Raw genomic sequence first — 144179 nt, forward strand, 5'->3', positions numbered from 1 at the left:
CTGCTTTAACATAGTTACATGACTGTACTAGGACATTTATGGACTGCTTGATCCAGTGGTGGTAGATTAAAACAAAATCTAGCAAACTGGTTTGAACAACCTTCACGAAGGAGTCTCACTGCATACTATGCAATAAATAACATATTATGAACACTGAAGTGTTGTTAGAGTTTATTTTCCTTTTCTGATTTAATCTATTTTCCTCCATTTTTTTCTTGAGGACCTTCTTCCTGCTTGTGAAAATGAGGTTTGTATTGATGAGCTGGGCCCAATATTGATTTCCCATCATTCCTGGTGTGGACATTTTCTTGTCTATTATACTACAGTCGCAGCATATTCCCCTAGCAGCCGTAAAGTGGATATATGGACAACCTGACCTTGGCAATATGGAGATAATGAAATATCCTTAATGACCCTTCCTGAAAGATTTTACAGGCCCGACTATAGACTGCCAACCCATGTACAATAATAGTTAGTGGTGGGGGATTTTAAAGGCCTACCTAAATATATAGCTTGCTAAACGTATTGGTGGAACTGTTAACTCTTCTATTTGGCAAAAGTAATGTAACCATTAAGGACAGATGGGTACATATTAGGCGCTAAAACATGAAACATGACCAGTGAGTGAAGTTTGTTTTGAAGGGTACTGTAAGATGTGGAATATGCAGGGAGAGTATTGGAAGAGTTACCTCTTGGCTTGCACTGTTTAGCATTGGTAACTACAACCTTTGTTTAGTGGTGCTTTCATGTAACTTTCATTCAATGAATACCTAAGAAAAATGTTTTACTAAGAGGAGAAACATGAACACTGATGTTAATGACTTAACCCACAATCATATAAATATACCCCAGTGGCATACTAGTTTTGGTTCAGACCTAAGCTGAGCATACAGCATGCAGGTGAATACTGTAGATCATTATTCACTCTACTATCTGACAGGCATTTCAGCGATAGGTAGTGATAGAAGATAATCATCCACAGAGCTGAGCAACAATGAACTCGCCCCACCACTACACTATCTTGAGGAGAGCACTTCAAACATGTTTCACATCAAACACAAAAGCAGCCATCTCCTTTGATGTCATTGTCAAATAATGAGTTTTGCTCCATCACATTTAAACTCTACCTCTCCCACTGGGAGAAGAGGTACATCTGACATGTAGGTAAGAGATGTGCTAGAAAATGAAAAGAGCAGTTGTGTTGTCTGATGCAGCCATCCATCCAGAGGCAATCATACAAATAATGTACATCACTTCTAACATAGTCACCATAAGATAATATGAGCCTCACTATCTGTCACGTTCTGACCTTTATTTGGTTTGTTTTGTCATTATTTAGGATGGTCAGGGCATGAGTTGGGGTGGGCAGTCTATGTTTGTTTTTCTATGATTTGGGTATTTCTATGTTTCGGCCTAGTATGGTTCTCAATCAGAGGCAGGTGTCATTAGTTGTCTCTGATTGAGAATCATACTTAGGTAGCCTGGGTTTCACTGTGTGTTGGTGGGTGATTGTTCCTGTCTCTGTGTTTGCACTAGATAGGACTGTTTTAGGTTTTTGCACATTTGTTGTTTTGTTAGTTTATTCATGTACAGTTTCTTTATTAAAGTACAATGAATAACAACCACGCTGCGTTTTGGTCCGCCTCTCCTTCACCTCAGGAAAACCGTTACACTATCATTATACTGGATAGGACATCACATTTAATAGGTGTTGATGAAAGTGCTAATGTAATTATGTGAAGCAAGAGTTGTGTTACATATTTGTAAAGTTACTGTTATACTTGTACTTATTGAGTTTGAACCCCTTTACGAGTCGGCTTCTGGTTGAAATAAGGTCCTAACCACAAGTCTGTACGGCTTTTCTGGGTCTAACTTGAGGAGGTGGTTGCAGAGGCAGGTGGCTGAGCTTGGCTGGTTCAGATGAAATCTTGCCATAGACACGGCTGGTACGTAATGACTATAATCACAGCAGATAAGCAACTGGTGCATAGGAAAGAGGGAGGGAATGAGGGGTGAGGGAGATAAAAAGAGAAAGAGTAATTTAATCTTTTGGACTCATATGTACGACATCTGCGGGGTTTCTGGGAGATGCCTTTCATTGAATGACATTTAGATTACAGAGGCACCCCTGCTCACACCACTGTCAATATCCCCCTCTCCACAATAGAGGTTCTGATACTCAGCAACACCATTCTCAGAATAAAGCCTGTAAGCATTATATATGGACATGATCAGGATTTAGGATGAATGAGAAGAACATACATTACAATGGAATCTGTGTTTTTTAAAAATCTATTTCAAATTGCACTCACTTTGAAGGTTGTTTAGCAAAGCATGGTGTATTTGATTGTTAAAAACATGAACCGCTAATGTACTATGCAATTCTGTATTACATCAGCTGTAAAGTGGGATTATGGGCAATTTGAACCATCTTCATCATCATAATAATGATCATAATCCTCATCATAATTGTCTTCGTCATCTTCACCATCATCATAATCATCATTTAACTATTCTCATCAGTGTAAGACACAACAACTTAGTCCTTTGTGCCTTCCCTGTTTCCTGGTGTTGACATTAAACAGGATATTCACTGATATTAGAGAGATCACATGTTGCACTGCTGACATATTTCAAATGTATCTAGGATTAATGATATATCATGGTAAGGGATCTACAAAAACCATTAGTAAACCTGACACTTTGATGTCAGATTTTTAAAAATCCACAAGTAATCTTTTTGATTTATGAAAATGTGTCCAGGTTCATCGAGAGTGATTTCAGGTTTATCACATCCTGGTTAGAAATATTAATGATTTTCAATTTGTAAATCTGATGCTGCCATGTTCGGAAGTGCTCCGCAGAATCACCAAAGGCTGATATCAAGGTCTCGAGCTTGTTCCTGGAACCATGATTACTTTATCAAAATATCGCTACCTACAGTATGAGTTACATTTCACTTATTTTCCTCTCTTGCACTCTCCACCCGTTCATTTCTTTCTCGTCATGTTTAAGTGTTAAACACATTTTTCAAAAAGAGCCTCAAAACACCACAGCCACAACTTATTTCATTGCTCGGAAAATCTTTTCAGGTAAATTTAACATGCCTTTTAAATTCCCGCTGACTACATTAAGTTATCTGACCTTCATTGCCTCAATAAGATTTTACACCACTAATTTGCAGTGGGAGAGAAGCCACAAAGCTTGCATAAAAGTGAGAATGACAGATCAAATATTAGACAATTATGAGTTACCTTTCTGTTTATGCCTCAAATGTATTGTTATTACCATGTACCATTAAGATAAACAAACAAGCTAAATTCCTGACACATGCACTTTTCCACACATGCCCAACTTTGAAGTGTAACATGCGGGACACCTGTACAATGCAATCTTTGTAACAATGCTGATGAGCAGCAAAGCTAGATCATCACTTTTGAGATGGTGGACAAAGTTTACTAGATTTTGATGGCTATGACATGTTAACACGTTCACACATCCCTTTCACTCTCGCAATCTCATGGCCGCAAATCAGAGCTGTACTCACTTGTTATGAAGGCTCCGTGGCATTCTGTTCACAACATGCCCATGACAGACATGAATTAGAATGGCACTTTGCGAGTTGGTAGTTTTACAACACAAACATGTATTGTTGTGACACCTCTGCTGAAATGTGCTGCTTCAAAAGAGTCATTTGTAGCTAACGGAGGCCAAGATTGCTCTTACCTGTCACAATGTCCATTTGAAGGTCCTTTTGGTTTGCTTTATTACACAGTAATTTTTGCTGCATGTTATCTGTATAGTCAACAGAGGAGGCTGGTAGGAGGAGCTATAAGAGGATAGGCTCAAACATGTGGTTTCCATATGCTTGATGTGTTTGATACCGTTCCATTTATTCCCTTCCAGCCATTACAGTAAGCCCATCCTCCCATAGCTCATCCGACCAATTTAAGAGGAAGTCGTCAACCCTGTTATAGTCAACGCTGTTACTTTATTTGACACTTAATAGATGGGAATTTTTTTAATTATTAAGTTGCACACCAATTTTTTTTAACAAGTTACACTACTCAAAAGGCACCTAATTGGTGAAACGACCCTACAATAACCTTCATGTAAATAGTGAATAATACATAAACGGTGCCCCATGTGAAGAGAATCCACTACACTTTGCTGTCTGACTTTTTCTTGTTCCTCTGTTGCAGGAATTTGCCAGTTGGTAAGTCAGTGTGATACAGTGTTTATTGCTTTTTAGTAAAGAGCCTAGGGGAGTTTGTGTGTCCTAGTGAGGGTGATTAACAAACATGGAGGGGTGGCGGGATACAACTGCAGGCAGGGGCGGACTGGGACCATAAATCGTCCCTGGCATTTCTAACACACAACCCATTTTTTCTAGAGGCCCTCATTTTGTTAATTGAAGCCCTAGTTTTTTCCAGATAATGATCAATTAGTGAAAAAAAAAAATGTAGACAGGCCCCTGGTAGCCTGGTAGTTAGAGCGTTGGGCCAGTAACTGGAAGGTTGCTGGATTGAATCCCCAACCTGACAAGGTAAAAATCTGTAATTCTGCCCCTGAGCAAGGCAGTTAACCCACTGTTCCCGGGCACTGACAACATGGATGTCAATTAAGGCAGCCCTGCACACCTCTCTGATTCAGATGGGTTGGGTTAAATGCAGAAGACACATTTCAGTTGAAGGCATTCAGTTATACAACTGACTATGTATCTCCCTTCACTAGGCTAAAATTTACCAGCCCATCTGGCATTTGCCCAAAAGCCAGACGGCCAGTCTGCCTCTGACTGTGTGAGTTTACACAGGCAGCCCAATTCTGATCTTTTTTCACGAATTGGTCTTTTTACCAATCTTTTTCAGAGCTGACTGGATTATTGTCCCGGACTCTGCCTCTCCCCGGTCCTGGAATGGGCTCCTTCCTCCAGACTTGCCTGCCATCCTGGCTCCCATCGGACCCTGGCCTTTGTACAACAATGTTTTTGGTGGACCACCATGGTTCCTGATGTCTCCACGTTAGACGCTACCTGCACTGTGCGTGCTCAGAATAAGACCCAGCAGCAAGCTCCAGCTGGCCTCCTACATCCACTCCCTGTTCCTCACCGCCCCTGGTCCCATATATCCCTGGACTTCGTCACTGGTTTCCCTCCATCAGATGGCAACATCACTATCCTTATGGTGGTGGAGTTCCAAAGCAGGCCATTTCATTCCCCTTCCGAAGTGACCCTCAGCCAAGGAAATGGCCCAGCTCTTCAGCCAGCCTGTCCTCCGTTTTTTCCCCCAGTCCAACAGCCAGTCAGAGCGAGCCAATCAGGACCTGGAGACGGCTCTTCGTTGCCTCTTCTCTGCCAACCCCACCAACTGGAGCCAGAAACTTGTGTGGATGGACCACCCTTCCCTGCTCGGCTGCTAGTCTCTCCTTTCAAGTGTTCCATGGGATATCAGATGTTCGTCCTCCGCTGTCGCCATACCTGGAAGAGAGCCCGGTCCGCTCTTCTTAAGACCACCTCCAGGTATCAGAGACAGGCGGACCTCCACCAGACCCCTGCTCCCCGCTATCGTCTCGGGCAGAGGGTATGGCTGTCCACTCGGGATCTGCCCCTCCTGGTGGAGAGAGGCAGATCCCCATCTTTCCCCATCTCTAAGGTTCTTAGCCCCTCTGCTGTTCGTCTTCTGTTGCCCAGCACCCTCCGTATAGATTCCACTTTTCATGTGTCTAGGATCAAACCTCTCTATCACAGCCCTTTGTCTGCTGAGAATCAACATTTCTGCATCTGGGTCTTACCCTGAGTCGTGTTAAACTGATCAGAGGACCAATTTGTGTTTATAAATTCAACAGTTCAGTCTTCTGAAAACGTACTAATAATGAATGTGTGATATCATTAATCAATGCAGGATATTACCTTCACTCCATTAACCTGAATAAATAGTGTGTTAATTTCAGCTACAATACATTAATTGTAAAACATTTGTTTAACATTACCAGATTTTAATTGTGAAGGTCTTAATTTAATAATAATATAATATATATGTTATTTGGATAGCTCTAGAGCCACTCTGTCCCTGTACCAGCTCCCTCTGTGGTGGGGATGGAGAAGGACTTGTATTCCCCACGATCTCATCCCATTTCCATTCATTGTGCTTGCCTGGGGATATAAGGCCACGAGCAGTTGGCTCTTTCTGTTAATGAGGGTCTGGTGCTACGACAAATGCTGCCATCCATATTGCTCAGCTTCTCTGTGTTAGATTTTAAGGTGATTTAGGCAATCTGAAGAGAGATGGGGCGTCTGATCATTACCTTTATTGCAAAAAGAAAATTCCTCGCTTACACAGCTAATACACTGAAAATACGTGAACATTCCTTTGCGTGTGTGTGTTTTACGGGTTTGAAGTTGCACACTAAATACAGATAAGCTGAACAATCCCATTTTCAAACAACTTCCTGACTCTCATTCAGACATGCTGGTTATTTTCTCATAAGAAATCAATAGGAGGATGGAGAGTGAACAGAGATGCGTAGATGTGAAAAGCGGCTGCTCTGAGAAGACTCAGAGACAGGCTGATTTCTCTAGAGGGAGAGAGAGGAAAAGCTCAAATGTGTTCCATACCCCTAGCTAGATACCATTTGGAAATGGAGTTGGAATGCAAAACCCTCCATTGCCCCAGCTCCTCTCTGAGCTGTGAATTCTCATTTGTTAAAAACCTGTCTGTGCTAATTTGGTTTGATGTGCCTCAGTCTGTATGCCTACCTCCCTCTTTGGTCATGTTTCCCACAGGGACTGCAAAGGTCAAGGGTGACAGACAGTACTACTAGTGGGATTGTATATTTAATTCATAGCTGTAGGTGCTAATTAGAGAACTGTCCTGGAGGCGTTTTGAGGTTGAAAAAGTCAAGCGAAGGATCAGTGTGTGAGTAACCATCCACCCACTTCCAACCAGCCCCTGCTGCCCTGACATACTGTGACAAAGAGAGCTGTAAACGAACAGGCTGCCCCTCGCTACAGACTTGACAACAGCAGTCTCTGACAACCAAACAAATTAAAGATGGCTTATGATGAAGTATGGTGGTCTGAGAGGGTAGACTGCAAGTGCCAGGACTTCATTTGTGTCAGACTAGCAAAGATGGTAATGAATTCCTGTGGTGTGGCCGGACACTGTACCAGGTTTTGATATTCATGCCATGAAGATACGAGATACAGATTCTGGACAGGCCATGCTGTCATTTCTAGTTGCATCACTTCCTAAATGTATTCTCCTCATATCCATACATGTGGATGAGACCTTCGATTTTAAGTCCAGGTCAATTTTTGCACACAACAAACAATAGCATTTGAACCACATCTTAAAACCACAAAGTGCAAATTCTTTTGATTCTTCATGTAGTAAAACGCCTCCGACGTCTGTAAGGCTGTGGGGCCTGAGTATTTTGTAGATTCTGTAAATATCCTTTTATTGAGAATGTCGATGAGGAGATCTGGTTACCGATGCTGGGCTTAATTGCGCCCAGAGAGTTCTGTCTGAGGACTTTTTAGACCCCCAATTACTTCACATTTTCTTCATTTGTGTGGCGATGACCTTCCTCCAGTCATGACTGAAATCAGGCTGGTGTCACTTCATGTCGACCGGTCTCCTGAGAGTCATGCATCAGTGATTCTATAACCGACTATATTTATTTTAAGTTCACTTGGTTCCCCAGTTAAAAAAAATATACATTCATATCAAGACAATTAACCAAATAATTTTTTGTGTTTTGAAAAAGAAAATCGCATTCATTTTTAAATGATTAGATGCCTTCGTCATTTTCTTATTCTGTGACTGAACAGTAGTATCTTCACTCCTGTATTTGACTAATTTCTTCTGTACTTTTGTATAAAATAAATACAAAGAAACATGGCTGAGGGAGCTGAGGATAGAAAGAGCTGTTTCTCTTAAGTGTACTTTTGCTAATTGTATTACATCAAGGAAAAAGAGGAACTGCAGCCAGCATAAAACAATTGAAATAATAAAAACAATAATAGCGCTCAACTGAGCCGCCTGCCATTAGCAAGATGAATTAGTTGGGTCCATACTAGTGACAACAGCTACAGAGGGAAAATGATCCTGGTGCCTTGAAGACCTGAGCTCCCAGACACCACCAGGAAGCAGACAAAGGGCCTGAGACCCAGTGGACACACACACACATGCACGCACACACAGAAACATAGTTGGCACAGAAAAGAAAAGTGCCTACATGCAATGAAAAATCTGAGAAATTGAATACAATAGAAAATTATATATTTATTTTTGCAATAATACTTGCAGGAACTTCCAGTATTACTTTTCATACACCATATGAAAAGTGCTCACTTTGGTACTTTGACAAATGAAACAGTGAACACAAAGAAAAAAGCATAATATACCGAATAAAAATATAAACGCAACATGCAACAATTAGTTACTGTTCATATAAGGAAATCAGTCAATTGAAGTAAATTCATTAGGCCCTAATCTATGGATTTCACATGACTGGGAATACAGATATTCATCTGTTGGTCACAGATACTTAAAAAAAAGGTAAGGGCGTGTATCAGAAAACCAGTCAGTATCTGGTGTGACCACCATTTGCTTCATGCAGCCAGTGCGACACATCTCATTCACATAGAGTTGATCAGGCTGTTGATTGTGGCCTGTGGAATGTTGTCCCTCTCCTCTTCAATGGCTGTGCGAAGTTGTTGGATATTGGCGGGAACTGGAACACGCTGTCATACACATCATTCCAGAGCATCCCAAGCGTGCTCAATGGGTGACAGGTCTTGTGAGTATGCAGACCATGGAAGAACTGGGACATTTTCAGCTTCCAGGAATTGTATTCAGATCCTTGCGACATGCCGTGCATTATCGTGCTGAAACTTTGAGGTGATGGCGGCGGACAAATGACATGACAATGTGCCTCGGGATCTCGTTAACAGTATCTCCGTGCATTCAAATTGCCATGAATAAAAAGGCAATTGTGTTCGTTGTCTGTAGATTATGCCTGCCCATACCATAACCCCACTAAGACCATGGGGCACTCTGTTCACAACCTTGACATCATCAAACTGCTCACCCATACAACACCATACACGTGGTTCTCGGTTTTGAGGCTGGTTGGACGTACTGCCAAATTGCAGTTGTGAGGCCGGTTGGACATACTGCCAAATTCTGAAAAATTCTCTGGCAAATGCTCTGGTGGACATTCCTCCAGTCAAATCAAATCAAAATAAAGTTTAGTTGTCAAGTGCGCCAAATACAACAGGTGTAGTAGACCTTACAGTGAAATGCTTTCTTACAGGCTCTAACCAATAGAGAGAGAGAAAAAAAGGTATGTGTGTGTGTGTAGGTAAGTAAAGAAACAATACAACAGTAAAAAGACATTTGAAAATAACAGTAGCAAGGCTATATACAGACACCGGTTAGTCAGGTTTATTGAGGTAGTATGTACATGTAGGTATGGTTAAAGTGACTATGGATATACTGTATGATGAACAGAGCGTAGCAGTAGCATAAAAGAGGGGTTGGCGAGTGTTGGGACACAATGCAGATAGCCTGGTTAGCCAATGTGTGCGGGAGCACTGGTTGGTCGGGCCAACTGAGGTAGTATGTACATGAATGTATAGTTAAAGTGACTATGCATATAAGATAAACAGAGAGTAGCAGCAGCGTAAAAAGAGGGGTTGGAGGGGTCACAATGCAAATAGTCTGGGTAACCATTTGATTAACTGTTCAGGAGTCTTATGGCTTGGGGGTAAAAACTGTTGAGAAGCCTTTTTTTCCTAGACTTGGCACTCGGTACCGCTTGCCATGAGGTAGTAGAGAGAACAGTCTATGACTGGGGTGGCAGGGGTCATTGACAATTTTTAGGGCCTTCCTCCGACATCGCCTGGTGTAGAGGTCCTGGATGGCAGGCAGCTTAGCCCCAGTGATGTACTGGGCCGTACGCACTACCCTCTGTAGTGCCTGCGGTCGGAGGCCAAGCAATTGCCGTACCAGGCAGTGATGCAACCGGTCAGGATGCTCTCGATGTAGCAGCTGTAGAACCTTTTGAGGATTTCAGGACCCATGCCAAATCTTTTTAGTTTCCTGAGGGGGAATAGGCTTTGTTGTGCCCTCTTCACGACTGTCTTGGTGTGTTTGGACCAATCTAGTTTGTTGTTGATGTGGACACCAAGGAACTTGAAGCTCTTAACCTGCTCCACTACAGCCCTGTCGATGAGAATGGGGGCGTGCTCGGTGCTCATTTTCCTGTAGTCCACAATCATCTCCTTAGTCTTGGTTACGTTGAGGGATAGGTTGTTGTTATTCTGGCACCACCCGGCCATGCTTGAAACATGTTGGTATTATAGACTCAATCAGGACATGTTGAAAATGTCAGTGAAGACACCTGCCAGTTGATCAGCACATGCTCGGAGCACACGTCCTGGTAATCCATCTGGCCCCGCAGCCTTGTGTATGTTGACCTGCTTCAAGGTCTTACTCAAGCCGGCTGCGGAAAGCATGATCACACAGTCGTCCGGAACAGCTAATGGTCTCATGTATTAAATCTTGGATTAAATCTTAGCCCTGCAGTGGTGCTTGCCTTGAAGTGACCATAGAAGTGTTTTAGCTCGTCTGGTAGGCTCGTGTCACTGGGAAGCTCGCGGCTGTGCTTCCCTTTAGTAGTTTGCAAGCCCTGCCACATCCGACGAGCGTCGGAGCCGGTGTAGTATGATTAAATCTTAGCCCTGTAGTGATGCTTTGCCTGTTTGATGGTTCGTCGCAGGGCATAGGAGGATTTCTTGTAAGCTTCCGGGTTAGAGTCCCGCACCTTGAAAGCGGCAGCTCTACCCTTTAGCTCAGTGAAAATGTTGCCTGTAATCCATGGCTTCTGGTTGGGGTATGTACGTACAGTCACTGTGGGGACGACGTCCTTGATGCACTTATTGATAAAGCCAGTGACTAATGTGGTGTATTCCTCAATGTCATCAGAAGAATTCCGGAACATTTTTCAGTCTGTGATAGCAAAACAGTCCTGTAGTTTAGCATCTGCTTCATCTGACCACTTTTTTATAGGCCTAGTCACTGGTGCTTCCTGCTTCAATTTTTGCTTGTAAGCAGGAATCAGGAGGATATAGTTGTGGTCGGATTTATCAAATGGAGGGCGAGGGAGAGCTTTGTATGCATCTCTGTGTGTGGAGTACTGGTGATCTAGAATTGTTTCCCCTCTGGTTGCACATTTAACATGTTGATAGAGATTTGATAGAACTTTTTTAAGTTTCCCTGCATTAATAAAGTCTCCGGCCACTAGGAGCGACGCCTCTGGGTGAGTGGTTTCCTTTTTGCTTATTTCCTTATACAGCTGACTAAAATCTTAGTCTAATCCGAGGTGAGTGATCGCTGTCCTGATATCCAGAAGCTCTTTTCTGTCATAAGATACGGTTGCAGAAACATTATGTACAAAATAGGTTACAAATAACATGAAAAAAAACACATAATAGCACAATTGGTTGCTGCAATTGCCTCCGGGGCCATTTTAGCATGCCAATTGCACGCTCCCTCAAAACATGAGAAATCTGTGGTATTGTGTTGTGTGACAAAACTGCACATTTTAAGTGGCTTTTTGTTGCCCCCAGCACAAGGTGCATCTGTATAATGATCATGCTGCTCTTGATATGCCACACCTGTCAGGTGGAGGGCTTATCTTGGCAAAGAAGGAATGCTTACTAACAAGGATGTAAACCAATTTGTGCACAAAATTTGAGAGAAACAATATTTGTATGCATTTGGAACATTTCTGAATTTCACATTAACACGTTTGTTTGTCATGATAGTATGAATGGTCAGTATCTATGCTCGTCATTGTTAGTGCCAGCGGGATGAGTGATGACATGTGAAGTATGACATCATGCCAGTGGTCATGCCAGGTGTCTCCTAACAACCTCCTCAGGGTTCACAACACAACCTCCTTCTGTCCGGCCCTGGGTCTCCCCTTATCCACCCCACCCTGGCCAGTACAATGCTTGGCTAGCTTCTACGCTCATTGTCAAAGTTGATACTGTGGATCTGCCTTTGTGATAGCATAACATCTTTCCTGATACATCATTCTATTGGGAATAATGTATGTATTTAGGCACCTGAGCTTTACCTGGTCAGGTCACAAAAAAACTCCTGGACTTCAAGGATGGGGTCAAATCGAATTGAAGGCAGTCAAATCAGGAAGTAAATACCGGAAATAAATAACCATTCAGAATTTGAAAAAACACCATCAATTGTTTATGACTCGTGAAGACACTGAGGAGTAGAAGGTATTTATTGATAATAAAAACAATCAAACTGACTTCCTGAATTTATTTCTGGAATTCAGGGCTTCATCTGTAAAAGAGACCTTGGTCTAGGGTATCAATCCTTGATAAAATAAAGGGTAAATAAAATAAAAATATGCATTTTCACAAGTCCTGTGCCATGGTTATCCTTTCTAGAGAGAGCTACTGTATAGCCTTTATGGTGGTCACTAAAGGTGTTGTTGTCACACAAACATTGCCTCTAGCCATCGCCACTAGCCACAGCCTCATATTTGTATTTGTTCTGCTATGAATCATAGGTGGCCCAAAGCTGTCTTGATAAATAGCTACTCCAGGCAAGTATGGAGTATGCTCTCTGACACTATAGGTCACATAACCTTGTTGTCGGGACTAAGACTAATGCAATGTGAAGTGTCAAGTTATTATACTGAAACTAGACTGAGGAATCTGAGCTATTCTGGTGATAGAAAATAGGTGAAACAAGGCAAGGTGAATGTAGAAAGGTCACAGAACAAAGAGATAGTGAGGAGCAAATGAGAGCGTACGGTCGGGGAAGTATTACATATTAACGGTGGCCTGTTGGAGTTAAGGGGCAATGGGGGTACTTGCTAGTTGATATGAATAATAATTGGCTGCACAGAACAATTGAACACGTGAAATGTAATAGCTACACAATGCAGACTTGGTAGCACACAATGTTTGTAAGGAACTTGTTTGTTTATTTCAAGACTAAATAATGCAATAATAATTCAACTCACTGTGTCTCCTGAGCAAATTCCTCAGCACCTGTCAGAGATTGCGGTATGGTGCCTTTTGAGAGAGATGCTAGATGAAAACATGCTATTATAACAAAGCCAAGTAAACTCAAAGTAATTGTCTACAGATGGTGAAAACAAGCTGCAGCTGTTAATACTGTGTGAAACATGAGATATAAAATATGAATGTAACAGCAAGGGATTGAGAACACACAGCACACAGACCCAAAGCTAATGACTTCCCATTACAGAATATAACCTACTGATCTGACTGTGCTCTAGGTACACAGAGCATTTAAAGAGAACAGTCCATGACCTGCTCGTAATGGTGGTGGTGGGGGGGAGAAAGAGAGAGAGAAAGAGAGAATGTGCCTTTTTCCCTCTTCTATTTTTGGGACTTGATGTCAGTGTACTTTACCAGCACAAAGGCATCCCATGCTTACTGACATGCCTCTGCTGAGAGGTAAAGAGAACATCTGTCTCCTGTCACAAGCCTTCACAGGTCTGCCATTACCCAACAAGGTAAGATAAGCCACCATCAGTTTCGGGAGGAGGCCACTTGAAACCTTGTTGCAATCCTCATATAACAGCATATGTTGTACTAGCTCTAGGAGGGCAAGATGGTTGAATGGGTTCAGTAGGCTTTGAAATGGAATTGAGAATGAACATCATAGATGCAAGGATAGGTGGGATCAAATGTTAATTAACTGAACTGTTTAAAGCTCAAAGGCCACTCAGGACTCATCTCTTTATAGAAATCAGCACTCCAGATCTACTCAGTATAGCGAGTCCATGCCCCATTATGCTCACACTCAATAAATCAAACTAGTCTATAGCTTGGGCGCTATGTATGACAAAACAAGTTCTGATAAAGTAAGAGGAGTGTATTATAATAAAACCATATCCACTGAAGGCAAACTGCAGTTTTGTGTAATGAGTGATGACTACATCCAGACTGGCAACATTTGCTCTATAAATATTAACTGCCTTCTGTATAACTATCCCATTATCAAAATGCAAGAATATTGCAAAATGCATGCTTTTCAAATAGTATTATGACAATTCTTTCAGAAGTCTTTACCTACTAGTAAGGGTGGTGGGTAAGCCTACTGTAGATTATTTGGTGACAGGTGGCAATTTTAAACAACAGAATAAGCCTACACAATGCTAACATACTCAACCTAGGTCATTTACATATACATAGAACCAAACAGAAAACAGCAATACTTTTTCAGCTTCATCGCTATTTTCCTGCAATGGAGATGTCTGTGCACATTGTTAATAAAATGTGTGGTGGAAAAGCAATGCATTTGTCTATAAATCACCCACCAAGCAGGGAGAGGCAGGCCCTGTGTTGTAATGGGAGTGTGGTACTTCAATGAAATATTAAAGGATCCTAATGAAAAATAGGAAGATTGCCTTTCTCTGCACACTTTCAAATGTGTTTATTAATTTATGTTTTAAATCATACCAATTTCATTTGGTGAGTAGAGCCAGGCATACAAGAGTAGTTTACATTTTAACGTATAAATATTGTCCCCTATTGAAATGTAACATGGGTCTTTGAACAATGTACTAGCAGCAATAAATCAAAAAGAGTAGAATATTGCATTTCACATTTACATTTAACTGAATATGAACTCTACCTTAATAAAATAAAGGATATCTTTCTTTAATTTAATAGGCACCATCTCAGATCTTGCCGATTGCTAGTATAATTCAGGATTTCCATATTTAATGATGCATGATTTTCATTGTAAATTTTACTTGGAAAATGTTGTCTTTAATGAACCTTAGAGAAAACTCTAGTAGGCATTTCTGTGACAAATATTATTTCTAAAGGTGTTTTGGTCATTTTGATTATTTTAATACAAAAGCCCAATGAATAATATTTGAACAATAAAGACAGACTTAAATGTGTGTTATTTATTTATGTTACATGCCACATAGGGTTCCTACGGTATGTGCAGTACTCATTCAGAGTTTTGTAACATTACTATTGAGCTATATACAGTGCCTTGCGAAAGTATTCGGCCCCCTTGAACTTTGCGACCTTTTGCCACATTTCAGGCTTCAAACATAAAGATATAAAAATGTATTTTTTTGTGAAGAATCAACAACAAGTGGGACACAATCATGAAGTGGAACGACATTTATTGGATATTTCAAACTTTTTTAACAAATCAAAAACTGAAAAATTGGGCGTGCAAAATTATTCAGCCCCTTTACTTTCAGTGCAGCAAACTCTCTCCAGAAGTTCAGTGAGGATCTCTGAATGATCCAATGTTGACCTAAATGACTAATGATGATAAATACAATCCACCTGTCTGTAATCAAGTCTCCGTATAAATGCACCTGCACTGTGATAGTCTCAGAGGTCCGTTAAAAGTGCAGAGAGCATCATGAAGAACAAGGAACACACCAGGCAGGTCTGAGATACTGTTGTGAAGAAGTTTAAAGCCGGATTTGGATACAAAAAGATTTCCCAAGCTTTAAACATCCCAAGGAGCACTGTGCAAGCGATAATATTGAAATGGAAGGAGTATCAGACCACTGCAAATCTACCAAGACCTGGCCGTCCCTCTAAACTTTCAGCTCATACAAAGAGAAGACTGATCAGAGATGCAGCCAAGAGGCCCATGATCACTCTGGATGAACTGCAGAGATCTACAGCTGAGGTGGGATACTCTGTCCATAGGACAACAATCAGTCGTATATTGCACAAATCTGGCCTTTATGGAAGAGTGGCAAGAAGAAAGCCATTTCTTAAAGATATCCATAAAAAGTGTTGTTTAAAGTTTGCCACAAGCCACCTGGGAGACACACCAAACATGTGGAAGAAGGTGCTCTGGTTAGATGAAACCAAAATTTAACTTTTTGGCAACAATGCAAAACGTTATGTTTGGCGTAAAAGCAACACAGCTCATCACACTGAACACACTATCCCCACTGTCAAACATGGTGGTGGCAGCATCATGGTTTGGGCCTGCTTTTCTTCAGCAGGGACAGGGAAGATGGTTAAAATTGATGGGAAGATGGATGGAGCCAAATACAGGACCATTCTGGAAGAAAACCTGATGGAGTCTGCAAAATACTTGAGACTGGGACGGAGATTTGTCTTCCAACAAGACAATGATCCAAAACATAAAGCAAAATCTACAATGGAATGGTTCAAAAATAAACATATCCAGGTGTTAGAATGGCCAAGTCAAAGTCCAGACCTGAATCCAATCGAGAATCTGTGGAAAGAACTGAAAACTGCTGTTCACAAATGCTCTCCATCCAACCTCACTGAGCTCGAGCTGTTTTGCAAGGAGGAATGGGAAAAAATGTCAGTCTCTCGATGTGCAAAACTGATAGAGACATACCCCAAGCGACTTACAGCTGTAATCGCAGCAAAAGGTGGCGCTACAAAGTATTAACTTAAGGGGGCTGAATAATTTTGCACGCACAATTTTTCAGTTTTTGATTTGTTAAAAAAGTTTGAAATATCCAATAAATGTCGTTCCACTTCATGATTGTGTCCCCTTGTTGTTGATTCTTCGCAAAAAAATACAGTTTTATATCTTTATGTTTGAAGCCTGAAATGTGGCAAAAGGTCGCAAAGTTCAAGGGGGCTGAATACTTTCGCAAGGCACTGTAATATCAATACACCAGTAGCAAATTATATATTGTCACGCTTGGGTCATACTGCCTAATGTACAGTGCAAGTGTGGCTACAGTAGCTAGCTTGTCAGGTGCTAGCCTAAATTAAATATGTTTTACATTTGTGATATTTAATCCATCCATTACCACTGAAACTGAGATTAACAAGAAATCAAAGGGCTCCCTCTTTGGTTCTCAGTTGAAGCATTGATGACGGAGCGGAACTGTGTACAACAGTCCCGGCACTCGTGATGCGGGTTTGGAAACCTTTGGACTTTACTTTCATATAATCGAGAAAGAATACAACTACTACTACCCCCCCCCCCCCCCCCCCCCCCCCGGCCATATTTCTATGTTTCCGCTTGTTTACGGAAGAGAGAGGCAACCACCTGTTCTAATTAGCAATCTAGTGTCTCCACCTGTGTGTAAGAGAAGAAGGACACGAAAAAACTGTTGTAAATGAGAAATACTGTTGGCTGCAACTGTGTTAAAACCATGTACAGTAAGTGTAAATTTGTAATTTGTAAAATTATTTTGATGTGAAATTAAAGTAAAGGGCTATGTTTGCAATTGAGTATTTGGCTGGTTTGGCTGCCAGAGACAGTTTACCTCTGAACATAACATGTAAGGTCCTTGGGCGTTAAAGGAGTAGCATACAACAGTTAGCTCTTAGCTAGTGTTACTAAAATGGAACCAATTGCTTAAGGGGTTCATACTATAAACATAAACAAGCTGCATGCTTCCCTTTTCAGTCACAGTGAATGCATGGTTAATTTTCAAGGAGTCTGCTACGAAAATAGGAATACATGGGTGTCAATTTCCATTTTACATTGGTAACCAAGGACCCATTGAGACAGCCTTTCTACCACAGACAGAAAGAATAACTGGAATTAGAAGTGCCTGACATTTCAGTTAATTGCAGAAAGCATGCTGGCTAAGCAGTAACCTCAGAACCAGGTTCAATGAAGTCTTCCCCTTCCAGCCACAGTTTCAAATGAGAGGCCACTTAAACAGTCCTATGAAATAAGAGGTGTACTATATGATATTGGGTAGCAGTCTTTTGAGACAAGTTCCTGTAGGAAAACCACATTGGGTCATTGGATTTTGTACACTCAATTCTGTCTCTGATCATCAATTTTCTGATGTTCTATTAGACAGGTGATTTTGTCTATTTATTCACTCTAATCTTCACACCAATCTTCATAATTGGCAGGCTCTACAATACCCAACTCATTGCATCTAAATGCATTTCCATGCAGACCTTCATGAAAAGCTTACTTCATTGTCCAATGGTTTACATGTTGTTTATTTAGGATAATCCAGGATTTGGGATAATCCCAGATCTCCAAACAGCCTAATTACTTGAGGTAATTAATTTAGTTGCATTTGCCAGAGGGCTCAGGCAACAATTAGCACTATTAATATGATCTTGTCACATGTCAGCCTACCACATGTAACGGCAAGCTGTTCCTCATATTTCTATCAAAGCAAATGCCTGAAATGAGCCCTGAAGTCTTAAAGTCTTTGACGCAGGCCTGGTCCTGTGGATGAACCATGCTTTCTTTAAGGGAAGGGCTGAATTCACTCAGAAATCCTACCATGGTCTAGTGTGATATTTCAGCATAGTAATTCTTCGTGAGATAATTTTTATAAAGATGGATTCCGTTAAAAATGATTGGTTGGTTGATATTTATTTAGTTTGCCACAATAGAATGAAGTATCTAGACTGGTCATAATTTAGGCAATGACTGTAGGGGTATAATGAGCCATATACAGTCATGTTATTACTTTTCACTGTATTAGTTTATGTAATGCATTCTGGTCATGACAATGTCAAAGTCAAAGAAACTGAAATGATCTCCCTTAAGAGTACAAAACATCAAGAAAACCAGATTTTTCCATGACATACACTGACCAGGTGAATACAGGTGAATACTATGATCCCTTACTGATGATGTCACTTGTTAAATCCACCTCAATCAGTGATGATGAGACAGAATAAATAAGGATTTGTAAGCCTTGAGACAACTGAGACCTGGATTGTGTACAGTATGTGTGCCATTCAGATGGTGGGAGTTGGGGGTGCAACAATATTAGGAAGGTGTTCCTAATGTTTGTTATACTCAGTGTACATGGGGAAAGACTGTTAGTAGTAATGTATAAACAAACAAATGAATAATAATAATAATAAGAGGAATTTCTGTCTTGAAAGCAAAAAGTTTATTCATGTTTGAAATTACACAACTACCACAAGGAAGACTTTTCAGTCCAGGGTGTGGTCTGGTTAGAAAGAAACACTAAACATTTGTAATACATTAGAATCACTGCCACAAATCATTTGTCATGACTTTTCTGTTTCAGAATCACATACAATACAAAAAAGACAAAGAAAGTTTGAACCCTGTCAAACAGAGCTTGAAATGTACAGTTCAGAATACTGAAACCTCTATGCATTACAGTTTTTATGTTTTTTTGCGTGAATTAGTAACAAGATGACAAACATTCAAAATGTTCTTCAGTATTTACAACAGTTTTACTGTTTGGTGTTAATTTATGACCAACATTCTCCCAACCCTCCCTCAAAATCCACCAACCAACAATTTTGCACCTCCCTCTTATTTTTATGTTACTGAATTTTTTCACTATTCTTAGTATTAATATTATTGTTAACATCATCAATGTTCTTGTTTTTGTTTTTTACAGTTGCAACAAAGCAACTTTGTTTTCTTAAAAGATTAAAATATACATTAGATTACATGAACAAAAACAAAGAGTTAATTACAAGATAAAATCAAAACAACTAAATAAAAATGTTAAATAAAAAGTAAAAAACTATGGTCGTGATATTGTTTAGAGGTAGTAAGTGAGCACTCTAAGCTATAGAAATGTTGAAAATCTATTGGTTTCTATGATTTTGAATGAGGTAATAAAGCTGTGTATTGATTTCGTGGGATGTATAAATACTCTTAAGCTATATTATATACAACATATTTTGTGTGACTGGTATCTTGTCACATGCCAAAAGGAAGTGCTATAACTGGTTGGATTTACGGTTAGACCCATGACTATGTCAACCCATAGCAAGAACAAAAACATATTTAAATATCACATGACTTTCATGCTTTTCTATGTTTGACAATCACCCCAGTCTTTTTATGCTTTTGTTGTTGATAACTGTCAAATATGTTGCAAGTTTGTAAAATACAGAGTTATCCCATTAGCATTGTCAATTAACTTCTACTGTCAATTACTTCTAACGCATTTCAAACTGGTGGTTGTAAAGCAAAACTAATATTGAAAGTAACTCTCCCAAGCTGCCATAGAGTTTACAATGGGAGCTTTATTTAGTTGCTGTACAACATTACAGACAAACATCACTCCTGGCATTCAGTGATAGAACCGCTACGTTGTTAGTCAATATACGGAAAGAGACCAAGAAACAAGGAAATATATACAGTACCAGTCAAAAGTTTGGACACAACACAACTGATTGGCTCAAACGCATTAAGAAGGAAATAAATTCCACAAATCAAGGTACACCTGTTAATTGAAATGCATTCCAGGTGACTACCTCATGAAGCTGGTTGAGAGAATGCCAAGAGTGGGTAAAGCTGTCATCAAGGCAAAGGGTGGCTACTTTGAAGAATCTCAAATTAAAAATATATATTTGTTTAACGCTTTTTTGTTACTACATGATTCCATATGTGTTATTTCATAGTTTTCATGTCTTCACTATTATTCTACAATGTAGAAAATAGTAAAAAGGAAGAAAAGCCCTGGAATGAGTGGGTGTGTCCAAACATTTGACTCGTACTGTATATATATTGCATTTCAAAACCAAAACGTTTTAGAATAACTATGACAACACATAATGTCATCCACTCAGCACTGGGAATAATTTCAGCTTGGGAAAGATAATTTCTTAAATCAATTGTCAATTGAAATGAATGTTGCACAATAAAGAGCTGGGTCTTGTTTGATTTGTACACTACGTGCTTACCCCTTCAAATGACAAACATAACTATAGCAATGGTGAATTATAATCATGAGACTGATGAACTTTGAGTGACAACTTCACTGAACTACCAAGAAAACATCAGGTGTCCACATTGTAGAAAGTCATTGCGAGGGGAGTTGAGGACTCTGGTAGATGCAGCAGACAATTAGTTCTGAAAAAAAAGTTTTGTTTATCCTCTCTGGTTGGTCAGTCAGTGAAAGTTCAGGCTTTACAGCTTGGGGATCAGATGCATCGATAACAGAGATCAATTTGAGGTATCAGAGTGCACACTTCCAGGTCCTTCTGTTGGGGAGATTACAGCAGATGGAGTAGTTGTATCGTGCCATCCCCCATTAGCCTAGGAAGGAAGCAGAAGAGAAGGGATCACAATTAAATACTTAGTAATATAATATCTCACTACAAATGAAGAAGTCCATGTTAACAACCTAATGCAGTTGTAAGGAGCCTCTATTTGTAATCAAGACCAGTTATTATTCCCCAATACATTTTTATGTGAGGGAGAATAAGATATCTTTGTACAATAAAATATATTTAGTAGAATACAGATAACCAAAACATAAGGTATAATAGTCATTCTCATTGTGTACACAGTATGTGTGTGTACGTATGCTCATTTACTAATTAATTCATAAAAAAAAGGTGTCACCTTTAGGGCTGGACGATATGGCTTAAAAATCATAGCTACAATTTTTACATGTTACATGTTACGTGTTACATATATTTTCATTTGAATTATTTTAAACATAGTTTGGAATTCCTCGTAAGCAAACATTTCACGGTAAAGTCAACACCAGTTGTATCCGGTGCTTGTGACATACAATTTCATTTGATTTTGATTTGACTAACTTCTTGCAGCAGGCATGATAGAAAATAAACACAGGTCTCATAAACAATCAGTCAAGCACAAGCCTACATTTCAGCCAGATAATCTTGATATTTAAAGTTGAGCACAATTGTATCTATTTGCTAGTTAACGAGTTTGAACAGTTGAATTGTTGTTAGCATGCTAGCCTGTCCACTTTGTTCAGATGTTGAAATCAAGCGGCCTACCTTATTTCTCAGAATGAGAACGAGTTGCCAATTCTTTATATAATTGTGTTTTATGTCAATTGCATATCTATAAAACACAAACTAGACAGCTAGTATAACTGCTGCTAGCGGGACAAACTGAGCATACATTTTCCACAATCATGTTAATTGATACTCCTGTTTTAGTAGCATCTGCTCTGCTCACAATTTGAGGAGTTGAGACACAAAGTCTATCGTTAGAAAGGTTAACTTTTCTATTACAGTAAAATGTCTCAATGTGTTTCTGTGTCCATATTCTGTCTGCAAATGGCGAGTTGAAACCGCTTGTCAGAGAGGAAGAAGTGCTCTCTCATCTTTGTTGTTGTGAGTGGCAGGGGGAGTGGCTTGGTGTGTGTGTGTAAACAGAGAGGAAGAGGCGAAGCAAGAGGTTTCACTCTCACTAAAATCTGTCCAAAATAAGCCCAATGCGTTTCTATGGGCTTATTTTGGACGTAAGCTTGTCACCTGCCTTCCCGCCTTTGGCACAACAACTCCCATTGTTAGGGTGGAAACATGAGCATCTCGTCATTAGATACAGATCTCAGATGTAAATCGGAAGGTGCACACAGCACAGAGGAGCAAAAGACACAAGACCAAAAATACATTATGAGAACAAGCGGACATAAATGTTCATAAAAATAATTTTAAAAAAGGATTATTGCCATACAGGTATTTGGAATATTGCGCAAAAAGATGCATTAGAATTCATTGACTTAATCTCCCATCCATAGTCTCCTTTGATATAGTATAACTGCCAAGCAAATGGGCATTCTCTGCGTTATATTAGGATTAGCAATGAGACTCATTGAAACAAATTGGCCTCATGTCTCAGCCAATGGGGGCGAACTCTGAAATCAATGTCCAATCAGATTTCAGCAGCTTGTCGCTACATATTCTTCTGTCAGTCAGGAAGAGGGAAGGCTGGGGCGGGGTGAGGTGGAAGTGAGTGGAAGTGACAGGGCAGGCCATTTCCAAGAGAGCCAGTCTGAGCCAGCCTTACTTGGCTTGGCTCGCGGCAGGGACTAGCCTTTGCTGGATCACCTCCGTCACGTCAACAAAACAAAAGGTTAGCGTATGCTCATTTACCTATGATGCACTTCATTATCAAAACAATTTGTCTGCATTACCGTAAACTGGGAGCTCTAGTACTCATGTGGCTCATTGGTGGAATTAGTATTTTGATGATTTAGATCGCCTGGAATAGGTCAATAAATAGCTATAGCTGGTCTGTGTTGTCACAATGTCAGTACTACATTGAAATAAGAGTATTGCTGGATGAGAAGGCCTCTCCATCTCTTGAAATTAATTATTCAAAGCATGTTTTTTTGTTGCCTGGATATTTTTCCTATTTTTGCAGGTGCCCTTGTTGTCATTAATGTTGGATTTCAGAGCATATTCTCATGTGGTGATTAAGTGAGCTCTGGCTTAAACAGTGAAGGAAAGTGAGAAACCTTGTGGGAGAGTGTGAAACACTTCAGTTGAGCCTGCTAGAGGTTGACACTTCTTCTAAAGGCCTGCAGGCTAAAAGGTGCTCAACAAAACCAAAATGACAGCAAGCTGTGTCTGAGAACACTAATGAAGGCCTGTGTTATAGTTTAGCAGGAGAGTGCTTGCTTACATTGTAAACACCACAAAAAAAACAGTGTGCTCCTTTAATGTTCTTCCAAATACAGTTGAAGTCGGAAGTTTACATACACCTTAGCCAAATACATTTAAACTCAGTTTTCACAATTCCTGACCTTTAATCCTAGTAAACATGCCCTGTTTTAGGTCAGTTAGGATCACCACTTCATTTTAAGAATGTGAAATGTCAGAATAATAGCAGAGAGAATGATTCATTTCAGCTTTTAATTCTTTCATCACATTCCCAGTGGGTCAGAAGTTTACATACACTCAATTAGTATTTGGTAGCATTGTCCTTTAAATTGTTAACTTTAACTTGGGTCAAACATTTCGGGTAGCCTTCCATAAGCTTTCCACAATAAGTTGGGTGACTTTTGGCCCTTTCCTCTAGACAGAGCTGGTGTAACTGAGTCAGGTTTGTAGGCCTCCTTGCTTGCACACGCTTTTTTAGTTCTGCCCACACATTTTCTATGGGATTGAAGTCAGGGCTTTCTGATGGCCACTCCAATACCTTGACTACGTTGTCCTTAAGCCATTTTGCAACAACTTTGGAAGTATGCTTGGGGTCATTGTTCATTTGGAAGAAAACCAAGCTTTAACTTCCTGACTGATGTCTTGAGATGTTGCTTCAATATATCCACATAATTTTCCTACCTCATGATGCCATCTATTTTGTGAAGTGCACCAGTCCCTCCTGCAGCAAAGCACCCCCACAACATGATGCTGCCACCCCCGTGCCTCACGGTTGGGATGGTGTTCTTCGGCTTGCAAGCCTCCCCCTTTTCCCTCCAAACATAACGATGGTCATTATGGCCAAACAGTTCTATTTTTGTTTCATAAGACCAAAGGACATTTCTCCAAACAGTACGATCTTTGTCCCCATGTGCAGTTGCAAACCGTAGTCTGGCTTTTTTATAGTGGTTTTGAAGCAGTGGCTTCTTCCTTGCTGTCGATATAGGACTCGTTTTACTGTGGATATATATACTTTTGTACCTGTTTCCTCCAGCATCTTCACAGGGTCCTTTGCTGTTGTTCTGGTATTTATTTGCACTTCTCGCACCAAAATATGTTCAACTCTAGAAGACAGAACGTCTCTTTCCTGAGCGGTATGACGGCTGCATGGTCCCATGGTGTTTATGCTTGTGTACTATTGTTTGTACAGATGAACGTGGTACCATCAGGCGTTTGGAAATTGCTCCCAAGGATGAACCAGACTTGTGGAGGTCTTCAATTTTTTTCTGAGGTCTTGACTGATTTCTTTTGATTTTCCCATGATGTCAAGCAAAGAGGCACTGAGTGTGAAGGTAGACCTTGAAATTCATCCACAGGTACACCTCCAAGTGACTCAAATGATGTCAATTAGCCTATCAGAAGCTTCTAAAGCCATGCCATTTTCTGAAATTTTCCAAGCTGTTTAAAGGCACAGTCAACTTAGTGTAAACTTCTGACCCACTGGAATTGTGATGCAGTGAATTATAAGTGCAATAATCTGTCTGTAAACAATTCTTGGAAAATGTACTTGTGCCATGCACAAAGTAGATGTCCTAACCAACTTGCCAAAACTATAGTTTGTTAACAAGAAATTTGTGGAGTGGTTGAAAAACGAGTTTTAATGACTCCAACGTAAGTGTATGTAAACTTCTGACTTCAACTGCATGTATCCAACTTTTATACAATTAATTGGGACTGGAGTGATTGTCAAGTTTGAAGAAAAAAATTATAATTGAAACAGTTGACCAAGGTTCATAATGTCGAAAGTATTCGGTTTATCTCTTTGTATTACTGAAAATGTATTTTATATAATTTTATATGATTATGATTATTATATGATTATTTTAGACTGTACATATAAACTCATTATATTCAAATGCCTCTCAATAACAATAGCTGTCATGATGGGAAGCTGAAGATAACTGAGCCTTCACTGTACCAACCATGGCAACATAAAGACAACAAATGGTAATATTTTCTCTCTGATATTGCTAAGGGAAATATGTCAGAAGCCATTTCTCATCCTCCCTCTGCTTCTCTCTTTTCTTGCTCTCTCTCATCAAATAAATGAATCTTTACTCTGATGGCTTCAGATTATGCACTGTATTATAAAAAAAGCACCATATCAGGCCTCATCAAGGAAGATGGAATTCACGTCTGTAAAAAGCTGCAGGCGATCTCACTTTCATATTTTATCATCATGATAAGGATATGGCAATGTCTCTGAAGCATTTCAAAAAAGCTAAACCAAACATAGATAAACAACTAAAAGCCTACTCATTTCATTTTGGTTTCAGTCACATAAGGTATTACAAGATGTTAATAAAAGCAAAAACAGGGGGATTTTATTCCACCTGCACTATGATCTATGTGTACTTTATTAAACTATGCTTTTATCCTCCTGCAATGAAAATGTACCAACATACCTACAATCTCTGATCTCCTGTGTCACATGTTCGCTTCATCCTTTAAGAAGCTCAATCATTTGCTATGGCAGTGCTGAATGGAGTTTCTCACTTCCCTGGCTTACTGAGCTCAGATTAGCCATCTATTCTTACTATGTTCCTGACAGCCTAGATTTCCATAAAACCTTTTCTAGTAACATTCAAAACTTTGTTCTGAGAAAAGGAAATGTATAACGGGTCAAGAAAGAAAATAAATGATTTATTTGTCTAAGCATTTACTTTTATCACACAGTTGGAAGCAAGTCAAGGTGAACTGTATCCGAGCTTACTACTAACATACTGTGACTAATGTTTGCAGTAGAATGGATCCAGTTTGGACAAGGTCTGCTCAAGGTATAACCACTGTCTACAGAAAGAGGAAGCAGAGACACTTACATCCAAGCCGTGTGGACTGTACATAGTGTTCCCCCCTAGAGCTTCACTGTATCCTGCCGTCTGACTGATAACATGGCGCAGGGTATCCACCTGATGGGAGAGAGAGGGTGGGCATGGCTGTCAACTCACTATGGCATGGGGTTTTACATTAACACACATGCTCAATGCCATGTTTCAAAACATACAAAACTTACTCCATGTGGGAAGGGACTACGAGACACAGACAACACGTTAACCAGACTAATCTCTCCATGATGTTATGATTGGTGTGTGCACTTTATGAAACCATGGCAGCTGGAAGATGGGTTGGTGGTGCTGTTGTTGGGAGGGGGGGGGCACCCTCAGCACCCCTACTTCCTGCAACTATGTCCAAAACCATTCATCTCTAGTTCTGATGGGGACATCTGACATGTTTATGGATATGTTTCTCTTTGCCAGAAGATACTGACCCTACCGTTACACTTGTTTACACTGAGCTGCATTGGGGTCAGAACACAATCATGGTTACATTAAGACACCAGGGAGCCGGCGCAAGATACTGGTCGGAAAACGTACCTCAATGCAGGGATGGGATATGCCACTGTACTCCAAATTTGATCTTTATCCATACTGATACACCGACAAGAATGAAATGCTTCTACTTTTCGGGGAAAACTGCCCTTTTCATCCTCAATGTTGGCTAGCATTTTGGAATGGCAGTGTCAGCCAATCAGCTCCTTTGTTGTTCAACGTCACATGCCATTCAATAATGGCTGATGTGGCTAATGCTAGCTAGAATGAGAACAAAAAGGGCAGGTTTCTGGGAAAACTAGTACTATTCCAATCTTCTATATGGAGCAGTGTGGATAAAGGTAACACTTTTAGTACAGTGGCATATCCCATCCCTGCATTGAGGTACGTTTTCCAACTCATATCTCACGACGGCTCCATGGTGTCTTTATGTAACCATGATTGTGTTCCGACCCCAATGCAGCTCAGTGTAAACAAGTGTAACGGTAGGGTCAGTATCTTCTGGCAATGTTTCTCTATGTCTGTCTCTGAACCTGAAGAAATAACATAATGGATGACAACAACAGCAACAAAATGCAACACAACCAAAATGAGACAAAGACAGGAAAGAATACAAGACAGGACTGTAGGGAGAATACAATACAATAGAACCCAACACCAACCCATGAGCTCAAGTCAAAGCCAAATGCATTCACAAAATGGGAATCTTCAATCTAGTCAGTTACAGAGATTAAATAAATACATTTTCTGGAGCATTTTAGAAATAATTGTTGATAGCAATGGGGTGGGATATTTTTAGGTAAGCCAGAATATTCCATCCAAAGCGAATTACAGTCAGTAAACACTTTCAATGTTCTGAAAATAGACAATGGAGCCCACATTGTCACTTTTACAGTAGAAACTGTGACACAGGGAATCTGAGCTGGCCCAATGTGGGAAGCATGTCTTAGTTACTGTACTTCAAGACTGCACTGTGGACGGCTCAGCACACAGGCAAAACCGGGACGGCTCTGTGCATTTGCACATAAGACCTGTCCCTGTTTGTGGCTCCTACCTGTGACTGCACATTGGCTCCGACTTGTGCCCCTTGGTAAGAATCCCCATTCAGAGACTGCATGCTCAAGAACATGTCCCCAGAGTTTGGGAGGTTAAAAGAACCTGAAGAACCTGGAAAGGGAAGATGTAAGTAGCTGAATAACTATATAGAGGGCTACGAGGAAAGAGTACATACTAACTAAACACACACACACAAGCACACAGAGAGACACAAACACACTCTACTGTACATACACAACAACCACTACTACACTCAGTTACTAGATTCCCAAAAAGCAAGCAACTACAAAAGGAAGGAAAGCAAGGAAACACATGATAAAGTAGAGGATAGTGGTCATGTCATAATTCTGAGGAGGGTATTCAGATTGTCCACAAAAAAAGGAGGCAAAACAAATGGAATAAAAATCACATGAAACAAACAGTGATCCAACATGTGGCTGATCGCTTTAAGCTCCCATTTGTTCCACATCCCTAACTTCCTATCTACTGTTAGTGGGGAAATATCATATACCAATGACAAGGACAAAAATAAGCTTATGAAAAGAGCAGTACCAGTAAACATGTTGGTTAAAAGAGTGTTTTTGCTCTCTGCAGAGTCCAGCTGAAATTCTTCATCTTTCATCTGGAATCCTGGGTGCAAGAAAAAGGGGACCACTTCAAATAGCTATCGCTTACCAGATCACATCCCCTTGTCAGGTCAGCCAAGTCCAAAATCACAGTCATTCTCCTGGACCATACATTGTGTTGGATGTCTTTGTACTGTCATTTGTGAGTCCCATTATTCATTAACAATTGTGTGCATTGCTGTTGTTATTTCACATTGGTGTAACCTATACAGTCTACTCTAACTGCTCCCAGCTATTATTTTCAATCTCTCTTAGAATAAAATGCACTACCATACAGTGGAGCTACAGTTTGACAAATTAGAGGGGGGGCTGAGGAAAAGTCAAGGGAAAACAAAACCTCAGTGACATCATTTTGAATTGTCTTTTTGTCAGATACACATCTGTTCTCGGGTTCACAAACCAAGAATGCACTCTTTATGCATGAGTTTGCTTGTCTTATTTGGCATCGACTGTATCAAAGACAGGAGACTCTGTGATCCCAAGGCTGGGAGCAGTGCCTGTCACTCCTGCCTGTGTGAATGGTGCGTGAGTGGGGGTTGAGCATGGGGGGCTGGGGTCTGAGGGCTGGGGGTGGATGGCAGAGTTAGGGCCTGCACAGGGGTGCCTACCGGAGTTGGGTGTGGTAGGGGAGTTGGTCTGGCTGTTCTGCACTGCGGCGGCCACTGCATGCGCTGCTGTTACTGCAGTCTTAGCAGCGTACAGGTTAGCTTCTTCCTGGAACTTGCCTATGTTCTTCTTGTACCGGATTCTCTTGTTGCCGAACCAGTTGGATACCTGGGGGAGAGAGCAGAGGGAGAGCCGAGGTGTCAGACGTCAAGCAGCCAAGGCACTGTGCACTGAGCAGTGTGATTGTTTCAAGATGTCACGTTTGGGTCCATCAAGTACTCAATTCCCAGCCCCTGCAGTAATGTCCACTGGGTATGCAGGCTAATTAAGCAATAATCAGGAATCACTTGTGCGTTATCATAGAAAGGAGCATGACATGCTCTCTGTTTGTCTCTTGACAAAACCAACACACAAGGGGCTGCTTCTCTCCCACAACACACACTGAACATTTCTCAGATTGTATTACATTGCCAGGCCTAAGGAAATAAGTTCTGACATGTTATGTGTAGACTTGCTTGCTACTGCACTGGTGGTAGAAGTTGCTTAACAGATACACAGATGAATATTAATGAAGATGATTTCTTAGTCCACCAGTGCAGAGCATCAAACCCATGTCTGGCCACTGCACATTCAGTCAGCCAGGCTGCATAATACAGGACGCAGGCATTGTGGTGCTATGATGAGGTCAACGAGTTACAGTGAGGCCTACAACACAACGTTCATGAGGAACTTTTGTGTCCATATGAAATACAATCTCAGGGCAAAATGTTTGCTGTGTCTCTATTCATTGAAACTCTATCATCACAGTTTAGCTATCACTTTAACAACATGCTAACATATACATAATATATAATAATACATGCTAACATTAAAATCTGTAAAAAGTGTAGCTTCTATAATTAAAAAGTGCAGTTCCTATATTACTATTTCTAAATGCTTATATTTGTATTATATCATTATGACTAATACTACAGTATTACAGCACAGTGGCAGAAATAAATCGTTCCAACCTCATGGTAGAAAGAAAGAAAATAAATGAATAAACGTTCCAGGTTGTGAGGGCTGGCTCTGCAATAAGAGTGGAATAATAAAGAGATTAGGGTTGTGTTTTAATAGGCCTATAAATTAGAGTGGCCTGTCGCCGTGCTATGGCTCCCCTCAGCTCCTGCAGCCTTCTGCCGGACCAGCCAAAGAGCATCTGCCCCTAATGAAGCTTTATTTCATTTCCACCCCTGCGCTTACATTTTAATATCTCCAGCAACCCGCCAATGCTGCAGCATGCGCAAACCAACTGGATTTGCATGACATCAGATCGTTTCTATCCTGCATGTCTCTGTGCTTCTAAATCTTTAATATCTAGGCAATTAAAATGAATGACCATTCAGGCGAAGCCACTGTTGGCAGGGTTTTCTTGACATCAATTGTTTAATGTGTTTACCTAGAGGTTAAACTAACAAGCAAGGTTTAATTGGAAGCAATGAAAGCCCTAGCCATCATCCTTTTTACTTAACCTGCTTACAGTGGCTGTTAAGGGCAGTGAGGATGCAGGCAGTCTCAACCTTTGAGCCAGATCACAGCACTGCAGAGCATAAAAACCCCTCTCTGAGTGGTATCATTATTGGGATATTACTGTGAATATATATATATATATAAATATATATATAAATATATATATATACATATATATGTGTGTGTATATATATATATATACATACAGTAATATCCCAATAATGATACCACTCAGAGAGAGGTTTTTATGCACTTTTATGCATTTATATATATGTTTTTATTTATATATATATATATTACTGTATATATTTAACAGGAAATAAAAACATTACCATGCTTTGAGAAATCACTTTAAGACAAATACAATGGCATTGTTATATTTCAGAAAATGTAGAACTATAATGCCTTTAATATCAGTAATGATTCTGCGGTACAGTACTTGGGCTAACATTTAAGAGAGCTAAAACAAAGCATAGGTAAAAAGAAGCCTCCAGACAGCTCTCTAAAGCCTCTGGCCTGTTTCATCTAATAGTTACGACTGAGTTGAGCTGCCTGTCTGTCTGCCTATGTGTGTGTGTGTGCTGCTGGGTAATGGCTGTAGCAACCTTTAATCGATTCTTTATGAAATGACATGGAGGACCGAGGCCGTACCTGTCTGCTTCAATGGCATCTATGGGCCTCACAGCGCATCATAAAGAAGTCACTTATCAGCAGCGCTGTTTTAACACAAGGGCCACAACATAATGAAAACTACCTAGCCACACCACAGCCAGACACTTTTGTGAATCCCATCTACATGGCATTATAGTGCATAATAAACACAATGATAATGACAATGAGCTTGGATTAGCAATATATGAGAGGCCTTTGAAAAATGGTTATAATGGTAATCACCATGGTGACTATCGCTGGTTTTGGTTTTGCTATAGTTCTACTGGGGCTGTAGTTCTACTGGGGCTATAGTTCTACTGGGGCTGTAGTTCTACTGGGGCTATAGTTCTACTGGGGCTGTAGTTCTACTGGGGCTGTAGTTCTACTGGGGCTGTAGTTCTACTGGGGCTATAGTTCTACTGGGGCTGTAGTTCTACTGGGGCTATAGTTCTGCTGGGGCTGTAGTTCTACTGGGGCTATAGTTCTACTGGGGCTATAGTTCTACTGGGGCTGTAGTTCTACTTGGGCTGTAGTTCTACTGGGGGCTGTAGTTCTACTGGGGTTATAGTTATACTGGGGTTATAGTTCTACTGGGCTATAGTTCTACTGGGGCTGTAGTTCTACTGGGGCTGTAGTTCTACTGGGGCTATAGTTCTACTGGGGCTATAGTTCTACTGGGGTTATAGTTCTACTGGGGCTATAGTTCTACTGGGGCTGTAGTTCTACTGGGGCTGTAGTTCTACTGGGGCTATAGTTCTACTGGGGCTATAGTTCTACTGGAGTTATAGTTCTACTGGGGTTATAGTTCTACTGGGACTATAGTTCTACTGGGACTATAGTTCTACTGGAAAAAAAAGTTCTCAAATATATTTGCTTCTGATTATTGATAGAAATAATGAACTCTCCAGTATTCAACATTGTGTTACATGAATGCTTGAAATATAAAAGTATTACAATCAATTCAAAAACAGAATTGCTTTTGACAGATCATGGGGAAATTCTATTGAATATATCAGTTTGTGAAGACCTGGTCAGTGTTATTCTATTATTCAGGACAAGTTGTTATGACTGTGTTTAACCACTGTACGGTGTTGTTAGATTGCACAGCCTCAGCAGTGTTAGCATCCTCTACCCTGGGTATTAAGGGACCACTTCCCCTGGTCACACACATTTTTCTCCTGCCCACTCAACTCTGGCTTTGGTGATTCACAGTTGAGCTAAACATTGTGTAAATGCAGGCACCGTACGGTAGGGACCACAACCCAATCCACAGAACTAATTCCCTTTTATCTTGTGACAGACTGTGCATTCAATTGACTTCCCTGTGTAGTGGGAGCCAAGTTGAAAGACTGAATTACCTGACCTCAGCAGCTGCATCAAAAGGAGCGATTGTATAATGGTCATGCAGACTCCTTGCAAGAACACGACACCGGGTTTGTTCTCAGTGACCCACTAGAGGGGGCATGTAACAGTAGTTAATAATTCACTAACATTTCTACCCCACTCCGGGTCAATACACTGCTCTTGTCATTGAAAGGGAATAGATGATCTTTCCAAGATCTCAATACCACTGGATTCATAAGGTCTTCTTCGGGAGACTCTTTAACGAAACCTAAAACATGGGTCTTAATTACACAGACGAAGGTAGTTTCAGTGGCCATCTTGCTGCTAATATTATCAATAATAGAACAGAGAACATGAATACTTAACACCTTAACCCAAGGCATCCCTCGCCTAAATATATAATGACCTGAAATATTGATAAGTGTGAAGACTGTGAGCTCTGAAATTGGTAAACACAGATTGTGGTGCTGAATCGGCCCTGTGTTCTGAGCTTTCTCTCTCTCTTTTGTCCGTTTAGAGGGCTGCCTGTCCCTGTCTGTGCCCTGGGAGCAGAGTGCCCCCTCACAGCAGCATTGTCTGGAGATTATATCAATTATGGCCCCTGACACATCCATAAACACTGACAGAAACCACTGCCGTCCAATCCCACACCTTTATTGTCACACATGCATACTGACAGAGTGAAATAATAGAGTAAGACTGCATCCTGAATTTAGAGGGCCATTGCTTCATGAACTGAGGTAATATCTTGAACAACAGAATTACAGATGTAGGATCTTAACTTTAACACTATTTTGGTGCTGAGGATTTTCCTGCAGATCAGGACATGCAAACTTGTTGAGTATTCAAGGTTTTAAAATGCTTCTAAAGTTTGTAATATCCACTTTAAAATGTCAGACTTGATTTTCCCTAAGGAAAAATTTATCAACCACTACAAAAAATGTCCATGAATTATAATACAAATAATAATTCACATTTCCTGTTGATGCAGGATTATTTTCCTGCTGTAGCAAACTGGCTCAAATTATACTGAACAAAAATACAAATGGAACACGTACTGTCAAGATGCATCTGTATAATGATCACTCTGTTTAATCAGCTTCTTGATATGCTACACCTGTCAGGTAGATTATCTGGACAAAGTAGAAAGGCTCACTAACAGGGATGTAAACACATTTGAGCACAACATTTTTGAGCAATAACCTTTTTGTGAGTATGGAACATTTCTGGGATCTATTATTTCAGCTCATGAAACATGGGACCAACACTGTACATGTTGCATTTATAGTTTTGTTCAGTATATGCTCATGCAATGAAACACACACTCAGTTCCCTCTAGTCAAAGAACAATATTGGCATTGTGTAATGTCCACCTAAACCTACTTAGTCAATCCATAAATCAAAGCAGTAGATTCCACCTAGACATCTGTGATAACCATCAGACTGATATCTAATGCTTATTGATTCACATATTTATACTACAGTCACTGTAGTGTATATGAAATAAAGTTCTATAAGGAAGTATACAAAGGTACTGTAATACTGTACATAATGCCTTCCTTAGTGAACAAACCTCACCATTGATTTTGAGAGTATCTGGAAATACCCAAACACGCCATTATTGCCCATTCTCTGGAGTAACTCTTCTGACTTCACCAGGCTCTCCTATGCTTGGGTAAGACAACAAACTCAGAGAGGACTTGACATAGTCTAACTCACTAAGACTGAGCCAAAGCACTACAAAGTAGTCAATAGGAGTGGCTGCAGTGGACTAGGGTTGTCAAGGAGAACCCTGCTAATGGGGCTTGAGATGAGTTCAAGTGAATTCTTAAAAGGCCTCTTATTTCTGGACTGATTTGTTCTCCTGGGAACTCCTACAGTGCCCTGTTAAGTCAAGCACTCAGAACAGAGAACTGTTCCACTTGTGAGGGTCAATGCCCACTCCTTCAACTAACATGAACCACACTGGCAGAAAGCAGAACATTAGACACACGCTGCATGTTCTAAAACCAAGAAGGACATAACTAGCAGACGATCTACAACTAACAAAAAATGCATACTGTGTAGAAAACAAATTATTTGTGTAATATAAATAACAAAAAAGTAAAATTATATGACATGAGACATCAAAACCAACATATAATGTGGTGGTATGGTTGTTGTCTTTAAATGGTATTTAGCAATCATAAAGAATGATCAAAAGTGCGCTGAAAAAACAATGAAAATGTTGTATGATACCTAGTCTTGGCATATGATTTGCTCACCCAATATTGTGTGATATTCAACAGCAAAATAACACACATTCTATTTATCACAGTGGAACTTGCTTGGTGCCAAATTTACAGTAAAGCTGTAAGCATGGTACGCCTACATTAAAATAGCATCAGACTGATTTTGAATGCCAGGATATCAGTCCATTTGTGTGAGGAAGGGGATCTGTGTGCAGTGGTAGACTGTGAAGGTGCACATACAGAAACCAAGAAAATATACAAAAGAATGAAAACAACAACAGTGGATCAGGAGAAGTCATGACATACCTGTGATACTGTGATGGTGCTTCCCACCCCCTGAAGGCAAAAAAGAATGGGCTTTTACAGTATCTGACTCTGCATGACTACACTCAATATACCCCTCCACACCCCCTCCCCACAGACAAGAGAGAACATTGCAAATCAGTGTTTATTGTATAGGTAATTCTCAAATTGGAACAACCATGGATTAACATCTGAACTAGAATACACAAATCTAAATTATCCAAAGTTTAACAATAGTAGCAGAACAGAGTGAAGGAGGAGAACAATGCTGAATTGGTTTGGGTGTGGGGGTTGGGTGTGAGAGATTATATTGCCTTCAGGTTAACCCATCTATTAGATAAAAGGTCAAGTGGGAAAGTCACATAAATTGTTTGTAAAAAACAAAATGTTTATTGGGTGAAGCAGTGTCGTCTGCATGTACAAGTCTAAGCCTGAGCACTGTGACTTCACATGTACCTTAAACATCATATGGATTAACTGGATAACCTATACAGGTTGACATCCAGCCACCTGGACTGATTGAGCAGACAGAGAGAATGACAAAGAAAATGGCAGGAGACCCAGAGTGGACATCTATGGAGGACTAACAGGCCCAGAGTGGACATCTATGTAGGACTAACAGGCCCAGAGAGGACATCTATGGAGGACTAACAGGCCCAGAGAGGACATATATGGAGGACTAACAGGCCCAGAGAGGACATATATGGAGGGCTTACCCACTGTAGGCCTCTGATTGCGGCCAATATTAGGACGCTGACCTCCCCTCCCCGTGGCCACTGCTGTGATAGGCTGAACCTGCCCTAGCTGGGGTGTCATTAGGCTCAATGTCAAGGTAAGATAAGGACATTGTTCTCTGATAGTGTGGCCTAGCCGTCCTTCCAGAATGGTCTTGAGTTGCAGCCAGGGGCCTCGTATACTGCCTTTTCTCCCCTGAATACCCACCAGCCACTGCGTCTGAGATAAGGAAGCTGCACCCACCTGGGATACTGTAATGCTGCACTTTTTGGCCAACTCCTCTTTGGCTTCTTCACTGGGATATGGGTTGCTGAGGTGCGAGTAGAAATACTCGTTCAAGATTTCCGTCGCCTGCTTGCTGAAGTTTCTCCTTTTCCGCCTGAATAGTGAACAAAATGAGAGAAAGGCCAAGGAAGCTCATTAGCGAAACCAGCATTAACTCATCCATTTGGATCGGACAAATAGCACAATCAATCTCACATAAATGGTGAAAATAATGAGGAATGGGGGTCTCAGGAGCGGAATATTGTGTCCTCCTTTCAGCACCATCCTCATCAACACACACCAAGCCATCCTCCAACCGCTAAACCCACAAACACACACAGAAACACACAAACACATACATTGCTTAATTTGGTCTGTTGGTCTCTGATCTCCAGGCCAAGCATGTAATGTGTAGTGTTTAGCACAGCAGATGGACAGGCTTGGTGATGGAGTACTAGGCCCAGTTGCATCTCGTAACATTATAGAAATCAAGACATGCCCAGCTAAGCATTGTTCCTGGAATGCCACAGCCCCAGGGAACTCCAGTGGGAACAAATCCCCTCTAACTAGATCTGGGTCTTCTTTACCCCCCCCAGGGCACTACTTATCATGTTATTGAGTATTTGCTGCTTATTTTACCTTGTTTAATACACGTCACACAAGCAAATGGGCAGCAACTGTGCATCTGCTTGGTTTCTGCTTCCTCCCACTCTCCTTAGAGCTCCACTCAACAACAGGGAACTCCAGTGGGAACAAACCAACTCTAACTAGATCTGGGTCCCTTTCTACCCCCCAGGGAACTACTTATCATGTTATTTAGCATTTGCTGCTTATTTTGCCTTGTTTACTGCACTTCACACAAGCAATGGGCAGCAAATGTGCTTCTGCTTGGTTTCTGCTTCCTCCCACTCTCCTTAGAGCTCCACTCCACAAACGGTTTGTGATTACAGTAATCCAGAACACCTGCTGATTACATATGACTTTGTTCCCACTTCATTTAATCTAACATGCTTTCAGGTGATAGCGGATGATTATCTTGAAAGGTGGCTGTAACACGTAACACGTGCGCTTTATGGCAAGATCATCTATGAATATTTGCAGGGTACTGTTTGGAGCTTTATGTTGTTGATTCGTTTTTCGCAGATATAGAAGTACATTTTATAGGAAGTGTTGTTATTACGATCATACAGTATGTCTCCATATAGTTCTGTCTCTGAGTGCCTTCCTACTGTATGCTCCAGGATAGAAACATTGGTTTTGTGGGTCTAGAAACATTGTTTTTGTGGGTCTAGAAACATTGATTTTGTGGGTCTAGAAACATTGATTTTGTGGGTCTAGAAAACATTGCTTTTGTGGGTCACGGTCTAAGAAAGATTTTGGAACACAGAGACACACAGTAACACACATGCACGTCATACATACACACTGACCTGGCATCAAGGAATCTAGAGCGCAGGATCATGACGGCCTCACAGGTGCTCTGCTTGAGCTGCATCTGGATGGAGCTGAACTTGCGGTGGATGATGCCAACCATGCGTTCTATCTCTTTGGGAGAGATGGGTCGCGTGCGGGACTGCTCCCTCAGCAGGTTCATCACATGGGTGGTGAACTCGTTACACGCCTGAAGAGAAATCACAGAGCCCAACCCTGCCCTGTTAGTACCCTCCTGGCTAGTATCCTTTGGTTAGGAACAACTTTCAGTAGCTGAATGTGTTTATTAGCCTTCTCCCTTAGTTAAAAGTATCTTCACTGATCGTGCTTTTGAAAAACACAGCCCAGTATTTATACGACTGCTGAGCACTTCAATTACTTAGTTGGTGAAGTCATCTATAAATGCAAATGCCGATTTGCAATTTGGCTTTGGCCCAGCACAGAGAGAATTTAAACAGCTTTTCGTTAAACCAGTAGTTCATACATGATTAATTAGAATAACTCATTTACGTAGTGCACACTTTAGCTCATTACTCTGAGTAAAATTCGTTAAGTATTTACATTTAGATAATTAAAACCTGGAAACACCCCTAAGAAAGATGCATTCACTCCAGGCAAAGTGTTGTGTGTCCTCTTCTCCCCTCCCTCCTCTCCTCTCCTCTCCTCCTCTCCTCTCCTCTCCTCTCCTCTCTCACTCCTCTCCTCTCAGAGTGCCGGGAGTAAATTAGTCTAATTCACCTTGCTGCACTGCTGAGGCATCAGTGTTCCAACTTTCATTTTCTCTTATAATGTGTCTGTTTTATTGCTGAAGCTCAACATGGAACCTGAATGAGTTGATCATATTCTCATTTTACTGAGACGACTACATTACTTAGACTACATAACTCCCCAGACTTAGTTAACCGAGTTACCTTAGACTTACAGTGGGGCAAAAAAAGTATTTAGTCAGCCACCAAGTGTGCAAGTTCTCCTATTTAAAAAGATGAGAGAGGCCTGTAATTTTCATCGTAGGTACACTTCAACTTTGACAGACAAAATGAGGAAAAAAATCCAGAAAATCACATTGTAGGATTTTTTATTAATTTATTTGCAAATTATGGTGGAAAATAAGTATTTGGTCACCTACAAACAAGCAAGATTTCTGGCTCTCACAGACCTGTAACTTCTTCTTTAAGAGGCTCCTCTGTCCTCCACTCGTTACCTGTATTAATGGAACCTGTTTTAACTTGTTATCAGTATAAAATACACCTGTCCACAACCTCAAACAGTCACACTACAAACTATTCTATGGCCAAGACCAAAGAGCTGTCAAAGGACACCAGAAACAAAATTGTAGACCTGCACCAGACTGAATCTGCAATAGATAAGCAGCTTGGTTTGAAGAAATCAACTGTGGGAGCAATTACTAGGAAATGGAAGACATACAAGACCACTGATAATCTCCCTCGATCTGGGGCTCCACGCAAGATCTCACCCCATGGGGTCAAAATTATCACAAGAACGGTGAGCAAAAATCCCAGAACCACACGGGGGGACCTAGTGAATGACCTGCAGAGAGCTGGGACCAAAGTAATAAAGCCTACCATCAGTAACACACTACGCCACCAGGGACTCAAATCCTGCAGTGCCAGACGTGTCCCCCTGCTTAAGCCAGTACATGTTCAGGCCCGTCTGAAGTTTGCTAGAGAGCATTTGGATGATCCAGAAGAAGATTGGGAGAATGTCATATGGTCAGATTAAACCAAAATATAACTTTTTGGTAAAAACTCAACTCGTCGTGTTTGGAGGACAAAGAATGCTGAGTTGCATCCAAAGAACACCATATCTACTGTGAAGCATGGGGGTGGAAACATCATGCTTTGGGCTGTTTTTCTGCAAAGGGACCAGGACGACTGATCCGTGTAAAGGAAAGAATGAATGGGGCCATGTATTGTGAGATTACAAGTGAAAACCTTCTTCCTTCAGCAAGGGCATTGAAGATGAAATGTGGCTGGGTCTTGACAATGATCCCAAACACACCGCCTGGGCAACGAAGGAGTGGCTTCGTAAGAAGCATTTCAAGGTCTCCAGATCTCAACCCCACAGAAAATCTTTGGAGGGAGTTGAAAGTCTGTGTTGCCCAGCAACAGCCCCAAAACATCACTGCACTAGAGGAGATCTGCATGGAGGAATGGGCCAAAATACCAGCAACAGTGTGTGAAAACCTTGTGAAGACTTACAGAAAACGTTTGACCTCTGTCATTGCCAACAAAGGGTATATAACAAAGTATTGAGATAAACTTTTGTAGGTGACCAAATACTTATTTTCCACCATCATTTGCAAACAAATTCATAAAAAATCCTACAATGTGATTTTCTGGATTTTTTTTCTCATTTTGTCTGTCATAGTTGAAGTGTACCTATAATGAAAATTACAGGCCTCTCTCATCTTTTTAAGTGGGAGAACTTACACAATTGGTGGCTGACTAAATACTTTTTTGCCCCACTGTAGATGACACTAATCCCTAGACATAGTTAACTTAGACTACACTGGGCCTCCCGAGTAACGCAGTGGTCTGAGTTGCAGTGCTAGCTGTGCCACTAGAGATCCTGGTTTGAGTCCAGGCTCTGTCGTAGCCGGCCGCGACCGGGAAACCCATGGGTGCACAATTGGCCCAGCGTCGTCTGGGTTAGGGGAGGGTTTGGCTGGCAGTGATGTTCTTGTACCATCGTGCTCTATTTACTCCTGTGGCAGGACGGGCGCAATGCACGCTGACACGGTCACCAGGTGTACAGTGTTTCCTCCAACACATTGGTGCGGCTGGCTTCCAGGTTAAGCGAGCATTATGTCGAGAAGCAGTGCCTCTCAGTTGGGTTGTGTTTCGGAGGACACACTGTTCTTGACCTTCGCCTCTCCCGAGTCCGTACAGGAGTTGCAGTGATGGGACAAGACTATTAACTACCAATTGGATACCATGAAAAAGAGGTTAAAAAATATATATAATAAATTATATATATTTTTTTTTTTACTTAGACACTACTCCCCAGACTTAGTTAACTTACTAAGACTACACCCCAGAGTTAGTTAACGTAGACTTAGATGACACTACACCCCAGACTTTTTAGACTACATAACTCCCCAGACTTAGTTAACTTAAGACTTAGATGACACTACTTCCCAGACGTAGTTAACTTTGACTTAGTCCACATAACTCCCGAGACTTAGTTAACTTAGCCTACACTACTCCTGAAACTTAGTTAACTTAGACTTAGTTAACGAACCACAAAATATGTACGTTTCCAATATTACAACAAATATGTTGTTCCTGGTTTTGAACTCTAATAATACGTCTATGAAGCTTAAAGGTGTGATGTGAAGCTGGTTAAAGGTGTGATGTGAAGCTGGTTAAAGGTGTGATGTGAAGCTGGTTAAAGGTGTGATGTGAATCTGGTTAAAGGTGTGATGTGAAGCTGGTTAAAGGTGTGATGTGAAGCTGGTTAAAGGTGTGATGTGAAGCTGGTTAAAGGTGTGATGTGAAGCTGGTTAAAGGTGTGATGTGAAGCTGGTTAAAGGTGTGATGTGAAGCTTGTTAAAGGTGTGATGTGAAGCTGGTTAAAGGTGTGATGTGAAGCTGGTTAAAGGTGTGATGTGAAGCTGGTTAAAGGTGTGATGTGAAGCTGGTTAAAGGTGTGATGTGAAGCTGGTTAAAACCTCTTAGAGCTCTAGGGGCGCTATTTCATTTTTGGATAAAAAACGTTCCCGTTTTAAGCGCGATATTTTGTCACGAAAAGATGCTCGACTATGCATATTCTTGACAGTTTTGGAAAGAAAACACTCTGAAGTTTCAGAATCTGCAAAGATTTTGTCTGTAAGTGCCCCAGAACTCATTCTACAGGCGAAACCAAGATGATGCATCACCCAGGAATTAGCAGAATTTCTGAAGCTCTGTTTTCCATTCTCTCCTTATATGGCTGTGATTGCGCCAGGAATGAGCCTACACTTTCTGTCGTTCGCCCAAGGTCTTAGCAGCATTGTGACGTATTTGTAGGCATATCATTTGAAGATTGGCCATAAGAGACTACATTTTCCAGAGGTCCGCCCGGTGTCCTTTGTCTAAATTTGTGCGTAATCTTCAGGTGCGGGCATTTTCTCCTGGGATTCAGGAGAGAAAGCATGTGTCCAAGAACGATGTATCAATGAAGAGATATGTGAAAAACACCTTGAGGATTGATTCTAAACAACGTTTGCCATGTTTTCAGTCGATATTATGGAGTTAATTTGGAAAAAAGTTTGCGTTTTGAGGACTGAATTTATGGATTTTTTTTGGTAGCCAAATGTGATGTATAAAACGGAGCTATTTCTAATACACAAGGAATCTTTTTGGAAAAACTGAGCATCTGCTATCTAACTGAGAGTATCCTCATTGAAAACATCAGAAGTTCTTCAAAGGTAAATGATTTTATTTGAAGGCTTTTATGTTTTTGTTAATGTTGCGTGCTGGATGCTAACGCTAATGCTAACGCTAAATGCTAACGCGAAATGCTAACTCTAGCTAGCTACTTTTACACAAATGATTGTTTTCCTATGGTTGAGAAGCATATTTTGAAAATCTGAGATGACAGTGTTGTTTACAAAAGGCTAAGCTTGAGAGATGGCATATTTATTTCATTTCATTTGCGATTTTCATAAATAGTTAACGTTGTGTTATGCTAATGAGCTTGCTGATAGATTTACACAATCCTGGATACAGGGGTTTTTTCATAGCTAAACGTGACGCAGAAAACGGAGCGATTTGTCCTAAACAAATAATCTTTCAGGAAAAACTGAACATTTGCTATCTGAGAGTCTCCTCATTGAAAACATCTGAAGTTCTTCAAAGGTAAATGATTTTTTTGAATGCTTTTCTGTTTTTTTGTGTAAATGTTGCCAGCTGAATGCTAATGCTAAATGCTACGTTAGCCATCAATACTGTTACACAAATGCTTGTTTTGCAATGGTTGAGAAGCATATTTTGAAAATCTGAGATGACAGTGTTGTTAACAAAAGGCTAAGCTTGAGAGCTAGCATATTTATTTCATTTCATTTGCGATTTTCATGAATAGTTAACGTTGCGTTATGGTAATGAGCTTGAGTCTGTATTCACGAACCCGGATCCGGGATGGGGAGATCAGAAAGGTTAAAGGTGTGATGTGAATCTGGTTAAAGGTGTGACTCACACCAACCTGTTCGTATTTCTCCAGCTCTGTGTGGTAGATCTGTCTGATCTGGGTGAGTTTGGCTCTGTAGTCTGAGTGTTCGATGGAGTTGTCTGAGGCCCCTCCCGAAGCTGCGGCTGCAGCGGCGGCAGCGGCGGATCCACCCCCTTTCTCTGGTCCTGACACGCCCTCCGCCAGCAGCATGTTGTCCAGACGCATGAGCTGGGGGTCGGGAGGGTCCTCCTCCTGGGCACCACGGATGCTGAGGCCTGAGAGACATCAGAGAGAGAGAGAGTGACAGTTAGACATGAGGACGTCCAGACCTCCAGACATGACACAGACACAAAGTAGTTTTGATACTGTTCTTTTGTTTGATAGGGCAGAACCTCCATGGTAACTGAATAATAATTTGTAATATGTTTAGTGTTCATTCTATACCAGGGGGTGGGTTTGATGGACTCACCAAGAACCACACCTAGACACACTCTTAAACTGACTCCTCCATGGCTGACTGGCTGATTTCCATGAGGGTAAAAAAACATACAACAGCCCAGATTATGCAGTGCCAGCCTCACAAGTATTGTCTTGTACAGTATCCTGAGCAGTGAGCCGCTAAAGCCAAAATTATTTTCTATAGGTACCTTTCCCTGGATGTCTGTCATATAGCCAAAGTGCAGTGCGGGTAATCCCCTGTGGGAATGGATTGGGTACCTCCTGTGTACGTGCTGTGTTCCTGTCGCCTAAAGCCCGGGCCTGCCTTATTTTATCTACACACTGCACTGCACACTGTGTGTACAGGGAGGCTTACATGACAGCAACATCCATAAACTGACAAATGCTCAACTGCGAGGTGGCACTTCTATTCTCCGAAAGGATGCTAAACAGAGGAATAAACCTCAAGCATGTGTCTGCCTTTTCTGCATGATGCAAAGCCTGAAATCACAACTGTCTGTTGGTTTTCTGTGATTAACAACAGAGCCAGGGTTCTTCCACATTCTTAACGTTACCATATTTAGCATTATTCTACTTCATTTACAACTACTCATAGACAATATTTTCCCTTTTTCTCTTCTAATTGTGCACTTGATTACTGTGCAACTCTAAGATACCTCAGGGCTCGCAAGCAACCACGCACGCACAAACACGCGCCCCCGCACGCACATACACACACACAAACAAATCATTGAGCGCTGACTTTCGCTATTGTTATCGGGACCTGCTGTTTCCTTTTCTCTTTTCATTCTTTCCTATATATTTCAATCCTAATTAGCCATCAGTCAGCATAGGAGTACACCTGCATGCATGGAGAATGTTGTCATGACGGCTACAATGAAAAAAAGACTGCAGCCAGTCAGAATTACCAGCCAAATAAATCTCCATTATTCAGTCCAATAAATTAATAAAAAGGGCACCCAATCTGCAGTAAACACTGAGTGCCCACTTAGATGTTATGATTACCAGGGTTATCTCTATTCAATAATCTGCCAGAGATGTAGGGATTTAACAGTTTCTTAAGGCTTCATTAAGATATGGTGAGCCCTTGAATTTTAAATAAGAAGATTAGTCGTTCTATTGTGTGAGGCAGTAGCCTAGCAATCAGAGAGGGGCTCTACCAGGCACTGACTGTGACCCAGCACACCATACTATATGGATATTTAAAGTAACATACTATCACCTCTCTCATTACATACCCCATTAACAATCCCCATCGACATTGGTGTGTGTCTCAGATGTGGAGATGCTACTGCAAGACAAATTTGTGTCTATCTGTGCATCTATTGGCTGGATGTTTGTCTTGTAGTTGTAATGGTGTTAAAGGATGCATGTGGACATTTGTGTTGGAGACATTGATGCTGGAAGAGTTGTAGCATCAGGCATGCCAAGCCAAATCCCCCATGTGAACAATACGCCATTAATCCACTAACTTTATCCCATCACCATCATATCTTTAACCCATCACCAACATATCTTTAACCCCATCACCATCATATCTTTAACCCCATCACCATCATATCTTTAACCCATCACCATCATATCTTTAATGCATCACCATCATATCTTTAACCCCATCACCATCATATCTTTAACCCCATCACCATCATATCTTTAACCCCATCACCATCATATCTTTAACCCCATCACCATCATATCTTTAACCCATCCCCATCATATCTTTAACCCATCACCATCATATCTTTAACCCCATCACCATCATATCTTTAACCCATCACCATCATATCTTTAACCCATCACCATCATATCTTTAACCCCATCACCATCATTTCTTTAACCCCATCACCATCATATCTTTAACCCCATCACCATCATATCTTTAACCCCATCACCATCATATCTTTAACCCATCCCCATCATATCTTTAACCCCATCACCATCATATCTTTAACCCATCACCATCATATCTTTAACCCATCACCATCATATCTTTAACCCATCCCCATCATATCTTTAACCCATCACCATCATATCTTTAACCCCATCACCATCATATCTTTAACCCATCACCATCAAATATTTAACCCATCACCATCATATCTTTAACCCATCACCATCATATCTTTAACCCATCACCATCATATCTTTTACCCCATCACCATCATAACTTTAACCCCATCACCATCATAACTTTAACCCCATCACCATCATATCTTTAACCCCATCACCATCATATCTTTAACCCATCACCATCATATCTTTAACCCCATCACCATCATATCTTTAACCCATCACCATCATATCTTTAACCCCATCACCATCATATCTTTAACCCATCACCATCATATCTTTAACCCCATCACCATCATATCTTTAACCCCATCACCATCATATCTTTAACCCCATCACCATCATATCTTTATCACCATCATATCTTTAACCCTATCACCATCATATCTTTAACCCCATCACTATCATATCTTTAACCCATCACCATCATATCTTTAACCCATCACCATCATATCTGTAAAGATGCTGAGCTACAGTATTAGTATAGTACCTTTGGTGGTGGTAATATCTGGAGGTTGATTGAGCAAGTTTGCTCAGTGCAGTACCTTTGCCTACCCTTTGCTGCAGACACAAGCTCAAGTCCGCACTTTCCTTTGTGATGGAGGTGATAGTAAGTAGTTAGGCATGTTTTTCATGTCAGGTACATTAACTAGAACTCTGAGAGCAGCAGTGCACATTTCCACACCAAACCCATGTTGTCACTTTTACTCCACTCACTCTTTATCCAGGGGAAGCACAGCTGGGGGAATTTACAGGGTTTCATTCAAACCAAATAATCACAGGCCATAAAGAGCTACTTGTCTCAGCATATATTACAGTAAAGTTCCTGTGAGCAATAATGTGTCCATTCAGAGCATGGGCAAACCGTGCGAGACATTAGGAAGTGACGTGCAATCCTATTAGGAAGCTAACGTGTGGAGTGGCCATGACATTTTTATCATACATGTCCATTTCTATTTGGGAAATCAGCGGGATAAAAATGATTACTCCACTGGTCTGAGATTGTTCCGCCCCTCCAGCAGCCCACTAGCGTGTGTTTGTGCCAGAGCAGCTATCAAGGCCCATCCATAACAAACGGGTTTGGAAACACTTCCCCCCCTCCACCTGCCTCAACATACAGCAGGGAGCAGCTCCCAGCCAAAAGACCAAGTGCTGTGAATTTCCATCTTCTACTGGATTTCTCTCTCCTTGGATTTTTGTTTTTCTCTCATTGAAATCTGTGTTCATGTTGTTTACCTAATTTCTACTCTAGGGTTGAAAGGAAGTCAACATTGTGATTAATACATTCATATCAGTTAGGTGTGGTTTTACTTATTATGTTTACATGTTTCAATGTCATATCTGATCCGATGAAATAACACAACTGACAGAGGAAGACAAAGCAGGCCTTTCTCTCCCCTCCACTGTTTAGAATCATTTCCGGTTTAGTGCCATTGTCTCGTTTATCACCCCTGCTTGATGTTCTGACAGTGATTTGAGCAATGCCTCTGGCCACTCTCCTTTCCTCCCACCTCTTTCCCCCTGTGCCTTCTTTTATTCCGGGGGCTTAGCTGACCTTTGGCCCAGCGTTTGTTTACTCTCATCACTGAAGTGTGAGCAGGAGAGTCATAAAGGCAGAGCCCTGCTGGGTTAATGTGAGCTGCTGAGGAGAGGAGCAGGATCAGGGGCTGGAGGAGGGTTATCCACCAGATCATACTGCAGTACTACACTGTCACAGAGAGAAGACCATAACACCTCAGTACATCACAGAGGAAAAGAGAGAGATATTTTAATTTAGTGAGATGATTTTCCCTTTTTACATTTACTTTGTTTGAATATTTGTTCCACATATTTAATTATATACCTAATTATTTTCTCTCTACCGCATGTGGTTATATAGAGGGATAAAAACATGAACAAATACAAACTGCACAATAGTGTGTTGCAAATTGATTGTGAACTGTGTGCCTTGTTGTATTTTAAAGAACACATTGTATCTCTGTTACTTCCACTGCTTTCAAAATATCCTGTTCGATACACCTAACCCTGACCCCATGCAGTTCCTTTCCTACTCAATGCGTCCAGCGAAAAGTCCCAGCGAATATCGACACACTGTGCATCTAATTGCATTGATCCACAAAGGTCTCCTAAAGCTAACTAATCGAAACCAAATTTATTTTCTGTCAATATTTGCAAAGGTCATCTCTTAGAGCAGGATAGAATCCCAAGCAATACAGAGACAGGCAGGCCGTGGCTCTCCTCTCAGCCTGCTGAACAGATCCCACCGAGGTGGCCCCTCTCTGGGTGAGTATTAGTGAGGATCCCTGAATCTTAACCCACCATGTGATTAGAACACAATGCCAAAGCAACACACAAGAGACAACAGAACACAAAGAACACTGTGTCACTACAGACTTGTTTCCATGTCTCTTTTGACTTAATATCATCTCGTTTTCAAAGCCTCCAGATTAGTGGCTCTCGCTTTAGAAGCAGAGAAGTGCATCAAATTACCATTGGAAATCTTTTGTTCTGGCCAATAAAACATAAAGATTATATTTCATTGATGTCCTTAAAGTCTTTTTTAAGCTTGGCCTACATCCACATGGCACAGAGAATCTGGGAGAATGCCTTCGGGCTCTCTCAAGCATGTACAGTAATTAACACATTAATACACATTAGCTATTCCCAATGTTAATGGTAGGGTAATTACCATACCTGATACCAGACTGAGGGAAAGCTAGCATGCATTAGCCACATTTGGTTTCACTTTCTTTCTTACGATTAAAAAGCTGAAAAGGATCCTGTCTAATTCAGGGGCTAAATCATTATATTTCCCCACAGACAGAAACGGTGAATTTGACAGTTCCCTGCACATCTGTCAATGCGCGCTCACGCTCCCTCTTTCAAACTGCATCAATAGGAAAAGATACACACCTTACATTACTATTCCATCTCTTTAAAAGAGACTTCAAAGCATGTGAGTTCTTGTTGTATCCACTGTAGATCGCAGAGGGTTTGACTTTAGAGTTGAGGCAGGCAGAGATACTGTGGGGATGAACAAGTGAGCATGCAGATAGATTAAATACAGAGTAATAGAGGGCAGGGAAGGGACCCTAAACTGGGGAATCCCTGTCTAGCATGATGATGTATTTCCTCCCAGTGCGGTGAGTGATAAGGCCCATTGACAGTGAAGTGTTACAGCCCCCCGGTGCTGGGTCAAGACTTCTCCCATCATACACCACCAGCACACTCTAAACGGACAGCACAGGGGGCGGGGAAGAAAACGTGACAAAAAGTGGCTCCGGTCAAATAAGAAGATCCTTGTCAGTTCAGGTAGCCTTTGTCCTTCGATGATGATGCTGTCCTTTCCCAAAGTCCTTGACAAGGGAATGGGGGGGTCGGGCTTCACCGAATCAGAGAGATGGGAGAGGGGATGGGTTAGTCGGTGGGAAAAGATAACCCAAACAAACATCTTGTAGACATTTTGCCGAACACACCAAAATTAATCACTGTCCCATTGTGGCACTAACATTTGTGGAAAGTGACACATGGCATGACAGACCACGGGGAGAGGATGGGAGACAACTGAGGGAGGGACACTGGGTAAACAAGGCCTACTGTCACTTGCTGTGTGTGTGTGTGTGTGTGTGTGTGTGTGTGTGTGTGTGTGTGTGTGTGTGTGTGTGTGTGTGTGTGTGTGTGTGTGTGTGTGTGTGTGTGTGTGTGTGTGTGTGTGTGTGCGTGCGTGTGTGTGTGTGTCCACTCTGGATGTTGCCCTCTCAGACTTTGAGTGGGCAGGTGGCCAAGTGGCGCAGTGATGGCTGACCAGGCCTGGCTGTGGCGGCCGCACGCAGTGGTCAGGGAGACTGGCCAAATGAGTGGACAGGACCTCCTCTACAGATCATCACACTGACTGACCCTACAGAACACATACAGCATGGGGCTCAAGCACAGGGCTGCACTAGCAGCCCAGAATCAGCACCAATCAGTAACTGCCTGTTAAAGCATTTACCATCAATACTCACATAAACCTAGAATACAAAATATATATTTTTTTTAAAATGCTACCTTCGTGTAATTATTTAGTAACAAAGAAAATGAGATTTACAGTAAAGTAGTATTATAGCATTTCAAGATAACTAACAGCATTTGCTGCTTTTTCCTCTCTTATTTCATTTCATATCTGATGTACTTTTGTTTTTTAGCTACTAGCCTCAATTTACTGCAAATGTACCCTAATTCTTTATTCAGACCCCAAGCACATAATGCAAATGTGGCACTGAAAGCCAGTTATGAAATACCCAAAGGCAACTAATCGCTCCTTCCTTTGCAGCCTTCTCTGCAGCTCCCTAATTAGAAGATGGAGATTGCACGAAACCAGGTCACACAGCAGGTCCTGTACACACAGACAACCAGGCACATATAGATACCACTTCATCTAAATATAATGTACATGAAGCCATGCATACATTACTCTAAAGGCTAAGGGTGAAACAAATAATACTACTTCTGTCATTAATCCCATGTTTTTACTGTATTCCTCAAAATAAATGGTTTCGGCTTGAGGCGTTTGTGTGTGTGTGTGTGTGTGTGTGTGTGTGTGTGTGTGTGTGTGTGTGTGTGTGTGTGTGTGTGTGTGTGCTCATGAACCATAAAGCAGCATTGGGAACATACAGCAGACCATGATCCAGTGCCAGACACAATATTCTTTGCAATGGCATTTCTACACGAGAGATGACAGTCCATCATTTAGATTTGTTTCAGTGAATCCACGGGAGAGACTGCACTGCCTGAAAAAGAGGGAGCTGTTTCCCTCTGAAGAGTGCATTTTATAGAGAAGAATATGACTTCAAATTATAGATTAACATTCTCTTCCCAGACGAGCTAACATATATAGCCCCAATTGCAGGTGGAGGCAGAGGCTGTACTGTTGGAAATGGGTGTCTTTGACAGCCATCATACTGCTGAGCGGTGAGACATGTTGAGATGCTCACCAATGAGAACACATATACATTCGTTTTTTTACAGTGTTTATAACCTAAGGTAAATAGTGGCTGTGATTTGGAGGGACAGAATGTTCAGCCCAAGTCTCATGTACCTGGAAAGGAGCATCATGGCTGCTGGCATATTGTTGTGCCTGATGCTGCAGGTTGTGGTGGTCTGTAGTGTGACAGTGAGGAGGAGCTAGTCAGATCAATGTACAGTGCCAACAACACCATGTGACAGATGCAGGACAGAGAGGATGGACATTAGAACAGAGACTACCAGGAAGGCTGCCAACCTACTCTTTAATTAGCTCCACTTTTACCCAACGCATCACATCATATCCATCGCAAGAACTGTGACAGTGCTGTGGTTTAATACAGACTATTATAATACAGACTATTATAATAGCGATTCACAATAAAATAACCGTTTGAAATAATCATTTCAACAAATAATTGCTATAGGGAAAAAAGTTTGTGTTATGATGATGCTACTTCTCGTCTAATATCCAATGGAAAAGGTAAAAAATATGATTTGTTTCCAATTATTCTAGGAGTGTATTTTACACACCATTTAATTAGTTCGTCTGGAGACATGACCATGGGCTGTGACTTCCTTCCCCAGTTATCCATGATGAACTGTGCAGTCTCCACCACGTCACCCCCATCAAGTGAATCAAGTCCCTATCCCCACTCAATTCCCTACAAAGGGCTTCACCGGAGCAGAGAAGACGCACAACTGAAGCAGCACAACAGCTACCGTGCCATTTTGTCTCGACGTACCGGGAGAGAGGGAGGTGGGGGGGACAGAGTGAGGGGCTCGCTCCCATAATTACAGTAATTAACAGTTGCAGATTTAATTGGAAGGGAAGGCATTAACGGAAGGAACATTGCAGCGACGCGTGCATGGGGAACCTTTGCGGCACGGGGCTTTTGTCTGGTACACACCTAATGGAGCCCTGGCTTGATGGCTGGCTGGCTGGGCTGCAGTAGCGCTGCATCCCACTGCTGACACAACAAGCGTTGGGTTCAGACGCCGGGGCTTGTCACGACTCAGACTGGAGGCAGATAATTAGGTGCCAGGTTAATGAGAGCATGGGCCCTTGATGGCATTTGGTTACTGTATGTGGGCAATTAATGATTTTGTTTTTGTGTTTTTTGTTGCCCACTTGTGTGGAAAATATAGCCCATTACTCACCTCGACCTCTGAGTTGAATGCAGTGATGGAGTGGCAAAGGGTTGTAGCTATGAGCCTTTTTAAAATGGCTAACGTTGAATACCTCCAGACAACCTAGAATTTTAAAACAGATGTGTGGAAACATACATTTAATCTCAATTTCCTTGAAGCAACCAGCTGACCTTTTCAGACTGTATTGCCCCATGTCACCGCTTTCTATGTACAAAATCCCTATAGACATCAAGCAGACCATGAGGTTCCAGGTCAAATACAGTATATTGCCATGCACACACAAGAACAAAGAAACTGGGCACAGAGAAACCCCAAGTGTTAATATATGGTATCGACTTTCATAATGTGTTTGTGAAATCCCATACCCCTTTGAAAAGCACTGCTTTTACATTAATTAGGATTAATTGGCATTAAATCCACAGACATCCTCTTTCTCAGGCAAACGGCTCCACACCTTCTATTTTGGAGTGTGTTGTTGTCTTGCCTGTGGTGGCTAATTAGTGATATTCGACAAATGGGCACCTATAAGCTTTGGTTAAGATGGCATCTGTGTGAAAGTGTAGGCTCGGCCCTAATGTATGTGCTCTCTGTCACCGGCTGCATGGCAAAATGACTAGACAAAACACAAGACAATGTCCAAGGACCAGTCAGCCCTTCCCCCGTCAAGGAGACAAAATATATTTCTCTCTCAACAGTATCCAGAGGATCGGCTATTGTAATGTGTGTTAGTGATGCTAATGTATCCATGTTTGATATAAAGTGCATTCAGAAAGTATTCAGGCTCCTTGACTTAAACAACCTTATTCTAAAATAGATTTCATAGTTTTTTCCCCTCATCAATCGACACACAATACCCCATTATGACAAAGCCAAAACAGGTTTTTAGATTTCTTTGCTAGTTTATAAAATAAATGTTTTTAAAAGGGAAATATCACATTTACATAAGTATTCCAACCCTTTACTCAGTACTTTGTTGAAGCACCTTTGGCAGTGATTACAGCCTTGAGTCTTCTTGGGTATGACACTACAAGCTTGGCACACCTGTATTTGGGAGTTTCTCCCATTGTTCTCTGCAGATCCTCTCAAGCTCTGTCAGGTTGGATGGGGAGCGTTGCTGCACAGCTATTTTCAGATCTCTCCAGAGATGTTTGATCGGGTTCAAGTCTGGGCTCTGGCTGGGCCACTCAAGGACATTCAGAGACTTGTCCCGAAGCCACTCCTGCGTTGTCTTGGCTATGTGCTTTGGGTCGTTGTCCTTTCGGAAGGTGAACCTTTGCCCCAGTCTAAGGACCTGAGCGCTATGGAGCAGGTTTTCATCAAGGATCTCTCTGTACTAAGCACCGTTCATCTTTCCCTGGATCCTGACTAGTCTCCCAGTCCCTGCCACTGAAAAACATACCCACAGCATGACGCTGCCACCACCATACTTCACTGAAAGGATGGTGCCATATTTCCTACAGATGTGACGCTTGGCATTCAGGCCAAAGAGTTCAATCTTGGTTTTATCAGAGAATCTTGTTTCACATGGTTTGAGAGTCTTTAGGTGCCTTTTGTCAAACTCCAAGCGGGCTGTCGTGCCTTTTATTGGGGAGTGGCTTCTGTCTGGCCACTCTACCATAAAGGCCTGATTGGTGGAGTGCTGTAGAGATGGTTGTCCTTCTGTAAGTTTCTCCCATCTCCACAGAGCAACTCTTGAGCTCTGTCAGAGTGACAATTGGGTTCTTCTTCCACTTAAAAATGATGGAGGCCACTGTGTTCTTGGGGAGGTGTAATGCTGCAGAAATGTTTTGGTAACCTTCCACAGATCTATGGCTCGACACAATCCTGTCTCTGAGCTCTACGGACATTTCCTTCAACCTTTGGCTTGGTTTTTGCTCTGGCATGCACTGTCAACTGTGGGACCTTATATAGTAAGGGGTGTGCCTTTCTAAATCATGTCCAATCAATTATATTTACCACAGGTGGACTCCAATCAAGTTTTAGAAACATTTCAAGGATGATCAATAGAAACAGGATGCACCTGAGCTCAATTTTGAGTCTCATAGCAGTCTGAATACTTATGTAAGTAAGGTATTTCTGTTTTTATTTTTAACACACCCTTCCTGTCTCAGCCTCCAGTATTTATGCTGCAATAGTTTGTCGGGGGCTAGGATCAGTCTGTTATATTTCTCCTATCTTATCCGGTGTCCTGTGTGAATTTAAGTATGCTCCCTCTAACTCTCTCTCTCTTTCTCTCTTTTCTCTCTTCTCTCAGAGGACCTGAGCCCTAGGACCATGCCTCAAGACTACCTGGCCTGATGACTCCTTGCTGTCCCCAGTCCACCTGCTGTCCCCAGTCCACCCCAGTCCACCTGCTGCTGCTTTCAACTGTTCTGCCTACCCTGACCTGTTTACCGGACGTGCTACTTTGCCCCGGACCTGCTGTTTTCGACTCTCTCTCTCTACCGCACCTGCTGTCTCTAACTCTGAATGATCGGCTATGAAAAGCCAACTGACATTTACTCCGGAGGTGCTGACATGTTGCACCCTCTACAACCACTGTGATTATTATTATTTGACCCTGCTGGTCATCTATGAACGTTTGAACATCTTGTCCATGTACTGTTATAATCTCCACCCGGGACAGCCAGAAGAGGACTGGCCACCCCTCAGAGCCAGTTTCCTCTCTAGGTTTCTTCCTAGGTTCCTGCCTTTCTAGGGAGTTTTTCCTAGCCACTGTGCTTCTACATCTGCATTGCTTGCTGTTTGGAGTTTTAGGCTGGGTTTCTGTATAGCGCTTTGTGACATCGGCTGATATAAAAAGAGCTTTATAAATACATCTGATTGATTGATTGATGAGGAAAATGTTTTATTTAATACATTTTAGAATGAGACAGTAACATAACAAAATGTGGAAAAAGTAAAGGGGTCTGAATACTTTCCGAATGCACCGCATATCTGAAACTTGTCCCCTGAGGAGAACTCTGACGCTATCGACATGGATGTATGATCTCTGTGGTAACAGGGTAATTCTAAACCACTCTATGCAAAGGGGTTTTAGTGTCTTTAGGAATTCTGCCTTATCTGCACTGTGCTCACTCCCCCCACACAAGCCTTTAGAAGCTGTGACATCTTGTGGAGATTGACTGATTAGGTTACTGTAACTTGGTTTAGTTTGATTGGTCAATGGTGGTTAGTTTCGGTTTTAAAGAGTCACACATTCAGATATTATAAATGGAATGAAATGCCTTTGTTCTTCCTCTTGTTATCCACCCAGCAGAAAGGTTGTATGAACATTTTTCTCTTGTAGGCCTGTAATGTTTTTTATGCTTTGCTTTGTAACTCAGTGATCTTCATGCCTAGATTGTGAATGCCTTGTGATGCTAGTATTGCCATGTAACTTAAGCTTAATGGCTTGTATGTGATTCCATCCATTTTACAATGTAATTCAATATCTGCCTTTGATATAGACAATTCTTAGACCTTTCTCGACCTTCCAATTCCTGTAACTCAACTATAGTCTCTCCATATTGCTAAATTATCTTTATGGAGTCAAATAATTAATTTAATAGGCATATAGTCTTATTACGGGTCGCATGTGAGGTATATACAGTATAACATACACATATCAAATATTACCCCACTACAAAAGGTTTCAATATCCTCACAGCGGGAAATAAAAGGGGTTTATTCAGAAATAAAAAATAATGTAAATACTGTCTGAGGGTTTAGGCTGGGATAGGGATCATCACTTCCACTGTGACTGGAGTTCATATTCATTATCATTAATTGCCCAACATACTGGACATCTTAGTTCTGCAGATTAGCCAGGGAGAGATGATGTTTAGAGCTATTCCAAATCTTTACTTCTATTACTCAGACGCATGTGCAAATAATATATATTCAACTACAATATACAATCCTAAAGAAAAGAATGTAAAGGGCTTCAAATATTTCCTTATTTGTGCATATTTAATGCATGGGCCAAATCATTGATTAAAATGAATATAAAATCATCTAAAAAAACTCCAAACTACTATAGTAGTGTAGAATATGTAGCTATGTAGCATTTCTGTATGGTTAATGTGTAGCCTGTAACACACTGCACAGTGCATGGCGATATGATAAAGTGCTTCTGAGAATATGTGGCGGGCTCCCATACATGTGTGAAGTGCGCACACCTGCTCTGGCCTGCGGACGTGCCCTTGTATATGTGTGTGTAACTCAGCCAGGAATAATGTAAACGTCTAGAGAGTCTTAAGACTCAGCAGGCCCGTATAAAAGCGCCCTATTTAAGGCTAGTAAAACAAGTCAATAAATACAGGAAGCCCGAGCTGTCTGCTGCGACTCTCCTGAACGAAAACAGGTGAACTGCTTAATTTCAACATGGAACCACTGGATGACAGCAGCATTATGAGCCCTCATACATTCTGACTATCACTCGCCACTAGCTACACATACAGTACCAGTCAAAAGTTTGGACACACCTACTCATTCAAGTTTTTTTTTTTTTTTTGTACTATTTTCTACATTATATAATAATATTGAAGACATCAAAACTATGAAATAACACATATGGAATCATGTAGAACCAAAAATGTGTAAAACAAATGTAAATATATTTTAGATTCTTCAAAGTAGACAACCTTTGCCTTGATGACAGCTAGGCATTCTCTCAACCAGCTTCATGAGGTAGTCACCTGGAATACATTTCAATTAACTTCTTAAAAGTTCATTTCTGAATTTATTTTCGGGGACTATCATTTGTTTTTCAACAGGACAATGACCCAACACACATCCAGGCTGTGTAAGGGCTATTCGACCAATAAGGAGAGTGATGGAGTGCTGCATCTGATGACCTGGCCTCCACAATCACCTGACCTCAACCAAATTGAGATGGTTTGGGATGAGTTGGACTGCAGAGTGAAGGAAAAGCAGCCAACAAGTGCTCAGCATATGTGGGAACTCCTTCAAGACTGTTGGAAAATAATTCTAGGTGAAGTGTTTTGGTTACTGCATGATTCCATATATGTTATTTCATAGTTTTGTCTTAACTATTATTCTACAATGTAGAAAATAGTAAAAAAAAGAAAAACCCTTGAATGAATAGTTGTGTCCAAACTTTTGTCTGGTACTGTATCTGTCAACAGTACACTAGCCTGCATCCTAGGAGTAAACAAAGCATCCACTTCCACAGAGAGGACTGTCAGTCCACAGATGGTTGTGTTGGGCAGTGACGCTGCCTAGTTAGTGACCCAGGCCGTGAACTTTCTCTCCATCCCTCTCTCCCTACCCCTTTTCATTTATTCTCTCATAAGGCCCAGCAGCATGAGGCAGTACAGGTAGTACAAGGTATAGTTCCCTTCCTGTTTGCTCTTCAAATAGGAGGGGTATGACACAGACTCACCTAAATCGAAACACAATTACAAAGGGAAACACTAACTATAAAAACTGTTACCTAATTACAGGTGAGAACAAACCATGGCTTTCTATTTGTTACATTATGCCAACACTTCAGAAAAGCAAATATTCTTAGGTCCAGTCCATTTGGTGTTCTTTCCCTTGTCTCCATAGCTGCAAACCACAGAGTATATGTTTACCAATGGGAAGAGTTCCGCTGCAAACAGGCTACAGGACTGTATGTTTCATATTTCTGACTTTATGTATGAATACACACAGGTCGTATATGACATTGAGGCCAACCTCAGTCCTTTAAAAACCCACCTGATATTCAATCGCTGTATGTGTTTACCCATTTCCATTTCTTTTGCAGGTTTTTAGGGGGGATTATGTATGAAGTATCATGACTGCATGTACTGCACACGTCTGCACAACAATGCAACATACACTAGTAGATCTATCTCTATGGAAATGTATGGAGTGGGAGATGCCGTAAGACAAATCTACAGGAACAAATATTAGGCATTTTTTTCCCCTCAGACAATACCACCACCGGTACTATACACCAAATGTTGCAAGCCTACAATCCTGCGGTAAGCGATACAAATCCCCTGGACAAAATGAAATGTATTAAACATGTGGATTTCATAAATCTAGCCTCCCTCGCTTTGGGTCAGAGGTAGAGTCACTATAGAGCCCAGCACGCAGTTTCTCTGAGCTCTGTTACTCAAAGTCAGAAGTGCTCTGTCAGCTATTAAACTGAAAACCAGCAAAAGCAGCAAGTGTATGACAATCAGGAGAAGCCTATAAATCATGCATCTCAGTCCAGGAGTTGTTGTCTTACAAACAGGGTACATTGACTTAGTAGGATGTTACAGGGTAACTATTATAGATTCCAATGGTAGTGACTCTAGAGCAGTAGCTGTAACCTCCCTGTTTGCGCTGGAAATGGCAGTAATTATGTTGTTTGCTCTTTTCTAGCTCCCATATTGATGGTTGAAAACCACCATAAAAACCATCTAATTCAGACCCAAAGACAAACAGTTCACCCAGAAATAGGAGGGAGATATTCCTCAAGGTCCAGCACCCGGCAGCATTGCTCTTCTTGTTCAAGATAGCTAGTATTAGTGTTGTCCCGGGTCCAAGCCATGTGCAGTGTTAAACACCCAACTGGGATCCTTTTAACCTTGAGCAGCATACCAAAGGTAGAGGCAGCCTGGGGCTATGGGGGGACTGTTCCACAACTCCCAGTGCCATGCTGCTCCACAGTGGGGGCCCAACATAGCCAGATTGGTAGAGAGGCCTTGTGGTAATAGGGCTGTAATAAGGCTGAACAGGGAGGAGGTGGGGGCCAGTTGGGATGTGGGGGCACCAAGCCCATTCATCTGGACCAGTGGTACTACATTCATTTGAGTTTTTCATTATTTATCATCTGGCCATCTCACTAAGCAGGGATACAGGAGGAAATTGCAAACACATTCACCTTGGTAGAAACAGTGGTGCTATTTGAGCATCTGCTCCCAGTCTGTTCACAAGACATTTAGGGTAATTATTTCTCTAGCTTGATGGACAATCTGTGATCACTAAAGATCAGAACGGTTAAGAAAAGACAGACAGTAATTGTCATTGTTCTGTGACTCTCCCTGATAGTTGATTGACTTTTGAGTAACTCGTAAGTCAACTGTACAACTTGTTTTCAGGAAACAAGCACAGAAATCTTCAGATTCAGTCAGATCCTTGGCAACAAGCTCACTCTAACAAATGTAAAGTATTTCCTACTAAAAGCTCTTATTGGAGACATGGCATCTGCCATGTTGACTACAACTCAGATCGGAATTCTATAAAGACATTTTTGAAACAGACGCTGTCTATAAGGGGGGTTCATAACAAAAAGGGGCATAGTAGAAAATACCACAAATGTCACATCAGTGACTAGACTGCCATGTACATGACATTAGTAGCTAGCATGTTCTTTGCTAAAATTGCAAACCAATAGCATTTGTGTCAAAGTAGGGAAAAGAAAGGAAACAATAAGGAATGTGTGGAAAAACTGTAGGTTAGAGCAGAAGTGCAGTGGGCTAATAGATGCCCAGTACAGTCGTCCTATGAACTCCATTACTTTGATTTCCTGTGTCCCTCTCTACCAGGCTGTCCTTCGAGCACACTGAGGAAATGAGGGATGCTCAACAACAATGACAAAAATCATTAGAAGGGCTTACCAAGAAAAACTTCCAAAAGGACTAATTAAAGGCAGAAAGCAGTTGGACCACTCAACAAAAAAAGCAGAGATTGATTTATTTTAGCTCATCCTTGTACAGGATGTGAATAGGTGACTGACATGTTGAGGTCAAGCTGACATCTTCCTCAGAGTGACCTGCCCATTGGGTATATGTTGTGTATTGGCTATATGTTATGAAATTGTTAGATATTACTTGCTAGATATTACTGCAATGTTGGAGCTAGAAACACAGGCATTTCGCTACACCCGCAATAACATCTGCCAAACACGTGTATGTGACCAATAAAATTTGATTTGACATTTTCACTTAGCTCCTATTTATAGCCTAGTGGCCCATTGAGAAACAACAATGTAATAAAATAATAATTATTATATGTTTCAAGGTAAATGGCAAATTGTAGCACAAAATAATACTAATAATAAGATAAATAATGTGTCTCATTAATTAATAGGCCATGTCAAAATATACATAGATATATTTTATGCCATAGGGAACTAATCCATATTTTATGCCATAGGGAACTAATCCATATTTTATGCCATAGGGAACTAATCCATATTTTATGCCATAGGGAACAAATACATGTATTTTCCTCCAGGCCACCTACTTTGTAATAAAGGACTGGGAGTCTATAGATGTGCTAATGTCGCTGAGCAGAATTAATATGGGAGAGAAATTGCTTTCAATGATGTCAAAAGGAATATGTCACTGTATGATCATGTGGAATAAAGATAAGATTTTTTTTTTCTCCATGAGTGAGTATTTTGTTAATGGGTTCATTATTCCCTTTAAGAATAAAGAAACCAGTCCCTTTTATGAACCTTGAATCAGCTTCTATTGAAAGTGGTTAAAAGCATTTTTTTTTTTAACAGGGATATTCAGTTGAAAATGTAACAGGTTTCTTATAAATTTAACAAAAGAGTAACTGACAAGTGACAGTTATGGTGTGGCAATTTTCGAGAGATGAGTTTATGTAGAAGTACAAAGCCTGGATGCAAGAGGGTTAAGGCTTTATATAGACAGCAGGGTGGTCCTATGTTACACAACCAACATCATTGATTCTAGGAAACAATGCCTGATCAATACCCACATACAAGCCTCCTCCTAACAAAGACCTGCATGCAGATTTCATGTACAGTATCATTTCTCAAAAACAGATAGTTCTGGATAAATACTGTAAGATTCATTCCACAAGCATACTGCAATAGCACATACTATACCCACTGTAACTCTCCACTGTAACTCTGTAACTCTCCTCTGTAACTCTGTAACTCTCCAATGTAACTCTGTAACTCTCCACTGTAGCACAATACTCAACAGTAGCACAATACTGTTTTCTTCTGACCTATGGTCATCTTTAGTTGTTATTTGTTTGTTTTGTCTATCACCAGCTTTTCCTTTCAGTAACTGTTACTCATACTCACTCTCATTTCCATACACACTTCCTCATGCAATAAGCATCATTGTCACAGTTCCTTCCCTTCCAAATGGCTCTGCCTCCACCATCTGCAGGCATTCCCAGAAACACTGCTTTGAATCTGCCATAATGATGCATGACTAACTACAGTTAAAGTGTTGCAGTCTGTTGGCAAAAAGCAGTCAAGCACTTTGCCAGTGTCACTACGGATATGTGAGACAGTTGAAGGTTGACGTTGAATAAAAGGCAGTGACAGGTGCTGTGTGTGTGATTGTGTGTGTGTGAGTTTGTGTACACTGCATTTATGAGTGTGTGTGTGTGTGTGTGTGTGTGTGTGTGTGTGTGTGTGTGTGTGTGTGTGTGTGTGTGTGTGTGTGGACCATGGCCCAACAGCTTTGAGTGTGTTTTTCAGTGGCACATGAGATGAGGTTGGACACACAGTAAAGAAGTGCTGCACTGGGGTATATTAAATCTGGGACATGGTTAAAAATTAGCACCTCTGCCAGGGAGTGTGGCCACAGTTCTGCCAGTGCAGCTTGGTCACGCCACTGCCACTGGCTCAGTACAGCAGTTGGGCATCTCCCCCCACACAGGTGGCAGGACCCAGGTTCCACTGGCACCGTCTCTTAGGCAACCACAACACCTCTGATGATGCTGGACTAGAGCTACTGCTCACACAATCCGATGAAGGAAGAGCATTGTGTAAACACATGGTAATATAATTGAAACTCTATCACATTTATAACATAAGACATCTATTGGAGAAGGCAACGTTACTCTACTGTTGCTGTAATGCACAGAGTGCCCAATCACTTACAGTAAGCCTGTGAACAAAGTGCAGCTTTTCTAGTGCACTCCTCATTAATGCAGTTTATTTGGCTTCTTACGCTGGGCTGTGAGAGACGGTCTCTTTGGTGAGTCTATGGAGCAGCTGAGGCCTGCTCTGTTTGACAAAGCAATCAGAGGGCTGGAGGTTCACTCAGAGCAGGGATTTTATTTCTCTCTCTCCGTTGCCCTGCTTCTGCCACAAGATATTCAACTTACAGTCAATGAAAAGCAGACAAAGAAACACCCGCTCCCCTCTCTTTTGCCTGGGGTTTAGTGTCTACAGTAAATGCTGCATAGACTCACTCGCTCCTTTACCAATTGTAATGCCTCTGCTGTTTTCATGTAAATGATCTTGAATGCTATTTTTTAGGAATGCTTTTTTAGTAGAAATGCTCATTTTGCCTCTTCATTCTGTCACAGACCCTTTTCCTATCTCTCTTCTCCTTTCCTCTCTCTTTCCTCTCTGCGCCACAGACTACATAATTGATGCAAATGCTGTCACTTGTGTCAGGAGTGGAGGTTCTTCTGGTTTACTTCTGTGCAACACTTTATCTAGGAATATTAACTAGAGAAAGCAGTCTGGCGCCAAGGGTGGAAAATCAGCTTGTCAGGGGTCTCATTCAAGCAGCCATTCAAGAGTCTCCTTCAGGATTGTTTCATCAAGGTGATTGAGAACAAAAAAGTACTGAAGCAAATTCCAGCTTATGTTTAGGAGCCTCAGCACATACATTACACTGGCCCACCCTAGCCTCTCCGCCTTCAGAATACATCAATGTCTGATTGTCAAATAGTTCTCCAGGTTTCATCCTATTTAAGCTATATTCTTTTCACATCAGGCCCGCCAAACCATTAGGCACAGACAGCCTGCTTTTTGTGTGTGACACAGACCTGGAATTATGAATTGCTGCTTTCATGTGGGAGCAGTTGGGGCTTGATGGGAAGTCTCTCATGATTGGTGAGCGACAGGGATGCAGTCAGGGACACAAACCGAGTACCATCTCACAGAACAATGTTGGAGGAATGTTGTATTCAAGCCTGTTTGTAATGAGGTATACATTGTTTTCACAAACCGAGTACCATCGCACAGAACAATGTTGGAGGAATATTGTATTCAAGCCTCTTTGTAATGAGGTATACATTGTCTTCACAAACCGAGTACCATCTCACAGAACAATGTTGGAGGAATATTGTATTCAAGCCTGTTTGTAATGAGGTATACATTGTTCTCACAAACCGAGTACCATCTCACAGAACAATGTTGGAGGAATATTGTATTCAAGCCTGTTTGTAATGAGGTATACATTGTTTTCATTTATGCAATTACCAGTATTGAGATGCAGTATATTCTTATGTCCATGAAAAAATGTAGCAGCTTAAAACTGGTTAGGAAAGATAGCTGAGAGCCAGACATTTGCAGTTCTCTAGTCTGCACATTGGGCTGCTCCTTCCGACCTTCAGCAGAGTGCCATGCTCGTCTGCTCCTGCCTCCCCCTTTCTCTCACTCTCTCTTGCCCTCTCTCTTTCTCTTTCTCTCCCTTGTCCTCTGTTTCTGGCCCTGGCCTGTGCTACAGATTAAGTGACTTGATCCTGCAAACATCTGAGGAATTCAGTTGCACAAAGGGGTCAGAGCGAGGCCAGGGGATAGCCTTACAGATCCTGGTCCATTAGCAGATCAGCAGAGGTGTCATCTGCACGGCTCTACCGGCAGGGCAGGAAGTAGGCCTCTTACAGGCTACCATTCAACAACACTCATTATCATTACAACCATAACTTCAGCGTGCTAACACACATGATCACACAGATTGTAGAGGAAATGAATTAGATCCACACAATATTATTCTGTAACACGTGTGTAGCTTTTTATCTGTTGTATTTAAGAAGCATACCTTTGGAGATAATACTTTAGTAATTGAAATGACATAGTTTTGAAAAGTGATGACAATAACAATGAAATATTGCAATATTTTTCAATGGAGTTCTTATTTTTGAACTGCACAACTCAAACTCACTAGGCTGCTAACTGGTTCTTTGTAGGTGCTTCTTGATATAAACACATAGAAATACCCTATATTTCTGGGTAATAACGTTCACAAAGAATATCTGGGCCTCCTAGAAAAACATTTCAACCATAATAAGCTTTTTTCTCCATGAGAGGCTCAAGCGCTTCAGAGAGATTCTTTGAAGCTCTCACTGTGTTGACTGTTCATTCATAGACGGCTCTTGGAAAGCCTGAGCACCATATCGCTGTAACCTCTCACTGTTACTGAATTCATATTTGATTGGCAATGTGAGTAAACACCACTGTAGATACAAGAATGTCCCTAACCACACACACACACAAGCCTGCGGGCATGCACGCACGCACACACCCTCTTAAAGCGATAGACTCAACAAATTTGGTTATGCCTGTGCATACATGCCAATGTTGCAAAGATACTGTGTACAGACTAATTGTACCAAGCACATTTTACATATAGTGGGGCAAAAAAGTATTTAGTCAGCCACCAATTGTGCAAGTTCTCCCACTTAAAAAGATGAGAGAGGCCTGTAATTGTAATTTTCATCATAGGTAGACTTCAACTATGACAGACAAAATTAGAAAAAAAATCCAGAAAATCACATTGTAGGATTTTTAAGGAATTTATATGCAAATTATGGTGGAAAATAAGTATTTGGTCACCTACAAACAAGCAAGATTACTGGCTCTCACAGACCTGTAACGTCTTCTTTAAGAGGCTCCTCTTTCATCCACTCGTTACCTGTATTAATGGCACCTGTTTGAACTTGTTTTCAGTATAAAAGACACCTGTCCACAACCTCAAACAGTCACACTCCAAACTCCACTATTGCCAAGACCAAAGAGCTGTCAAAGGACACCAGAAACAAAATTGTAGACCTGCACCAGGCTGGGAAGACTGAATCTGCAATAGGGAAGCAGCTTGGTTTGAAGAAATCAACTGTGGGAGCAATTATTAGGAAATGGAAGACATACAAGACCACTGATAATCTCCCTCGATCTGGGACTCCAAGCAAGATCTCACCCCGTGGGGTCAAAATGATCACAAGAATGGTGAGCAAAAATCCCAGAACCACACGGGGGGACCAAGGGAATGGCCTGCAGAGAGCTGGGACCAAAGTAACAAAGCCTACCATAAGCAAGGGCATTGAAGATGAAATGTGGCTGGGTCTTTCAGCATGACAATGATCCCAAACACACCGCCCGGGCAACGAAGGAGTGGCTTCGTATGAAGCATTTCAAGGTCCTAGAGTGGCCTAGCCAGTCTCCAGATCTCACCCCCATAGAAAATCTTTGGAGGGAGTTGAAAGTCCGTGTTGCCCAGCAACAGCCCCAAAACATCACTGCTCGAGAGGAGATCTGTATGGAGGAATGGGCCAAAATACCAGCAACAGTGTGTGAAAACCTTGTGAAGACCTACAGAAAACGTGTGACCTCTGTCATTGCCAACAAAGGGTATATAACAAAGTATTGAGATACATTTTTGTTATTGACCAAATACTTATTTTCCACCATAATTTGCAAATAAATTCATTAAAAATCCTACAATGTGATTTTCTGATTTTTTTTTCTCATTTTGTCTGTCATAGTTGAAGTGTACCTATGATGAACATTACAGGCCTCTCTCATCTTTTTAAGTGGGAGAACTTGCACAATTGGTGGCTGACTAAATACTTTTTTGCCCCACTGTATATTGTGGTAAGCAATTTAGGTACGCTATTTAGCTTGCTTGTTTTAGGGCCTTTACATTGCTCATGATTGTCTCTGTGGCAAAGCTTATGGGTGAAAACATGCCAGCACGGAGAAATGCAGTTAAGGCCGTGAGGGCCATCTCTGATTCACAAAGCTTTTCTCAGGACCCCTGCATAGCCTGACCTGCTCAGGAGGAGATTTGGAAGCATTGCTCCTGTGCAGTTACCCTGTAGCTTACGGGCGACACGCTGTGAGTTTACGGCTAACCCAGCCTAATTTATTTGATTTATAGAAAGGACCCTGGGCATGTTCTGTAGAACATGCTGACCTTGTCGTTCTGGGGGTAGGCTGGCTATCTCCCTAGGCTGCAGGAGGCTGTTGGTGCTAAGGTACTGCTACCCATCCTCCCTCTGGTCCATCACAACACAACAAAAAAGAGACAGGGTTTTTGTGTAACAGCAGAAAAGATGTCCGTTGTAGAGTTAGGCATAACTAGCCTTGTTGTATAGTAAGATAACATGTTGGTCTTATCATTATATCAGATGACTAGGACATAATGGGGTATATCTAGTTTTGAAAGAAGATAAATATTTCCTTATACATATGCTGAGTATAAGAGAACCTAAGCATACATTACATTAGTCTTAAAGGTGCTTTAAAATGATACCAATGAGCCTTAAGGAGAGAGGAGGATGTGTGGCTGTAAGTCAGGATCAAGGAGAGCATCTCTTAGCGCCCTATACATCCTTATTATTTCAAATAGCATTTTTGAAGGCAGTCACTGACAGACACAGCCAAGTAATATGGGTTAACGTAATATCACAGTTGGATGCCTCCCCATGCCACTTAAACTCCCTATTAGTAAATCAGTCCTTCTATGCACAAAAAACGAGAACAGTAACATTGTCTAGGCTACTTCAGGGAGTAGACATATAGGGAGGAGATAAGGGAGAAACAATGCACAATCGATTGTAACAAACATTATATGAAAAGACAACTGTACAACGCATGTAATAATACTGAGGTTGGTAAAACAGCTTGTAAAAAAGAATCACATTTACATATACACTACAGTTCTAGCTTTATTATTCACTAACTGAGAAATTCATAAACCCAATTTTGGTCATAGGAGGAAGTTAAACAAAGTAGCCAATGGAAAAATGGAGTGTAAAAAAGCCATGGTCCATCTAGTGGGACTGGCATATCAATTAGGATTCTGAATAAGAGTGTAATTGGAAGCAACAGGAGCAGAAAGAAGCGGAAATTCATCAAGGCAAGCACGGAACAGCACAAATGGGTTCTGAACAAAACGGAGAGACGCTCCTCCACTCCCCTACTCAGTCTTTGCCAATAATAAAATCACCTACTATCTCCAATGCTTACCAAACAATTAAATCAGCAACCAGAAACCGGTCTTGTTTAGTTGTTTCCTTCCCTGGAGTGTTAATGGTTTTGCAGCAAATATTGGTGAATTATTTCAGAACCCTTGGTCCTTCAAGCCACATCAACTGAGATTAGACTGGATCCAAATAGCAAATTTGGCATTCAAGTTTTATAGCTCAGGTGCTCCACCAAGTTATAAATTCAGTTTTTATAAAAAAAAAATAAGATACAAGGGAGTAAATTAATCTAATGACTGTCTGATCCTGATTGGAGCAGCTCTCAGCATCTCTCCCTCCAAATATGATGTCATTTTGTAAAAACTGAAAATGCTATGTGGTGTTCCAGGGTGTTTTGTAGGTAGGTGGGTTTTATGGGGTGAGTGTGGTGGTGGACATACACACACACATAGACACACACAGCCAATGAGCCCTTTACTTGTGCTTGCAGAGCAGGACTGGCTGCACGGTGACAGAGGCCCACTGCCTAGGAGCATCTGTGTCTCCACACGCCCTGCCCCTGCTGCCAAACAGGCACACTGGTGCAAGCTCAATGTGCCACAGCTCCACTGTCACTAAATGGCACGTTCGCTCAGCCCCAGTCCACCCTTTTCCAAGGCACAGGCTTCTCCAGCTGCAGCTTAATTTCCTGTGACTTGCCTAATTACTGTAATTAAGGATTAATTGCCATTAATTATTCACACATAAGCTCATCGCAAATCATGGGGTAAATGTCTTATGAAAGCTGCCATACAAGCAATGTATAAACACACTAGGATGCTCCAGGCTTCTGACTCGATCACTCAGCCCTCCAGCAAATATCCACGCCACACTTAAGAAAACAGCGATAACTCTCCCCAAAGTCAACAGCCTATCCAGGTAATGGAGGAATCAATCCAAATGCTTTATTTGTCTCTGTTTCAATTCATTTATTTCCAATGGTGCATCCAAACATCTAAAACATCCAACAAATATATGTTCCAGAAAGTGTTACTTCAACACAACCGTAAACGATGGTGTAACAAGGTTTTGGTTAACTAGTGAGTCGTGGTCAGAGATGATGCATGATGGTACTAAACACAGGAAAGCTACGTCGGCAGAAAGCACAGACTAGAGGAACCAAGAGGAGAGAAATAAAGTCAATGTGTGAGAATAAACATGAGCATTTGAAAGGGCTAATTTAGCTTCAAACTCTGCTCCTCATCCTCTCCCTCCAGGTCAACAGCATGAGGATGGTTTATTCACGGCTATCAAAAAAAGAGAGATGCATGAAACACTGGGAGAATTTACACCATTCTGTCATGTTCAAGGTTATTCCCTGAAAACTGGCAGAATTTATCTTTGTGTGGCACATGGGGAGAATTAAATCAGTTTCATTTTTTCCCGGAGGTTTCAGGGAGTCCGCTAGGAGAAAGAGATGGGGGGTCATGCAGCAACAACCTCTCTCACTCTTTTACTAAGATGGCTTTTAGTCATGAGCTCCTCTTCAGTGGGGTGTCTGTTTGGCTTTGGTCAGAGCTACACAGACATAGACAAAGATTTACACCGGTCTGTGCGGAGCCTGAGATATCCCCATGCACTTTTAAAGCAATAGTTTTAAATGCTCATGGTTCATAAAATCATAATAATGGCCATAATGTAAATCTGCTGAATATGAAATGTCTTCCAGGGGGTGGCATGCAAACAGTATTTAAAATCAGACACTTTTACTAGCACTTAAATCAGTCGTTCCAGTTTGGCCCAACTAGCTATGTGGTGAGCCTTCTGTGTGTTGAGAGAGAGATATAAAGATAAACTCTCTAGTCCTTTACAGCAGCTCTGCACAACCTCACAGCAACTCGACAAACTCAGTCATAATATACAAGTCTGACAATTATTTTCAGATTCCTGGAGTGGTGTCTGGCAAAGATACTGCTTCAGCAGTGACATGGCACTCCAAATCTGCTGTCCCAGGTAGTTTCTACATCAGGAGACCACCTCCTTTTGTTGTTGTTTTTTTTCTGGCAGGACTCAGTCAACTTCCTGTTGTGAGTTAGTAGTAGTTAGAGCGTTGGACTAGTAACCGGAAGGTTGCAAGTTCAAATCCCCGAGCTGACAAGGTACAAATCTGTCGTTCTGCCCCTGAACAGGCAGTTAACCCACTGTTCCTAGGCCGTCATTGAAAATAAGAATTTGTTCTTAACTGACTTGCCTAGTTAAATAAAGGTTAAAAAAAAATAAAACACGAGGTGCAATTTTGAAATTTGGTATTGCATCAGCAGTTCTTCTCTTGTTTTGTCAAGTCACTGACAGTCACTCAATTAGCCCATGTCAGCTGAAATGTTTCAGATACTGTAGGTAAATTAGTCTAGCCAGCTATCTAATCATTGACCGGGGGGCCCCATTGATTTTGTTAGTCAGTCTCACTCAGATATCTTTTTAAAATCTGCAAACATTTCTCCTCAACCTACCACAAAATATGTAGAATTGCAGGAAATTAACTCTAAAATGTTTTGATCACAAGGTGGGGGGGACCACATTTCACTTAGGGCCCCCAAAAGGTTAGGGCTATGTGGGTATGGATGTAGGTACGCAGTTCCGCGAGCCACTGCAGCCCCTCATGATGAGTACATATTTTCTATGGCCCCCACCCCCATCAAAGTAGCCCATTCCTGTTTTACATAAACACTACTGGTACTACTGAATGAGCACTGGGTGGGGTGAGTGTGGGAGGAGTGGCAGAGGGGGCACTAATTGTTAGGCTGGTGCCGTCTGTGCCAGATTAATGCAGGGAACATTTTCATTTGGGTATATAAGTTTGTTTGTCTGATTTAAACATTTATGTTAATGGCCTTCTGGCAGCTCTTTAATGCTTTACACACTCTTGTAAACAACTCCTTAGCAGATCCATCATTTAGCCATCCTTTCCATGCTATCCTGCTAAACCCGAGTATTGTAGAGAAAAGAGAGCAGATAGAACAGCATTTGAGATTGAGAAACATGGATAATAAGACGTCCTAACAGAGCTGACTGGAGCCAACACTTGCAGAATTTTATAAGATCAGCATTATTGCAGCCAGTGTTTAATTTATAGAGCGGACCCGGGCCTGTTTCATGTGTTTGCTAGATTAATGTACAGAGCCATACTTTTTTACTGCTGTGGTCTTTGATCAAGTTCAATTTATTGGGATTAACCTGCGGTTCAAGCTTGGTCTGTGATCCATTCAAAATCATTATAAGAAGCCACTATTTTTTCCTCTCTATGATTGAGTCTGCAAAGCACAGTTATTATATAGAAAGATAAACTGTCAGGTTGTCTGTCAAGCCACTATGAAAACCTCCCCGTAAGGCTATTACTGTACATTTTGAACAAATAAAATAAATCCAAGATAATTGCAACAAAAAGTGAATCGGGTGCTAATCCTTACACACACAGACACGATCACCTAAAACAACACCTTAAAAAAAGTGTCTGGGGTAACGTGCTGTTAAAGCAGCAAAGGGATATGCAGCCAGTGTGTCATCACCACCACAGAGTATGTCAATGTGTGAGCTGGAGGAACCCCACAGCCTCTGTCTATAGCTAGCTATCTGTAGACCCCTCTGCCCCCGCACGAAACGCTCCTCACTCCTACCTCCACCCCATGCATGACACCTCCCAGCACGCACATGCATCACTGTCACTGCCTCTACTTAATTGATAGTTCCCTATTTATCGTCACCTTCCTTCTTTGTCAGCTGGCTAGGTTCTCCATGCCGCTTTGCATTTATGGACTCCCAACTGCCGTGATCTGGGTAATTAGAGTTTATGTGTTAATTGATGTAAATACAAAGATGGGAGTTGCAGCAGGCGAACATTTCACATTGCCAGCTATAAATTGTGGCTCTGATAAGTGTGGGCTGTCTTTTTGGAGGGACAGCAGAAGTGTTTACAAAGGAACAGAGTGAGATTTCTGTCGCAGGTTTTAGATCTTCTCCTTCCAACTGCAGCAACAAACTTGATGATGTGATTGTCACAAAGTGTTTCTACCAATCCATACGTATGAACACATGGTGAGTGGGGATTAATATCTACATTACCTTCTTAATAAAATCATCATATATTGTAAATGTAATATACCATTTTTTTGTATTTCTGCACAAGAAAATGGACAATGATCAGCAGAGAAGCAAATAAAACAATGGGAATTGATGGACAATGGAAATTGATGGAAAATATATCACTAGCCACTTCAAACAATGCTACTTAATATAATGTTTACATACCCTACATTACTCATCTCATATGTATATGTATATACTGTACCATATAACATCCACTGCATCTTTATGTAATACATGTATCACTAGCCACTTTAAACTATGCCACTTTGTTTACATACCCTACATTACTCATCTCATATGTATGTATATACTGTACCATATAACATCCACTGCATCTTTATGTAATACATGTATCACTAGCCACTTTAAACTATGCCACTTTGTTTACATACCCTACATTACTCATCTCATATGTATATACTGTACTCTATACCATCTACTGCATCTTTATGTAATACATGTATCACTAGCCACTTTAAACTATGCCACTTTGTTTACATACCCTACATTACTCATCTCATATGTATATACTGCACTCGATACCATCTACTGCATCTTGCCTATGCCGTTCTGTACCATCACTCATTCATATATCTTTATGTACATATACTTTATCCCTTTACACTTGTGTGTATACGGTAGTAGTTTTGGAATTGTTAGGTTAGATTACTCGTTGGTTATTACTGCATTGTCGGAACTAGAAGCACAAGCATTTCGCTACACTCGCATTAACATCTGCTAACCATGTGTATGTGACAAATACATTTGATTTGATTTGAACAAATAACAACGGGGGAAATGCAAACACCATAAAATGTTTGAAAGCTATCAATTAAATAATAAAAAAATATATAATAACATGATCAGACATAATATACAGATCAATCACACAACTTGGAGCTGATTACAAACGTGCAGGTTGACCTTAATTGTCTTGAGTCTTGTCCTGGAGGCAGAACTGAGCGATTTCCCCTTAAAAATGGGCTATGTTGTAAAAAAGAATGAAAACAAAGCATTTGTTTTTTGGTCTTAATTTAAGGTTAGGGTTATGCATTAGGGTTAGCAGTGTGGTTAAGGTTAGGGTTAAGGTTAAAATCAGATTTTATGACTTTGTGGCAGTGCCAGCTAGTGACCACTGCAGAGCTCCCTCCAGAAATCGATTAATGACAAAAAACACTAACCTGCTACAAAGGTGGCCCAAGTAATGTGGCCCATGCCTGTGCTTTTCACATGCAAACACACAGATGGATGTTTCTTTTCACCCCCTTTTCATTCTCAACTTGGTTCATTTTAAACTCTGTGTTGTCAGCAGATGTTCTTCTAACGGAGACAAAGAAAATGAGAAGGGGCTGGATATATTCAGCATAGGAATGAGGCTCCTCTTACTGCCCCCTCTAAGGCACAGCCACAGCACCACTTCAGCCACTGCACTACCTTTCAACTTGCAAATGACAGTGTCACCAAATGCTATCCTTCCATCAATCAAGTCGGGGGGGTCATGAATATACAAAAGGCAAAGCGGAGACTGGCTGCCTCCCACCGCTCTACTTGGCCCAATTATAAAGGCTCAGCTTTCTCCTCTGCACTCTCACTTTTTCTTGCAGTTTAAAGGGTACAGTCCAAGGCAGCCCTGGGTTTAATCAAGGTAGGTCATGCATACTGGCCCTCTCAAGTGGACTGCAAATGCAAGTTAAATGTAGACACCAAATGTCATATTTCATTTACATCATTAGTGCTATGGGGCAAAGACAGGAGGGGACAGTTGTGCACCCCTTACCTAGACACATCCCATATACCACAGTCCTCCTCTTACACCAGAACCACACCAAAATCCTACACCTCCTTACACCTCCTTTCTGATCCTTCCTCTGGCCCAGCTGTCAGATCATAGTAGAGAATTAGCATTCTAACGGATGCACTGCAATCCAGGGATGAATTAGCGCACTGGGCTAACTGATGACCTCCATGCTGAAAGTGAAACTGATAGTCAATGGCACTGCTGATCAATACCCAATCCTCAGCTCTCCCTTTCTTGTTAAAATCTTTTTTTAACTTCCCAGGCTCATAAGACACAGTAGATGCATCTTCAATACAAAGATAAAATTCTTTGTTATCATGAGAGTCATAAGCATGAAACAAGAGGGAGAGAAATTGAAGATGATCAGGGCTGTGTAATCAAGAAAACTATAGAAACTATTTGTGACTTGATTCAGTGAAGCGTATGTCCTTTCACAGGAGAGGCATTTGAACGTAAAAATGTTTGTTTTTTAAATCAAAATGCGTTTTTTGGAAGAAATGCCTTCTGAAATGTGAATTTTCATGTGCTTTAATCACAAACTTTTATTCCATCCGTAAATACAAATACAATTGTTAAATTACGAGCCTAGTTGGTTTAGCCACGGAAAAGTCAGGAACCTTCCCGCTAGCCATGATTGGCTGAGATAATGGATGGGTTGGACATGCCAGGAGATGAGTTTGAATTGGTCTGCCATGTAGCATGCTTCTGTCTGTAATGAGAGCTGCTCAGTATGTGTTGATAGTGCTTTCTATCACGCCATTTTTGAAAGATATCATGAAGAACGGCAAAAGTGTTGCTAAGGCTCTCTACTTTCTGGAAGGGCGAGTTTTAAAATCAGTGGAATGCCCAGTGGAAGCAGAGTATGATAGCTAAGGAAATGGAGAAAATTCAAGTGTTTGACTGCAAAGAGAACACAGGCTGTTGTATAAAACACCTGTCTCCGGATTATATCTTCAAACTAAGGGCAACCATGGCATCTGTGATATGTTTCTAATTTTGTCATAATGCTGTTTCATTGCAAGTTAAAGCATACTGTTAGCTAACTAGCTAACATTAGCTGGCTGGCTCGCTAGATAATGTTACATGTATGATCTGTGTAGTAATATTATTTGAATCTTGGAGCCATTTGCATTGCTAGTTATAACCTAATATTAGCTAGCTAGCTAACATTGAACCTACTTGGTTAGCTTTAGCTACATGTAGATTCATGCAGGGTAGTAACGTTATGAGTAGGGATTATGATTAATTGCTAGTTACATGTCTAAACAAAAGACTCCATTATGCAAGTAACCAATTCACTCTACTGAAAGGATTTCACTGTACACCTTCTGTATCCTGTGCATGTGACAAATAAACTTAGATTTTATTTGATATAGTATGTGTTTACCAGAGATAGTAACACAAACACCAACATGACCTGCACCAAAGTCAAATTAGGATATAACGCTAGGCCAACAAGACAGTGTCCAAGTTTTACAATTCTCCAGTAGAATGCCCTGCTTTTATTTAGTCATACTCACAACCGTAAGCTATTTTTCTGTAATTAGCTCGCCATTAACTTGTAAATAATGATCGTGTTGTGAGTTTATTTTCCTGTAATAATGAATACAAATTAGATAGCATGGCTAATAGAGTACAAGACATCAATCACCGATTACAGCAACAATTTATGTACTGCATTGACAAAGTTGTAGTCTGAGATGAGTAATTTATCATGTTATTAAAAGTGATGGCTCTAATTGCTTTGATTAGTGCAGCTCGGAAACAAAGGTTAAGGCCCTTTATTTGGGCTCAGCCCAGAGTGGCTGATGTGCTACAGTATGTCGGAAGGGGAGTAGATGTTCCTCAGCGTCTGACCTGGTAGGCTACGCTTTGTTCTGACATGACGATGACCACTCCCTGACCTTAGTCAGTTTGGCATTTCCTTGAGAAGTTTGCACTCCCTTTCTCAGATCACTCAGACAGACAATGTTATCCAGAAAAACATAAAAGCATATTTACTGTTAAAGGAGGAGGATTACACCAGTATTTCTCCATCTTCACAACAGGCCGTCTCAAAAAAATCTAGATAGTGAGCGTCTGAAATATATTTGACAGGGTCTCAACTAGCTTTGATCATAGCTTTGATCATCTTTTGGTATGTGATAATGTGGCAGCAGCACCCTGGTAATTAACAAAGAGACAGAGTCCCACAGGAGAATGAGAAAGCACACAGTTAACGTAGGCCCAGGGCTGAGAAAATAAATTACTTTAAATATGTAAGTGGACATTGGAATTACCCCTGCAAGAGTGGAGTGGGTTTGGGTAAACCAACAGTCTGTCTCCAGTAGTTTATAGACAGCTATGATAAATACTATTTGTCCATGACAGTCACATTAAATAATAAACCTTGTCTTGCTATAAACATTACCAAATCCTGACACTATTGATTTATAATGTCTAACAGTGACATCAAACCAAACAACTGACAGAAACAATGCCAGGGCTTTAGGAGCAGTTTGTCAACTATTAATTCTGTCAAATGCTGTTTCGCTCTAAACTGGAAGAGCTTTTCTTGCAGTTGTCAATCCCTGTACTGAGAATGAGTGCAGTACGTCCGCGGGTAAGGGCCCAAGGCACTGCTTCGTTAGCCCTAATTACCCACAGTCCTGCCTTGGCAACCACAGGGCCAGCCTCTGTTAAAAATGCATGTTAATTATGCAAATTATTAATTGGGCTGGTGCTTGAGGATTTGTGTTTATGCCCGGATTACAGGTAATAACTGTATCAAGCTGCATTTTAAACCTGACCTATGACAAGTAATGCAATATTTTCCAATACATTACCTTCTCTTCCCTTCCAAGTCCATTCCCCATTACTACGAGCTGAATAAATGGCATACGCATTTTCCAACATAGTGGAAGGAAACAGGGTATGAATACTAGCTCATATTGTGTAATATTATCTATAATTTGTATAGTTTATCAAAAGCCAGATGTTTATTGCATGTGCACATGCATACACACACAAGCATTCTAGAAGAGGTCCTATTTCATGGCTGTCCAGGATTAGCTGTCAGGCTAATTGCACACACCTGTGTCGGGGACCACACATGCCCTGTCACCACCTGCCATAGGGAGCAGGCTGAGTGCACGCTGTAATCCCCTCACTATCAAAGTCCTGCCACCCAGCCCCAACCCCAGCTCCAATTCTCAACGTCTATAATGGAGTCTTATGAAAGCAGATGTATGTCCCTCTTACTCCATACCCAACCTACAGGCCCTCTCCAAAACTCTCAACATCAGTCCTGTGTCCCCTGATTCTGACTTTCCCAACTGCAGCTCAAGCTCTCGTGTGCCAGTATGCCAGTATGAAAACTAGTGCCCTGGCCTTCAATGTTGAGCAAGAATACAATAGGGCAAAGTTATGTCCTATGTCATAGTGAGCATGGTTATGACTACACTCTTAGAAAAAAAGGTGCTATCCAGAACCTAAAAGGGTTCTTCGGCTGTCCCCATAGGAGAGCACTTTGAAGAACACTTTTTGGTTTCCACAGAGATTTCTACATGAAACTCAAAAGGGTCCTACCTGGAACCAAAAATGGTTCTACCTGAAACCAAAAAGGGTTCTCCTATGGGGACAGCTGAACAACCCTTTTGGAACCCTTTTTCTATGAGTGCAGCATACCTTAATCCTGGCAATGACTCACTCACACAGATCTTGCTGGAGCTTGCAGGACCCTTGGGATGGGGTTTCCTGGATGAGGTTAAAGCGTGATTTGGTGTGCAGACATTCATGCATGAGTGAGAAAGTGCTACACAATACCCAAGAGCTATGAAAAGAATATCCTCAACATTAGGGGATCTTCAGTGAGCCAGGAAACCATAGCAAGACATTTAACCCTATGATTCAAAAACACATACATAATAACAGCCAGAAGACATTATCTGATGTTAAATAAGAAAGCATCGTCAAATGTAGAGATACTTAATGGCATTACTTCACAGCAATATGGGTTTCACACATTCCTGACAAATCTATTAACCAGAGTTAGCTAGCTAACACAGAGGCCTATGGAGGGGAGGATGCAGTACGACTAGCCCAAAGGAGAGTTGCAATGCTGTTGAGATTGCATACTGTAGATGAACACACTGAGAGTCACAGTGTGTGTACTGTTCCTTGGTTCAAGTGCCAGCTGGCCAGCAATAAGCAGCAGTTCCTCTAGTTGCTGCCAGCGCTGAAATGGTTAAGAGAGCATTAAGCCATTTTGCTCAATGGCCCTTGACCAATAAAGAAATACTGGATTGCATGTCCTGATTTATGCCCTGTGAACACATGCCTATGCATGTATACAAACACAAACAAACACTTTGCTCCAAAAGCCTCGTTATAACACACTACAATTGTTATAAGTTCATAAGAAGGAAAACAAAGGACTGAGATGTTAAAATAAACCTTCCTAAGGACTTGTGTTATATCACATTTGAATTAGAATTCTAAGCATTCGCTCAATGTATTTAAATGATGGTTAGATTAGAGCCTAGTAGAAGGCTACTGTAAATCCTACTCTCCTTTAATGTTTGCCGCAATTCCTCTCAAATAGTCAATATTGATCAACGTGATTTCCCTGGGTACCCCAGGAGCCAGAGTCAGGCAGAGCGAGTGAGATACATTATTTAAGGGACATGGAGCCAAAACGTAGAGTAGTAGAGGAGATGTTTGTGCAGACGATTTATACATCCCAACACTCCTGTCAACAAGACGACAGATGACAAGCATAATTGCCTCATACTATATGTGCTGTATGTGTTGTGAATTTGCAACAGGCAACAGGGACTGTTGGCTACACTGTCTCTAGCTCAACATCTAATGGATGCAATAGGAAAAGCTATTTACTTCTTCCTTCTAAACTGTGGAGAGGAATAAGCCATTATTTGCACTAGATCAAAGCATGTGATCCTGTTTTAGAAATCAATCATTGCAATTCTGTTTGAGTTGCCTGTTTTTCTTGTCTGAAAGAGAGTGGAGGGGCTTTAGCTGGTCAGGTATAGGGCATGCATCACTGCCTGGGAACCAGTGGGTTGTGATTTCATGTTGGTATTTCATTATTAATTTGAGACACACAAGGTCATTGGGGCCTGATAGTCCTGGGAACTGGCTGTTATCTTAACACAGTTGTCAACCTGCATTGACTGATATGACACTGATTGATAATACAGGGCTGTGCAGCGCTTCTGGGTAATCTTTGGTGATCTCTGAAATGTAAATGCCAGACATTTTGGTCTAAAAACAAAAAAGTATTTTTTTTAATATTGAAAACAAATTCAGTCTGCTTGATGGCAAACTGCCAGAACTAAACATACAGTATTGCCCCCTGAAATATAGCTTAAACAGAAATGGAAAGGGAATATTGTCAAAACATCTGTCCAATTGGAAGAGAAAGCAAGTCTATTGTTAGAAGAAAAAAAATCAAATCAGAAAATAAACATTGTTAAAACCTGCGAAATCTTGAACAAAAGGGTTGAATCCTGAGCAGCTGGCATGAAATGAACTATTCTGGAGAGGGAATGGCAGTTTCAGAGCGCCCCGAGCATCGAGTTAGAGCCAAGGCAGTAAACAGCTTTTATCAGCAATAATGATGGCATAATCCCAGCTAAAGAGGAAAGTAGCATATGGCATCAGGCTTACAACTGCAATTCCATCTAAGTGTGTGTGTGTGTGTGTGGTGACGTGGACGGGGGGGGGGGGGGGTCACAACGTCCACTTGAATGATATTCAGCCAATACCATTTTTTTAATTGCACAGGTTACCATCAACACTGTCAAGAGATTAACCTGACTAATGGGAATGTACAGGTACTGAGGATCTTTTTTTTGTCCTGATTTGAATCTGGGATAATAAAACCCATAAAGATCAAGTCAATATACATCACAAGAGCGTAATACTGCAACATAAGCGCTATAATGCACCATGGCACCATATGGTTAATAGATTACAACTGGCACAAGTGGGGAAGTATCCATGTTACCCACCCCACCATAAAAACTTGTCACAATGTATCAGTAAAATAAATCATTTGATAGATAAAAACTATATAGAAAAGTATAGTACCTCAATATTGCAGTGATGGCTGTTGCCTTGTGAGCCCCTGCACTGACAAGCTACAGTACTGTATGTGTACGCGGAGCAAAAGCTGTCTCTTAACTTCCCCTAAGCAGCCAATTAAGACGTATTATCAATCCGGCCTACTGCATTGCTGGGGCTTGCACAGAAGTAGAAATGCACTGTGCTGCAATATCTATATTTCTGTTGTCAATTGAATAGTATCTCCCTTCATTAAACCTATCAAGTGTTCCCTTTGATCATGCGACCAAGGCCAGAAGACAGATCTGTTCTTGGAACAGTGTGCGCCTGCCAAGTTGCTCTCAAGACCGGCTTCAACCTCCTCCATTGATTTTCCTCCAAGCTGCGACCATTCATTGTTTGTGACATTCTCCTGTCGCCTCTTTAACACCCTTCAACCAAATCAATTTCATATGTTTGTCAATGCCTTGCAAGAGGATGAGCCCAATGGAAAGGGACTTCACATGATTTAGCATTTCGATTTTCTGCAACAGTTTTATCTGCAGTTTTTACAAGACTTATAAAGCTGGCACTACGTGTTCATTTAAGGACATATAATAGAGAGGAGGAAAAATGTGCTGTCGTTTGCCACAAGCTACCCATAGTCCTCTAAACCACCTGTCGAAAGAAACGTTCATGGAAAAAGGTAATAAAACATGTTCATTCTATGAGACAAGAGATACATTATTTGTGTACGTGGAGCATGAAAAAAAACTAACATTTTATTTCATAATTTAAAAAACAAATAGTCCTAGATTTGCTAATTAACTAACTAGCTGAAGGTAATACATACTTGTATTATGACTAGAATGCACTTATGTTGTATGCTTTACATTGTAGGAATTGTTTTTCATCTTCAGTTTTTCTCCCTCATCTCAGCGTATGCCATATTGCTTTGTCCTCTATTCTAGTATTGATACCAGAGTCAAAATGACAACAATAATACCAAAACTGACCTTGACTTCCAGCATGAATTCTAAGAGTACTATTTGATGACAATATTGACTGCAGCCATAATGAGATGAATATTCCCAATTTAGCGTGGACAGCATTAGGACAAATTCTGAGGGGAGAGCTGCCTGCTCCAGATACATGCTGGTCACTCTTAGTTGTCAAAGCTGATTTATTGCCTCCTAGCTATTCAATTTCACATTTTGTCCTCGTCATATCCCCGACTCATGATCATTCTGCGATGACCCTTGTAGGGCAGGAAGGGAATATTGATAAAACAATTATCATTTGATTTTCCATTTCAATTACGGATTGGAGAAGGCAAAAATAAAAAGATTGCAGCATTGATTTTCCCCTACATTACAACAGGAAAGAGCCTGGCTTTGATGGGATGCTTTGTTGACATGGGCTTTCTACATCTCCTTTTCTGTAGCAGTTGTAAAGGCTTTACTTCATGGCCTGTTCACAAACTAGGTACAAAGGTTTCATGGGGACCAGTGATGGTATTTTAAAATGCAACAATCATAAATGCAACAAGGTAAAGGTACAGAACGGTTACACGTTTACCAATTGAAAATCTCAAACAACATCTATACCCAATTTCTGTCCTACTCTATAGGCAAATGGTTTGATGGCTACCTTCTCCACCAGCAGAGTCTGCCTGCGATGGGATGAGCTGCTTTCCATGAGGGAGCACCATGTTCACACCACTGCTGACCTGAGGTGAATCTGTGCCTGGTTCTCTGGAGACCAGGGGCCCTAGAGGTCAGGGCACTTTGTCAGTGGCACCATTCCATCCTCTCCCCCATCCTGATTGTCTGCCAGTGAGTATTTGTCACTATGAAATGACAACATAGCTGCATCATACTAGTACTCCCAATGGCGCTGACACAATCCCTCCTCAACATGGGGCTGTGCTATGGATGAGAGGCTACACTGTGAACAGACCAGACAAGAGAGCCTAATGTATTCCAGTAACAACTAAACAAATAAAGGCTGCAGGCTGCTGCAGGCATTTGAGTGCAAATTATGAATGACTGAATCTTCTGTCATACATAATGTAAATGTACAGTACCAGACAAAAGTTTGGACACACTTACTCATTAAAGGATTTTTCTTTATATTTACTATTTTCTTCATTGTAGAATAATAGTGAAGAGATCAAAACAATGAAATAACACATATAGAATCATGTAGTAACCAAAAAAGTGTTAAACAAATCAAAATATATTTTATATTCTTCAAAGTAGCCACCCTTTCCTTGATGACAGCTTTGCACACTGTTGGCATTCTCTCAACCAGCTTCATGAGGAATGCTTTTCCAACAGTCTTGAAGGAGTTCCCACATATGCTGAGCACTTATTGGCTGCTTTTGTTTCACTCTGCGGTTTGGTGGGATGAAGTCGGGTGATTGTAGAGGCCAGCTCATCTGATGCAGCATGTCATCACTATTCTTATTGGTCAAATAGCCCTTACACAGCCTGGAGGTGTGTTCTGAGTCATTTTCCTGTTGAAAAACAAATGATAGTCCCACTAAGCGCAAACCAGATGGGATGGCGTATCATTACAGAATGTAAATGGTAGCCATGCTGGTTAAGTGTGCCTTGAATTCTAAATAAATCCCAGACAGCGTCACCAGCAAAGCACCTCCACACCATTACACCTCCACCTCCATGTTTCACGGTGGGAACTGCACATGCGGAGATCATCTGTTCAACTACTTTGCGTCTCACAAAGACATGGCGGTTGGATACCAAAAAACGCAAATTTGAAGTCATCAGACCAAAGGACAGATTTCCACTGGTCTAATGTCCATTGCTCGTGTTTCTTAGCCCAAGCAAGTCTCTTATTCTTAGTGGTGTCCTTTAAGAGTGGTTTCTTTGCACAATTCAACCATGAAAGCCTGATTCACAGAGTCTCCTCTGAACAGTTGATGTTGAGATGTGTCTGTTACTCAAACTCCGTGAAGCACTTATTTGGGCAGCAATCTGAGGTGCAATTAACCTGTTAGAGCTCTAGGGGCGCTATTTCATTTTTGGATAAAAAACGTTCCCGTTTTAAGCGCGATATTTTGTCACGAAAAGATGCTCGACTATGCATATTCTTGACAGTTTTGGAAAGAAAACACTCTGAAGTTTCAGAATCTGCAAAGATTTTGTCTGTAAGTGCCCCAGAACTCATTCTACAGGCGAAACCAAGATGATGCATCACCCAGGAATTAGCAGAATTTCTGAAGCTCTGTTTTCCATTCTCTCCTTATATGGCTGTGATTGCGCAACGAATGAGCCTACACTTTCTGTCGTTCGCCCAAGGTCTTAGCAGCATTGTGACGTATTTGTAGGCATATCATTGGAAGATTGACCATAAGAGACTACATTTTCCAAGTGTCCGCCTGGTGTCCTGCGTCGAATTCGGTGCGCAATTGCCAGCTGCTTCTACTTTACCATTTGATTCAGGGGAGAAAGCATGTGTCCAAGAACGATGTATCAATGAAGAGATATGTGAAAAACACCTTGATGATTGATTCTAAACAACGTTTGCCATGTTTTCAGTCGATATTATGGAGTTAATTTGGAAAAAAGTTTGCGTTTTGAGGACTGAATTTATGGATTTGTTTTGGTAGCCAAATGTGATGTATAAAACGGAGCTATTTCTAATACACAAGGAATCTTTTTGGAAAAACTGAGCATCTGCTATCTAACTGAGAGTATCCTCATTGAAAACATCAGAAGTTCTTCAAAGGTAAATTATTTTATTTGAAGGCTTTTATGTTTTTGTTAATGTTGCGTGCTGGATGCTAACGCTAATGCTAACGCTAAATGCTAACACGAAATGCTAACTCTAGCTAGCTACTTTTACACAAATTATTGTTTTCCTATGGTTGAGAAGCATATTTTGAAAATCTGAGATGACAGTGTTGTTTACAAAAGGCTAAGCTTGAGAGATGGCATATTTATTTCATTTCATTTGCGATTTTCATAAATAGTTAACGTTGTGTTATGCTAATGAGCTTGCTGATAGATTTACACAATCCTGGATACAGGGGTTTTTTCATAGCTAAACGTGACGCAGAAAACGGAGCGATTTGTCCTAAACAAATAATCTTTCAGGAAAAACTGAACATTTGCTATCTGAGAGTCTCCTCATTGAAAACATCTGAAGTTCTTCAAAGGTAAATGATTTTTTTGAATGCTTTTCTGTTTTTTTGTGTAAATGTTGCCAGCTGAATGCTAATGCTAAATGCTACGTTAGCCATCAATACTGTTACACAAATGCTTGTTTTGCAATGGTTGAGAAGCATATTTTGAAAATCTGAGATGACAGTGTTGTTAACAAAAGGCTAAGCTTGAGAGCTAGCATATTTATTTCATTTCATTTGCGATTTTCATGAATAGTTAACGTTGCGTTATGGTAATGAGCTTGAGTCTGTATTCACGAACCCGGATCCGGGATGGGGAGATCAGAAAGGTTAATAGCCAATTTCTGAGGATGCTAACGCCAATTAACTTTTCTTCTGCAGCAGAGGTAACTGGGTCTTCCTTTCCTGTGGCAGTCCTCATGAGAGCCAGTTTCATCATAGCGCTTGATGGTTTTTGCAACTGCACTTCAAAGTTCTTGAAATATTCCGGATTGACTGATTGACCTTCATGTCTTAAAGTAATGATGGACTGTGGTTTCTCATTGCTTATTTGGGCTGTTCTTGCCATAATATGGACTTGGTATTTCACCAAAAAGGCTATCTTCTGTATACCAACCCTACCTTGTCACAACACAACAGATTGGCACAAACACATTAAGGAAAGAAATTCCAGAAATTAACTTTTAACAAGGCACACCTGTTAATTGAAATGCATTCCAGGTGACTACCTCATGAAGCTGGTTGAAAGAATGCCAAAGGGTGCCTACTTTAAAGAATATTTTTGATTTTGATTTGTTTAACACCTTTTGGATACTAAATGATTCCATACAGTTGAAGTCGGAAGTTTACATACACCTTAGCCAAATACAGTTAAACTCCAGTTTTCACAATTCCTGACATTAAATACTAGTAATAATGCTCTGTCTTAGGTCAGTTAGGATAACTACTTTATTTTAAGAATGTGAAATGTCAGAATAATAGTAGAGAGATTTATTTCTTTCAACTTTTATTTCTTTCATCACATTCCCAGTGGGTCAGAAGTTTAAATACACTCAATTAGGATTTGGTAGTATTGCCTTTAAATTGTTTAACTTGGGGCAAATGTTTTGGGTAGCCTTCCACAAGCTTCCCACAATAAGTTGGGTGAATTTTGGCCCATTCCTCCTGACAGAGTTGGTGTAACAGTCAGGTTTGTAGGCCTCCTTGCTCGCACACGCTTATTCAGTTCTGCCCATACATTTTCTATGGGATTGAGGTCAGGCCTTTGTGATGGCCACTCCAATACCTTGACTTTGTTGTCCTTAAGCCATTTTGCCACAACCTTGGAAGTATGCTTAGGGTCATTGTCCATTTGGAAGAACCATTTGTGACCAAGCTTTAACTTCCTGACTGATGTCTTGAGATGTTGCTTCAATATATCCACATAATTGTCCTTTCTCAAGATGCCATCTATTTTGTGAAGTGCAGCAGTCCCTACTGCAGCAAAGCACCCCACACAACATGATGCTGCAAGCCCCCCCCCCTTTTTCCTCCAAACATAACGATGGTCATTATGGCCAAACAGTTCTATTTTTGTTTCATCACACCAGAGGACATCTCTCCAAAAAGTACAATCTTTGTCCCCATGTGCAGTTGCAAACCATTGGTCTGGCTTTTTTATGGCGGTTTTGGAGCAGTGGCTTCCCCCTTGCTGTCAATATAGGACTCGTTTCACTGTGGGAATAGATACTTTTGTACCTGTTTCCTCCAGCATCTTCACAAGGTCCTTTGCTGTTGTTCTGGGATTGATTTGCACTTTTCGCACCAAAGTACGTTCATCTCTAGGAGACAGAACGCATCTCCTTCCTGAGCGGTATAACGGCTACGTGGTTACATGGTGTTTATACTTGTGTACTATTGTTTGTACAGATGAACGTGGTACCTTCAGGCGTTTCTAACCAGACTTGTGGAGGTCTACAATTTTTTTCTGAGGTCTTGGCTGATTTCTTTTGATTTTCCAAATGTTATAAAATTTAACAGAAAAGCATGAAGTACATACAGAATAAATGGGTGATATAGGTATGAAATGCTGACTTTCATGAGCATTGAGCAAGCCATGTCAAATGAATTAATTACCATATAAATAGATGATTCCGTAAATTATTTGGAACATTGGTAATGGGTTAAGACCTAATGGGAATCCTGGTAAAATAGCCTTCAGGGAGTCTGGGAAAATATGCCTCAGTGAAGTGGCCGGCTCCAGGCCAAAACACTGTGTAGAATGGAAGGGGAGAGGAGGAGCAGACTTCACAGAGATGGCAGGAGAGTGTGAGAGAAAAAAGGGGGACTGGGGATCGAGAGAGGGAGAGAGAGAGAGAAATAAAGAGAGCGAGAGAGAGAGAGAGAGAGAGAGAGAGAGAGAGAGAGAGAGAGAGAGAGAGAGAAATAAAGAGAGAGAGAGAGAGAGAGAGAGGAAGAGAGAGAGAGAGAGAGAGAAAGAGTGGAAGAGAGAGAGGGCGAGAGACTGTTCTAAGAATCTTCACCCATGGATGATGTTAAGTTCCAGTGTTGAGCATAATCGTGTAAAAACGCTGAAGACTTGAAAGGTGATGATAATGCTATTGCTGGCCGGTGATCCAGCACGGTCACAGGCAGAAGCAGCAAGGCACACAGTGCTCTACAACCTCCTATACTGCAGTTCGCTTCAGCGCACACAGTAGCTCCAGGGGAATTCACATGGCTGACCTTAAGGAAGTTTGGCTTTGATCAAAGTTTAGCGTTAGCATGATTGGGCTGCCTCCTGCAAATCCGGCCAGGGGATCAGGGGATGAAGCCTGGGCTAAGATCTGTTCCCAAAGCTCCAGTGCACCCTTCCAAAACAGGATTATGTTTGGCAATTAAGGTAATGAACTGGATAACGTAAGAGCGCATAATGATCCTCTTTATCCCGATCCATTGCGGTGCCTCTCCTACTTCTTCCAACATGCTTACCACTCTATCACAACTGATACTAGGAGGGCTTGACATGTCTCTAACTGAGGACTTCCCTATGCTGTATTACACAGTTTTCATCCAACTATGATCATCACTATGATCATCTTAACTGGTATTCTCACATATGATACACAGAATTATATCACAAGTGCTGAAACACAAACATTGTCCAGCGTGAGCATCTGTAAAATAACACTTCCTTGTAGACTGCTCATCAGCAGGGGTGAAACACAGCAGCCCTTGTTCAGAGAGCAGCCAACAAGGAGAGGCCATGGAGAGAGCAAAGGGGCAGACAGAAGAGACAGAGGGGAAACAGAAGAAGACCTCCAGTAGGGAGAGAGGTAGTGCTTCCAGGGCATACGATGTGTGTGTGTGCATTAGTGAGAGAAAGATAGAGCCCTGTGTCCATCTGTGTCGCTGCAAGTGCCCATGCTCTCGTTCCCCAATTCAACCTCCCACCTCGTCAATGCACAACTTGTCTGATCGCTCCCTTTTCATTTGAACACATTATCTAGCCCCAAATTTCACTTCAATCTCACCTCATCTCTCCATACTACATTAACCCCTGGCAATTGCCTTCCAAATGACCCCATTAGGCTGTAATTGCCTCAGCAGGCCCGCTCCCTCGCTTGTAATTCTGTGCAGCTCACCCACCAGACGTTACCCAGGCATTGTTTCATGTTCTGGCTCCCATCAGGGAGTTCAGCCGCTGACCCCCCTCCATCGGGGCCGGAGCCGCCGCTCCACTCACCGACCGCTAGCTAACAGTGGCACTGTCAGACGACTACTACTACCCCCACCACGCCACAGTGAGCTCACTCACACTGGAGGCGCCATGCAGTCACTTCCTCCTCAATGACCAGACTCACAGCCAATTTCACAACCTTGCAGACAATACAGGAGCCACTAATACAGGGCCAATGAATCTGAACTTCAACTTAGACTACCTCATACTCATGAACTATTTCAGTATTATACTCCATTTATGATTCCTGCCGATGGAAATATGCTATGGAAGGGTGATGCAATCTCTTTTCAAATCAAATCAAATTGTATTTGTCACATGCTTCGTAAACAACAGGTGTAGACAGCGAAATGCTTACTGATGGCCCCTCCCAATAATGCAGAGACAAAGAGCATGGAGAAATAATAGAAAAGTATAACAAAAGTAATAATAAATACACAATGAGTAACGATAACTTGACAATATACACGGTGTACCAGTACCGAGTCGATGTGCAGGGGTACAACGTTACATCTCTGCCTATATCAGCTATATGGAAGATGGAAATCAAGAAACAAAGCCCAGATATTCATGCGATACGTTCAGTATTAAACATAGAAGGTGAATGGTGTGGTATTTGTGCATTAACAGCCAATGAGCTAACAATCCATTTTTGCCTTCAGTATTAATCAGGTTTGTGTTGGGAGAGAGTGCAGCCAGCAGTGACACCCGCCATGACACCTCCCAACATCGCATCACCTTTCATGTTCCCACCAGGGAGCTTGTGTCAGGACTGCTCAACTTTTTTGACGAGGGCCTCCATGGGTAACTAACGTGCAAATGCAGATGGGTGGTGAAAGCGATCCTGACAGTGATGTATTGCAACTGGTTGCAGGTGTCAAAAAGAAGAGAGAGGCTTTGCCAGCCATTGGCTGAGTGTGTGTGTGTGTGTGTGTGTGTGTGTGTGTGTGTGTGTGTGTGTGTGTGTGTGTGTGTGTGTGTGTGTGTGTGTGTGTGTGTGTGTGTGTGTGTGTGTGTGTGTGTGTGTGTGTGTGTGTGTGTGTGTGTGTGTAGAGGGGGTTATGGTGGAGTAGGACTGATACCCTTTTTACCATCCCATCCCCTCTTAGCCACCATGTACACACTGCCTCCCATAACTGGTTCATTACCCCATCACAGCCCTCCTCTCCTCCCATCACAGCCCTCCTCTCCTCCCATCACAGCCCTCCTCTCCTCCCATCACAGCCCTCCCTCCTCTCCTCCCATCACAGCCCTCCTCTCCTCCCATCACAGCCCTCCTCTCCTCCCATCACAGCCCTCCTCTCCTCCCATCCCAGCCCTCCTCTCCTCCCATCACAGCCCTCCTCTCCTCCCATCACAAACCCATATCCCCTATGCTCTCTCTCTCTGTGGAAAGATACTGTACTGTTGCCTGCTGTCTCACTATGCTTGTTAACAGCACTACTCAGCTAACAGCATATTTCACCTCAATATCCATATATTTGCCTTTTGAATACTGAAAACTGAGAATGACAAATAAATACTTCAGGACTGTTGCAAAAAGCAATATAGCCTCACCATAGAGGCTATACACCACAGGTGTCAAACTCATTCCACAGTGGGCCGAGTGTCTGCAGGTTTTCACTCCTCCCTTGTACTTGAGTGATGAATTATCATCACTAATTAGTTAGGAACTCCCCACACCTGGTTGTCTAGGGCTTTATTGAAAGGAAAAAACAAAAACCTGCAGATACTAGGCCCACCGTGGAGTTTGACACCCCTGCTATACACTATAACATATTCTGGTGAAGTTCTACATAAGTATACTCAACCAATCCACCCAATACACTACACAGCGCACACATTCATACAGTGTAAACACACAAACATTCACAAGTCGTTTAAATCCATTTCTTTGTTTCTGTTTTCTGTTTTCAGATAGCTCATTTAATTTCATTCTTTTCCTTAGCAAAATGTTCTCTCGGAATATCAAGGTGTTTTTGTTGCAAAGCTCTAACTGATCATGGGGGATTTGGTTCCAACAGCCTGTCTCTCCCTGGCCTTTCAACACAAAACTCTGTGCTCCAATCAAAATGAACCACCAGGGACCCCCCTCCCCTCCCCCCAAGCTATGCCTGCTCCAACTGCTGTGATACCAGCCTCTTTGCCATTGATCACAGAGTATCGCAAAGAGCATGCATGCTAGTATTAGCAGAGAACAAAGGCCTGTGCTGCCTTGTTAAACTACTGCACACGATAAGTGCATCTAAGTTCTCAAATGTTTATCTCTTCTCCAAAGAATAAAAGAAAGCAGATGACTATTAAAGAGGTTACCTATGTTTTCACACTAGTCACAACTAATCTTTTTACAGAAATTGTATGACCCCCTCCCCCCCAAAAAAATGTGATTTTTTTTGTGGTTTATAATTTACTTGTCATATATGATAATAATGTGTATATACAGTATGTAATACATATACAATGTTTTAGTGTGATGCCATTGTATGCACTGTAATTGCTTTTATTATGCACAATGTAATTTCAGGCACTGAATACATGAAATGAAATACAGTTTTATTGATCTATAAACTGACACAAATCAAGGAAATCGAATCAATTATAATTGGGATAAATCACAATTAACCCATGGCAAACTCAGTTACTGGTCCACCACTGGATGGTAATTCTTTTTGAATTCTTCCTGGCAAAGTTTAAAAATAACTCTTCTATAAATACAGTATGTGCTCGTTTATTTAATCAAAGGCTAATTTACTTCTGACAGAGAGTAAATTCCACTATTTTCTGTGAGGCTCTTTAAAATTGCCATCATTTTTAATTAATTCTTAATTAAAATATATTACACCACAGCTTCTACTCATCTCTCTTGATATTCTAACATAATCAATTCAGAACCATTTACATATCATTAATTAAAAGCTTTCCTCTCTCATCCTTAAAATCATAATGAGGGCCTATTCCTCATTAACAACATATAAGGTAGAACATAACAATGCTGAGTAGGATGGATGTCAGATTCAACAATGTGTCCTCCATCTCTGGTTTTCTGGAGAGCTTTTTCTCATTCTAAGGTTAACTAAAATTGTTATAGCGTAAATTTAAAGCACTGGAGACCTATGAGTAAAACATAATGTTTATAAATCACTATCAGAATTGTCCAAAAAGTAAACCCATTGTTCCCAATTTTGCAATTCAAAGAAAGGGGAGTTGAAACTAATTACATATATTTATAATGCAAAAAGAATTGACAGCTCAATATCAGTAGTCCTGCATTTTACTGTATAATGAATTGTGCAGTAAAAAAAAAAATGCAGTGCATTCATTAGCCAGGATTTAAATTCGCTGCCACATTTCACATATCTCTCCATCTTGAGCTCTCTCTTCAGGAAGAGTAATAATATCAAGTAATGATAGGTATTGTTATGCCGAGGATCAGGCATATCCTGATTTTTATCGTCAGTCTCTCACAGGTGCACCAGCATTACTTGTCACGACTGCATGTCTGGGTCTTCTACACGTCAGATAAAAATCGCTGCACTTGGTGTTTCGGCAGCCTGACAGCAATTTATTTGAATGTTTTGTCACAATGGTCGGTGGTGCATTTTGTGATGGGCTGCCTGCACACTAGAATGGCAACAGCTCATACCATTCTGACACACACATGCCCGTGTGCACCACACACACACACACACACACACACACATGTACACTGTAGTGCTCTCACAAGTCCTGTCAAATGAGCCAAATGGCCAGTGAGGAGGTGACACAGTTTTTAATGACTTATCCACAACCCACACCCCGGTATGTCTTATATCCAACCATCAAAACCACAAAAATGACAGGTTTGTGCTAAATAAATTGAGTCAAAGACACATTGACATGTTCCACCAATGTAAGGCTTAGAGACAATAATCAACACAAGAATGTTTGTGTGTTATATAGCCTCAGTCATTGTTGAATAGTAGTATTGAGCAGCTCTAGCAGGTGAAGATCATCTGTCTCTCTGCACCTCTGGGTTGTACAAACACCTTTACCCTCATAAGTATAGGCCCATGCTCAATTACACGTCTGTAAAGTCATACCCATGTAGAGAATTATAAACAGAACATACTGCAGTCTCACCCTCACACACTCTTAACAACACATGCCCAAAGCAAGGTAGCAGGCACACACATGCACACACACACACACCAGACATATACAGCCAGCTTGAACATTGCTGTACATCAATCTGAAACCACAAACTCAAGTCTCTAAGAGCAATAAACAGAGTAGGTAGTAAGTAATAGGCATTTCATTCCACTATGTGAACTGTTCTTGGCTTACAGCCTGGTCAAACACGGTGGCTTTATGTAAATAGAAAAGAATGATAATTTTCAAGAATTAGAAAAAATATATGTGGAGAAGTTGTTGTGGCTAGTAAAAAACAAGAAAGGATGCATGTTATTAAACAATTATGTATTGGATTCACACCTAAATTAAATATTTAACTTACTTTACATTACAACTTGAAAGCCAAAATAGTTTAACACAAGACTGTCAGCAAATGTCAAGATCGTTGTTGACTTTGGAAACTGACATGAATATGTTGTCTCTATTTTAGGATAGGTGCTTATCTTTCACTTGCCAGAATAGCCCTGTGTCATAGGCTGGCTGTGTCATTACATACATGTACCTACAACTACGTCATGTAAATCAAATTAATCTTATGATTATGGAATAAAAAAATGAGCACACACAGGATAGTCAGTAAGTTAATGAAATCCTCTCAAAGACAGGAACTCTATTTTAACACTGTGATAATTAAAGTACTGCACAGTTGTAATTTACAGCCCTTGCTTAATTGCATAGGAAAAGTAAAATGGGAAAGGTCTATGAAGAGATTAAAATGGCGTGTGTGTGTGTGTGTGTGTGTGTGCAAGTGTGCATGCGTGTGTATTTCTGCTCTTGATGCCAGGCTGCAGCCTTAACAGGGGATTTCCATGCACCTAAACAACAAGATTATATATTTTAGCATCATGGAATCAATCAAAGATTAGGTAATGAAATATGTACTGCCCTATTTTTTTCTGCTACCAGGCCCTTTGACAAATCGAGTACAATCCAAAATCTCCATAAATCACTATTAAAGACAAGTATATCATCACCAGCGCATATATCTTCCCCAGCCTGACCCGTAGAGTAATGAGAAAAGGCCTAGACTATCTTGTCTGATTAATTAATTCAAAATGTCGGCTGTTATTCAAATGTGAGGCTCCTATTTGAACAAGACTTGACAGCAATGTCTGAAGAAATCATTTCTGGTTTGTGAGGCTGCTGCTGCATTACTGATGATGGCTTATGGAAATGTTAGAAGCAGGGAGTATTTTCTCCCTCTACGCCACTTCTCTAACCCTCTCTCTCACCTCTCTCCCCCTCTCTCTCACCTCTTTAGTCATGATAGCTCGGAGAAGTATGTCATTACTTCAACCCGTTCACAATTAGGGCTCTAAGCACTTATTTCCACAGTCCTCAGTGTTTTTGCATTCCCTCCCACAGCCAGTCCAGATCTACAGGGCAGTGCTTTGGCTCCACAAGAGACATGCTGGCAGAGAGCGAGGGCATGGTTTTTTACAACCGCAGCTCCCCCACTGCTGACAGCCACTGCTGCCAAAGTGACACACACTGTTTGGCTTTCCCACGTTCATACAGATCTTCATCTTGATCACACAACTAATCACAATTACTCCTCACTCGGATTTCCCAGCATCGCTCGCTTTAGCTCACCATACTAAATTATAGATGAGGTACACTACAAAATTATCACAGGTGTACAGCCAAGAATTGTAAAACACCTCACTCTATGGAATGGTTTTTCCCTAAGCCTTGTTTCTGATCTTTACTGAAGGTTTGGAGAAAGCGGCGGAGACAGATAGAGTGGGGGTGGGGAGGAGAGAGGGTGGAGGAATCGGAGCCTGTGGGTCTACGTGCATGAGGCTGGTGCACACCACTCTATCGCTTCTCTCATCAAGCAAGGATTCTAATCAGGGCTCGGGAGATATAAGACGCTCAGTCATTAAATAAATTAACTCTGCCACTCCATGCTCTCCTTCAGCACCCGGGAGGCCAGGCAATGCTCGGCATACTTACAGACAGAGGCACCAAGCGCCCTCGAACCAAGCCTTCACACCGGGACCTGACAGGCTGGCTGACTTGCGCACATGCACACACACATGATGTTAGGGTCTATTTTTCAGTATTTAGAGAAAGAGGGGAACCACGCCTTCTGTCCTAACACAGCTATGTTTACCCTTGCATGGGAGACCTCTCAATTTACATAATTATCTTCAAAGTCCAAAAGCAAATTGAGGACATTACTGTACAAAATACAGACTGACATGTGCAGCAACTTACTATATTGAAAGGTAAAGGGGGATACCTAGTCAGTTGTACAACTTGAATGCATTCAACTGAAATGTGTCTTCCGCATTTAACCCAACCCCTCTGAATCAGAGGTGCGGGGGGGCTGCCTTAATCGACATCCACATCTTCGGCGCCCGGGGAACAGTGGGTTAACTGCCTTACTCAGGGGCAGAACAACATATTTTTTCCTTGTCTGCTCAGGGATTCAATCCAACTACCTTTCAGTTACTGTGCCAAAGTTGAAATAGTCAACAAACCCTGCAACTATGCTCATTCAATGACTTTATGAGATCTTGTTGATGTGGGCTTTGAGTCTTAGTACACTGCAGTACAAATCATCAACAGGAAACAACTGAAATGATGAATGGTGAGACAGTAACTGTTCAGATAACTGAGAACCAAAATAAAAGCTGACATTGTCTTCCTACACACCCATCTGAGAGCAGAGACAGACCGTTATGAGGCTTAGTGATTGACTGTTTAAAACGTTGATATTTCTGCTGCTTGCATAAACTCCTACCTTCCACAGTAGTACGAGGGGAAAAAGGCTACCTAAATATGTATCAATCATTCTGAAAGAGCTAGTGTTTATTTGAGAAGCAGAAGTGAGAGAAATACTCTGTGTCAGCAAAATGTCCGTTGTCAAAACTTGCTTTTTGAATTTGTGCAGAGACACGTGTCCTTAGAAATCGGTTACAAGGTGCCTGGTATCATCCTAATGCATGCTTTAATTCCACATTACGTAGAAATGAAATACCTGGGAAGGTGGAAAAGACATTAGTGAAAGTAAAGCCTGAAAAGAAGGGTCTGGGGATCTCTATGGCTAAATATTAATATGTCTCCTGCTAGGACACAACAGATACTCATATCATGGCTACTGTACATCAGTTCATTGTGTTCACACATTGGGCCTTGAATCGTTCACTTTCAGAAAAGCCTCAATGTTGAAGATGTTAAAGGCCCAGTGCAGTCAAAAACGTGATTTCCTGTGTTTTATATATATTTCCACACTATGAGGTTGGAATGATACTGTCCAATTGTGAAAGTGTTGATAATGGCATTCTAGTGTATGAGCTGTTTGAAAGGACCGCTTGAAATTTCAACCTGTTTTGGCAGGATGGAGTTCTGGCAGTAAAAAAGTGAATAGACCAACAAGAAAGACAGTTCGTACTAGAGGTCGCCCAATTATGATTTTTCAACGCCGATACCGATTATTGGAGGACCAAAAAAAGCCGATAGCGATTAATCAAACAATTATTTTGTTTTTTGTAATAATGACAATTACAACAATACTGAATGAACACTTATTTTAACTTAATATAATACATCAATAAAATCCATTTAGCCTCAAATAAATAATGAAACATGTTCAATTTGCTTTAAATAATGCAAAAACAAAGTGTTGGAGAAGAAAGTAAAATGCAATATGTGCCAGGTAAAAAAGCTAACGTTTCAGTTCCTTGCTCAGAACATGAGAACATATGAAAGCTGGTGGTTCCTTTTAACATGAGACTTCAATATTCCAAGGTAAGAGGTTTTGGGTTGTAGTTAATATAGTATTTATAGGACTATTTCTCTCTATACCATTTGTATTTCATATACCTTTGACTATTGGATGTTCTTATAGGCACTTTAGTATTGCCAGTGTAACAGTATAGCTTCCGTCCCTCTCCTTGACCCTACCTGGGCTCGAACCAGGAACACATCGACAACAGCCACTCTCGAAGCATCGTTACCCCATCGCTCTACAAAATCCGCGGCCCTTGCAGAGCAAGGGGAACAACTACTCCAAGTCTCAGAGCGAGTGACGTTTGAAACGCTATTAGCGCGCACCCTGCTAACTAGCTAGCCATTTCACATTGGTTACACCAGCCTAATCTCGGGAGTTGATAGGCTTGAAGTCATAAACAGCTCAATGCTTGAAGCACAGCGAAGAGCTGCTGGCAAATCACGAAATTGCAGTTTGAATGAATGCTTATGAGCCTGCTGCTACCTACCACCGCTCAGTCAGACTGCTCTATCAAATCATAGACTTAATTAAAACATAATAACACACAGAAATACGAGCCTTTGGTCATTAATGTGGTCGAATACGGAAACTATCATTTCGAAAACAAAACATTTATTATTTCAGTGAAATACGGAACTGTTCCGTATTTTATCTAACGGGTGGTATCCCGAAGTCTAAATATTGCTGTTACATTGTACAACCTTCAATGTTATGTCATAATTACGTAAAATTCTGGGAAATTAGTTCGCAAAGAGGCAGGCGGCCCAAACTGCTACATATACCAACAATTTACCTAGTTAAAAGAAATTCATGTTAGCAGGCAATATTAATTAAATATGCATTTTTTTTAAATATATACTTGTGTATTGATTTTAAGAAAGGCATTGATGTTTATGGTTAGGTACACGTTGGAGCAAAGACAGTCCTTTTTCGCGAAAGTGCACCACATCGATTATATGCAACGCAGGACACGCTAGATAAACTAGTAATATCATCAACCATGTGTAGTTAACTAGTGATTATGATTGATTGATTGATTGAATGATTGATTGTTTTTTATAAGATAAGTTTAATGCCAGATAGCAACTTACTTTGGCTTCTTACTGCATTCGCGTAAAAGGCAGGCTCCTCGTGGAGTGCAATGAGAGGCAGGTGGTTAGAGCGTTGGACTAGTTAACTGTAAGGTTGCAAGATTGAATCCCCGAGCTGACAATCTGTCATTCTGCCCCTGAACAAGGCAGTTATCCCACCGTTCCTAGGTCGTCATTGAAAATAAGAATGTGTTCTTAACTGAATTGCCTAGTTAAATAAAGATGTAAAAAAAAATACCGATTTCCGATTGTTATGAAAACTTGAAATCGGCCCTAATTAATTGGCCATTCCGATTAATCGGTTGACCTTTAGTTCGTACTCTTTGCCAATAACAGCTAGTTTTCTGTTTTTACCTACCCACTCAGACCTATCCATGACAGTACTAGCTACATTTTTGTTTGAGAAAATGTTCTTTGCTAAGAACCAATTTTTAAAAACCATTTTAATTGAAAACAATCACAGTAAGATACACAATTGTTACCAAGAAATTATTTGAGATAAAAATGGCTGCATCGGACCTTTAAATAAAATTTATGTTGATAATTTCAAAAACACAGATACTATGAAAAAGCACATTGTCATCGTTCTTTTTTCACAACATTGAATATATCTTATTTTAGTTTTCTGTTCTTTTTCCAAGTGCACAGACACCCTAAATCATTTTGATATATGGATATAGGTTGCCAGCATGTCATTAACTGGTTTATAATATCTATAGACATGTAGTAAAGATGTTAATAAGAGAATCTGATAATCAAATGAAACATACATTTGTCAATAACTGTTATGTTGTAATATTAGTAATTATCTATATCAGTAGGTGCTTTTCCTTTCCCACGTAGTTCCTAACAGCGATAACTCCAAGGAAGACTGAGTACTCCCACCAGCTTGCTACTGGACAGGATGGGTCAACTCCCAAATCAGGGTAGCGGAGCCATCCTAAATTCATTAGGAGGGACCATCCAATCCCCCACCGCATTCCTTTTGAGGAAAAAGGGGAAAGAAAAACAGCAGTAATGTACTCTGGGTGACATCCACTTTCTAAAGAGAAGAGAAACCAGCCTCTTTCGCTTTTCAATCCCCATCAAAGTGGAGTAAGAGGAGGGACAGCGTTCCCCTACTCGCCGTCATTAATCATGACTTTCTGGGAGCAAGCGCGTATTAATTTCTGTCATCCCAAACATCACTGCATATTGTTATGGCACGGCTTAGTCCTCATTCACCACCAGACGTTACCCGCTTGTCCTGGCTGAGGGAAGACTATGACGGTGTGGCTATGTTCAGAGCAAGAGGCCTTTATCCCTGGGGCTCTGACACCAATTAAGCCATTTCACCAAGAGAGGAAAACAGGACCTGCCGTTTCACTTTAACATGAGCCATCACCTAGCCTTTGGCCACTTGCCATCTTTCCGTTGCTTCAGCCCACAAAAATGAACTTCAAGGAAGAGAAGGAAAGGTACATTTAGAGTAGTCTTATACATTCACCAACCAATAAGAAAATATGACGATAGAAGTGGAAGGGCTTTTCAGTCCCTTGTATATTGTTTTAGGAGTAAAGATAGTAATTCTGAATCACTCAATAATATAAGGTTTCTCTGTGTTCAACACCAGGAGCCAATAAGTTGCCTTTAAAAACACAAATACGAGGCCATCAAGGAGTTTCAGTGAAATGATTGATGCTATGTTCCATCTGACCTGGCAAATTTTCAAAATGTTCTATTCTCATTTTAATGTTAAGTAAAAAAAGACTATCAATTGATAAACAATCTCTGTCCCTAATAATAGTTAATAATGCAAGGTAGTACCATTTAGTGATGACTTCAAAACTGGCCATCCAGATGCCTTCAGACATTTACATCTGCTTTTAAGTTTTTAATGTTGCCTTTTGGCAGGCAGCAGAGTGGGGCTTGTCAGGGCAGGGGCAGAATAATGCAAGGTTTGGTATGAATTAAATATTAGAAATCTTAACACAGCAGCCAATAAGAATTATTTGCCTTATTAAAGCAGCAGAAGACGCTGATTAAATTTTCATTGCATTGCAGTCTTTTTCCCATTTCTGCCTTCAATATATCATTCTAATGTATGAACCGTGTAGAACAATGGCTTGTGGAACAATAGAAGAAGGGATTCCATTTCAGATGAACAAATAAGGAGAGAACTTTAGAAAACACCTTTTGTGAAAACAATACATGTGATGAGGGCAGAAATAGACAACAATAACACATCGTTCTGTTTTCTATAATAGCTACATAACGTTATTCAACATTGTACAGTATGTGTGTGATAACACGGATAATGATTTGGAGCCTTGCAATGTTCAAATGTTAGAACTGTTCAAATAAAATCGGTAAATCTAATAATCTAGATGAAATTGAAAATGCCAACACTTCTCTGAAGGAAAAATGATCACCTGTAAGAGTTCCATTCACTATACCCTGTTACTGTATTACATGGATAATATGATGTGTATCATCAAACCTCTAAAGATGAGTCAGTCAATCATAGAATAGATCAACACCAAAACAAATCAAATCTAAATATATTTCCTGTAATAGCAGAGGGGCCCCTCTTTACTAAAAAACATTCTGGCATGTTGGTTGTCCACATTTAATGTGTATGGGGAGTAGATGAACATCAGGCATCTATTGCCCCATGAGAAAATATATTCTCTGAAACACTGGAGCTAATGAAATGGGGACCTATAAATAGCAGTATCATTACCAAGAGAGGACTTGCTTTGTACCAGTCGCTCCATCTGACACTCTTTATACTAATAACACTCTATGGAAATATTGTTCCACCATCTAATGATACTGCGTTAAAACATTAAGACCAGGATTGGACTCAGATAAAGAAACTCTATAGGAAACATCCGGTAACCAAACCTTTGCTCTGTTTCTAGTTGTATCATTCTTATTACTGTGTAACAGTCTGCCCATTGCATTGGTCCAGTGTCTCTGTTACCTGACCTGATCTGTGATTAGCTCTTACTCAATCAATATCACTTATCGCTCCATAAGATACATTCAGACTATTCCTCAATGGGCTTGAACTGAATAGTACCAACACAAATCTGGCATACTAATGTATACTTATGACAACATCAATAAATAAACATAAAACTAATTGATTTAACAGAATTACTCGCTGTTCAATCTATATCTGACAGGAACCGTCCAGCGAGGTGAGCATGGGTAAATGGTAATTTTATATTTTGCTGTGGTTGGATGGCTTTTCAAGCTTTTATGCTTTCTGACAAAATTATTGATGACAACACATCACAAATTGTACTTATGTCATATACATGTCAGGGGAAAAGCATAAAATATTGAAAACAGCTGTGGCTGGCTTAACATTCACTTCATTGAATGTAAATGTAATGTTTCATACTTAGCACAATTTGGTTAACCTGCAAAGAATAGCTGACAAGTCAAAGGTGATATTGAATTCATCAGCCGGTCTCTTTCTGGTCTGAAGGGCGCACAACTACAGTAATATATTAGAGGAGACGCCTCGCTAACAGATGCCAGGGCCCTGATGGGGAACAAGCTACCTCCATGTTGCAAAAAATGTCTCCAACATGAACATAAAGCACCAGGTGGCCCATGGGGAAAACATTATGACATCTGACCACTGGAGAGGAGGGCCTAGCTATATGCAATGATCACAGGGAAATAAGTGTGTTAAAAAAATAGATTATGATCAGTTATACAGGGGTTGAACATCTTGAATTAACTAACACGACAGACAAACTTATTCCCATTGACAACAAAAAAAGTTTTGAAGCCAACTGAATTAATAAAGTCCAATGAAATTCCAATAACAGAATTCTGTCTATGAGGTAATATTCTACATGTTCATATTCACTGTATTTTCTTGAATAACAAAGAATGGAGCAAACCGAACGATCTGAGGTAGAAAGTAATTAAATGAAACATGAGCTCATCTCCAGAGTTGGGGGTGGGGGTGCAGGGACCACATTTATTAAATGAGATTAGCAAATATAAGACAATGTCATTGATACCCAGACTGGGTCAATGTGGGAGGAGCCTTTCTTCCTGATGGATGAGGCCGAACAATGCTGAGGAGGATCTGAGAGATTTATTCTAATTTTCTTTTCTATTATTCATCACGCTTCAGCAGCATGTTGGTTCAGGTGGGATACTCTGTTTGGTTAGCTGAGAGAGGGACCAGAACACTGAGGATAATGGAGTGCACAGAAAGCAAGCAAGGGCAATGCTGCTCCAAGCTTTACCGATGTCAAACGTTTCAATCAAGCTTTCCCTTTTGCATCCCGAGCAGCCTCTCCTGGCTGCCACCGCCTGAAGATAACTATTTCACCAACTGTAGAATTGAGAAATGTTGCAATTAACCTACTAAAATATTGTTGGAGGATGCACATTTTTATGCCAGTTGCCATAAAGACTAATTGGTATAATGTATGGGCAAAAATACAATTATGGGCTGCTGTTCGCACAGGAGCCCACAGAAAACGCTTCCAGCTATAGAAGAGGTAGCGAGAGAGGCAAGCATAAGATGGGGTCTGTGTGAGTACATACGGAGGGTCATCAGCACCAGCAGGTTATCGTATCAAAGCACCTCATTCAGATCAGAATCAGATTCAGGTGCTGTTATACTGTTGCAGTCGGGAAAACAAAATACGACAAATACTGGGAGAATGTGAACATATGACATTCCAGATTTCCTTCCCCATGGATACTGATACGCACCCCACTTTTTCTATTTTCTCTCTTTATCATATGCTTTTTTTCTCTGCTGTTAGGAGAAAGCAGGGGATTTGGGAGCTGCTTAGATAACCTCCCCATCTTCCCAATCCCCTACCCGCTGCAGAGGAAGCACAAGTAGCCCTGCCATTGAGACGGCCAGGAACCCAGCTGTGAGCGAGCCATTCTGCCGAGCGCTATCTAGTCGCTGCAGCCGCATCACTGAGGCACTCTCGAACAAAAAGCATCCAAAAGTCAATTGTCTGTCTGTTGAATGGATTTCTGTTCAACGGCATACATTGACTGTGATATTTTGCACAAATCAACACTATAAAAAGCAAAGGGTAAAGAACAAGGCAGTCTTCACAAATATTGACTTTTGATCTTGGGCCATGGTAAGGATTGTAACACTGTTAACTTCATTGTTTTCTCAATTTAATATAACTATAATCATAATATTCATAATAATCATAATGGCATGTCAAATTAACAATAAACTAGATTTAGGGGTCTCATTAACTCTTTGTCAGGGAGCTTTAAAATGAATGTTCCCTAAAGGTTTGACAAACGTTTACACCCTCAATCCTAACTATATTTACTCAAGGTAATGCTTTTAGTCAGCCTTGCACGTGGTTAATTACAACCTCAATCTGAAAGTTACTCAGCCAGTCCACTGTTCATAACCACAGCATGCACATAGATGAACTAACAGACAAATACTGTGGCATGTTCAGCAGTGGTATCAGCAGTATGAGGAGGCTAACATGTCGGCTAACCCTACCCCCCTAGTCAGATACTGTAACTAGTCTTTCTAATCCACTGCTCTACACACTGGATCTGGGCATTTATCAGCCTGAGCCTCCTGCAATCTCCTACCTCTCCAGACCAGACCTCCCATTTCTGAACTTGATGAGTCAAAGGTCAGGAAAACAACAAGTCAATACACAGCCAGGAGGAGTGCAGTGCAGCTGAGAGAGCTGTGGAGAGGACTAAGCCTCTGTGGCGCGCTGTGATTTAGCCTGTAATAGTTTTCTGTAATCTCTTTCTATTGATTAAACCTCACATCAAAGAGGAGTGCTTTTGCAGAACCTTTCCTTTTCCTGGTCAGAAATACCATATGGAGGTAATCTTTCACCTTTGTTATTCTTGCTGCTCCCGCTGCTGATGCGAGCCTCGCTTCCAGGGCAAGAGAGAGAGGAGAGGAGAGAAAACAAACCCAGCACAGAGAAACTACTGCAAAACCCATCTGATTAGCACTGAGATCTCATGCCCAATGCACTGTATCTTTCTCAAGCTACAGTAAAAAAAAAAATCTGCAAATGTATCTTTTTAGAGTTTACTTTTCTTTATCTACCTCTGACATGCTGGGCACAATTCAGAAGAGGTGTGGACAAAAGGAATGTGTCGAAGAACAAACACGTGTCATCATTTGCAGATTGCTGGTATCAAACATGATGAGTGAGAGAGAAAATAAACAATGGACAATAAAAAGGTAAAGAATTGTAACAGTTTCAGCAATATCTCACATTCAGCTCATTGAAATGCAAAAACAAGAGAAAGTGAAAAAACAAACCCCTCCTGCTAAAAACACTCAATTTACTGACAGGCAAATGACTTCATGCTGCCACTTAATCTAATTTCTTGCATAATGCCCCCTAATTAGCATATCAAAGTGAATTAATATTTCTAGGGCATTAGCGATGAGGAAATCTGCTCTGGGTCTACAATAAGAGTAAGAAGAGTGCCAAAATTCCTCTGAACACTACAAATAGTCTGTTCACCAGTCAAGTGCATCGTACTTTCTTTCCCAACCACACAACACGGGCTACTGAGCACCCCCCCCCACCCCCCCCCCCGCCCCAAGTTCCCTAGTGAGTTTCTGAGATTCTAGGTGAGTTAAAATGGCCTTCTTACTTCTAACATACATGTGAATGTAAAAAAAATGAATGTTCTGCACAGTATTGAAGCATATCCTGTAAACATTAAGTAGTTACAGCCATATTTGTTTGCTGCACTTCTGTCAAATTCATGGTTGGATATGGTTTTCCCCGGATGGGATCATTGGGTGGCTAAATGACATTGAGATTATGTGCCAGTGAACAGACATGAAAGGAGCAAACAATCCCTCTATATGATGCCACGGGGGCATGTGAATGACCCACAGTGGGAGAGAAAAACAGTTTGGTTAAGAAGGCCACCAGACCAGCTGAGCTCTGTCAATGGCTAAGAGGGGGAAGGATGTGACTCCAAACCGCAGAATAACCACACACACACTCACACAGATACACACACACGCACACAGACACACTCTCTCACACACAGAGATATATGCACATACACACACAGACAGACACACACATCATCAATTACCTCTTCAAACAGTTGTAAATCCAAGTATGTTTGCTGTCATTGTTTACATGGCTACAATACAAACACTTCAGGTTTGATTTAGCCTGTTTCTATTTACAGCTGGTACAATGTGATCCAAGAATAATAATAAGCATTTTATATTTTCAAAGATTTCTCTCTCCTTACATGTACATTGTACTAATTGCATTTAATTGTATTATGAAACTACTGATACAATGATATTATGTATCTATTCATACAGTATAACTAACTAAAGCACTGGATTATCTGATTAAAATGAGATCAATAATGTCCATATGTCCAAACACACACACACACACACACATCTCAATTCCAAACTAAAACTGGATTTAAATTCTCAATAGTAAAAACAAAGACTTTACAGCTACCCCATACTTCACACAGCACACAAAACACATACTGATCAGAGGGACTGGGATAGAGAAAATGTACAACCAGAAGCATTGCTACACACAGGCTTTTCCAAATTGAGTGCTCAAACAAAGTAGCACAGAAGTACAGTATATTATTTACTGGTTTAGTTCTTGTGGAAAATGACATTGAAACAAAGACCATCAAAGGGATTAAAGAAGATTACAACAACTGGAATAGTAAACAAGCTCATTTAAATAATTAGCATACTTAGAGACTCTATTTCTCATGCATAATTAATTAGATATTTAATGTCATATAAAATGTAAAAATGTCAAAAGTAATCCAACATGTGCCCACAGAGATAAGTCCTACAGGTGGGGTTTAGATCTGAAAGCGTGTAGGGATACATGCATATCGTGTGTGTTGATACTAATGCATGGATTAATCTATGATGCACACTCATACAGTATAAAACATACAGTATACTCACAGTTGCTCACACATCGTTACATAGAGCTAAAACATCCAGTGATCATGTTCCCCCTCATACACAATCACTCTCTCACTTTCCCACTTTCTTCTCGACAGGCATAAAGAATACCTCAAGTAGGCTAGGCAGCCACGAGGGCCCTTCTCCTGCCCCTGCAGACACCTCCTGTGGCCGAGAAGTTCATTAAGTTTTATGATCTCACCCAAGTCACTTCTGCTTACAAGCCACACAGAGGCCATGAATCTGACACCTCGTCACTATTTAAAAGCAGTAGCAAATGAATGTCATTTAAGGGATTTCTGTATGATAGGCAACTTTCAACTGAGTTTAAGAGTTTACCGGCATTTTACAACTGTCTTATCAAAATACCAAACGTGGCCTTGACCAACATGTAGGGGAAAATGCCAAAGGCTTGCACCACTGTTGTAATACTGTCTTTTGTAGTCATAAACGACTGGAACTTGACATAATATGATTCACCATTGGTATCGAAGATCACTATTCACTAGCGAGAGTAAAGTGGACAGCTTATAATGCTTCTGCAACAGCTTGATATAGAATAAAACATTTCAATAACTTGAAATTATTTAAATGTTAAATGCATAAAATAAAGTATTGTGTTCCTGTGACATTTTACTGATGGCCTACCTACACTTCAAGTCATGTCAAATATTTAAAGGGCAATATAAATGTCTCTGTTGGCCCCTGTGATGTCAACTACAGAAGAACTGGGACAAGGATAAGATCCAGATACTGAGCGCTCTCCCTGTCTCTCTGTATGTGGAACCAGACACAGGATCATACAGTCTATGGTATCTATGTGTGAGTGACTTGGAACAACAAATATTGAGTAAATATTGTGGATAAAAATAAAGAGCCTCTGCCTTTTACACTGTATAAAGTATCCCCCAGAAAATCAGCCACACACCCTTTAGCAATGACTCAACAGCAATATTTTTAATATGTTTTCATATAGGCCGTCATTGTAAATAAGAATGTGTTCTTAACTTACTTGCATAGTTAAATAAAGGTTCAATTAAATATTACAAATATAGACACTTACAATAGTGAAAATGTTAATTTTGTATATTGCATTGCGGTACAAACACATCTTTGTAATAGGTTCATATGTGAGAAGTTGACTAGCACTAACCTCCTTTTGGCTCATCAACATTTTCAGAAGTATCCTATCCACAAAAAAACACCTTCTCCAATAGCGTGGGCGTAAAATCATAGTATTTGTTGTCATATCCAAAAGTGATATTATATTTATTAGGACCATATGATATGCGTCTGGCCTTGCAACGACTGGTCTAGGCTACCTACCCTAACAAAAGCGTATTCAAGTTGCACACCGTCACATCACTGACTGTAGCATGTGGTTCGTGTCTTCTTATGAGCAATCTCCTTTCGGCAAAACCCTCAGGCCCACTAGAAAGACGTTGGGCAAAAAAACAGAAGTGAAAATGTGCATTATAATAAAATAGTGTTCTATCGATGTATGGTGTTTGATTTGCTGTGATGTCAGGATTGCATGGCATTGCGACGCACAAGAACGATTCATAAGACAGGTTGCACAATTAGTATGCTAACCTTAGTAGCTTGTGGATTTATCATGGTTAGAATTTGAAAAGGGTTATCTTAAAGTAGCATGGGCCCACAATTGTTCACTCATGCGCTCGCAGACTGGCATGCACAAACTCACTCATACAGCCTGTACACACACACACAATAGTGTTGTTTGGGGGAAGCCTATTTAACTTTTTGAGTTTAACTCATCACCTTGTAGAATGCTACTAAGGACGACCAAACCAATTTCCTGTTTAAAATAATATACCAATCTTAAATCATGTCTTATTTTCTAACAATATATTAACCCTCATACAGTTACTCCTTCGTAGGCTACCCATTTGTATTAGGAAATTAATGTGGGCAAGAGACTGGTTCTAAAATCTGTGTCCCCACATGCTGGGCAGATATTTGAATATTATGTTTTCTATTAGGCTACACAATGCTCTTATATATACTTTCCACAGTATCATTGCACTTAGCTTGTCACGTTAGACACGGCTGGCTCTATTGATCGTCTGAATGCTTTATGTGCGTTACAGAAGGCAACAATGGTTAGACTCGTGCCAATAATGCCAATAGTGATCCATCCTTTGGACAGCAAACCTCATTAAGCACGAGATTACAATCTAACTGACTAAATATAGGATTAATAATTACCATCACAGTTGGCTATACTTTCCATTTTAATAAAAAACGAGATGCATGGCACTGAAACGGCTCATATAATGTACATGGTGTGGTGTAGCCTAATAAAACCAAAGCAAGTGAATTTCCTTTATTTATAATAAAATATAGAATAATGTTACGCACCTCATTGTCCATTCCATCCCTATGTAACCATCGGACAACAACCCTATATCAATTTCTACATGAGAGCACCGATACCTTTTTGCGGAGATCTGCAGATGCTTCTCAAAGGCTGTAACGTTAACCATAACCTGAATTTTCCCATTTAAAATGTCATAACGGACGGGAGCTGATTCTGTCTCCCGCTTGATAACTTCGGATAAAGCTGCGAACGGGGAGAGTAAAGATGGCGGTGTGCAAATGCGTTGGGGCTCAGCAATGTTGCCTATTGATACAGTCCTCCTGTTGTTACATCTTCCACTTGAATTAATGTGAAGTCTTACCTGTTTTCTCTTTGATCTCGCAGAGGACGCTGAAGAGTGCAGGTTTCATTCTGTGGCAGTTCAGTCCATGTTTCCTGTTTCAGTTTGAGACAAGAACCAACATTGAAATATAGTCACTATAACACCTCAGTTGTTAAAACTTTTGAGATAATAATGTGTCTTTGTTCTTTACAATAACTTCGAGATCTTGCTCATTTTGCACATGTTGACATGCATCGCAAAGTTGTAGCATAAACAGTGATTTGTCAACAGGAATGACGATGGATGCATTGTTTGTTGAAATGCTATTTTGTAAGACTTCAAAGTTTGTTTAAAAAAAAGTTTATTAGTAGAAAATGCATAATTGAAACTAAGAGTGTAGGCCTACATTCAAAATTGTTGTTATTGGTAAATAACTTAACATGGAATTAAATTTGGACATGGCCAACGTTATTTTTAAATATCAGGAGTTACTGTAAAACAGTACTTTACAAATACGCATCAATGTTTACAGGAGCCCCAACCTACCAATTCGCAACATTATATGTAAATGCAATGTAAAGCCTGCACTTTGCACATACAAGTTTGTTTTGCCTCCCCCCAGCCAGAAGCAAGTTTCAAAACTATTACAATTACTGGATGACAGGTGTTACCTTTTTAATCTACATGTGCCCCTGCAAATAACTTTGACCATGGGATTTCCATATGGATCAGCATTTTATAGCCAGCCTTTTATTACATGGATGTTAATGGTAATTAGCTATAGTGAGTAATGGTGCGTAAAGTGTTTTGTAAAGAAAACATATAAATGAACCAACTTTGCTTGCGCCTCGTCCAGACTTTGGTCAGTAATGGTCATTATTTGATGCAGAATGTCACCGATATCTTGTTTTCTCCCATCATCTATCCCATCGTGTCCATGTGGAGGCGGCAGTGCCATGCCTCCTTGTATCGAGTGGCCAGCCAAGCTGACACCGCCGAGAGCCTGCATGATCCGGGCTTGTTCGTCCATAGTCAGCCGAAACAGAATCACGAAGCCACACAAATGGAAACTTGGCTTGAAAAACTCACATACAAAAAAACAACTACAACATGTGTTGCGTTAGAGAGCTGTATATTGGTGATATTGCGTTTACGCGTAGCCTATAAGAAAAAATAAATGGGCTAACGTTAGCTGAGTACCAGTAATGGTATCAATATCGCGTGTCCAAGTAATCACTTTCTTGCAATCTTCCTTCTTTATGCACGGTCCGAAGTGTGAGTATCTATAAATGTTTTTGTCCGAAAATACATAAGCTATAATTGTTCAAACTTATTTGTCAAAATGACAGCCGCTGTCCCTCGTATCCTGCAGGAGTCCTCTTGCCAATTCGTCTTTCTCTTTTGAGTTGACGAGTTGTGTATGATTGCTCCTTGCTGATCTGTCATTTATTAGTCGTCTTCTTTTGATTATGTTTCCTCGTACAATTCCTCTTGAAAATGTTCAAATCCCCATTATTGTCAGCAGGAAACAAAATATCCAGTGAAAATTAACAATAAATATGTGAATGAAAATATAAAAAATAGAACACTTAGGCAGTAAATTAGTAGGCCTACCTGCTACCTGTAAATTTATTGCAATTATTTTTTTAAATGTTTTGCATTAGTGGAAAAATTATAGAAAAAAAGAACAGCGAGAAATTAATTAGGCTACAAGCTGTAAAGCGATGCGCAAAAATATCTGCCTGCTGAAATTTATGAGCGCGAGCCTCTGCCTCTGTGTGCTTTATGTTGTTTGATGGCAGAGGTAGTGAGCGATTGAAAGTGTGCCAATGCCACTCACTCAGTGCAAACGTGTCAGAACAAGAGCTGGAGAAAAAAAAGACAACATCGAAATACAAATGCACGCTCCGCCCATCAGAGGAGGGGTCTATATTCTTGTCACTTCTCTGGAACCCCGAAAGCTAAAATTCTAGTGCATTGCTTGAGATGGTGATTATAATGACGAAATAACGGTGTAGTTCCACTTGTCGTATGCCTCACAAGTGCACGTGCACCAAAATACTGTAATTCCATTAAATGCATAGGCCTTATCAGATCTTTATATAGTTTAATACAGAACTGATAATGAATTGCACAGACTTTTTCCTTTTCAGGGCTATGGTATGGTCATCTCTACCAAGCCGAGGCTCATAGGGTAGGCAAGCAGTAAAAATGTTTATAATATTTGAAATAAACCACTTCGACCAATCAATGTTGTGTTAGAATGCGACTGACGACCAGAGTCTCCTATTGCTGGCAGATGCATGGTCCTGAAAGCCCACCCATCATATCCTCTATCTTCACTGTGCTTGAACAAAAGGATAGAAACTTCTGATTGGTCGTTGCTATGGGTGACATGCATTGCACAGGCAGGCAGCACTGCTCAGCGCTCCCCTGCAGTTGCTATGGCAGCAGACAAGTTGTTGAGCTGGATGCATGGCTACAACATTTAAGCGTCATATACCTACACACCATTCATATAAGACTGTTTCGTTGAAATCATGTAAACACCCCAGAATAGCAAGTGTGGGATGAGTATATAATATACAGTTCATATGGAAAATATTCAGACCCCTTGACCTTTTCCACAGTTTGTTACGTTACAGCCTAATTCTTAAATGGAATACATAATTTCTTTCCTCATCAATCTGCACACAATACCCCATAACGACAAAGTGAAAACAGGTTTTTAGAAATTTTTGCAAATGTATAAAAAAATAAGTATTCAGACCCTTTGCTATGAGACTCCAAATTGAGCTCAGGCGCGTACTATTTCCATTGATCAACTTTATTGGAGTCTACCTGCGGTAAAATCAATTGATTGGACATGATTTGGAAAGGCACACACCTGTCTATATAAGGTCCCACAGTTGACAGTGCAGGTCAGAGCAAAAACCAAGCCATGAGGTCAAAGGAATTTTTCGTAGAGCTCCGAGACAAGATTGTGTCGAGGCACAGATCTGAGGAAGGGTACCAAAAAATGTCTGCAGCATTGAAAGTCCCCAATAACACAGTGGCCTATGTTCAAGATTCTCTGGTCTGATGAAACCAAGATGGAACTCTTTGGCCTGAATGCCAAGCGTCAGGTCTGGAGGAAACCTGTCACCATCCCTACGGTGAAGCATTGTGGTGGCAGAATCATGGTGTGGGGATGTTTTTCAGCAGTAGGGACTGGGAGACTAGCCAGGATCGAGGGAAAGATGAACAGAGCAAAGTACAGAGTGATCTTTGATGAAAACCTGTTCCAGAGCGCTGGGACGAAGGTTCACCTTCCAACAGGACACCGACCCTAAGCACAAAGCCAAGACAACGCAGGAGTGGCTTTGGGACAAGGCGTTGAATGTCCTTGAGTGGACCAGCCAGAGCCCGAACTTGAACCCAATCAAACGTTCTCTGGAGAGACCTGAAAATAGCTCTGCAGCTACGCTCCCCATCCAACTTGACAGAGGGGATCTGCAGAGAAGAATGGGAGAAACTCCCCAAATACAGGTGTGCCAAGCTTGTAGAGTCATAACCAAGAAGACTTGAGGCTGTAATCGCTACCAAAGGTGTTTCAACAAAGCACTGAGTAAAGGGTCATCAGAGGGCTGATATAAATACTATGCATGCCAGTCTCTCTTGGCTAAGAGTTGAGGAGAGACTAACTGCATCACTTCTTTTTATAAGAAACTTTAATGTCTCAAATCCCAAATTGTTTGCAGAGTCAACTTACACACAGCTCTGACACACACACTTATCCCTCCAGACGTGCCACCAGGGGTCTTTTCACAGTCCACAAATCCAGAACAAATTCAAGAAAGCATACAGTATTATATAGAGCCCTTATTGCATAGAACTTCCTTCCATCTCATATTGCTCAAATAAATAGCAAACCTGGTTTCAAAAAACAGATAAAGCAACACCTCACGACACAACGCCTCTCCCCTATTTGACCTAGATAGTTTGTGTGTATGCATTGATATGTAGGCTACGTGCGCCTTTTTAAAAAATGTATGTAGTTCTGTCCTTGAGCTGTTCTTGTCTATTGATGTTCTGTATTATGTCATTCTGTATTATGTTTCATGTTTTGTGTGGACCCCAGGAAGAGTAGCTGCTGCTTTTGCAACAGCTAATGGGGATCCTAATAAAAAAAACAATACCAATACAGTAAATGTGACATTTCAGTATTTCATTTTTTATACATTTGCAAACATTTATAAAAACCTGTTTTAGCTTTGTCATTATGGGGTATTGAGTGTAGATTGATGAGGGGAAAAAACAATCTCATCCATTTTAGAATAAGGCTGTAATGTAACAAAAGTCAAGGGGTCAGAATATTTGACCAATGCACTGTATGCCATTAGCTGACACTTTTATCCAAAGCGACTTATGTATGCATAGATTTTACGTATGGGTGGTCCCGGGAATCGAACCCACTACCCTGGCGTTACAAGCCCCATTCTGAACTACAAAGGACCACACCCTACCTTGGTGTAAACTAGACAGAGTGCTCAACATGTTGGTGATAGTGAAGTTCACACAAACTCTGTCCTGGTGGCACCATACGAACCATCACATAACATGTTATATTATCTTAATTAATTGTAAGACTGAATTAGAGGCCATACAGAAATTTTGCCTCTGGAGGTGCTCTTGAGCCAAAAGGGGTCCCATAAATGGACAGATATTCACCAGAAATGACCTCATTAGACAGAAAGGCATCCATGCCAAAATCCCTGTTAGCCTAAAAGACAATATTGCATGGTTTCATTAGTTAAGAAATTGATTTACTGATTTACTGTTTTGAGGTAAAACAGTAACTAAACTGACAGACTCTTTAATGACAACTGAAGGGCACACCTTTTGACTCAAGAGCATTCCCAGTGCATTCAAAACTCTTAAGATAAGTTACAAAATGTTCTTGGATCAAACGACCATCATTAGACATGGATAAAAGTAGTTTAGTGTTATCAGAATGGAACACCAACTATTTCTGCATCACTTCATTGAACACCGTGCAGGTACATATATATTTTTTTACATTTCTCTTTTGAAAGAATTCATGAAATACATTTAAGAGAGATTTGGTTCTAGACTCAGTCAAGAGCCTAAAAAGTCTGAGGGTTGAGATCACGGCAAGCAGCTTCTACTAAGTCAAAAAGCCAATGAGATTCTCTTTTTTAGCGAACTGTGTGGTTCCGCTCTTTCTTATTCACTTGACCTTGAAGTATCAGCTCAACACACTCTTGAGTTTAGTGAATAGGGAGTCCCAGGACTACTGCATTTATCATTGAAATACTGAGCTGTCAAGTCAGACTGCATACCTGTCAAGGAGGGCTCAAAGGTACAGCTCGAGCTCCTCTCCTCTGTTGCAGTGCATGATTCTTCATTGCATTGCATAGCATGACTTTTCACCATTGTTCTCAGCCATATGTCAACATAATTCATTTCCGTACTATGACAGCCCCCTGCAAAACGGCACAGTAGCATTGTACGTTCACCGCACAGTTTACATAACCAGGAGCGCATTATTGTCATAAAACTATGAATTCAATTCTGAAACCATATTACTAATCTAAAATGAATCATTTCTTCTTCTTCTATTAACTTCCCTAATCATCTGCAGTAGGAAACCACTGCTTCTGAGGGATACAAAAAAGCACCTTTTAATGCATTTGTAATTCCACCTCAGTTGGTTTAAAGAGGAGTTAGTCATAACTGAAAGTTCATTATACTGTATACCTGCTTTTGGTTGATCTGGATTCATTGAAATAAGCCCCACTTCTATAAAGAACATATTAACATTTGAAATAAATGATTGCTGTTACAGCTACACCACTTGAGTCCAGGGCAAGAAATCTACCCATCACATTGCAGAATGAAATATTCTGATGATCTATGATTTACTTTCTGTGGATTTTGTTGGGAATGGGCATGGTATAGTTGGAAAGGATGTGTGGTAAAAAATGTTTAAGGACTTTCAGTTACTGAGCCAAATGAACTCATCACTAGTAATGAAATGAGGACTTTTACACAGAGAATGCTAGTCTGTTTGAACTACACATGAGTGTGCATATACAACACTTCGTCATCTGTTCAAATTGATATTATGCTTCATCTGTTCAAATGTATATTATGCTTTTCAATGTGACATCTGAAAAGACCCACAGGTGCCATAGAAAGCAGTGACTGTGTTGACATATTTCATTTAGGCATCCTTCTGCAAAGCTGTAATTGCCTAATTAGCTTGTTAATTAGGAGATTAGCATGCACTGATATAATGGCTTGCTTTGTTGTGATGGGAGGATAACGTTTAAGCGAGGATGTTATGGGTGTATGATTTTAGAAGCCTGGTGTCTGCAAGGGGTCAGGGAATACTAAAGAGTTTTTTTAAAAACATGACAATTCTGTAAATCTTGTTGAACACAAAACTAATGAATTAAACAACATTTCCAAATTAATTGAATATTCAAATGTTTGTGCTTAATATGTCAAAATGATAGGAATTAACAATGCATAATTTGTTATTATGACTCAATCTTTTTAGATTCAAAAGGAACTAGAACTAGTGGTGATGTGGCCACCTCTTTTACCGATGGTCGTAAGGAGACTGTGAGGTGGATCCTGGTCTGAGTGGTGGCTCTGTGATCCCCTTGCTGAGGGAGATTTGAGTAAATGACCAAATGACCAGAGAAATTACGAACAGTATTTTCTTTGGTTTGTGTACGTTGTTCATTTATTTTTATGGTACTTATCCCACTGGAGAGCTAAGCCCAGCCAATCAGAATAAGTTTTTCCCCACAAAGGGTCTTTATTACAAACAGAAATACTGCTCGGCAAATGAGAAATGCTAATTAACAGGGATGTAAACAAATTTGTGCACAAAATTGTAGAAGAACATTTCTGGGATCTTTAATTTCTGCTCATGAACAATGGGACCAACACTTTACATGTTGTGTTGATACTTTTGTTCAGTAAACAAATAAAGTGGGCAAAGAAGTATGTAAACATTATTAAAGTGACCAGTGTTCAATGATTCTATGTACATAGGGCAGCAGTCTATAAGTACAGGGTTGTAGCCTGCTAGTAACATTAGCTAAAGTTCAGGGCAGTGTACTGGGTGGAGCCTGGCTAGTGGTGACTGTTTAACAGTCTGATGGCCTGGAGATAGAAGCTGTTTATCAGTCTCTTGGTCCCAGCTTTGATGCACCTGTACTGTCTCCGCTTTCTAGAGGCCGTGGCTCGGGTGGCTGAAGAGGCGCTGTTGCACCACTGTCTGTGTAAACACACTACAGTGCCTTGCAAAAGTATTCATCCCCCTTGGTGTTTTTCCTATTTTGTTGCATTACAACCTGTAATTTAAATGTATTTTTTATTTGATTTCATGAAATGAAGTGAAATGTAAAAAATAACACAAAAAATTTAAAAAATTTAAAAAAGTGGTGTGTGCATATATGTGTTCACCCACATTGCTATGAAGCCCCTAAATAAGATCCGATGCAACCAATGCAACTTTCAGAAGTCACACAATTGGTTAAATAAAGTCCAGCGGTGTGAAATCTAAGTGTCAAATGATCTCTCGCATGATCTCTGTATATACACCTGTTCTGAAAGGCCCCGGAGTCTGCAACACCACTAAGCAAGAGGCACCACCAAGCAAGCGGCACTATGAAGACCAAGGAGCTCTCCAACCAGGTTGGGGACAAAGTTGTGGAGAAGTACAGATCAGGGTTGGGTTATAAAAAAAATATGCAAAACTTTGAACATCCCACAGAGCACCATCAAATCCATTATTAAAAAACAGAAAGAATATGGCACCACAACAAACCTGCCAAGAGAGGGCCGCCCACCAAAACTCATGGACCAGGCAAGGAGGGTATTAATCAGAGAGGCAACAAAGAGAACAAAGAAAACCCTGAAGGAGCTGCAAAGCTCCACAGCGGAGATTGGAGTATCTGTCCATAGGACCACTTAAGCTGTACACGCCACAGAGCTGGGCTTTACAGAAGAGTGGTCAGAAAAAAAGCCATTGCATAAAGAAAAAAATAAACAAACACGTTTGGTGTTCACCAAAAGGCATGAGGGAGACTCCCCAAACATATGGAAGAAGGTACTCTGGTCAGATGAGAATAAAATGTAGCTTTTTAGCCATCAAGGAAAATGCTATGTCTTGCGCAAACCCAACACTTCCCATCACCCCGAGAACATCATCATGTTTTTCATCGGCAGGGACTGGGAAACTGTACAGAATTGAAGAAATGATGGACGGCGCTAAATACAGGGAAATTCTTGAGGGAAACCTGTTTCAGTCTTCCAGAGATTTGAGACTGGGATGGAGGTTCACCTTCCAGCAGGAAAATGACCCTAAGCACACTGCTAAAGCAACACTCGAGTGGTTTAAGGGGAAACATTTAAATGTCTTGTAATGGCCTAGTCAAATCCCAGATCTCAATCCAATTGAGAATCTGTGGTATGACTTAAAGAACTTGAAGGAGCAGGAGCAGTTTTGCATTGAAGAATGGGCAAAAATCCCACTGGCTAGATGTGCCAAGTTTATAGAGACATACCCAAAGCGACTTGCAGCTGTAATTGATGAATAAGGTGGCTCTACAAAGTATTGACTTTGGGGGGGTGAACAGTTATGCACGCTCAAGTTTTCCGTTTATTTGTCTTATTTCTTGTTTGAAAAATGGTAGATGTGCAGAAGATGAATGTGCAAGTAGGTATACTGGGGTGCAAAGGAGCAAGATAAATAAATAAACACAGTATGGGGATGAGGTAGTTGGATGGGATATTTACAGATGGGCTATGTTCAGGTGCAGTGATCTGTGAGCTGCTCTGACAGCTGGTTCTTAAAGCTAGTGAGGGAGATATGAGTCTCCAGCTTCAGTGATTTTTGCAGTTCGTTCCAGTCATTGGCAGCAGAGAACTGGAAAGAAAGGCGTCCAAAGGAAGAATTGGGGGTGACCAGAGAGATATACCTGCTGGAGCGAGTGCTACAGGTGGGTGCTGCTATGGTGACCAGTGAACTGAGATAAACTTGTAGATGACCTGGAGCCAGTGGGTTTGGAGGAGAGTATGAAGTGAGGGCCAGCCAACGAGAGTATACAGGTCGCAGTGGTGGGTAGTATATGGGGATTTGGTGACAAAACGGATGGCACTGTGATAGACTGCATCCAATTTTTTGAGTAGAGTGTTGTAGGCTATTTTGTAAATGTCATCGCCAAAGTCGAGGATCGGTAGGATGGTCAGTTTTACGAGGGTATGTTTGGCAGCATGAGTAAAGGATGCTTTGTTGCGAAATAGGAAGCCAATTCTAGATTTAATTTTGGATTGGAGATGCTTAATGTGAGTCTGGAAGGAGAGTTTACAGTCTAACCAGACACCTAAGCATTTGTAGTTGTCCACATATTCCAAGTCAGAACCGTCCAGAGTAGTGATGCTGGACGGGTGAGGAGGTGCGGGCAGCGATCGGTTGAATAGCATGCATTTAGTTTTACTTGCATTTAAGAGCAGTTGGAGGCCACGGAAGTAGAGTTGCATGGCATTGAAGCTCGTCTGGAGGTTAGTTAACACAGTGTCCAAAGAAGGGCTAGAGGTATACAGAATGGTGTCGTCTGCGTAGAGGTGGATCAGAGAATCACCAGCAGCAAGAGCGGCATCATTGATGTATACAGAGAAGAGAGTCGGCCCAAGAATTGAACCCTGTGGCACCCCCAAAGAGACTGCCAGAGGTCCGGACAACAGGCCCTCAGATTTGACAAACTGAACTCTATCAGAGTAGTTGGTGAAACAGGCGAGGCAATCATTTAAGAAAACAAGGCTTTTGATTCTGCCGATAAGAATTCAGTAATTGACAGAGTCAAAAGCCTTGGCCAGGTCGGTGAATACGGCTGCACAGTAATGTCTCTTATCGATGGCGGTTATGATATCGTTTAGGACCTTGAGCGTGGCTGAGGTGCACCCATGACCAGCTCTGAAACCAGATTTCATAGCGGAGAAGGTACAGTGGGATTCAAAATGGTCGGTAATCTGTTAGTTAACTTGGCTATCGAAAACCTTAGAAAGGCAGGGTAGGATAGAAATAGGTCTATAGCAGACTGGGTCTAGAGTGTCTCCCCCTTTGAAGAGGGGGATGACCGCGGCAGCTTTCCAATCTTTTGGAATCTCAGACGATACGAAGGAGAGGTTGAACAGCTTAGTAATAGAGGTTGCAACAATTTCGGCAGATCATTTTAGAAAGAGAGGGTCCAGATTGTCCAGTCCGGCTGATTTGCAGGTGTCCAGATTTTGCATCTCTTTCAGAACATCAGCTATCTGGATTTGGGTGAAGGAGAAATGGGGAGGCTTGGGCGAGTTGCTGTGGGGGGTGCAGGAATGTTGATCGGGGTAGAGATAGCCAGGTGGAAAGCATGGCCAGCCGTAGAAATGCTTATTGAAATTCTCAATTATAGTGGATTTGTATGTGGTGACAGTGTTTCCTAGCCTCAGTGCAGTGGGCAGCTGGGAGGAGGTGTTCTTATTCTCCATGGACTTTACAGTTTCCCAGAACTTTTTTTTTAGTTTGTGCTACAGGACGTAGCACTCCGGTACCGCTTGCCATGTGGTAGTAGAGAGAACAGTCTATGACTGGGGTGGCTGGGGTCTTTGACCATTTTTAGGGCCTCCCTCTGACACCGCCTGGTGTAGAGGTCCTGGATGGCAGGCAGCTTAACCCCACTTATGTACTGGGCCGTACGCACTACCCTCTGTAGTGCCTTGCTGTCAGAGGCCGAGCAATTGCCGTACCAGGCAGTGATGCAACCAGTCAGGATGCTCTCGATGTTGCAGCTGTAGAACCTTTTGAGGATCTCAGGATCCATGCCAAATCTTTTTAGTTTCCTGAGGGGGAATAGGCTTTGGTGTGCCCTCTTCACAACTGTCTTGGTGTGTTTGGACCATTCTAATTTGTTGTTGATGTGGACACCAAGGAACTTGAAGCTCTCAACCTGCTCCACTACAGCCCCGTCGATGAGAATGTGGGCGTCCTAGGTCCTCCTTTTCAGGTAGTCCACAATCATCTCCTTAGTCTTGGTTACGTTGAGGGATAGGTTCTTATTCTGGCACCACCCGTCCAGGTTTCTGACCTCCTCCCTATATGCTGTCTCGTCGTTGTCGGTGATCAGGCCTACCACTGTTGTGTTGTCTGCAAACTTAATGATGGTGTTGGAGTCGTGCCTGGCCATGCAGTTCTGGACACTTTATGTTGATGTTTCCTTTATTTTGGCAGTTACCTGTACATTTTTATGAAATTAAACATTAATATGGGATTGTGTATTGAAATCCAAAATGAATCTATGAAATGGTCTTATTCATGTAAAGGGTTAAACTGCAAAGAAAATATTCCATGGTGCCTACTTTAATGTTGATTATCTACAAGTCCATGTATGCTCTTTGCAAAGATAGATAAACATGTTTAAAATACTGCATCTGCCATTGTCTGTTGTTAACTCCAACTGTAGTCATTAACTCATTTCAAGTGCAATCTTAGTGTAGGAGGTAAATTAACAAACCATTAAGAATGTTATAAATGCACAATTAGCATACCGACATTTATACGACATGTTCATAAGACAGCAGTAATTTTTGAGAGGGAATTTGCAGACCCTTTTCTAAACACCATCTAGTTTGCAGTCTGTTTGAAAAAGAGGTCTCAAGATGTGTCCTGATTTAATGGGTCATTAGAAATGAGTAACTACCCAATAGATTTGGGTTCGAGCATGTGCATTTCACCCCTCATTTCTTTATCTTTGGTCATTCCTGCTTTGTAGACCATGGCTGTTTACACCGCTCCTCCGAAGACTCCTCTACTGTATATTGGCAACCACTATAATTTTTAAATAATAAGATGAGGGCGGAATGGTTTTTGTGATTTGACATGGTTGCTGGGTTTTATGACAGGTTTTACAATTGAAGCAAAAAGGAGAATTGTAGTCAATACAAAATGAAGCTTGAGAATTTGAACATTCAGCTTGAGGTACAATTTGATGTTTCCCGTTTTTGGGCAAACTCTTGCGAACCGGTTACCATATCGCTAACCCTAACCCTAACCCTGAACCTGACCCTAATCCTTACCTTAACCTACTGTAACCCTAAAACTAACGCTAAACAATACAACAACATGTACAATTTAAAATACTGGAAGTCACAAAACTATGGTTTGAATGTCTTGTCTCCAACCCCAAAGTTCCTCTCACCCATAAAAAACAGAGTTAGGAATGTAACTGTGAGAGGTATCCTGGGGGACTGTTTCTTTTGGAAGTCAAGACAGATGTGAGAGATCAGAACCAGGCAATAAGCACGAGGGGAAGGTGAGAGGTACACAGCTATACTGCTCCCAATGATCAATCATACTCTACTTGTCCTCCCTAGACTCCAGCTGTTACGCCGTCTCCACTGAATGCACTGGTTTCTTTGCTTAAAATTATTACACAGACCATAAACCCTGAGAGTGAGGAGTCCATGTAGTCGTCGCAGTAAGCTTTAAGACTGGCCAGTGGTGGGATGGACACAGGCAATATTTCCCGTCCAATACAGGATCAAGGTTTGACTTGAGGAACCATTTTAAGGTCTTTCCCTTTAATTGCCATTCGCTGACTGTTTACTGCAGTTTCCTTGATTATCTTATGACTACATTGGACTCAGGCCTTTATTTCAAGGCTGCACTGGAGAGCAAATAAAAAATGTCTGGCATCGTAAAACCGATCATGAAATATTGGAGGAAATTGCACTGCATTGTTGATGAAGTAATTATGCATAGAATTATCCTAACATGACAGTATTTTCCCATCAAACAATGCATTATAAATCAATGAGTAATCAATATGCCAGATATGATTCAGAAGCAAGTTTTGTGAGATCATTGTTGTGTATTTATCATGGAAGAAGCTGTGAGGATGCTAACTAGCAATAATGATAATCGTGAGAAGGGCGTGATTTCTAGTTATTCAGTTGTTTTAATTGTTTGGTATGTGTGTTAGGGTGATATGATACATTTTTGATTTGGAGTAAAGTATCTTCCCATCAAGAATAAAAGTTGTTTGCCTTGTCAGTGATGTGCTGTAGCCTATAATTATGTGAAACATTCTGGGGCGGCAGGGTGGCCTAGTGGTTAGCCTAGTGGTAGCCTAGGTAGCCTAGTGGTTAGCGTGTTGGACTAGCAACAGGAAGGCTGTAAGTTCAAAACTCCCGAGCTGGTAAGTCTGTCGTTCTGCCCCTGAACAGGCAGTTAACCTACTGTTCCTAGGCCGTCACTGAAAATAAGAATTTGTTCTTAACTGACTTGCCTAGTTAAATAAAGAAAAAAAATAACAGTGTATTATTCAATATACTCTGTTAACAGCTTGGAACGTAAACTTTGAATATCCATCATCTTATTCAAATATCATCAGACAGATATCTAAAAGATTAGAACATTTGGATTTTTTGGACTATGAGAAATAATGCAATTGTGTTACCTGAATGATACACCCACAATTCATGTCAAAAGTGTGATCACGCTCTCCGCAGCTGATGTGAGTAAGACCTTTAAACAGGTCAACATTCACAAGGATGCAGGGCCAGACGGATTACCAGGGCGTGTACTCCGAGCATGCACTGACCAACTGGCAAGTGTCTTCACTGACATTTTCAACCTCTCCCTGTCTGAGTCTGTAATACCAACATGTTTCAAGCAGACCACCATAGTCCCTGTGCCCAAGAACACTAAGGTAACCTGCCTAAATGACTACCGACCAGTAGCACTCACGTCTATAGCCATGAAGTGCTTTGAAAGGCTGGTCATGGCTCACATCAACACCATTATCCCATTATCCCAGAAACCCTAGACCCACTCCAATTTGCGTACCGCCCAAACAGATCCACAGATGATGCAATCTCTATTGCACTCCACACTACCCTTTCCCACCTGGACAAAAGGAACACCTATGTGAGAATGCTATTCATTGACTACAGCTCAGCATTCAACACCATACTGCCCTCAAAGCTCATCACTAAGCTAAGGACCCTGGGACTAAACACCTCCCTCCGCAACTGGATCCCTGACTTCCTGACGAGTCGCCCCCAGGTGGTAAGGGTAGGTAACAACATGTGATGTGAAGCAAGGACAACAATCTCTCCCACAACGTGATCAAGACAAAGGAGATGATTGTGGACTACAGAAAAAGGAGGACCGAGCATGCCCCCATTCTCATCAACGGGGCTGTACTGGAACAGGTTGAGAGCTTCAAGTTCCTTGGTGTCCACATCACCAACAAACTGGTCCAAGCACACCAACACAGTCATAAAGAGGGCACAACAAAATCTATTCCTCCTCAGGAGACTGAAAAGATTTGGCATGGGCCCTGAGATCCTCAAAAGAATCAACAGGTGCACCATTGAGAGCATCCTGACTGGTGGTATCACTGCCTCTTTTACGCTGCTGCGGCTCTTTGTTATTATCTATGCATTGTCATTTTAATAACTCTACCTACATGTACATATTACCTCAACTAACCGCTGCCCCCGCACATTTACTCTGTTACTGGTACCCCCTGTATATAGCCTTGCTATTGTTATTTTACTGCTGCTCTTTAATTATTTGTTACTTTTATTTCTTATTCTTATTTTTTTTAGGTATTTATTTTAGTACAAAAAAAAGTAATTGCATTGCTGGTTAGGGTTTGTAAGTAAGCATTTCACTGTAAGGTCTACCTACACCTGTTGTATTCGGGATGTTTGACAAATACGATTTGATTTGATTTAAAATGCTACAGCATTTTTTTTCCTGCTACATGAATTAAACATTGTGCAAAGGTCATAGCACAGTGTGTCTAAATCACTGTAGCCAGGCTGCCCTCAACTCTACTTGAGTATTGACATCATGCCAGATATGACACCATAACTCAGCCCACTGCGATGGTCATTTGATAAATTGTACCATAAATTTCAATTTGTGATGTATTATGTTACCGATGATTTGTACTGCTTATCAAATCAAGTAATCTGGCAGGGTGCTCCATTCATCAGTGTAATGCAAGCACTTGTTTGGGTGGGATAGAGACAACTTTCCTGTCCAGTGGACATAAAGCCCCAAAGTGGAGGTGTCATAATACCCATAAAACCTAGCGGTCAAACAGGGAAATGGTTCCAATCATTTTTCTACCATTAACTTTTCCCATAGGGAATATTAGAAACACTTAAAATAAGGTCTGTGTCTCGTGTAGGCTTACCCTGGCTTGACGTTTGGATAAGCATGTTAATCTCCCTCGGACAAGGTGACTTTTATCAATATATTCGGCTCTATTTACTCTCAGATTCCAAAATGCTAATTAACCTCAAAGTAGATATCATGCAAGACTACAAATCCCTGCAACTCCTGCACGTCATCTCTAGCTGACACCTTTGCTAACAGGTATTGTGTCAACTTAAAACTTGCACAAGACAGTTCACAGAATTGTCAATTTAAAGAAATGTAGGCAATTTATTAATTACAACATTTTGCTTACATTAGATAGTATACATTCTTACCTTTGCTTTGATTCGGCAGTCTCGTCCAGATCATCATGGCATTTGTAGTTCTTAATGATAGCCACATTAGCAGTTAATTAGCATTTTAGTTTTGGGGGGTGAATACATGAGATTTACACAGTTATCAAAACGTCACGCCAGGGTAAGCCTACACAAAACACAGCCCTTATTTTAAGTGTTTCTAAAATCCCCTGTGGGAAAAATGATGGAAAAACGATTGGAACCATTTCCTTATTTGAACGCTAGGTTTTATGGTTATTATGACCCATACTGTGGTGCTCTTTACAGATCTTCTTGGCCGGATTGGCAAAATTTTGTAATCATATTTTTCATATTTCATTTTTTTCAAAAAAATAGGTTCAGAAGAACAGAGGAATACAAGAAAACTGTATTTTTGTTAATAGTAATTTGTCTTTTTTTAATACTTCAGCGTATAAAGACAAATTAGATGACCTATTTTTCCCTGATGTCTTTATTATGCTATGTGCCGAATCATCACTTCTAATGTATTCTTCAGGACTTTTACTATACTGTATACTCTAGGTCTTGGATTTGGATTTGGTTGTTATTGTAAGACTGTTTCTCTCGCTGGACTGGCACTGTTAAGCAGTAGACAGATTCACTTCATTTGACCCATATCACCAGTCATCTTTCATGAGAAATGCCACAGATGCCACAAAAGCACACTTTATATTTCACAATTGATGAAAAATAGTTGATTAATGTTGGACAGCACTGTGTGATAGTCACGTTTGGTTTCAAGTCTTTCTTTTGTGTCCTCGTCTAAAAGCTCAAAGACATAAAAAGCAGAAAGGCAGGCGATAGAAAGGTAACAGTGACTGAAAAAGAAACAGCTTGTCTGAATGAGGTGTCTGTGCATTCAGGTACACTTACAGTATCATACATGTTAACAGCAATCCCCTTATTTTTTGTTCTCATCAACAGAATCAAACAATTGAAAATGCTTTCTGTTGTTTCTATACTTCAAACTCCTTTGTTGAGCATGTCTGTTAGTATCATCATTGTGACTGGTTTCTCTGTTGGCTACTCATTAATGTGAAACGTGAACAATAGTAGTGCTACTCTAAAGCCATTCAGCCCATGCAATAGTTTGTTTGAAAAAATGAAAGAATTTATTGTAAAACAATGCCATTGCTCAATAGCGGTTGCATTTTCTTGATCAAGAAAAATGTCTGCATAACGTCTCTTCATCATGTCTTTGATGGAAGTCGGTTGCCCATTCTTTCATATATAATGTGCAGTATCTGCTCGGCTGACAGTGGCTGACCTGTGGGCTTCAAAGACACATTGTTCAGCAAATAATCTGTCTATCATGGAGACTGGCAATGATCACACGATTTATCCAAAACATCAACGACCTGTCTACTGTTGGCAAAATTAATTCAGATTTTCATCATGACTACATTTTCAACTTGCCTCTCCCTATTCCTCCTGCATGCTCTGTCACCTGGTTAATCGTTGACTTTGTTTTAATGCAATCTTGTGTGAAAAAGTGATCACATGATCTCCTGACCTGTACTTATTAGTGTCCAGCAAAAAGGGCCAGGGGATTTATGAAAGGGTTCATAATGACACCCATAAGTCTTACTTAGGCGTAGAGTTAAAGTCACACAACCTTGAGAGCGAGCGAAACAGATTGCTAGAAAAAAAGTTCACATAGTGCATTCTGCCTAGATTAATTAATAAGGCAATTACAGTACATTTTTTAAGTAGACAAATAAAAATGGAAGTTTAGATTGATTCTTTTCACTATATCTTGAACATTAAGGTAATTTTCCCTTTAGCTTATGGAATATGTGTAATTTGTTAGGTGGTGATATCATCATGCTATTATTATTTTTCTTCCTGTATTATGTGATTGAGAGAAAATTGATTATTTGAAAGCTTTGTGGTCTGCCAGTGAGAGCATCTTTAAATGCTGTAACTAAGCCCAGCTGTCAGTATCTGGAGGAAACGGAGGGGTGGAGGGAGTAAAGTTGGACTAGGGATAAGATGTGGTGGTGTGGTTGGAAGTTGCAGACATTGGTGTTCTTCCTTCACAATGGAGCGAGTTAGGCATCTATTTGCTGATCTGGCCTGTGGCAACTCTGGGCAGACCTGGTTTTAATATCTCTTACAAGACTGAGTAAGTTCTCACTAGAGTGAGAAAACTAGGCTCTTAAACTACGAACAGTTTCCTAGTTACCAAACATTTCTGACCACAATATGGCAGTGAAAATGAGGGGATTCGAATAAACTGGCCCGGGCAAAGCCGGCGAGGGAGGCACGCCCTGCTCAAATCGAACAGTAATCTGAACCGCTCTGTCATTTTGTCAACAAGGCAGCATGATGCATACATCTCTTTCCGTAAAATACAGTGCCTTGCGAAAGTATTCGCCCCTTGAACTTTGCGACCTTTTGCCACATTTCAGGCTTCAAACATAAAGATATAAAACTGTATTTTTTTGTGAAGAATCAACAACAAGTGGGACACAATCATGAAGTGGAACGACATTTATTGGATATTTCAAACTTTTTTAACAAATCAAAAACTGAAAAATTGGGCGTGCAAAATTATTCAGCCCCCTTAAGTTAATACTTTGTAGCGCCACCTTTTGCTGCGATTACAGCTGTAAGTCGCTTGGGGTATGTCTTGCAAAACAGCTCGAGCTCAGTGAGGTTGGATGGAGAGCATTTGTGAACAGCAGTTTTCAGTTCTTTCCACAGATTCTCGATTGGATTCAGGTCTGGACTTTGACTTGGCCATTCTAACACCTGGATATGTTTATTTTTGAACCATTCCATTGTAGATTTTGCTTTATGTTTTGGATCATTGTCTTGTTGGAAGACAAATCTCCGTCCCAGTCTCAGGTCTTTTGTAGACTCCATCAGGTTTTCTTCCAGAATGGTCCTGTATTTGGCTCCATCCATCTTCCCATCAATTTTAACCATCTTCCCTGTCCCTGCTGAAGAAAAGCAGGCCCAAACCATGATGCTGCCACCACCATGTTTGACAGTGGGGATGGTGTGTTCAGGGTGATGAGCTGTGTTGCTTTTACGCCAAACATAACGTTTTGCATTGTTGCCAAAAAGTTCAATTTTGGTTTCATCTGACCAGAGCACCTTCTTCCACATGTTTGGTGTGTCTCCCAGGTGGCTTGTGGCAAACTTTAAACTACACTTTTTATGGATATCTTTAAGAAATGTCTTTCTTCTTGCCACTCTTCCATAAAGGCCAGATTTGTGCAATATACGACTGATTGTTGTCCTATGGACAGAGTCTCCCACCTCAGCTGTAGATCTCTGCAGTTCATCCAGAGTGATCATGGGCCTCTTGGCTGCATCTCTGTTCAGTCTTCTCCTTGTATGAACTGAAAGTTTAGAGGGACGGCCAGGTCTTGGTAGATTTGCAGTGGTCTGATACTCCTTCCATTTCAATATTATCGCTTGCACAGTGCTCCTTGGGATGTTTAAAGCTTGGGAAATCTTTTTGTATCCAAATCCGGCTTTAACTTCTTCACAACAGTATCTCGGACCTGCCTGGTGTGTTCCTTGTTCTTCATGATGCTCTCTGCGCTTTTGACGGACCTCTGAGACTATCACAGTGCAGGTGCATTGATATGGAGACTGGATTACACACAGGTGGATTGTATTTATCATCATTAGTCATTTAGGTCAACATTGGATCATTCAGAGATCCTCACTGAACTTCTGGAGAGAGTTTGCTGCACTGAAAGTAAAGGGGCTGAATAATTTTGCACGCCCAATTTTTCAGTTTTTGATTTGTTAAAAAAGTTTGAAATATCCAATAAATGTCGTTCCACTTCATGATTGTGTCCCACTTGTTGTTGATTCTTCACAAAAAAATACAGTTTTATATCTTTATGTTTGAAGCCTGAAATGTGGCAAAAGGTCGCAAAGTTCAAGGGGGCCGAATACTTTCGCAAGGCACTGTATGTGTTCACATTTTCAAACTAGGTTTTATCAAAGCAATCATTTTTGGATATAAAAACATAGAATCCTACGCATTACTCCACGTGCTTAACGTCACTTTTGTTTTAAGCCAAATTCAACGTCAGCCAGAACGGGGCGCCTGGCTCACACCCGGAACGCAGCCCGGTTCCGCCAAACCCAGGCACCCTGGGCCAGCTTAATCAAATTCCTTAAATGGCTTCTCCCCTTCCTGTCAAACCCACTCCTCAGTAAAACCAGGAAGTGACTCTTAGCCACCACTACTGTATATCACTTGCTGGTTTTACCATCGGTTCTAGTGGGTGTTTTTAGCCTCTCTGTCCCTAAAGTCAAAGTAATCCATAACACATTCCATAAGAACATGTAAAGTGTTCTGCAGCTTCTTGTTAAAAAACACGAACATTTGATTTGTTGTCAAGCAAACCTTGAATACCAATGTGATGTAAAAGCCCTTGTGCTGGCCTTTTATACAGTCATTCTTGGAATTAGGCTTTTACCTCTTGAAATAGTGCCGGAGATGAAGAGGCCAGCTTTAAGTGCTCTTAAAGTCTGTGAGAAGAAGATAACATAGAGTTCAACAGAAGGATAATACAGTAGTATGGTGATTACAGTAATGGTCATTGGATTTATTTTATTTTATTAAGAAAATAATAATAATAATAAGTTATTATTATTATCTCTTTTTAGTCATCATTTGGACTAATCTTCCAAGAGTCCTTGAAAATAAAAATACAATTTATAATACGTTCACATTTTCACTGTTACAAACAGACATAATACACTGACATATTGACCAGATAAATACAGTGCCTTGCGAAAGTATTCGGCCCCCTTGAACTTTGCGACCTTTTGCCACATTTCAGGCTTCAAACATAAAGATATAAAACTGTATTTTTTTGTGAAGAATCAACAACAAGTGGGACACAATCATGAAGTGGAACGACATTTATTGGATATTTCAAACTTTTTTAACAAATCAAAAACTGAAAAATTGGGCGTGCAAAATTATTCAGCCCCTTTACTTTCAGTGCAGCAAACTCTCTCCAGAAGTTCAGTGAGGATCTCTGAATGATCCAATGTTGACCTAAATGACTAATGATGATAAATACAATCCACCTGTGTGTAATCCAGTCTCCATATAAATGCACCTGCACTGTGATAGTCTCAGAGGTCCGTTAAAAGCGCAGAGAGCATCATGAAGAACAAGGAACAAGAGATACTGTTGTGAAGAAGTTTAAAGCCGGATTTGGATACAAAAAGATTTCCCAAGCTTTAAACATCCCAAGGAGCACTGTGCAAGCGATAATATTGAAATGGAAGGAGTATCAGACCACTGCAAATCTACCAAGACCTGGCCGTCCCTCTAAACTTTCAGCTCATACAAGGAGAAGACTGATCAGAGATGCAGCCAAGAGGCCCATGATCACTCTGGATGAACTGCAGAGATCTACAGCTGAGGTGGGAGACTCTGTCCATAGGACAACAATCAGTCGTATATTGCACAAATCTGGCCTTTATGGAAGAGTGGCAAGAAGAAAGCCATTTCTTAAAGATATCCATAAAAAGTGTTGTTTAAAGTTTGCCACAAGCCACCTGGGAGACACACCAAACATGTGGAAGAAGGTGCTCTGGTCAGATGAAACCAAAATTGAACTTTTTGGCAACAATGCAAAACGTTATGTTTGGCGTAAAAGCAACACAGTTGAACACACCATCCCCACTGTCAAACATGGTGGTGGCATCATCATGGTTTGGGCCTGCTTTTCTTCAGCAGGGACAGGGAAGATGGTTAAAATTGATGGGAAGATGGATGGAGCCAAATACAGGACCATTCTGGAAGAAAACCTGATGGAGTCTACAAAAGACCTGAGACTGGGACGGAGATTTGTCTTCCAACAAGACAATGATCCAAAACATAAAGCAAAATCTACAATGGAATGGTTCAAAAATAAACATATCCAGGTGTTAGAATGGCCAAGTCAAAGTCCAGACCTGAATCCAATCGAGAATCTGTGGAAAGAACTGAAAACTGCTGTTCACAAATGCTCTCCATCCAACCTCACTGAGCTCGAGCTGTTTTGCAAGGAGGAATGGGAAAAAATTTCAGTCTCTCGATGTGCAAAACTGATAGAGACATACCCCAAGCGACTTACAGCTGTAATCGCAGCAAAAGGTGGCGCTACAAAGTATTAACTTAAGGGGGCTGAATAATTTTGCACGTCCAATTTTTCAGTTTTTGATTTGTTAAAAAAGTTTGAAACATCCAATAAATGTCGTTCCACTTCATGATTGTGTCCCACTTGTTGTTGATTCTTCACAAAAAATACAGTTTTATATCTTTATGTTTGAAGCCTGAAATGTGGCAAAAGGTTGCAAAGTTCAAGGGGGCCGAATACTTTCGCAAGGCACTGTACTTTGGAGAGTTGAATCAAGCAGGCTGATAACAGTTTGATGGGTGCCCCCTGTAATATCAGTGCTCCACATACTAATGCATGTGCTGCATATGTGGTATAGAGACCTGGGGCACAGGTCGTAACTGTACTGGAACTAGGAATTATTGTACTAGGAATTATTGAAGCTCTGTAGAAAATCAATAAAAATACATTTAATTGTCACATGCACCAGATAGGTTTAGTGAAATGTGTTGTTTTACAGGGTCAGCCATAGTAGTATGGCGCCCCTGAAGCAAATTAGGCTTAAGTGCCTTGCTCAAGGGCACATTAACAGATTTTTTTACCTCCGGTATTCAAACCAGAAACCTTTTGGTTACTAGCCCAACGCTCTCACCGCTAGGCTACCTGCTGCCCAATTTGACCATTACTATTTAAAGTTGCCCACGACTTTGTTGAACAGGCTGACGGCACTCATTCATAGCTTTAAATAATCTTCTTCAGAAAGGATATAATGATGAATGCTATTGAATTTAAATTATATCTACATAATTGACTTTGAGGTTTTTATAGATAGGAAGTAAAAGAATGAGGGACATTTGTACCATTTTTTCTCTTTCTCGTTTATGGGGAGTGTCGTTTATGAAGTAGGCTTCGACTGATTCAGACAGAACATCTGAGACTCAATTCCATTCTTTCTTTAAAAATAATGTTCCTCGTTTCCCATTTTTTATATTGGGGGGGGGGGGGGGGGTAACTGAATTCCTTCAGGATTAGTTTCTTTAGTGTTAGAGGAGGACATTATCCTTGTGAAAAGAGATAGCATAGGTCTGTTGACCATGAATACTTTTTTTTTTACAATTTTGTTACTCTGGCATATCCTTCACTAGGCTTTCAGCATTAAATTAGAATAGTACCCGTTTCCAATAGTAATTAACTTGAGTATATCAGGAGGCCATTATTCACACTAAAGTAACCTTTTAATAGCTGAGCCTTTAACTCTACTGCAGGTAATGACTCTAAAGAGCGTTTATTAAAAGTGAAATGGTAATGAGCTTTAATAAAGCAGAACAACTTTGAAGCGAAGAGCAGTTTTCAATAGAAAAGGATGGAGGGATAGAACCCATGATTTCATTAAGGAGACTAATGATTCTTTATCAGCCCTCTTATGTGTACATGAAGTTAACATTAACCGTGATTGAGGATGAATCTACATGGAAATGGCCGAGGACTGATAACACAACTCACATGACCTAGAGCTAGTAGTTTAACAAAAATCTCTTTCAGTAGTTACATGGACTGTCACAATACAGTACATATGTAAATGGTATCATTATAAAATGAATCTCTTTCATTTTTCTGAATATTTTCCAGATAAAGAGAAGTGGATTAAGCAAGTGCGTCAAAGGGTTTCCCATTAAGGTTTAAGGAAGGTGAATTAGATCTTGGCTGTCATTTGCTGCTATGATTTATTCTACAGGAAATCTATACAGTCAATGTGCATGGTTAATTCTATAAACTATTTATTCAAATCTGGATTGAACAATGAAAACATTTACATTTTGTATAGCATTGTACAGTATTGTTGTATTACTGCATACTTAGCAAATGTAACATGTATAAAGGTATAGGGATACACACTTTAAATACATTATGATAAAGACAATACATACTGTATGCATTGACATGCTGACTGTTTGGTTACACTTTACATTCAGTTGATCTATACCTGTGTTATAACTAGAGGTCGACCGATTAATCGGAATGGCCGATTAATTAGGGCCGATTTCAAGTTTTCATACCAATCGGAAATCTGTATTTTTGGACACCAGATTTTTTTTTTTTTTTTTTACACCTTTATTTAATCTTTATTTAACTAGGCAAGTCAGTTAGGGACACATTCTTATTTTCCATGGCGGCCTAGGAACGGTGGGTTAACTGCCTCCTTTAGGGGCAGAATGACAGATTTTCACCTTGTCAGCTCGGGGGATCCAATCTTGCAAGCTTACAGTTAACTAGTCCTTGTGCACTCCACAAGGAGACTGCCTGTTACGCAAATGCAGTAAACCTAGGTAAGTTGCTAGCTAGCATTAAACTTATCTTATAAAAACAATCATTCAATCATAATCACTAGTTAACATGGTTGATGATATTACTAGATATTATCTAGCGTGTCCTGCGTTGCATATAATCTGACTGAGCATACAAGCATACAAGTATCTAAGTATCTGACTGAGCGGTGGTAGGCAGAAGCAGGCGTGTAAACATTCATTCAAACAGCACTTTCGTGCGTTTTGCCAGCAGCTCTTCGTTGTGCGTTAAGCATTGCACTGTTTATGACTTCAAGTATATCAACTCCCGAGATGAGGCTGGTGTAACCGAAGTGAAATGGCTAGCTAGTTAGTGCGCGCTAATAGCGTTTCAAACGTCACTGGCTCTGAGCCTGTGGTTGTTCCCCTTGCTCTGCATGGGTAACGCGGCTTCGAGGGTGGCTGTTGTCGTTGTGTTCCTGGTTTGAGACCAGGGAGGAGCGAGGAGAGGGACGGAAGCTATACTGTTACACTGGCAGTACTAAAGTGCCTATAAGAACATCCAATAATCAAAGGTTAATGAAATACAAATGGTATAGAGAGAAATAGTCCTATAATTCCTATAATAACTACAATCTAAAACTTCTTACCTGGGAATATTGAAGACTCATGTTAAAAGGAACCACCAGCTTTCAATCATATGTTCTCATGTTCTGAACAAGGAACTGAAACGTTAGCTTTCTTACATGGCACTTTTACTTTCCCCTCCAACATTTTGTTTTTGCATTATTTAAACCAAATTGAACATGTTTCATTATTTATTTGAGGCTAAATTGATTTTATTGATGTATTATATTAAGTTAAAATAAGTGTTCATTCAGTATTGTTGTAATTGTCATTATTACAAAAAAATAAAAAAATAATCGTCCGATTAATCGGTATCGATTTTTTTGGTCCTCCAATAATCGGTATCGGTATCGGCACTGAAAAATCATAATCGGTCGACCTCTAGTTATGGCACCGTAATTACTACAGTTCTACAACATGCACAATATTCCATAACTATCCATACATTACAGTGATTTTGATACAGGTGTTTTGAAGACCCAGGGAAAGTATCGAAGTAGACAAACAATAGACAGAAAGAGAGAGCAAAAGAAAGACTGACAGAAAGTAGACAAAGACTTAAGGAAAATAAGGAGAGGACAGAAATAACAAAATAATTAAATTAATCTGTGTGAGCAGCTGGATTCCAGCTGACACCAGCACCTGGGTGTGCAGCTCAGGCTGCCTAGAGCTGGTGAAGGACCCCCCCCCCCCCCCCCCCCCCCCCCCCTCCAGCTCCCCTACGCCTGCTGGAGATCTGGCCCCCCCCCCCCCCGCGCATACCAGCCTCAGATAGAGGTAGCACCGCCACTAATTAAAGGGATGATTTGTGAAACACCTTTTTTATTGAATTAATCACCAACACAAAGCCATAAAAAACAATAATTTAAAATATTCTTCTTAGTTTGCTGTGTGCCTAATAGATGATGTTACATTAAAGATGTGACATGATGATGTATTTTAAGATGTAGCGCCTGGAAAGGTTGGCAAACTTCCCAATATTTTTTAGGCACTGTCAATCCGTTTGGTGTGTCAGCATTAGCGAAACAATACAAAGGCTTCGGTCTACCTATTAGTGATGACTGTGTGCTCTGTTCTAAGAACATCACTTTTTATTTCTCTATAAGTTACAGAATACGATTATACATCTAAATGAATGACTATGCAATTTGCAAACAATGCTTTCCTCCTTCAATGTTCCTCTTCCCCACTGGGAAAAGACGTCAATTCAACGTCTATTCCACGTTGGTTCAACGTAATTTCAACCAGTGTGTGCCCAGGAGTCCCCTCGACATATATGAATTAGTCATGAAAAATGAGTTCATTTGGGAGATAAATAACATGAGCTATGCATGTCTGTTTCCTTATGTCAGAGCTAAAGATGTGTACATCTCAGGGGTGTTTTTCTCTGCATGGGCTTTTTCAGGGAAGTAATTGAGAGACTTAATTTGCATATACCTCATGAAGTTTCCGCTAGGCTCTATTTTACAGTCTGTTATTTACCTGGTATTCAGAAATGTAATAATTTAGTAATGACCTATACTTACTCCCTTGTTTCTCTATTAATTCTAACAAGCACCATTACCTACCATTTGGTATCAGGTAAGTTACCCATAGTTACCACAAACTTCCTTAATAAATAGCGGGAAAATATTAGCTGAAACAGGACTGTGAAATAAAGTGTTACCACAATTTATATTCTGATTAAGTGTTTGTTCGTTGTTTCAATGAAGAAGTGTATTAACATGATAAACTGATTGGTTGCCTTTTAGTGAACAATCATCTACCACCTGACAATTAAGAGTTGAAATAAAGCATGTGAATATGGAGACGACACATGGGGGATGTCTACAATCAGGGAGTATGTGGAGAGAAAGGTAATTCATGTTATTAATGTTATCATTACTGTGATGCGTCTACCGAGGTACTGGTCAGTGAAACGACGAGTTGTAGACTTCCAACTACAATGCATAGCACTTGTCTCTGCTGTGTCTGTGTAACATTTAAAACTACTAGTGAATCTCAACTGTCAGCTAATTTTTATGTAACATGTCTTATCACACATCCATAATTACCATAGGTACCAGAAATGTACAATAAACAATTTGTTCAGCGCTTTTGATGAACAATGTGTGAGCTAAAGTAATTTAGTATCTAGCCTATCAAGATTAATTAAGTCAGGAACATGATGAATGCAATGGCAGACAATACTCCGATGCATCAGTGTCATTCCAGCCGCTTCTCTAAGATTTTTCATGGAAGTTGAGCGTTTCCAAGATTAAGTGCAGTATTAGTCATTGTTTTGGAAGAGGACTTGTTCACTAATTTACGGAAGGAGTGACAGTCTGTGGGGGAGTTTCCATTAGCCATGACAATGAACTAAAGATATAAAGTAAGAGTGGGAAAATGTGATTATCACCCCTCTCTAAAACAGTAACTCATTTCACTGGAGGTTGGGAAAGTAAGTCCACACTTGCAGGAACATGTTACAGCTCTTTTGTCAACATCAGTCTCTCTCTTCAGCAGGATTTTTGTCATGCTACACTGAAAGCGACCAATGACAGTAGAGAATGAATGATGTGCTGTTTATGGAAGTTGACTATACAGGTAAGTGTGGGGTGCATGGCATGAACTAACAGAAAAATTCACCATCTGAACAACAATATCAAAAGTGAGCTATTTGTTTTTGAATTTAGAAACGCATTAAGTCTCCCTTCCTTCGAGCAGTATAATGTGCCATATATTACCTGCGTGGCGATGATAGAGCAAAATTGTTTTCAAACAAATGACAAAAACATGCCTGCAGCAAACATGAAAAGTAGGGTAAAGCATGTTAGCGAAATGAGATTTTCTGATTAAAATCTGTATCATTATCTCCCTATGATCTCATCCACCGTGACTTCAATAAATGGATAAATGAAATACTAAGAAGCAAATATGTTAGTTGTCTTTGTGATTGCAGGATTGACCTCTGAGAAAATGTCACTGTTATTTCTTCTTTCCTAGGTGGCATTCCTATTGAGATGCTCTGAATGATTCACAGTGGCAAACTGCTGTCAGTACTGATACTTACTTCCCTTGGAAAATATGATGTTGAAATACTCCCCAAGCAGATAAGTGTCTTTACACATGAACGCCAGATTTGATTGCCTTCTGTAGAGGAGTGTGTTTGGATTAGACCTCAACGCGTGCCACACTGTATCTCTATATACCTCTCACAGACCCTCCATCTGAATTGGAGTGGTCCTTTCATGCTTGGCTGTTTCAGAGGGGGAAATAGAATGCACACTGAATTGGTTCCGGTTGTTTGCTTTGCACAGGGGTATTCACTCCTCACCTTCTCATCGTAACGGAACTTGTGACCTTTACATGATAGATGTCTGCTTATTTGTATGACAAATGTTTTTTCCATGTATTCATTGTGCACTCAGAACGGCAGTCTCCTTTTAACTTAACATGTGTTGCCACTATAATATCAGGTAGTAGCTAGTTGCAAAACACATAGTTGTCTGCCACTATTACAATAGTCATGCATAGTATATGTGAAATACTGTATAGGATACATGTATATGTCATGCATAGTATATATGATGTACTGTATAGGAGACATGTAAATGTCATGCATGGTATATATGATGTACTGTATAGGATACATGTATATGCATACAGTATCGAATGTATGTGGTAGTGTATGTTGTCATGTGGATTCAGTAGCAGACTTGATTGTAGCCTCTCCACACAACTGTAAAAGAATACATTTTGGGCTATGGGAGTCTGGCATTGTGTTGCGCTCAGTATAATTAAACGGTACATTAGAAAAAGGGCTGGAATAAAACATGAGTATGTAAATGCAGCCTGGAGCTGATGTTGTAGTGATTATTACAATGCAGATACCGCATTTCTCATAACTGCCTGTGTCTACTGAAGCCTCCAAAAACATCTGGACCTTTTAATTGAAAAATGGCATGGTGCTCTGCTGTGTTGGTACTTCTGCTAAGTGAAGTCAACAATTAAGACAAAATGTAATTGATAAAATTGCATTATTTGGTGTTCCAGTCACATGAGACAATTGAATTATCATTGTTTATGGATCACAGAAAAGGGGCAACAATTGTTCCCAGTCACTAAAGAATGAAAATATATTTACAGATAATACTCAAAACTCCAACAATATATGTAATGCAAGATAGCTAAAGGAATTCTATGTATTTTGGTTAATAATTTTCAATTTTAATTCATTTGTACTTGATTTTACTTAATATGGCATGCATAATGATTTAATTCTGTATTCCGTTTTGAGGTACATATGGAAACAACCACAAGTCATTGGCCTCACAATTGAGGTCAAAGTTCTACAGTTCACCTGCTTGATCTGACTGTACAGTAGGGCAGCAATATTGTCTTACACTTCCTGGTCATAGAACAAACAATTTGCCTAGGTGTTAACTACACAATGTGATGAACGGTTTCTCCATAGATGTATCTCCCTACTTTACATTTAATTAAACCTAAACTCTGAGAAAATATAAATCCACATGTCCTTTGGCTGAGTGAGGGGAGCAGCACACCCCAACCATGTCAAATAAGAGCTACAGTCTGTCTGTCCGTCTGGTCTGAGGCAGGCAGCGTCACTCCTCTGTCATTGTGATGCCACGTGAACATTCCTTCAGATTTGTGGTCCAGGGGCAGTTCATCTGCCAATATTGCACCGCTTTGAGTGATGTGCATGTGCCAATGTCACTAATGATCAGGCCTAATGATTCTCTGACAGGAGAGGAGAGCAATAAAGCGTCACACGGGGAAGCTAAAGAGGTGTGCTAATGATCTATTCGCAGACACAGCCAGAGGCCCTCTTATTTCACCCTCGTTCCTCCCAACGTTACTAATCGGGCTCCTCTGCAGTGGAGGGGGGCACATTGTTGTCTTAATGCCGGCTCACTACGTAAACATCTGTCTCCTCTCTATCTATATTTTAGGCCATTACCTTTTAAGCCTAGGGTTGAGCACTGTAAGCTTCAGGGAAGTTGATTGCCACAAGCATGATCCTTCAACTGAGGACGGATCAAGTAGTAATCACTGGGTTGTACGCCAGTGTTTTAGCAGCGTATGTCCTATATAGCAACATCCCAAGTGGGCCCATTTCTGTAGGACTCAGCAAAATGAAGAATACCTTACCATGACCTCTATTTTTATCAGATGCTCTGTTACCTGTCTCCCTTTTCTTTTTCAAGTTCTTAACCCCTTTGCAAGTACAGTATGTAGCTGTCAGGCTATAATTAATGAAAAAATATACACACAAGGCCGGCCACAAATTGACTATATTTTTGTATACATACCGTGTGCATTACTTCATCCTAGTATGATGATTAGCATGGCTGACTTGGAAAGGTCATTGTGACATTTTCAATCTTCCTAGACAAACACACATTTTGAGAGACATGGTCAAATTCCAACCATTTTGTAATGTTCGGATTGCTTTGTTCTAATTAAATATTAAATAAGTATGAAAAGGGAAAAAACAGGGTAAGCTTTAATGCTGTTCATAACAACAACAAAAATTACACTGGAATTTGAATCTCTTGAACAGCTAGCCAGCCACCTGTACTAACTACAACAGATTCACCAATAGTTTTGAGCTTCCATGATTTTGACATGGTTTGATAGATAAGTGTGCCACCTGATTTTGATTCATGGCAACATTTCCAACCAGCCTTGCCAGAGAACACTTTAACATCAGTGTATTTAATTATGCCTGGACTAGATTCAACGCCCCTCCCCGCAATATTATTTTATCTTATTTAAGGCTGCAAGTACTTTTGTAATTTAAGAGTGTTAATGAGTGGCTGCTAACCTTTCCCAGTTATCCATCATCCGATAATGGAGGAGAGGATCCCTTTTCCAATCTGCTTCATTAAAAACGTTGTATTAAATCTAAATATGACGCCATGTACCGCTGAAATTAATAGAGTTTCCATATGTGTAATTTATCCTTACGGTGTTGAAATCCTTCTGGAACATTTTAACTGCATTTATTTTATTATACAAATATGATTTAAGGAGACAGAGGCCCTTAAAAGTGCATCTGAAATATAAAAATGCTCAACTGAAATCAAGTGGCATTTATGTTGCATCATTAGTATAGAATTTGGCATTAACAATATAGATCACCTTGCAGAGTGAATTATTTATGAACTCAATGGTCTCTTGATGCCTGTACTTCATGGGTGATTGAAAAACAAACTATAGTACATTTGTCACTCCTGTTTGAATGTGCCAGGGGTCAAAGGGCACATAGCTGGCACACACAGTGCACTCAATCTCAGCATATAAAGCAGATTAAACTATGGGTACCAACAGGACATGTGATGTCTTCAGTAAAATGAAATACACACTTTTGACTTCAATCTGAGAGCCTTCTTGGTTTGTTTATTTGGTTTGTTATTTAGGCTGCCTGTGTACAGCTGCTTCCTGCCAAGTCTGTCCTGACACAGATGTGTCTGCCAGCCATCAATGCCACAACCCTGTATGGTGCTCTTAATTAACAACTCTCCTTCATTAGGGAAACAACATCTTACCTGTCAGAGTTCGCACAGACAGCAACTGCTTACTCCGAGCTACAATTTGTCTGCTTGGATTGTGTCCACTTTTTTCTCCAGAAGGGTCAGAACATTGGGTACGGATAAGAAATGTTCACTTAAAGTTATCACAGATCAAGATCCACTTGGGGTTATCAGTACTGAATAACAAATTATTTGTGGCCAATAGTATTACCTAAAGGTTACAATAAATGGGACCTTTAAATCAATTAGCAAGTTCAGACACAAGCTGCCAATATTAAACATTTTAAAAACGCAGATCAAAACATTTAAATTAGAAACACATGGAAATGCTTAGCTCTGTAGCAGTTTGAAGGTGAGTCTATTATGACAGCCTGTGGGGACATCATAAGTATGACTGGCCTTTTGAGCTTTGGGTCATGTTTTCTGAAAGAGGGAGAGATAATCAACTTCTCTGACAGCAGCAACTTGATAATTACCACAGAAGTAATGTTTTGTTTATCCCTAAAATAATATTTTGAGCTTAATTAGAGAAAATGTTCCAGAGGAAACGATTGATCTGACAACACCTCCGACGTGGCAATTACGTGGAGGTTTTACAATTCAGCATCTGATAATTCAAACAGTACTAAACTTGACATGTAGGCCATTAAGCCATGTCTTGTCAAGTTGATCACTTGTGACAAGTACAACTTAGCATTTAGAGTTTCATTCTTTAATTTTGAATATGATGCTGCAAAGTCACTAATAATTCACTCAAAGTCTTATGTCAATGGCTAGCATATATAGTTAACCCTTTAGACCCCCTATGTACATGACTTGCATTATGTTATAAAGCTTGTACTAAAACACTGGTTGGTAAAATTACTTGAGAATGTCACCTCAATAGATGTGTAAACACATAAACATGCTAATGAATGCATTGCAATGATATTACATTTCTAAACCCAGGGATATTTACATATTAGTGGATGCAATCACATCACATTCACATATAGTAAAAACAACAACATCACCAGAGAGAGAAAGAAGATATGGGATTGATCTGGCCTCTTCCTGGCTTGGCAAGAACTAAACTCCCTTTTTCAGGACCCTGTCTTTCAAAGATAATTCGTAAAAATCCAAATAACTTTACAGATCTTCATTATAAAGGGTTTAGACATGGTTTCCCATGCTTGTTCAATGAACCATAAACAATTGATGAACATGCATGCACCTGTGGAACGGTCGTTAATACACTAACAGCTTACAGACGGTTGGCAATTAAGGTTACAGTTTTGAAAACTTAGGACACTAAAGATGCCTTTCTACTGACTCTGAAAAACACCAAAAGAAAAATGCCCAGGGTCCCTGCTCATCTGCATGAACGTGGCTTAGGCATGCTGCAAGGAGGTATGAGGACTGCAGATGTGGCCAGGGCAATAAATTGCAATGTCCATACTGTGAGACGTGTAAGACAGCGCTACAGGGAGACAGGACAAACAGCTGATCATCCTCGCAGTGGCAGACCACGTGTAACAGCACCTGCACAGGATCGGCACATCTGAACATCACACCTGCGGGACAGTTACACGATGGCAACAACAACTGCCCAAGTTACACCAGGAACACACAATCCCTCCATCAGTGCTCAGACTGCCTGCAATAGGCTGAGAGAGGCTGGACTGAGGGCTTGTAGGATGGTTGTACATCACCAGCAACAATGTCTTCTATTGGCACAAACCCACCATCGCTGGACCAGACAGGACTGGCAAAAAGTGCTCTTCACTGACAAGTCGCGGTTTTGTCTCACCAGGGGTGATGGTTGGATTTGCGTTTATCGTCGAAGGAATGAACGTTACATCGATGCCTGTACTCTGGAGCGGGATCGATTTGGAGGTGGAGGGTCCGTCATGGTCTGGGGCAGTGTGTCACAGCATCATCAGACTGAGCTTGTTGTCATTGCAGGCAATCTCAACACTGTGCATTACAGGGAAGACATCCTCCTCCCTCATGTGGTACCCTTCCTGCAGGCTCATCCTGACATGACCCTCCAGCATGACAATGCCACCAGCCATACTGCTCATTCTGTGCGTGATTTCCTGACATGGCCAGCGAAGAGCCCGCGTCTCAGTCCCATTGAGCACGTCTGGGACCTGTTGGATCAGGGGGTGAGGGCTAGAGCCATTCCCAACAGAAATGTCCGGGAACTTGCAGGTGCCTTGGTGGAAGAGTGGGGTAACATCTCACAACAACTGTCACATCTGGTGCAGTCCATGAGGAGGAGATGCACTGCAGTACTTAATGCAGCCGGTGGCCACACCAGATACTGACTGTTACTTTTGATTTTGACAGGGACACATTATTCCATTTCTGTTAGTCACATGTCTGTGGAGCTTGTTCAGTTTATGTCTCAGTTGTTGAATCTTGTTTTGTTCATACAAATATTTACACATGTTAAGTTTGCTGAAAATAAACGCAGTTGACAGCGAGAGGACGTTTCTTTTTTTGCTGAGTTTAGATCTGAGGTAGCTACAAGAACAAACTGGCTTCTACTGGAAACCTCTAGAAACAGAATGTATACAATGGCAGCCTACAAATACAGTAGTAACATGGAACACTAGCCTATACATCGCTGTGCTAGCGGGTGAGCAATATAAATACACTGCGGATGATTGCGCTTAACCTACTTAGGTCTATAGCAAAGGCAATACGAAATAGCATGCACAGGACACATAGAAACGATAGTGGTAGCCGCTGGAAGCTAGCAACAACACTGCAACCTTATATTTTTGGCTAAGTACCTGATCACACATTGCACACCCCAATAATATAATCCAAATCATTTGCACTGGATGCACAGCACTTCAAGATGGCAACCAGTGGAAGTCAGTCAGCTACCCAACTTGTGGTTTCCACTATATAGCCAAGTTGAAATTGGCTATATCGTAAAAAATTTCACCCATGCGCCTTTGTTATTGCTTTTGTTTTGTTGATGTAACGGAAGAGAAACAAAGGAGAGCAGCGTGGTAAGCATTGTAAAATCAGTACCTATTCTGCTGTTTTTTCGCGTGCACAATGTGATGCCCGAGGGGAAAAAAACTGTGATCATTGTTTGCAGTTCTTCATTGTTGTTGTAATATCCCAAACCGACATGGCAGTTCCACCAATTAAGGATTCCAGCTTTAAATGAGCTACATGTAAAACGAAAACCCTTTGTGGAAACTAGGCAAATTGCAACAACACTTAGCTTAAAAGCCTCGCAAACTTCTTACATTTTGCTTTTTTAAGTATTTTACTTTAAGGTTTTGTCCAGCAGCTTCAAACAGAAAATACAATACGTTTTCGTCAATGTAAAGATATTTCAGAGCGATTTAGATGGTAAAAAGATTCTCTATACTATGCATTGCTTATTGTATGACAAACTGAAATTAGGCGAACAATGTATAATTGTTCACTTCATTTTAGTTTATGCCCAAAATAAGCAATTTGCTTAGTGGCTTGCAAAAAGTTTTCACCACCCTTGGCATTTTTCATATTTTGTTGCCTTACAACCTGGAATTAAAATCGATTTTTGGGGGGTGTGTATCATTTGATTTACATAACATGCTTACCACTTTGAAGATTAAAATTATTTTTTGGGGTGACACGAACAAGAAAACTTGAGTGGCCATAACTATTCACCTCCCCAAAGTCAATACTTTGTAGAGCCACCCTTTTGCTGCAATTAAAGTTGCAAATATCTTGTCTCTATAAGCTTGGCACATCTAGCCATTGGGATTTTTCCCATTCTTCAAGGCAAAACTGCTCCAGCTCCTTCAAAATGGATGGGTTCCGCTGGTGTACAGTAATCTTAAAGTCATACCACAGATTCTAAATTGGATTGAGGTCTGGGCTTTGACTAGGCCATTCCAAGACATCTAAATGTTTCCCCTTAAACCACTTGAGTGTTGCTTTAGCAGTATGCTTAGGGTCATTGTCCTGCTGGAAGGTGAACCTCCGTCCCAGTCTCAAATCTCTGGAAGAATTAAACAGGTTTCCCTCAAGAATTTGTATTTAGCTCCATCCATCATTCCTTCAATTCTTACCAGGTTCCCAGTCCCTGCCGATGAAAAACATCTCCACAGCATGATACTGCTACCACCATGCTTCACTGTGGGGATGGTATTCTCGGGGTCATGAGAGGTGTTGGGTTTGTGCCAGACATAGCGTTTTCCTTGATGACCAAAAAGCTCAATTTTGGTCTCATCTGACCAGAGTACCTTCTTCCATATGTTTGGGGAGTCTCCCTCATGCCCTTTGGCGAACACCAAACATGTTTGCTTTTTTATTTATTTTTAAGCAATGGCTGTTGTTCTGGCCACTCTTCCATAAAGTTCAGCTGTGTGAAGTTTATGGCTTAAAGTGGTCCTATGGACAGATACTCCAATCTCCGCTGTGGAGCTTTGCAGAGCTCCTTCAGGATTATATTTGGTCTCTTTGATGCCTGTCTGATTAATGCCCTCCTTGCCTGGTACGTGAGTTTTGGTGGGAGGCCCTCTCTTGGCAGGTTTGTTGTGGTGCCATATTATTTAAATTTTTTAATAATGGATTTAATTGTGCTCTGTGGGATGTTTAAAGCTTCTGATATTTTTTTATAACCCAACCCTGATCTGTACTTCTCCACAACTTTGTCCCTGAACTGTTTGGAGAGCTCCTTGCTCTTCATGGTGCCGCTTGCTTGTTGGTGCACCTTGCTTAGTGGTGTTGCAGACTCTGGGGCCTTTCAGAACAGGTGTATATACTGAGATCATGCGAGAGATCATGTGACACTTAAATAAAGTCCACCTGTGTGCAATCTAACTAATTATGTGACTTCTGAAGTCCAGGCAATCGTGTGGGTTTGAAAGTTCTTAAATGTTAAGAAGTCTTATATGTTTTAATAATGACAGCCCACACAATTAAGGCTTTCAATTTTCCATTACGGAAAAAGTTGTTGATTGTCCCAGTGACCAAGAACAACCGGCCAAAAGGAAATAACAATATACGGACTGTAGCCCTGACGTCTGTACCTATGAAATGCTTTGAGAAAATAATTCAAAAACATATTTTCTCTGGTGTCTCATCCCTCCTAGACCGAAACGAATTAGCCTATCGTGCCTCTGGGGGCGTTGAGGATGCGTTACTGGTCATGTAGTCTCTCGTGGACAGATTGACGTAAACATAACTGGTAACATAGAATATGTGGAGAAGGAATGGGATGAGTGGGATAATGAGCAGCACTAGTTCCGGTGTTTGGTTATTTGGACAATTCACGATTTCACAGGTGTTAGCATCTTTCAAATTTCAAAATGGGAGGGGACATTCGGCATGCAACAAGAGAGGGTGGGGCTCCTCATTCTAGCATCTCTTCAACTCTTCTCTTAACACATATGGAGCTTGATTGAGAACTTAATTAAGCAGCTGACCAATTATGCAAGACTTTAGTTCTGTCTAAGTGGAAATTGTATACATTCAACCCCATCTTCTGGGTGTCAACATTCGACTGGTGAAATCAGCTAGCAGCTTCCTTGTGAACCAAAAAGTGAGATTTAACTCCACCATTACTCATCCAGATCGGTAAACAAGGGAGCCCCGCAAGGATGCATACTTTCACTGATACTGTACACACTGTACACCAACCATTGCCAATCTTCTGACCCAGCCCATGCATTTTTTAAATGTGCAGACGACTCGAGTTATTTTGTTTCAGAATTGTTGCACTTGACTTGTTGCAAAGTTGAAGATGTTTGCTAGCTAGCCAGGTTGGCTGCAATAAAAGTCGGTTATGGAATTTATTCCTTCATGTGGAATTTTCACAGTTATGTTTTGAATTGGGTATCATATTTTATAGGCCTACCTGCCGCCACTGCAAGGCCCCCCTCTCTCTCCTTGACCAATGGCCCACTTGCACACACACAGGTGATGCACACACAGAGACGCGCTAAAGGTTCATTCTGTTCCTGGCTGATATGTTGAGTGATCTAAAATATATATTTTAAAAAAGTGTGCCTTACTGAATTACATGAGCAAAAAAATGTATATAAAATATTTGCATGACTTTCCCAAAACATTTCAGATTTGATTATTTTCCAAAACTTTTCCAGCCCTGGAAAACACAACATTACAATGCCATGACTTTTCCAGGATTTTCATGACCATACAAACATTGTTCACGGTCAGCTGTTATTCCCCATAAAAAATAAAAAATAATAGCCAGCAAATCTGGCTTGCTACTAATCGTATTAGCTATACAAATAATAATTATAACTGACAGGGATTCTTTGAGTGTGTTCCCCTCTGTCTAGATCAAAGGTTTAGTTCCTGCCCAGAGATGAGCAGGCATTGCATTGCATCAAACAATGGTTGCGTGCCTTAAACCACCTCAATTTGGCAGAGAGGAAGGGGTGGAGTTTGGCGCAGGGAAATCCATCCAGAGCTCTACCATAAACATTTGCAGTAGCTAGCTAGATAGAGCTTGCGGAGGATATTTTCAATTAATGTATTTCGCAGGTAAGTAGTTTGCATGGGCCTTGACATTACGCGTATGTTCACTGACTGTCTGTGGCTAAAATTAGCATAGTTATCTGTGTCCACCTCTTTCATGTTTCCAAGGGGATTTTTTTATGCCCTGACTACCCAAACTCGTGATTTGTTGGGAGAATTGTTTGTCTAAAAAGCACCCTCCATGAATTGGTCAATAAAATCTCACATGATTCCCAGACAGTGCTGTTGCTCTAGGTCTGAGATTTCCGAGACGTATTGGTTGATGCCATCCAACGCCTGCGCAAGTAGACACGGGGGAGCACAAGCATTCATTTTAAGTTGCAGAGACCTATAAAATTTTGCAAACTACCAAGCACACTTCTAGCCAAGATAGAATCCACAATGATGTTCACGCTGTCTATTGGTTTCACCGCTCTCCCGTCCTGTCATCTCCATCTGGGGTAACATTTCATTTGTTGCCTGACGGATATATTCCTCAGCCGACAGTGGTTGGCGACAATATAGAAGGCTGCCTTTGATGGGAACACTCCCATGGAGAATTGTCCAAATGTCCCTGTTTGTAGCCAACACTTTCATGCCAGAGGATATCGAAACGGACCTGAAGTCTTAAATGAGGGTTTGCCAGGTCATCAAAAGTTGAAAAGTGATGCTATTCCATCGATTTTCCCCTTCAAAGACAAAAGCATCTGATCAGCCAACAGTTCAGAAGAAAAGAAGTCGAGCAGAGGTAACGTAACTAACTTAGCTAATTTCCTAGCAAACTACGTTGGGGAGAACAAGTATTTCATGCACTGCCGATTTTGCAGGTTTTCCTACTTACGAAGCATGTAGA

General features: G+C 40.8%; 1 protein-coding gene across 9 annotated transcripts; it reads right to left on the minus strand.

The window, feature by feature from the left end:
- Nucleotides 1–18902: 18902 nt before the first annotated feature.
- pbx3b (pre-B-cell leukemia homeobox 3b) lies at nt 18903–107582 on the minus strand. 9 transcript variants are annotated; one of them, XM_021605861.2, is made up of 11 exons: nt 106561–107581; nt 105764–105843; nt 42710–42951; nt 37507–37697; nt 36056–36191; nt 35081–35110; nt 29042–29207; nt 28360–28437; nt 27806–27918; nt 26242–26331; nt 18903–21056 (listed from the first exon to the last, which is right to left on the minus strand). In XM_021605861.2, the coding sequence occupies exons 1-11, from the start codon at nt 106752–106754 to the stop codon at nt 20964–20966; spliced, it is 1413 nt and encodes a 470-aa protein (XP_021461536.2). In that variant the 5' UTR covers nt 106755–107581; the 3' UTR covers nt 18903–20963. The 9 variants fall into 9 exon arrangements, with proteins under 9 accessions (XP_021461536.2, XP_021461537.2, XP_021461538.2 ...); XM_021605862.2 differs by having other exon boundaries at nt 105764–105837; nt 106561–107580; XM_021605863.2 differs by lacking the exon at nt 35081–35110.
- Between the last annotated feature and the right edge of the window lie 36597 nt (nt 107583–144179).

The sequence above is a fragment of the Oncorhynchus mykiss genome, chromosome 6 (assembly GCF_013265735.2).
Source record: "Oncorhynchus mykiss isolate Arlee chromosome 6, USDA_OmykA_1.1, whole genome shotgun sequence".
Taxonomy (NCBI): Eukaryota; Metazoa; Chordata; class Actinopteri; order Salmoniformes; family Salmonidae; genus Oncorhynchus; species Oncorhynchus mykiss.

Bases quoted from the DNA above. Each gene is read 5' to 3' on its own strand.
- pbx3b (XM_021605861.2), bottom strand. From the start codon at position 106,754: ATGGACGAACAAGCCCGGATCATGCAGGCTCTCGGCGGTGTCAGCTTG. The intron at 37,698-42,709 runs GTTGGTGTGAGT...ATTTCTCTTCAG, and splicing joins AGCTGGAGAAATACGAACAG to GCGTGTAACGAGTTCACCAC. The intron at 26,332-27,805 runs GTAGGAGCCACA...CTCTCCCATCAG, and splicing joins GAGCCAATGTGCAGTCACAG to GTGGATACCCTGCGCCATGT.